The sequence below is a fragment of the Bufo bufo genome, chromosome 5 (assembly GCF_905171765.1).
Source record: "Bufo bufo chromosome 5, aBufBuf1.1, whole genome shotgun sequence".
Taxonomy (NCBI): domain Eukaryota; kingdom Metazoa; phylum Chordata; class Amphibia; order Anura; family Bufonidae; genus Bufo; species Bufo bufo.
This window is the reverse complement of record NC_053393.1, coordinates 174,173,911-174,287,004: the sequence shown is the minus strand read 5'-3', so window position 1 is coordinate 174,287,004 and position 113,094 is coordinate 174,173,911. Positions and strand designations below refer to the sequence as shown.

The following is a 113,094-nucleotide window of genomic DNA, read 5'->3' as shown; positions in this document are numbered from 1 at the left end:
GTAAAGGTATTTATCTGAGTTCCTACTTCTCAAAACAGGCTGGCCCTGAAGACAGAACACAGCCAGGCCTGACCAGCTTTGTCCAAGATGGCGGCGGCTCACTGAGGCGTCCACCTGGCCCACAGCGATGCGATCCCCGCCTGCAAGAGATTGCCGCTCCTGCTCGGCACCGCCGGCATCGCGACCTGACAGTGAGGTCTCCTCCGGGTCTAACATGGAGCCCGGCAACGCGGTTTCCCTGGCACAAGAAGCGCAAAATGGTGACCCACGCCCGCTGCGGGAGAATCAGCAGGAGACCACAGCACCTGCCAGCAATGATGAGGAGGCAGATCGCCGGAAGGAGGAGAACTGCATAGCCTCTCGGGCAAGCTCTCCAATTCCCTCTTCCTCTCTGCTGCAATCTTCCATTGCCCTCCTCTACCGCCTCCCACACCGCAGGCTCCACGTTGCAGCCTGGAGCGCAAGCCTTCGAGCCACAATCCCTTGCTAATTTGCCCCCTCACTCTTATACCCCAGCGTTCTACGCTCCCTCTATAAAACGTCCGGATGCTGGACCCCAAGAGCTAGTACGTGAGACAGCCAATCAACAGCAACAAGACCTGTCCCTGGCCTTAAATGAATATGGGCAGCGTCCTAGGGGCCCCCTGTCCCCACCAGATTCACCTAATCCCATCTCCTCATTGGTCGACCGGATCCTCATGGGTCAGTTCCCAGGTTATGGCACCAGGTCGCTCTCCTCATATACAATCGTCAGGCCTCAAAACCCTGGAGACTCCCCGGACTTACCGGGGCTCAGCCTACTGCCCACCTTGCCGTAATTTTACCAATCACAAATATTATCAAATTGGCTGGATAGTATTTTCCTCAACTTTTACTAGCATACAAAAAATTACACTTTATGCAAACCATACACATTAATTATTGAACTGTCCCTTTAAATGCAGAGCTCACGCAAACATTATTAAAAAAATTGTTAAAAAATATTTAAAAAACTGCAGTTACAGTCAGGTCCATAAATATTGGGACATCGACACAATTCTATCATTTTTGGCTCTATACACCACCACAATGAATTTGAAATGAAACGAACAAGATGTGCTTTAACTGCAGACTGTCAGCTTTAATTTGAGGGTATTTACATCCAAATCAGGTGAACGGTGTAGGAATTACAACAGTTTGTATATGTGCCTCCCACTTGTTAAGGAACCAAAAGTAATGGGACAGAATAATAATCATAAATCAAACTTTCACTTTTTAATACTTGGTTGCAAATCCTTTGCAGTCAATTACAGCCTGAAGTCTGGAACGCATAGACATCACCAGACACTGGGTTTCATCCCTGGAGATGCTCTGCCAGGCCTCTACTGCAACTGTCTTCAGTTCCTGCTTATTCTTGGGGCATTTTCCCCTCAGTTTTGTCTTCAGCAAGTGAAATGCATGCTCAATCTGATTCAGGTCTTTGGTTGCTTTTGCAGTATGCTTTGGGTCATTGTCCATCTGCACTGTGAAGCGCCGTCCAATGAGTTCTGAAGCATTTAGCTGAATATGATCAGATAATATTACACTACCACCACCATGCTTCACTGATGAGGTGGTATGCTTAGGATCATGAGCAGTTCCTTTCCTTCTCCATACTCTTCTCTTCCCATCACTCTGGTACAAGTTGATCTTGGTCTCATCTGTCCATAGGATGTTGTTCCAGAACTGTGAAGGCTTTTTTAGATGTCATTTGGCAAACTCTAATCTGGCCTTCCTGTTTTTGAGGCTCACCAATGGTTTACATCTTGTGGTGAACCCTCTGTATTCACTCTGGTGAAGTCTTCTCTTGATTGTTGACTTTAACACACATACACCTTCCTCCTGGATAGTGTTCTTGATCTGGCCAACTGTTGTGAAGGGTGTTTTCTTCACCAGGGAAAGAATTATTCGGTCATCCACCACAGTTGTTTTCCGTGGTCTTCCGGGTCTTTTGGTGTTGCTGAGCTCACTGGTGCGTTCCTTCTTTTTAAGAATGTTCCAAACAGTTGTTTTGGCCACGCCTAATGTTTTTGCTATCTCTCTGATGGGTTTGTTTAGTTTTTTTAAGCCTAATAATGGCTTGCTTCACTGATAGTGAGAGCTCTTTTGATCTCATCTTGAGAGTTGTCAGCAACAGATTCCAAATGCAAATAGCACACTTGAAATGAACTCTGGACCTTTTATCTGCTCATTGTTATTGGGATAATGAGGGAATAACACACACCTGGCCATGGAACAGCTAAGAAGCCAATTGTCCCATTACTTTTGGTCCCTTAACAAGTGGGAGGCATATATGCAAACTGTTGTAATTCCTATACCGATTACCTGATTTGGATGTAAATACCCTCAAATTAAAGCTGACAGTCTGCAGTTAAAGCACATCTTGTTTGTTTCATTTCAAATCTATTGTGGTAGTGTACAGAGCCAAAAATGTTAGAATTGTGTCGATGTCCCAATATTTATGGACCTGACTGTATATTATGTTCCATTCTTTCTGGGCATGTGATCTATCATATCAGATAGTGAGTTGTTTTAGTGACTTTCTAATTTCCTCTTTACACGTGTTATGCTTGGCGCTCTCTTTGTTAAATGGTTAATTGCGTCCATTCACAGTGTGGTATTTATTGTACGTCTTATTAAGTTGTTAAGTACTGTCCAATTAAGATATTAGTTGTTATTAGCAGTCATTAGCGGTACGTACATATACACACACTTAGTTATTATACTGTTCTTCAAGTATCCAATTTCATTATCACACGCTGCTGTGTGTTACTTACAGTCACCGTTGGTCTGTGTGTCCCTTTATTCGGTCGCAGCTGATTTCTCTGCTAGCGCTGCTGCATGCTCCTGCTGCACGCTCCTGCGTGTTACTCACATGGTCTCCGCCAATGTGTACTCCGCACTGTTGCCTGCCCCGTGTACTGTCGGCTCGGCTTATTCTCTGAGTGTACTTCTCACGCGTGCGCAGTAAGACTTCCGAGACGCCAACTTCTCGGAGCTGTAGTCTTTGTCAGTCACTGTAGATCGATATTCACACTGCCCTTTGATAAACCAGACGCGTTTCGAAACACTAAAGTTTCTTCCTCAGTGGTATAGCAACGGACATACCTCTAATGACTGCTAATAACAACTAATATCCTAATTGGACAGTACTTAACAACTTAAAAAGACGAATAATAAATACCACACTGTGAATAGACGCAATTAACCATTTAACAAAGAGTACGCCAAGCATAACACAAGTGTACAGAGGAAATTAGAAAGTCACTAAAACAGCTCCCCACATTAACCCTTATTCTCAAATCCATACAAACCACTTGCCGGCGCAGCAAAGGTCAGCTTCCACAACACCTGATGAAGACTCCAGACCATAGATTATAGCGGATGTACGTTCTCTTCTTTGCTCCTTACCCTCTAAAGAGGACTTTTCTAACTTTGCGGCTAATATTTTACAAGAATGCAAACAGGAATTCGCTCAGTTCCGCACAGATCTATCTACTCTCAACGAACTAGTGGACTCCATGGCTCTAGACCATACAACAGTGTTTGCTGAAGTGAAAGCTCTTCAGGATGTCACCAAGGCCCAAGGGATGCAAATTCATGCTCTTCAACAACACCTAGATGACTTGGAGAACCGTGGAAGACGCAACAATCTTCGCATTAGAGGTTTCCCAAAATCTGTTTCTACAGCTGACCTTCTTCCCACCATCTTATCAATATTCAATAACCTACTGGAGCGCCGCAGGGCCACTCCCTTTGAAATTAGCAGGGCACACCAGGCACTCCGACCACCAGCACCTGAGGGCTCCAGGCCCAGAGATGTTATCTGTAGGATCCATTTTTATGCCGTTAAAGAATAGATACTCTTCAAACCCAGACAACGGCAGTCTCTGTCGTTTAAAGGATCGCCCATCATGATCCTACAATACTTCTCCCGCTACACGCTTGCCCAATAAGCAGCATTGAAACCTCTCCTTGCTCTACTGCGGGACCGAAGAATACCTTAACGCTGGGGCTTTCCTTTTGCTTTGATAGCGGGTAATAAAGGTCAATCAGCTTCTCTTCGCTGCAGCGAAGACCTCCCTGGATTCCTCCATAGCCTCCACCTACCATTCGTGGACATTGACCCGTGGCCCACCTTCATTCCTCCTAACTCTACTCCTCAGCAAACACTCTCAAATTCACAAGCTTCTGCAAGAAGCACCCGGGGCTCTCCGTCCCGATCACTTAGTAGACGCTGACAACGATCCAATGGTCCATTGCGGAATTCCCAGGCGTCTGCCCGGACCTGAGGACACTTTGGAGATGTTATGCACTTTAAGTTGTTTCTTTCCCCATTTGCTGATGCCCAGCAGGTTTTTCTTTTCAGTCTTATGTCACAGGTGACGCTGTTCCATAATGATCTACAGTAGTTAGATTTGTCTTTAGAGGTGACAGGTGGACCTCCTTTTCCTGACTGTCACTTTACCCACATAGTCTGGGACACTTTCTTGGGAGGATTTCTCTCCTGAGTGACCGTCCCCTAGGACCAAGTGGTCTCTTCATTCCGTTTTTTATTTAGCTTTTTCTCCCTTCCCTCTCCCCCTCCTCCCACTTTCCCTCCTCCTCTCTTTTCATCTTCTCTCGTCACTGCTCTCTTTCTTACATTCTCCGTGTGCGACTCCTGAGATGACGTCACTTAATATTGCGTCATTCAATGCGAAGGGCCTTAACTCACCTCAGAAACGACATCAAGTTCTTCATCACTTTCATCGACGAAAGGTACATATTACTTGCTTTCAGGAAACGCACTTTAAGGAGGGGTCTGCTCCTGGCGTCCGGCATCGTCACTACACAACTTGGCATGTCGCTAATAATAAACACAACAGGTTTAAGGGAGTTCCCATAGCAATTTACAAATCCTTGACTTATCAATTGCTGGACTGTGTGGTCGATCCAGATGCCAGGTATCTGATCCTCTCCATAGGTATTGGAGGCCGGGAGTTCACTTTCTTCAATATCTATGCCCCTAATCAAAATCAGGTTACCTTCTTAGTTGACTTGGTTGACAAGGTCCTCCCTAAGCTGAGAGGCACAGTTATCTTATGTCGAGACTTGAATCTTACTCTCGACCCTACTCTAGATAACTCCTCGGGACGTGCTACCATTTCTTACCAGGCAATAAAGAAAGTTAAGAAAGCCTTCCTTCAATTACAACTTAGTGATCCCTGGCGTATACAACACCCTGCAGACAGGGACTACACTTTTTACTCCTCGCCGCACTCTTCCTATAGTCGTATCGATTACATTCTGATCCAACATCAGGCTCTCACTTGGTTGGAATCTACTCATATAGGCTCCATTCTGTGGTCAGATCACGTCCCAGTCTTTTGTTCGCTACAACTTCCTTTTCTGTGTAAAACTGAGTGGTCATGGAAGCTTAATGAGTCTCTCCTTCTTGATTCAGTCTGTGTCGCCGAGGTTTCTTAGACAATCACAGATTTTTTTGTCTGACCACCTGACAGACGCCACCCCTTTGCCTATGCAATGGAAGGCTCTTAAATGCGTGATACGGGGCATTCTGGTCAAACATGGGACCCGCATCAAGGGGGAGAAGGCTCATAATCTTTCTATCGCCCTACAAAAAGTCTCCTCCTTGGAGCTGGCTCACAGGCGTGCACTTTGGTGGTTTTACGAGATCTTCAGGATGCTCGTCTAGAGGCTAAATGCTTACTATTTCTATGAATTTGGCAACAAAAGTGGGTGCTTGTTGGCCAGAGCCCTTAGGGGTCAAATGGCATCTTCTCACATCCCGGTCATTAAGACTCCACAGGGTCTACCGTTACATACTACTCCAGATATTGCATCCACTTTCCACTTTTTTTATTCTGCTCTGTATGACTTGCCGACGCCGTCTGAGTCGGACTTGCCTCAATCTTCTGCCGCTCAGCTGACAATGGAGCAATCGGCCAGCCTCAAAACTCCCTTCACTGTTGGTGAGCTTCAGGACGTATTTAAATCTCTTCCAGGGGGTAAAAGTCCGGGCCCGGATGGGTTTACGGCGAGGTTCTACAAAGTATTTTCAGAAAAGGTAACTCCCTTCCTCCTCCAGGTCTTCAACACGTTGTCTGGGCTTCCCTTTCCGTCACAGTCCACTGCAGCTTACATAGCAGTCATTCCCAAACCTGATAAGGACCCCCAGGTGTGTGTGCGAGTTATTGCCCGATTTCTCTTTTAAATGTGGATCTTAAAATATATGCTAAACTCTTGGCAAATCGCCTGAAGGCATTTTTGACATCCTTGGTTCACTCAGACCAGGTGGGGTTTGTGCCGGGAAGGGAGGCCAGGGACAACACCCTCAAGACACTGGACATTATTCATTATGCTAAGACTCAAAATATACCCCTCATGGTCTTATCTCTTGATGCAGAGAAGGCTTTTGATGGCATCTCATGGCCCTCTTTACGCTCTACCCTGGCTCATGTCTAAGATACTTAACTTATAGCAAGCTCCTTCGGCGAGGATAAAAATTAATGGCACCCTCTCTTCCCCCTTTTCCATCCATAATGGCACCCGCCAAGGTTGCCCATTGTCTCCCTTATTATATGTTCTGGTTATGGAACATCTAATGTCTGCAATACGTGATAACCCCGATATCCAGGGCTTTCATATAGGTAATCAGGAGTATAAATGTGCGGCCTTTGCGGATGACCTATTGTTAAATATTACCAACCCCCGTATCTCCCTTCCGTGTCTACAGTCAGAGTTGTCTCGATTTGGGGCGTGGTCTAATTTTAAGATCAACATGTCCAAATCCCATGCCCTGAATGTCTCTTTAGGACAGGACTTGGTTGCTTCACTTAAGGCCTCCTTTGCTTTCTCCTGGCCCACGAAAGGCATTACTTATCTAGGGATTAATATAGGTCCTACTTTATCACATCTGTTTAAAGGGAACCTGTCACCAAAAAATCGCTTATTAAGCTGTTCAGAGTACCTTATAGTACTACATAGTAGTGTCCTATTGCACTTTTTCTTCGTTTTCCAGCATTTAGCCTCATTGAGAAATCAATGTTTTCTTCAGCTGCACGGGGCAGCAGCTGAAGAAAACATCGATTTCTCAATGAGGCTAAATGCTGGAAAACGAAGAAAAAGTGCAATAGGACACTACTATGTAGCACTATAAGGTACTCTGAACAGCTTAATAAGCGATAGTGCTACATAGTAGTGTCCTATTGCACTTTTTCTTCAGTTTCCAGCATTTAGCCTCATTGAGAAATCGATGTTTTCTTCAGCTGCTGCCCCGTGCTTCAAGTCAGGCTTGAAGTCAAGGGGGCAGCGGCCTAGTCGTCTCCAATCCTGCTCTCCCCGACTCCCGCCGCCTTCATTGACACGCCGCATCTCAGTGCTGGGACCGCACTCTCAGCCCGCATGCGCAGTAAAGGGCTGCTGTAGCGCGATCCCGGGTCCGGCTCGTACACTCAGCCAGCTTCAGTCTCACTACAGCGCATGCGCCCGCCAGCCTTACATACTCGCACCCGCGCCCGGCATCTTCTCTACCTGCGCATACAGAGCGGGCGCATGCGCTGTAGCGAGACTGAAGCCGGCTGAGTGTACGAGCCGGAGCCGGGATCGCGCTACAGAAGCCCTTTACTGCGCATGCTGGCTGAGAGCGCGGTCCCGGCACTGAGATGCGGCGTGTCAATCAAGGCGGCGGGAGGCGGGGAGAGCAGGATTGGAGACGACTAGGCCGCTGCCCCCTTGACTTTAAGCCTGACTTGAAGCACGGGGCAGCAGCTGAATAAAACATCGATTTCTCAATGAGGCTAAATGCTGGAAAACGAAGAAAAAGTGCAATAGGACACTACTATGTAGCACTATAAGGTACTCTGAACAGCTTAATAAGCCATTTTTATGGTGACAGGTTCACTTTAAGGATAATTTTGCCCCACTCCTGGTTCGATTCCAAAAAGATCTGGAGTCCTGGCACCGGAAAAATTTAAATTTAGCATTTTAAAAATGAATCTTTTGCCCAGACTTCTTTATCTCCTGCAGACCATCCCCATCCGGATCCCCCTCTCATTATGGACCCAGGTTCGTAAATGTTTCTTAAAGTTTGTATGGTTCCCTGGTATACCACAAATACGCTGGGAAATTTTGACTCGCGCTAAGGATGTGGATGGGGTTGTTCTCCTGGACTGCAGACTATACTACTACTTTACAGCATACTCCCGGCTTTTGGACATGTTTCATCTTTGTTCTCAGAAAGCATGGGTTAATATAGCAAGGGACTTATCGCCCTTTGCGTTGACTTCTCTCCCTTGGCTGCGGAGTGTTTGGAAGACTGTGCGGCCTGCTCTTTCTTTCACTTCCAATCATACATTTGCCATTTTTGGGGTTATCAGCCCGGAACTTTCTCTCATAGACACGCAGGGACCCTTCACTCCCATTACTGATCACCCCCTATCCTTATTAGGAGAGCAGACGTATTTTACAGTGTTGATTTTGAAATGGTGTTTCAAACTGTTTTTACATATACATCAGTATTGCAGAGTTTTGATGCTATTCGACTGGCAAATTTACATATATGCTATCTGTCACAGCCTTTGGTGTGTGCCGTGACACTTTCGCCGCGCATTCTGGTTGTCGGTGGCAACTTGTTGATATGCATGTGTGTGCACTTTCCCTTTAAGGATGTTTCCTTTCCCTGCTTTGGTGTGCACGGGGTTAAGGTGTGCTTGGTAGGTGTTGTGGGTGTGACCTCAGGCCTCCTTATATGTTGGTGTGGTGGAGCCTGAAGGTCAGTTTGATTTTGCTTCAGTCTGTGTAGGAGCTTTGCTCCCTGGCTGAATGATTATGTCTATGTGAGCGATCCCTATTTGTTATTTTGTTTACCTTGCTCTGTCTGTTGTCCCCTCCGGTGTGTTTCTGTCATTCCTCCCCCCACCTGGTGTATGTAGTTATGGTGTGGGTTTTGCTTGGAGGTTTGATTGTGGTATGTTGCTCCGGAAGGGGCGTGCTTTCCCGGAGGGGTTTAAGCGAAGACTAGACTGTGGGTTTTACAGCTTGGATCCCCCTTTCATCACGGCTGTGGCAGGTAAGTGTGGATAGCATTGTTATGTTGCTGTTACTTACCTGCCGTACTGTTTAGCCCATGGTCTTGCATCCTTTTTGCCACTGGGCCTCTGGAGACACCATTCATCCGTGGTGTAGGATGAATGGGTGGTCTCTGCCCTGTCATAAGGCCTAGGGCTTTGCAGGGATAGCAGGGTCAAAGGTTGGTGAGCATGAGCCTCCTTACCATCTGAGATGGCTCATGCGTTAGGAGTCTAGGGAGAGTTCAGGGTTGCACTAGGAGGTGACCTGCTCCCTGTTCCCTGCTATCTGGCATGGCAGCCACTGTCATTGCATGGTGGGGGGTTTTCCCTACTCCCCGCGGTGACATAATAACAAATAACGGCTCCGCAGTCGCGGTGCCTTCGAAAGAGGATGCAGCATGTATGGCCTGCCGTTTTGGGCATACATGCGCGTTCTCCGGAGGGAGAGCGTTATGGGGGTTCACCGTTTATGGTGCGGTGAATGGCTTTTTCCCCGCCATTCGTTTTTACCGTTATTTGTGTTGGTGCCCCCTCGTCCCTCTCTTTGTTCCTATCTCTGGTCGTCTGCTGGCAGCATTCCTTTGGTGTTCCGGCTGTGTGCTGGTTGGGGAGTGGCTGCTGGCAGCGACCTGGAGTGGGAGCGTGTTTTGAGTCGGACGCAGTGTCCAGTATGTCCTTCAGACTGCTTTGCTGGCCGGCGGCCAGGGATCTAGGTGATGGTCCTGGCTTGCTGGCGGCAGTCTAGGAGGGACATGCTGACACTGACCTTTCATTTCCCACCCCCCCTCCCATTGTTTGTTGTGCCCCACCAACTTCCCCTTTTTTTTTGTTGGGGGGGGCTTTGAGGGGTGGGAATGTCATGGCCTTTGGTGTGTGCCGTGACACTTTCGCTGCGTATGCTGGTTGCCGGTGGCAACTTGTTGATGTGCATGTGTGTGCGCTTTCCCTTTAAGGATGTTTCCTTTCCCTGCTTTGCTGTGCACGGGGTTAAGGTGTGCTTGGTAGGTGTGGTGGGTGTGACCTCAGGCCTCCTTATATGTTGGTGTGGTGGAGCCTGAAGGTCAGTTTGATTTTGCTTCAGTCTGTGTAGGAGCTTTGCTCCCTGGCTGAATGGTTATGTCTGTGAGATATCCCTATTTGTTATTTTGTTTACCTTGCTCTGTCTGTTGTCCCCTCCGGTGTGTTTCTGTCATTCCTCCCCCCACCTGGTGTATGTAGTTATGGTGTGGGTTTTGCTTGGAGGTTTGATTGTGGTATGTTGCTCCGGAAGGGGTGTGCTTTCCCGGAGGGGTTTAAGCGAAGACTAGACTGTTGGTTTGCCAGCTTGGAGCCCCCTTTCATTACGGCTGCGGCAGGTAAGTGTGATAGCATTGTTATGTTGCTGTTACTTACCTGCCGTACTGTTTAGCCCATGGTCTTGCATCCTTTTTGCCACTGGGCCTCTGGAGACACCATTCATCCGTGGTGTAGGATGAATGGGTGGTCTCTGCCCTGTCATAAGGCCTAGGGCTTTGCAGGGATAGCAGGGTCAAAGGTTGGTGAGCATGAACCCCCTTACCTTCTGAGGCGGCTCATGCGTTAGGAGTCTAGGGAGAGTTCAGGGTTGCACTAGGAGGTGACCTGCGCCCTGTTCCCTGCTATCTGGCGTTGCAGCCACTGTCATTGCACGGTGGGGGGTTTTCCCCACTCCCCGCCGTGACACTATCATTTCGTAACATAATCCTTTCTCTTTCGAACTTTAATGTCATGTTATTTTTTAACTGCTTCGAGTTGTACTTTTAGTTACATATGCGATTTTAACATATTTTTGCCCCTTGTGCAATTTTCTACTCAAAAATTGTAAAAACCCCAATAAACACTTTAATTGAAAAAAAAAACGAACTCCCACACAAGATGATCAGCAGAAAAATAAAAAAAATATGGCTTTCAGAAAATGGCAACACAAAAACAAATAGGGTCATTTATCAAACTGGTGTAAAGTAGAAATGGTTTAGGCCTCTTGAATACCAACGTGTGCGCCCCGTGGCCATCCTGCAGGCCGCAACGCACGAACACCCACAGTTGGGCAGCCGCAGCGGATCGCGGACACATTCACGTTCCGCAAAAAGATAGGACATGTTCTATCTTTTTGCGGAACGGAAGTACTTCCGTAGGGTTCCGTTCCAGGCTTCCGTTCCGCACCATTCCGCATCTCCGGATTTGCAGACCCATTGAAGTGAATGGGTCCACATCCATGATGCGAAATGCACACGGAACGGTGTCCGTGTATTGCGGATCCACAAATGCGGTCCGCAATACGGCGTTCGTGTGCAATAAGCCTTAGTTGCCCAATGCAACCAATCAGATTCCACCTTTCATTCTTGATAGCTCCGTTGCTATGAGCAACTAAGCCAGTACTACTTTACACCAGTTTGATAAATGACCCCAATAATAGTTTTTTCCAAAAACTATTTTATTATGTAATACTGAAACAAATAAAAAATAGACATATTTGGTATCACTGTGTACGTAACAACCTGCTCAATAAAAATATTACATGATCTACCCCCTCAGGTGAACGCCGTAAAAAATAATAAGAACTGTGCCAAAACAGCCATTTTTTGGTCACCTTGCCCCAAAAAGTATAATATTGAGCGATCAAAAAATCATATGAACCCCAAAATGGTACCAATAAAAACATCAACTCTTCCCACAGAAAAGCAAGCCCCCATACAAAACATATTTGGTATCGTTGCATCCGTAACAACTGGCTCAATAAAAATATCACATGATATCTCCTGTCAAGTGAATGCCATAAAAAATAAATGAATAAAAGCAGTGCCAGACGAGCCATTTACTGGTTACTGTTAATATTGAGTGATCAAAAAATAATTTGAGTTTTCATCAGAATACGGAGGAACTGTACAAGGGATGAGGATTTTGAGATCCCTAAGCCCCTAAGGGAGGAAATTGTTAAATAAAAAAAAAAATTAAAAAAAAATAAGTTAAAAAAAAACACCAAAATATTAAGTATAAATCACCCCCCTTCCCAATTTTACATATAAAATATATAAACAAAAAATAAACATATTACATATTGCCACGTCCGAAAAGTCAAAACTATTAAAATATAAAAAAAATCTCCTATGCGGTGAACGCCAAAACAGAAAAAAAATAAAAACTGCGCGATTCGACATTTTTTAGTCACCTTGTCCCCCCAAAAAATAGGATCGGACTGTTCGATTATGAGCCAGACCTTCCATAAAATCGAGTATCCCAATACTTTTTCATGGTATCAAAACCAAATCAAAATTTTGGTAAAGAAACAACCCTATATTAGAGGTGGAGATCTTGACACCATTTTGAAACAGAAAGAAGCTAGATGGACATATAGGTTGAACACCATTACCCCTTGTGGTCTTAATGAATATATTGATTTTGCGTGCTTTATTTAACCCCTTCCCGACCCATCATGTACTACTACGTCATGGGAACCACTGCATTCCCGCACTTTGACAAAATAGTATGTCATGGTGATCGCGCGGGCACCGTATCGGTGTGCGTGCGCGATCACTGCAGGGGCCCGGCAGTCCCTGGTAGACGGGCCCCTGCTGTATCCGCCGGCATCACTGTAAAAGCCGATGCCAGCGGATTAACCCCTTCTATGGGGCGGTCTGCGCTTACCGCGACATAGAAGGGGTTTGTGTCGGGTGAGTGATCGCATCAAGTCCCCGCGCTGCTGTGGCGGGGACCCGATGCTTGACAAGGCAGCCCGATGCCATGCAGAGGCTGCCCACTGCCTTGCACGGCATCGGGAACTGCCTTCTACAGGTGCCGAGGAGATCCAGCCTCAGGCTGGGTCTCCTAGGCAACCTGTTAGTGTATGACTCAGTGTCATACACTAACAGGCAATTCATTACAATACAGATGTATTATAATGCATTGCATAGGGGATCAGACCCCCAAAAGTAAACATCAGAAATAAAGTAAAGAAAAAAAAGTTCAAAAAAAGTGTTTTTAATAAAATTAATAAAGTAAAAAAAGGAAAAAAAGCCCCTTTCCCCTTATTTTATAATAAAAGACAGAAAAAAAACACATAATGACTAGCTCTATAAATATATGACATGATCCACCCTGTCCGATAAATACCAAAAAAAGCCATTTTTGTCACCTTACATCACAAAAAGTGCAACACCAAGCGATCAAAAAGGAGTATGTCCCACAAAATGGTATCAATAAAACCGTCACCTCATCCCGCAAAAAATGTGCCCCTACCTAAGACAATCGCCCAAAAAAATAAAAAAACTATAGCTCTCAGAACATGTAGACTCTAAAACATAATTTTTTTTGTTTCAAAACTGCTATTGTTGTGCTAAAGTGAAATACATAAAAAATATACATATTAGGTATCGCCACGTCCGTAACAACCAGCTCTATAAAAATATCACATGACCTAACCCCTCAGGTGAACACCGTAAAAAAAAACTGTGTAAAAATAAAAGCCATTTTTGTCACATTACATCACAAAAATTGCAACAGCAAGTGATAAAAAAGGCGTATGCCCCCCAAAATATTACCAATCAGACCGTCACCTCATTCCACAAAAAATAAGACCCTACCTTAGAGAATCGGTCAAAAAATAAAAAAGCTATGGCTCTCAGACTATGGATACACTAAAATATAATTATTTCGGTTTCAAAAATGCTATTGTGTAAAACTTAAATAAATAAGAAAAAGTAGACATATTAGGGCTCTTTCACACCTGCGTTATTGTCTTCCGGCATAGAGTTCCGTCGTCGGGGCTCTATGCCGGAAGAATCCTGATCAGGATTATCCTAATGCATTCTGAATGGAGAGTAATCCGTTCAGGATGCATCAGGATGTCTTCAGTTCCGGTACGGAACGTTTGTTGGCCGGAGAAAATACCGCAGCATGCTGCGCTTTTTGCTCCGGCCAAAAATCCGGAAGACTTGCCGCAAGGCCGGATCCGGAATTAATGCCCATTGGAAGGCATTGATCCGGATCCGGCCTTAAGCTAAACGTCGTTTCGGCGCATTGCCGGAGCCGACATTTAGCTTTTTCAGAGTGGTTACCATGGCTGCCGGGACGCTAAAGTCCTGACAGCCATGGTAAGTGTAGCGGGGAGCGGGGGAGCAGTGTACTTACCGTCCGTGCGGCTCCCCGGGCGCTCCAGAGTGACGTCAGGGCGCCCCAAGCGCATGGATCACGTGATCGCATGGATCACGTCATCCATGCGCATGGGGCGCTCTGACGTCATTCTGGAGCGCCCCGGGAGCCGCACGGACTGTAAGTATACCGCTCCCCCGCTCCCCGCTCCTACTATGGCAACCAGGACTTTAATAGCGTCCTGGGTGCCATAGTAACACTGAAAGCATTTGGAAGACGGTTCCGTCTTCAAATGCTTTCAGTACACTTGCGTTTTTCCGGATCCGGAGTGTAATTCCGGCAAGTGGAGTACACGCCGGATCCGGACAACGCAAGTGTGAAAGAGGCCTAAGGTATTACCACATCCATAACGATCTGATCTATAAAAAGATCACATGACCTAATCCCTCAGGTAAACACTGTAAAAATAAATAAAAACTACGCCAAAACAACCAATTTTTTGGTCACCTTGCCCCATAAAGTGTAATAATGAATGATCAAAAAATCATAATGGTACCAATAAAAACGTCAACTCTTCCTGCAAAAAACCAGCCCCTTCACTATTGGCAGAAAAATAAAAAAAAATAGGGCATTCAGAAAATGGAGATACAAAAACCAAATTTTTGTTTTCAAAAATGCTTTATTATGTAAAACTGAAACAAACATCATAGAAAGTAGACATATTTGATATAATTGCGTCCGTAACAACCTGCTCTATATAAATAGTGCATGATCTAACCTGTAAGATGAATGTTGTTAAAAATAAAAAATAAAAACTGTGCCAAAACATCAATTTTTTGGTTACCTTGCCTCACAAAATTTTTTATATAGAGCAATTAAAATTCATATGTACCCCAAAATAGTACCAATAAAACTGGCACCTTATCCTGTAGTTTCCAAAATGTGGTCCCTTTTTTGAGTTTTTACTGTAGGGGTGCATCTCAGGGGCTTCAAATGTGGGATGAGGTGACAGGGGGTTCACAGCCATTCCATACTCTTATTTCTCCAAGCTGCACTGGCCGTGAACAAGGTCCGGGACAAACTGAAACGTTGGACGTAATTTACATATGTGCACTTTAAGAATAGAGTAAAATACTGTTCACTTGCAAACAATTCGAGTGCCGTGATTTCCCAAAATTTGATATGGAGGTCTAAAGGGGGTCTGATCTGAGGTCTGAAATGGGAATCTGACAGGAATGTCTAAAGGGGCTCTGATCTGAAGTCTGATATCTGGAGGGTCTGACATGGAGATCTAAAGGGGGTCTCATATGGGAGTCTAACATGGAGGTCTAAAGGGGCTCTGATCTGAGGTCTGATATGGAGGGTCTAGCAAGGAGGTCTGATGGGGGCTCTCATATGAGGTCTGATATGGGGTTCTGATTTGAGGTCTGATCTGAGGGTCTGACTTGGGTTCTGATTTGAGGTGTGATATTGGGTTTAGATATGAGAGTCTGATATGAAACATAAGGGGGTATTTCGTGTACTCACGCACATTATAAGGGGGTATTTTTTGTACTAGTGCTCATTATAAGAGGGTATTTTTTTTTTTATTGGCACACATTATAAAGGGGGCGTTTTAGTATTTGCACCCATTATAAGGGGGTATTTTTGTAGTGGCACGCATTAGGCGGCATTATAAGGAGAATTATTACTACTGCAGGACTATGGGGAACATGATTACTTGTATGGGTACAATGGGGGCATTATTACTATTTGTGGCACTGTTAACACTAAGTGCACTCTGGCAGATCATTTTTTTTTATTGGTGGGACTTTGAGGGGCACTTTTACTGTGGGGGTCACCACGGCACAGTTTTAGCTTAGCATAATTATTTTTGCGGGACATTATGTTTACGGTACTATTACTGTCAGGGACACTATTTGCTGGGCACAGTTATTTTTTAGGGCATTGTGTGCCAGCAATTATTGAAGGGAACACTGTCTGTGTGGTACTAGTATTTTCAGGGGGATTATCTGTTCCTGCAGTATAGTATTGGAGAGCACCGTGGCCAAAGTATTGGGGTGTTAATAAGGTGGGAGGATGATGGAAAAATATGTATTTTTGTCAAACTCTGCAGAGACGAGAAATGGCTGAAATAAATCATCATGGCAGTCTGGTCTGAATGGAGAAGATGAGGAAAGAGAACATGAGAGTAGACATCGCTGGATGTAAGTGGTAAATGGTTCCGTGTTTCCCTGGATGTTTTGTAGGGCTGTAGGTAATGTTTTCCAAGTATGTCTTTAACAGTAGGGCTGTAGGGAAGGGGTTAGGCTGAGAATTTGGCATGGTGGGGAAGGGGGGGGGGGGTTCTGCTTCAATTTCTGCTTCAGGCAGTGGAAAGGCTAGGTGCAAACCTGCCCCTCACAAAGCACTGAGGGAAGGGGGCCCAAGCTGAACTCTTGCACCAGGTCGCATGGGCCTTTAGCTATGCCCCTAGCTGACTGATCTGGGTAGAGGCCAGGGACAGCAGGATAAACAGACTTTTTGTGGAGCTTTTATCATCAGGAGTAATGTGAATATGAACATTTATTCTGCCCATGGAACACTGTACTGTTAACCCCTTCATTTCCGAACGATTTTTCGATTTATTGTTTTGTTTTTTTACTCCCTGTCTTCACAGAGCTATAAGTTTTTTTTTATTTTTCCATTCACATAAATGTTTAGGGGCAAATTTTTTGAGGCATACGTTTAACTTTCTAATGGCACTATTTAATATTGCATACAATGTATTGGGATGCTGTAAACAAATTTCAAATAGGGTGGAATTGAAAAAAAAATGCAATTCTACCAGTTTTATGGGTTTTATTTTTGCAATATTCCCTATGCCATAAAAATTATATGTTCACTCCGTTTTGCAGGCCATTACAATTATAGCGATACCACATTTTTATAGTTTTTTTTCGTCTGTTTTAATACTTTTTAAAAATCATTTTTTTATTTACAACACCATAATCTGACCCCAATAACTTTTTTTATATTTACATCTATGTAGCTGTGTGAGGTCTCATGTTTTGTGTAGTGATCTGTAGTGTGTATGACTTTTGATCCCTTTTTATTTGAATTTTTTGTCGGGAGGGGGGCTGAAGCAACAAAAAACGCTGAGGCTACTTTCACACTTGCGGCAGTTCCTGATTGCCGATTCCATGTTAACGCTAGCCCACTGTGCCGCCGGAAGTCCGCTCCGGCCCCATTCACTATAATAGGGGCGGGGCGGAGGTCCGGCTGCAGCACGGCAAACAAGCCGAGACCCTGATGCCGCAAGTGTGAAAGTAGTCTGAATTGGCCATTTTGTTTGTTTAGTTTTTTTTTTTACAGTTAAAGTGTTTACTGTAAGGAATAAATACATTTCTATTTTAATAGTATGGGTGTTACGGGATGCAGCAGTCCATTTATTTATTTTTAACCACCTCCGGACCGCCGAACGCAGCGACGCGTCCTGGAGGTGGTTGATTCATTCCTCCTGGACGCGCCGGCGCGTCCTCTCGCGAGACGCGAGATTTCGGTCACAGCCGGCCCGCGCATGCGCATCGCGGGCCGGCAAAAGTTTGAGGAGTATTGCATCAGCAACCTGCCAGCCAATGATCGTTGCTAGCAGGTTGCTGATTTTTTAAAAACCGAATCACAAGCCATATAACAGATCATATTAGTAAATATGATCTGTTATATGGCTTCTCTGCTCCTCTGCTGGTCCTTTTCGTCGGTTGGATCCAGCAGAGGAGCAGACTGAACTGTGAGTACCCACCAAACACTGTCCTTAGCCCCAGATCACCTTCCATCACCCCCATCATCCAAATTAACCCCTTGATCGCCCCCTGTCAATCACTTAGTGAAAGACAAAAAGTGATCAGTGTAAACTGTCACTTTTTTTTTTCACTAGTATTGGCTGTTAGGTTTTAGGATTAGTTTACGCCCCTTGGTTAGGTAGTTTAGGGATCAGTTAGCGCCCACCGCACCGTACCGCAGTCACTTTTATTCGCTGATTAGCGTATCACTAATCAGCATTTGTACTTTTATAGTATCTGTAAGTGATCAAAACTGATCACGGTCAGATCTATAATTGTATTAGTGTCACCTTAGCTCGCCCTCCACCCAAAACGCAGTGTTTGCCCGATCAGGCCTGATCGGTCGCCCACACGTGCGCTCACCCACGCCCGCCCCACCGCAGTGACAAAAAATTTATTTTTTTTGATCACTGCACACTCACTTTACACGCACTGCGGCGATAAAAAAATCAGTTTTGATATTTTTTATCAACCGCAGCAGCCTCCGGTACTTCGCTAGCCTCCCCTTTGTAAGACAGGCTTGCTTTTTTTCTTGGGTAGTCTCAGGGAATACCCCTAAATTTAGTAGTCCAAATGTCAAACAGGGGGTATTCTTCTGAAGAGGCCTACAGGATTCTGACCCAGTCGGATGAGGAATGGGAACCCTCATCTGACGAATCTAGCTGGTCAGAATATGAACCTGTAGAAAGCAGTGGCTCTCTGACCCAAAGTTCGGACGAGGAGGTGGAGGTCCCTGATAGAACCAGGCGTACCCGGCCCCGTGTCGCTAGACCACAGGTTGAGCAGGATCCGCTTCAAGAGCAGCAGAGTGGGGCTGGCGCTGTCGGATCACGTGGTGAGGCATACACCAGCAGCGCAGCCCTTCCTGGACCTAGTACCAGCACTGCCGTACAACATGGTGAAGTAGCGAGCACCAGAAGGGCAGTTGAAGCTGGTACGGTGGCACGTGCAGTAGTTACCCCGTCGCAGCCACCGCACAGACAGGCCCGTAGAGCCCCTAGAATCCCTGAGGTGCTGGCAAACCCTGATTGGCAGTCACCAACTTCAGCCGCACCATTAGTTCCCCCTTTCACCGCCCAGTCTGGAGTTCGGGTTGAGACGGCTCAGATCGGTTCGGCCCTGGGATTTTTTGAGCTGTTCTTGACTGCGGAGCTCTTGGACTTAGTCGTGGCAGAAACAAATCGGTATGCCACACAATTTATAACCGCCAACCCGGGAAGCTATTATGCCCAGCCTTTCCGGTGGAAACCAGTCCGTTTAAGTTTCCGAACTTAAAATTTTTCTGGGCCTTCTCCTCAACATGGGTCTAACTAAAAAGCATGAATTGCGGTCATATTGGTCCACGAACCCAATTCATCACATGCCCATGTTCTCTGCTGCTATGTCCAGGACACGATTTGAGACCATCCTGCGTTTCCTGCATTTTAGCGACAACACCACCTCCCGTCCCAGAGGCCACCCAGCTTTTGACCGGCTCCACAAAATTCGGCCCCTCATAGACCATTTCAACCAGAAATTTGCAGATTTGTATACCCCAGAGCAAAACATATGCGTAGACGAGTCCCTAATACATTTTACCGGGCGCCTTGGCTTCAAACAATACATCCCAAGCAAGCGTGCCCGGTATGGGGTCAAATTGTATAAGCTCTGTGAAAGGGCCACAGGCTATACCCACAAATTTCGGATCTATGAGGGAAAAGATCAGACCCTGGAGCCGGTCGGTTGCCCTGACTACCTGGGGAGCAGTGGGAAGACAGTCTGGGACTTGGTGTCACCCTTATTCGGCAAGGGGTACCGCCTTTATGTGGACAATTTTTACACAAGTGTGGCCCTCTTTAGGCATTTGTTTCTAGAACAGATTTGCGCCTGTGGCACCGCGCGAACTAGTCGCGTGGGCTTCCCCCAACGGCTCGTTACCACCCGTCTTGCAAGGGGGGAGAGGGCTGCCTTGTGTAACGAAGAACTGCTCGTGGTGAAAAGGAGAGACAAGCATGACGTTTACATGCTCTCCTACATTCACGCAGACACGACAATCCAAATTGAAAGGGCAACCCGTGTCATTGAAAAGCCCCTCTCAGTCCACGACTATAATGCGCTCATGGGAGGGGTGGACTTCAATGACCAGATGTTGGCTCCCTATTTAGTTTCCCGACACACCAGACACTGGTATAAGAAGGTGTCTGTATATTTAATTCAATTGGCTCTGTATAATAGTTTTGTTCTCTACAGTAAGGCTGGGAGAACACGATCCTTCCTCAAATTTCAGGAAGAGATCATCGAGAACCTCCTGTATCCAGGAGGTTCCGTTGGCCCCAACCACCAGTGTAGTTAGCCGTCTACACGAGCAACATTTCCCCAGTGTCGTTCCTGGTACCTCAACCCAACCGCCACCCCGAAAAAAATTTCGTGTCTGTAGCAGGAGTGGAATAAGGCGTGACACCCGCTATTTCTGTCCTGACTGTCCTGACCACCCTGCCCTATGCTTAGGAGAGTGTTTCCGGAAGTACCACACACAGGTACACCTAGCATAGGGATCACATCTCACCAGGACAGGCACACAGGGCTATTAGGGCCCATTCACTCACAGCTGCTGCAAACCTCTCCTTTCACCTGGGATAAAGTGCATAATGTACTTCGCCACATCTTTGGGCGATTTGCGCTTTGCACATTGTCCCATGGGGAAGGAGAGGTTTGTTCTATAAAGGTAAAAAAATAAAAATAAAAATAAATCACCGGTAAGTATAAAAGTTAACGTTCAGTTCAATAAAGTTTATATGTTATGTTCAAAAGTTATTATAAAGTTAATAAATTTATTGCGTTGCGGCCTGGTTTTTTCTTTTTTGTTTAGTTTTTTTTACCTTCCAGGTGGACCAACCGATCGACTAGCTGCAGCACTGATGTGCATTCGGACAGAAGCATTGCGCTGCTGTCAGATTACACACAAGTCGGTGTATGCGGCGCTGCATGACGAGATTTCTCCTCTGCAGTAAAAGATACGTTTGCCGAGGCATATGAGCTGAGGAGGTGGCGGTGTTCATATACTTTGGCAAACACTTTGTATATAAAAAAATAAATAAAATCCCGGTAATGATTTATTCATTCACATCGATTGATGTGAATGGAGAAATCGGGTTTGCCAGGGCATACGAGCTAAGTGGGTATGGATGTTGGGCGGAGCTCCTATGTCCTGGCAGATGCCTTTCCCCTCCATTTTTTTTTTTTTGGCAGAGATTTTTTCATCCACATTGATCGATGCGAATGAAGAAATCTGTGCCGTTCATTTTTTCTTTCAGCCCAGAGGCTGAACGGAAAAAAAAAATCTCATTACCCGTATGCTCAATATAAGGAGAATAGCAGAAACTCCTAATGCTGGGCATACATGTAATGGTTGCGGAGACCCTCAAATGCCAGGGCAGTACAAACACCCCACAAATGACCCCATTTTGGAAAGAAGACACCGTATTCGCTGAGGGGCATATTGAGTCCATGAAAGATTGAAATTTTTGTCCCAAGTTAGCGGAAAGGGAGACTTTGTGCGAAAAAAACAAAAAAAAAATCAATTTCCGCTAACTTGTGCCAAAAAAAATAAATTCTAGGAACTCGCCATGCCCCTCATTGAATACCTTGGGGTGTCTTCTTTCCAAAATGGGGTCACATGTGGGGTATTTATACTGCCCTGGCATTTTAGGGGCCCCAAAGCGTGAGAAGAAGTCTGGTCTAAAAATGCCCTCCTAAAAGGAATGTGGGCCCCTTTGCGCATCTAGGCTGCAAAAAAGTGTCACACATGTGGTATCGCCGTACTCAGGAGAAGTTGGGGAATGTGTTTTGGGGTGTCATTTTACATATACCCATGCTGGGTGAGAGAAATATCTTGGTCAAATGCCAACTTTGTATAAAAAAAATGGGAAAAGTTGTCTTTTGCCAAGATATTTATCTCACCCAGCATGGGTATATGTAAAATGACACCCCAAAACACATTCCCCAACTTCTCCTGAGTACGGAGATACTACATGTGTGACACTTTTTTACAGCCTAGGTGGGCAAAGGGGCCCACATTCCAAAGAGCACCTTTTGGATTTCACCGGCCATTTTTTACAGATTTTGAATTCAAACTCCTTACCACACATTTGGGCCCCTAGAATGCCAGGGCAGTATAACTACCCCACAAGTAACCCCATTTTGAAAAGAAGACACCCCAAGGTATTCGCTGATGGGCATAGTGAGTTCATAGAACTTTTTATTTTTTGTCACAAGTTAGTGGAATATGAGACTTTGTAAGAAAAACAAAACAAAAAAAAAACATCATTTTCCACTAACTTGTGACAAAAAATAATAAATTCTAGGAACTCGCCATGCCCCTCACGGCCCCTCACGGCCATTTGGGGTGTCTTCTTTCCAAAATGGGGTCACTTGTGGGGTAGTTATACTGCCCTGGCATTCTAGGGGCCCAAATGTGTGGTAAGGAGTTTGAATTCAAAATCTGTAAAAAATGGCCGGTGAAATCCGAAAGGTGCTCTTTGGAATGTGGGCCCCTTTGCCCACCTAGGCTGCAAAAAAGTGTCATACATGTGGTATCTCCGTACTCAGGAGAAGTTGGGGAATGTGTTTTGGGGTGTCATTTTACATATACCCATGCTGGGTGAGAGAAATATCTTGGTCAAATGCCAACTTTGTATAAAAAAATGGGAAAAGTTGTCTTTTGCCAAGATATTTCTCTCACCCAGCATGGGTATATGTAAAAAGACACCCCAAAACACATTCCCCAACTTCTTCTGAGTACGGAGATACCACATGTGTGACAGTTTTTTGCAGTCTAGGTGGGCAAAGGGGCCCACATTCCAAAGAGCACCTTTCGGATTTCACCGGCCATTTTTTACAGAATTTGATTTCAAATTCCTTACCACACATTTGGGCCCCTAGAATGCCAGGGCAGTATAACTACCCCACAAGTGACCCCATTTTGGAAAGAAGACACCCCAAGGTATTCGCTGATGGGCATAATGAGTTCATAGAAGTTTTTATTTTTTGTCACAAGTTAGTGGAATATGAGACTTTGTAAGAAAAAAAAAAAATCATCATTTTCCGCTAACTTGTGACAAAAAATAAAAAGTTCTATGAACTCACTATGCCCATCAGCGAATACCTTAGGGTGTCTACTTTCCAAAATGGGGTAATTTGTGGGGTGTTTGTACTGTCTGGGCATTGTAGAACCTCAGGAAACATGACAGGTGCTCAGAAAGTCAGAGCTGCTTCAAAAAGCGGAAATTCACATTTTTGTACCATAGTTTGAAAACGCTATAACTTTTACCCAAACCATTTTTTTTTTTTTACCCAAACATTTTTTTTTTATCAAAGACATGTAGAACAATAAATTTAGAGCAAAATTTATATATGGATGTCGTTTTTTTTGCAAAATTTTACAACTGAAAGTGAAAAATGTCATTTTTTTGCAAAAAAAATCGTTAAATTTCGATTAATAACAAAAAAAGTTAAAATGTCAGCAGCAATGAAATACCACCAAATGAAAGCTCTATTAGTGAGAAGAAAAGGAGGTAAAATTAATTTGGGTGGTAAGTTGCATGACCGAGCAATAAACGGTGAAAGTAGGGTAGGTCAGAAGTGTAAATAGTGGCCTGGTCTTTAAGGGTGTTTAAGCTATAGGGGCTGAGGTGGTTAAAATGGGGAAAGAAGGTGATTTGCATTTAATATTTTTTTGTACATTTATTTTTTTTTTTTACTTTTTTTTTTTTACTTTGGTTTTCACTTTTTTAAAGTCCCCAAAGGGGGCTTAAATAGGTGATCATGAGATCACTTCTACTATAGACTGAAATGAATTAACATTGCATTCTATAGTTGATCCGCTGCATTAATATGGAGCCCTATCACAGGTAGAGCTCCATAGGACCTATTGCTGTGGTTGCTACGGATCCTATATAGGGACCGAGGCTACCACAGAAAATGCAAAGGTGGGGTCGGAGCCTGGCTGTTCACCAAGGCAGATGCATGTGAGAGAGCTCCTCGTCCTGTGACCCTGTAAACCCAGACCTGCCCGCAGCCAACAGATGGAATAAAGCACCCAGGAGGAAGAAGCACGCTTCTGAAAACAGGGACACTTGAATCCAGCTTGCTGGAGCGCAGCATTACAGATTCACCAAGTAAAGAGCAATATGCTTTTTACACATTCTAGGTCGGACTGCGGATATCTCATCCATTTGCAAGTATATGTTGACCCCATTATAGCTATGAAGTTATGTTAACGGTTGCCATCTCTGGTTTGGAGGTGTTAGTTCGAGATGCCCATCTCCAGAGGTACAACCCATATGGTTATGTCACTGACTTTGCATTTAAAATCTCTAAATATGTAAGCAGGAGTTGCATCGGGGAATAGCGTACCACCCTCTCTCTTACCCACACATCTGTTAGGGCTTGTGAGATGCCCCCCTGGCAGCAGCTACGAGGTATGAGACCTCCACCAGGGGTCTGTCTGCCTTATTCCACGGTGGATGACCAATGGTGGATGAAACTCTCATCACACTATGTTAATAGGCAGTTTAGTTGTTATGTTATCCCCTGTTCTCCCTGGCCAAGAGTACATGCTCGCATCAATGGTCTAATAACCGTTATGAATATACGCCATGATAGCACAAGTCAAATGTACATCTTTTAATGTTAGGGGTTTCAATACCCCTCAGAAAAGATCACAGGTTTAGTGAAGAAATCGCATACAGACATAGGTTTTCTCCAAGAATTACATTTTAAACTGGGTCGTGTCCCCAACCTCCCAAAGACACAGTATCAACACTGGTTTGTCAGTGCACATGAAAAAGCCTCCAGAGGTGTGGGTATCACTATTTCTAAACATGTGCCCTTTGTGGTCGTCTCTACTCTATCAGACTCAGAGGGTTGATTTATATTTGTTAAAGGGAAAATAGGTACCCAGCCGGTCACGTTGGCTAGCCTATATAGCCCTAATAGGGGTCAGTAGAAATGGATTACTGACCACCTTTGCAGAGGGGATCTGGTTAGTTGGAGGCGATTTAAATGTCACACTATTCGTAAGTCTTGATGCTTCAGAGGGCTCCTCCCAGCTCACCCAATCTGCCTTGGGAAGCATCAATGCACATCTAGCTGAAGCTAATTTAGTGGACACCTGATGCATCCAGAAGAACGTGACTACACGTACTACTAAGCATCACACAACACATTCAAGAGGCTAGACTATATCTTTATCTCTAGCAACCACATAGACATGGTAGAACGGTCAGTAATAGAGCCGATCAGTGTCCGACCATGCACCGATGTCCACCACATGCCAATTTGCTAGCCTATCCCCCCCACTCCAAGCAATGGAGACTGAATGAAACTCTTCTAGACAAGGATAGTGAAGTGTTAGCCTTAAACCAGAAGTTATAACTATTTTTCCAGGATAACTATACAGAGGGTATGCCAGTCACCACGTTGTGGGAAGCCCATAAGTCTACAAAAAGGGGGGAGCTCATAGCTCTTGGGTGTAAAATTAAAAAAGAGAGACAAAAAACATTAAACTCCCTCCTCAAACAAATCACAATTATAGAATCCCTCCATAAAAAATCTAAAGCGCTGGCAGCAAGAGAAGAACTGCTGACTCTGAGAAAGGAACTTAAAAACCACTTAAACATCAGCCATGCAAAAATGTATCAATATTCGAAATTCCATTTTTACTCGATGATACACGATGATAAGGAAACAAAATTAATGGCTAAACTGGTAAAGCAGAAAAAAGAGGCCACTTTCATTGCTAGCATTAACACGACTAAGGGCTCAGAGGTCCACAAAACGGTGGACATAGCTAAAGAATTCCAAAGGTTTTATAAAGATCTCTATGGACTTGGTGACCCCAGAGAACTACACAGCCCACAAGGGGAATCACGGAATGCAGACTTCCTCCATAGTCTAAACCTACCCCATTTAAGTGTAGGGGAACAAGGCAAAGACCCCAAACAATGTGGTAGTTATAGACCCATATCGCTTCTTAACATAGATGTAAAAGTTTGGGCAAAACTATTAGCAAATCGCCTGAAAGCGTTACTGCCCAGATTAATACACCCAGACCAAGCAGGCTTCGTACCGGGTAGGGAGGGTAACCATAATTCATGTAGGATAGTGACAGCAATTCAGTGGGCAGTGAGGCAACATCTCCCTTTTGGTCTTGCTGAGCATAGATGCGGAGAAGGCCTTCGACAGGGTGATCTGGCTCTTCATGAGGAATGTATTATGTAAATTTGGTATCCCTAAGCAGTTCCAACAAGCCTTTATGACACTATATAAAGACCCGAGTGCCCGCATACGGGTCAACGGGACTCTTTCACCATCATTCCCGATCATAAATGGGACACGTCAGGGATGTCCCCTGTCTCCCACCATCTATATCCTGGTAATGGAGGCTTTTCTACAAGCCATAAGGGAACACCCGAACATCCATGGCATTCAGGTAGGGAGCGGCTCAGTGGAATACATAAATGCGGCTTTCGCAGACGACCTATTACTCATGATCTCAAACCCTGTTGAGGCCTTCACGCATCTCCTAAAGCTCTTTGACCGATATGGCGCAGCTTCTAACTTCAAAGTCAACTACTCAAAGTCGGAAGCCATGAACATATCAGTATTGCCAAAGATGATATCCTCTCTTAAAAAATCGACCCTATTCAAATGGCAGGACTCTTGTGTCTCCTACTTGGGAATCAAGATCCCCTCCAACTTAGATAAGATATTGCACCTAAACTATACGCCACTATTTAAAGAGGTTTAACAACATTTACAAACCCTCAAAATACCATATGTGTCCTGGATGGGCCGTAAAAACTTGTTGAAGGCATTCATTATGCCAAAAATTCTGACAATGATGCAGATGTTACCCATTTTTATACCCAACTCTTACTTCACCAAACTCAGAAGACTGTTTGGCAACTTTCTATGGGGAGGAAAAAGGGCTAGCATAGCCCACCATAGCTTAATCCTCAGGAGAAATTACGGAGGGATGGGCCTTCCCTATCCACATTTATACTATAAAGCCTTTCACCTTAAAAGGTGGATCCTCATTAATATCCCCTCTTACAGAACACTGGGTAATAACCTAGAAGTAGCTCAGCTGACCCCGACACAACGAGCAAGCCTCTGGGACCTAAACTCTGCATCTTTTCAAAACCAAGTTCTCCTCAAGGGTACAGCATCAGTCATGCACCAACTCAACAAAGATCTCAACCTACTTAGCAAACCCTCCCCATCTATGCCAGCAGATCTTGCACCCTTTATAACAAGACCCACAGCCACGCATATACCCCCAATCTGGGGCAAAGTGAATAACGTCACAATGAAGGAATTCTTGGAGGGGGTGTCAGGCATCCTTCCAATACAGCACAGTATCCACCAAACCCTGAAATCAAGACACTTTTTAGAAACCATAGAACTCAACTCAATAAGTAAACCTCTGCTTGCAGAGAAGAAACATTTGGTTGATAAAACGTGGTTTGAAAAATTACTGATCCACGAGACACCTCTAAGTAAATTGATCTCCCTATTTTATATTACTCACCTCACCCCAATCCGGAGTGGTCCCACAATACATAAGAACTTGGGCCTCTGAGATTAATCAGCTTATTTCGGAAACGGACATAATGCGCATTCATGCACATTCCCACGGCTTTTCAAACTGTGTTCGGGTGCAAGAGCACTCGTATAAAATGCTCACTCAGTGGTACCAAACACCTAAACAAATGTTTCAACGGAGCTTGAGGGAATCAGACCTATGTTGGAGATGCAAAGAGGGAATAGGCACCCTATCTCACATTTTTTGGTGCTGCCCAAAAATAAGTGCATACTGGACACAGGTATCTACCGTTATCAACAAGTTAGCAGTCAAACCAATATAACTAACACCCGAGCTAGTGCTGCTCTGGCTCCCAACCCCAGCCTTTAACCCATCAAAGAAAAGCTTGGCAACACAATTACTCCAGGCGGCTAGATTGCTGATACCAGTCCATTGGTTAAAAGAGGAACCCCCCCACACTTCCACAGTGGGAGAATAAGGTGCATCAGATATGTCGCCTGGAGGAACTGGTGAGTTGGGAGGCCAGGAAGCATGAGAAATTTTTGGAAACATGGAAACCCTGGCTTATACATCGTGCAGAACACAAGGCAACTGGAAGCAACAACAAAGAGCGCTGGATACCTGAGTCAGTGTTCCCCTAACTCGAGGTCATGAAGCGTGTTTAGTGCAAATACTAAACATCCCTACCAATGGCTATCTCCCTATTATTCAGAGTTGTACCGGCTAGGAGGGCCCAGACTCCTTCTCCTCTCTCTTAGCATCCCCACTTCACCCCCTTCTGGGCCTCTCACCCTTTCCCACCACCCTTCCTGTTTATCCCTCAACCCTGTTCAGTTCAGGAAAAGTGTCATATGCAGCCTAAATTGTATACTGCACAGTTGTCTAATTGTCACATTTAAGTTGGTGTACCCATACGTTATATATATTGTGCAAATGTAGGCATTTGTTGTATTGTATGAAACCGGCTGTACAATGTAGAATTTGTGTAATAAAAATAAAATTAACAAAGAAAATGCAAAGGTCCCCCCAATCACTGCACTGAGGAGCTGTTTTGGCCTCAGGAGCACAGCACTCCCAGGGAAAAGCCTCTCCGATTCTGCGTTCACAATTGAGTTAAATGTCTTCAATCAGCAGACATTAGCACCAGGTTGTGTAAAACCCTATATAGCCCATATATAGCCGCACGGTGGTAAAGAAGTGTTTAAACTGATGCATAGGTGAGGAAACCTGGTGTGTTATGTTTAGTTAGAGCCCAGACAGCCTAGTATATACTTACTGTTTTACTGCATGTGATATATGCTGACAAGTTACTGGACATTTGCTGTCAAGGGAGAGTTGGGAAGCCCCAATATGCATTAGGCTACTTTTACACTAGCGTTTTTTGCGGATCCGTCATGGATCTGCAAAAATGCTTCCGTTACAATAATACAACCGCATGCATCCATCATGAACAGATCCGGTTGTATTATGTCTTATATAGCCATGATGGATCCGTCATGAACACCATTGAAAGTCAATTGGGGACGGATTAATTTTCTATTGTGTCAGAGAAACGGGTACGTCTCCATTGACCTACATTGTGAGTCAGGACGGATCTGTCTTGCTCCGCACCACATTGCGGACAGAAAAACGCAGCTTGCAGCATTATTCTGTCTGCGATGGGAGCGCAACCATACGGAACGGAATGCATTTTGGTGCATTCCGTTTCGTTCAGTTTTGTCCCCATTGACAATAAATGGGGACAAAACTGAAACTTTTTTATCCGCTATTGAAATCCTATGATGGACCTCAATAGCGTAATTGAAAACGCCAGTGTGAAAGTAGAGCTGAGGAGGCATACGTGGCCGGGTCCTCCCCACCCCCTGGATACTGTGGAGACGAGGACGCCGGCCGTGTCCCCGCTCCACTACATGCACTGGATGCTGGTGGCGCTGAGAAGGGAAAGCGCGTCGCCGGCTCCCTGTTACACCTCCCCCCGTAATTGGCATGGCATATTAAAATGTGATCAATTTCCATTACAGGCCTAGACTGGAGAAGAAGATACTCTTGATCTAAAACGTACCTGATCTTAAAATTTCCCTTCATAACTTTGGAGCTGCCCAAATGAGAGATCCCACTTTCAACAATGCTTGAGAGAATATTACTCTCATAAATAGAGTACCACAGAAACCAGGCACTGGCAGACAATTTACACATTGAGCCATGAATAGGGATTTCATATATAGAGGTGCCCAAAACTAACAGGGTCGGGGAGCTTCTGGTACTGGAAGCAGCATAGACGTATGGTTCGTGTTATGGCTCATAAACATCACTTAGGGGACAATTGGGACACAGGAGAACGTTTTTCAAAGGTTCTTCTGGTCGAGTGGATATCAGGGATGTTAAGAACTACTGTAAATCCTGTCCCACATGCCAAATAAGCCAGTGCCACATTTTCGCAGACCGTTAGCTCTGTCAATTACTTACGTGCCACTTGAAAGAGTTGCTGTAGATTAGTAGGTCCCACTGTAAAGCAACACCAGCAGAGGGCAAAAGGGCTTAAAGGTATTGTCTCACTTCAGCAAATAGCATTTATTATGTAGAGAAAGTTAATGCAAGGCTGGATTCATTTTTCCATCACATTATACACTGCTTGTTTCCATGGTTACGATCATCCTGCAATCCAGAAGTGGTGGTCGTTCTTGCACACTATAAGACAAAGCACCTTCCTCTCTGGTGGCCAGGACCATAGCACTGCACATAGTCTAGTGCTTTTTCCTATAGTGTGATTGTAACGATCCCTACTCTTGGGTCACGTAACTGGGGTGAATTATACTACTGAGCTCATCAATTTACAACATAAATTCCCACCCACCTATTCTAGATGATGGAATTATGCTAACTTACTCCCCTAGATTCAAACACCCTAAAATTTTATATCGCAATTGCTGCCACCACCTATAGTATAAGGCAATAGGGGCCTATACTCAGATATTCTCTCAACCCAAAATTAACACCGTTATCTATATGGGACCTAAAAGCCTCTGAAACACTACCGGTAACGTTATTCCCTCCGAAAGAGCAAGTTCTATAAGACAACAAGGAAGGAACTTATCAATTTTTAAATGTAATACACAATAGTGCAGTGCAATACAGAAAGAAAGTGTCAGATAAAAGATAAAAAAATACAATATACATACAATAACAATGCAGTAAACAGATAAAATAAAAGAGATAAAATACAGAATATTGGCTTACTGAGATGGGGCAGTTATATTCCGGCTGTGGGGACAGCTGAGGATACGGTCAGTCACTCCAAACAATGTGGATACCCAAATGGCTGACACCTAACTGTTCAGTACCACCCATTTTTATCCCCCCTCAGCCGAGGGGTGGGCTGTGAGGGAACCTCCCTCCTTTCGGTCTGGCCTCCTGGGACGTCTGATATTATTCCGGTTTTTGCCCCACCTTCCCAAACGGCTGACCGATGTGGCAATATGAATCACGGCAATTTCTCACCGTATGACAGGGACTGCGGGTACAAGTAAGATCCCATAATCTGAGTCGCCTCGTCCCGGTCATACAGACACCAAATATGATCGAGTTATGATTTCCAGAACGTCAGATACTGAATACCCAGAAATGCCTCATGTCCAGTATGGTGTGTCTAGACTCTCCCCGAAGCCTGTCAGGCTGAACACAATTACTAGGGTTCTGAGGATGTGGGTATTATGAGGTTGGAGTTATGGCTTCTGATTCTATTTCACCCACCTACTGAATGGCTTAAACCACCTGCTGGGTTAGCAGCCACCATGTCTGGGGTTGGCCAGCATTTTTAGTGTCCCCTTCCAGGTCTTCATTAGTATGCCCAAATGGCTTGTAACTACACCAAATAATATTCTTATTATTGTTGTTAAGCAATCCAATGAATCGTCCAAACTCCTCTTCCGTCCCCATACATGAACATGGATAAAGAGAGCATCTCCCGGATTTATCTTCACGTTGAATATATATTTTTTAATTACTGATGGGAGTGGCTTCCGGATATGAGTTTGGGGCACTATTTATTGATAGTATAATTTGTAGTTTGATGTTTTAGGTGGAAGTATGTATATGACTACTTGATAATGCATTATGGGGTTATATGACAATGACTACGTGTATTCACTATCTAGCATATGAACTGAGGCTATTTGTTTCTGTTTTATGGAATAGTATCTATTCACTGCATGTCACTTGTCACCTATCACTATGCACTTGCACTTTCTTATTTTTTTTCTTATCACACTTGCACTTTTTTATGATCATTCACTTTTTAGCATGGTTTTTTAAAGGTCATTATTATTCATGGTTTTGAATTGAATAAATGTTTATTGTATATGATCATGTTTAATATTTAGGGCAACTAATGTGGGTTAATTATGTCTTTTTGATTGTACTTTGCACTGTCATCGCATTGTTTGAGCGTCATATTTGTACTCATTGTTTTTAACCTACATTATTATTGTATGTCATTAGTGGAAGTTTTAATAAGTTTCTCTACTATGAAGCCTTTCTGAATAGATGGACTGAGTCCTCCTTTCAACCCCTTTTCTTTGACAAACATAGGAGTAGAGTAATCAGATGTTGAGTATGCAGCGTGGGTGGTTACCATAGTGAGACGGCGATCTTGCGCATGTAGCGTTGCGGGTTGCCGTGGTGAGACAGCGAGCTTCACATCAGGAAGTGAAGAGTGATCATGTGACCGCAACCTGATCTGTGATCTCACCTGATGTATTCTTTAACCCGGCAAAAGCAACTCTAGCTGACGTCATTCTCGCGAGATGACGCTGCTGTCGCTGATTCGCCAGTGCTCCGTGATATCCAGCCTGTTGAACAATCATTGGCCTACGCACAGGTGAAGTGCATACAATAGCTATTGTCTGGGGTATATATGATGGTCAAGTGGTGTAGTCAGACACGCCCCTTGAAAAAGCGGAGCGAAACGCGTGTCGGGGTGCGCTCCTTGCTGGTCAAGGGTCTGATCCTTCTCTTGGTGCTACTCTTTTAAGGTATTATGTTTTAGTTATCGCCATTGTATCTGCCTATAGGTGATCTTAGTAGGGTGCCGTGTATTTGGCCCTTCTATTGGCATATGTCATAGCGTCCTTTGTACTGTGTATACCTTTGAGTAGGCTTATGCATTGCATCTGGGGTTGCCCTTAATTGTCTGCTTGGTGTGGACTTATTGAGCTTTCCCTTGAGCTTTTCCTCATTAGGATTGGGTTACCCTGTGGTCTAGCAGGTGAGCTGCTTGTCGCAACGCTAGCCTGCATTGCTGCTGCATTCATTATTTTTCGATGTATTATGTATGTTGTAATGTTAATTACTCAATAAAATATGCGATTACTTTATATGTGTGTCCTTAGAGATTATTTGGTGTAGTTAGAATTTATTGTCACACATTGACTCATCTAATTGATGATTTAATAGGTTGTACATATGGCTTGTAAGTAGCAGGCCAGTTCTAAATTGAGTTTCCTCTGAGAATGTGGAGTGTCTCACCTTTTTGAAGACTGGTTGGCATCTAGAGGCACAATTTGCATAAGTCCTTAATAGATCAAAAGACACTAACATACAATCAGCTATGGGCAGCACGGTGGCTCAGTGGTTAGCACTGGTGCCTTGCACTGGTACTAGGTTCGAATCCGACCAAGGACAACATCTGCATGGAGTTTGTATGTTCTCCCCGTGTTTGCGTGGGTTTCCTCCGGGTACTCCGGTTTCCTCCCACACTCCAAAGACATACTGATAAGGACCTTAGATTGTGAGCCCCATTGGGGACAGTTGGATGCTAATGTCTGTAAAGTGTTGCGGAATATAGTAGTGCTATATAAGTGCATAAAATAAATAAATAAATTAACTTCCTCTGCATAATAAATATCTTTTAACACAGGATCTGTAATTGAACGTCAGCCATGGGGATAGAGGTCTGGTCTAAGTGTCCATGGTAGAAAAGATATATCAAATGGAGAAAAACAAAACTAGATCGCACATCTACAAGCTATGCTTTGATCTAGTTAAACTCGCTTCTCAGCACAATATTCAGTGTACTGCCCCCTATTCTGCATGCTTATGTAAGAGGCATTAGTGTACATTTTGATTAAAAGGCATAAGCCCACTCACCGCATCAAGGTTGCCTCTTTGAGTGGGAGCTACACCAAACTTGGTGCAGCACCGCACGGCGACCTCCAAATCCAGAGCAGCACTGTGCGGCGACCACCAGCTCCACAGCACTGCACCAGCAGACGGCGGGACCCAGCAGCCAAACAGCACCCCTGCTGCCTGGCAATGCCACTCCGGCACTGTGGCGCTGGTGGTCGCCACACAGTGCCGCGCCAAATCTGGAGGTCGCCGGGCAGTGCTGAGCCAAGTTTAGAGTAGGTCCCACTCAAAGAGGCAACTTTAATGTGTTGAGTGGGCTTATGCCTTTTGATCAAAATGTACACTAATGCCTCTTGCATAAGCATGCAGTATAGGGGGCAGTACACTGAATATTGCGCTGAGAAGCGAGGTTAATTAGATCAAAGCATAGCTTGTGGATGTGCAATCCAGTTCTGTTTTTTCCATTTGGTACATGATAGAATAGAGTTTCTTGGCAAAATAACAAGGGACCCAATTGGGAGGCTGGAGGCAGTTAAAAGCCAATGGGCCCGTTACTAGGCCATAAAATGTATTCAACTAGTGCAGACAGTATCATAGCCAACAATGCCAAATGGAGCTGGTATTGGAATAAATAGGTCTAGTATGGATAACTTTGCTTCCACTATTTATTTTGGACCAAACAACTCCAATGTTTTAAGCATATTAAGCCCATGAAGTGTCATTTCCAACCACAGTCACAGAGATCCTGACAGTTATTAAAAAGTTTGCACCATTTTGAATCTGTCAACCAATATTAACCGGACAGAATAAATATCGAATAAATCGAAAAAACGGACTCCCAAGGAGTCATAATAATCACCAAAAAATGAAACTGACTTTCGTATATATGAAAATCCAAAAGACTTTATTATAAATATATATGAACAATACATACATGCATGATAAAAGAAGGCAGCACAAGGCAGGACACACAGATGAGGAGCAGGACCCAAGGAGAGGCCGGGAGATCGATGCACGAAAATAACAGGGGAAAAAGAATGCTAGCTAAAAAAGCATACCTCAAAACCTCATGACAGCAACGCCCCAAACAAAGTGCAAAGGAGGCAATTGTAGAGATTGAGGTTAAAGTACAAGGACAAGATTAAACATACCCTGAGTGGTGCAAAGATCTCTCGGCCGACTCCTGACCCATCGCCGTTTCGCCAGTAAACCCCCCCCCCCCCCCCCCCCGGAAGAAGCCAGGTTTACTGGTGAAACGGCGTTGGGTCAGGAGTCGGCCGAGAGATCTTTGCACCACTCAGGGTATGTTTAATCTTGTCCTTGTACTTTAACCTCAATCTCTACAATTGCCTCCTTTGCACTTTGTTTGGGGCGTTGCTGCTATGAGGTTTTGAGATATGCTTTTTTAGCTAGCATTCTTTTTCCCCTATTATTTTCGTGCACTGATCTCCCGGCCTCTCCTTGGGTCCTGCTCCTCATCTGTGTGTCCTGCCTTGTGCTGCCTTCTTTTATCATGCATGTATGTATTGTTCATATATATTTATAATAAAGTCTTTTGGATTTTCATATATACGAAAGTCAGTTTCATTTTTTGGTGACCATTTTGAATCTACAGCTTGTATGTATTCCAATACATAGCAAGCTGCTCGATGCTGTACAGTCAACTCTAAAGGACAGGCTTTCTGATGGCTCCTCTCCAGCTACTCTGTATGTGGTGTAAGCATTCAATGGGTGAGGTCATAGATGGCAGGTATGTGTCACTGAGTCTGCTACTCTCAGTGATGTAAATCCCGGAGGTAATTTTAGATCACTGAGTTTGTGGTAGCTGGAGTTTGGGTCCAGGATTTAGGAGTGACTAAAGAGTTTGGGTGGGAAGGTCACTCCCATACTCCATCCCGGGTGTTACCACCTCACACAGGTGGGAAGCTAATTTAAAAGACGCTGACCTATGGAAACAAACCTCTTAGCAGAGAGGAATCACTAGGCGAATGCCTACAAGCTGGTGAGAAGACTATATCACCGTGTTTGTTATTTCAATGAACTGTTATTTTGATTGCCGAAGCAAGCCTGTACCATTTTGCTGTGTGCCCAATAAACCCTGGAAAAAAAGACTGTCTGAATGGTCCCGTCTCACAGTGGTAATAACTTTGATATGTTTTTACTTATCCAAGCCATTCTGAGACGGTTTTCACGTGACATATTGTACTTCATGTTAGTGGTAAATTTGAGTCAATATGTTTTACCTTTTTTTTATTAAAAAAAAATCCCAAATATACAGAAAATTTGAACATTTAACATTCAGAATATGTCTACTTTATGTTGCCATCATTTTGTAAATGTCTTTTTATTTTTTAGGATGTTAGAAGGCTTAGAATTTTACAAGCAATTTTGACATTTAAAAAAAAAAGTTTTCAAACCCACTTTTTAAGGGCCAATTCAGCTATGAAGTCACTTTGTGGGACTTAAATAGTAGAAACCACCTATAAACCAGCCATTTTAGAACCTACGCCCCTCAAATTATTTAAAACTGATTTTACAAACCTTGTTAACCCTTTAGGTGTTGCATGAGAATTAAAAGAAAATGGTGGTGAAATTTCAATATGATTTTCATATGAATTAATTTTTTCCAGTAAAGCAGCAAGGGTTAACAGCAAAACAAACCTCAACCTTTATTACCCTGATTCTGCAGTTTACAAAAACACCCCATATGTGGTCTTAATCTGCTGTATGGGCACACCGTAGGCCTCAGAAGAGAAATAGCACCATATGGTTTTTGACAAGCAGATTTTGGTTTTTGGAATGGTTTTTGGGTGTCATGTCACATTTGAACAGAACCTAAGGTTCCCCTACAGTATAAACCCCTAATAAATGACCCCATTTGGGAAACTACACCCCTCAAGGGCTTTTTGAGGGGTTTAGTGACCGCTTTTAAACATGCGTTTCATAGAATTTAGAAACACTTGGCTGTGAAAATGAAAATTTTAATTTCTTCCAATAAAATGTTGCATAAGCCCATAAGAAATTATTCAAAGGAGTGTAGTGAGCACTTTGACCCAACAAGTGTTTCATAGAATTTTGAAAGCCTTAGTTGTGAAATTAAAAATTTTTAAAAAAATTCTAGTAAAATGTTAGCTTTTTCATTTTTACAAGGAGTGACAGGACATAATCACCCCATAATTTGTTACCAATTTTCTCATGTATACAGCAACACCCCATATGGGGTCATAAACTAATGGATGGGCACACTACAGGGTTCAGAAGAGAAAGAGCACCATATGCATTTGAAGCCTAGTTTTGTTAATTATACAGCACTGGCCGACAACCAGAGGTCCCAAGGTTAAATTTAAAAAAAGAAACTCCCAAAATGTGAATCAATTTTAGAAACCACACCCCTCACAGTATTTATCAAGGGGTGTAGTAAGCATTTTGACGGAACAAATGTTTAGCAAAAATTTATTTGCAGCAGATGCAAAGTGAAAATTTCAATCTTTACATACTGTAGATATGCCAATTCACTGCCCAATATGTTGTGCCCAGTGTAAAATGCAAGCCCTCATATTATTATGCCGTGTTTCCTGGTTTTAAAAACTCCCCTACATGAGGCCCTAATCTTTTGCATTGACTTACCACATGGCTTAGGAGTATAAGAGCACCATGCGCATTTGAGGCCCAGTGTGGTGATTACGCATCTTGCATCTGAAGAGGCTTTGGGGTAAAATAATAAATGGAACCCCTGAGAAGTGACCCCATTAAGGAAACTACACCCCTCAAGTTAGTTATCAAGGTGTTGAGTGAGCATTTTGACACCACTTGAGTTTTGCAAAAAATAACGAGCAGGAGACGATGCGGAATGAAAATTTTATTTTTTTCCACACATATGGCATTTTAGTGCTCAGGATGCTGTGCCCAGATGGTGCCACCTGAGACACACCACACCCTTTAAATTGTTAGGCAGTTCTACTGGGTACTGAAATCCCATAAATGTAGATGTGCATAAATGCTGTTTGGGTACGCTGCAGGATTCAGAAGGGAAAGGCCACCTTTTCAGGGGCGTACATAGAAAGCACTGGGCCCCATAGCAAGAATCTAAATTGGGCCCCCATTCCCCTTTTATAGCCCCTCCCACTACCCATTCCAGGCCTCTCTTTGTTCCATGAACTATTCTTGCTGCTGCGTTTTTACATTTATGCCATCAGGGCCGGATTGGGATTACAAAACAGCCCTGGCACACAAAAGAGGTATAATAGATGTAGTGTGTACAGATGTATAGTGTATACAGCAGTGTACTGATATGTGAGGAACGTGGTATAATATATGCAGTGTGTACAGGTATATAGTATATACAGCAGTGTATTGATATGTGCAGTACAGGGTATATTATATGCAGTCTGTACAGATATATAGTATATACAGTAGTGTAATATGTGAGGTACGAGGTATAATATATGCAGTGTGTACAGATATATTGTGTATATATAGCAGCTACTGACATGTAAGGTATGAGGTATAAATTACAGCTCGTACCTCACATATCAATCCACTGCTGTATATACAATATACCTGTACACACTTCATCTATTATACCTCGTACCTAACATATAAGTACACTGCTGTATATACTATATAGCTATACACACTGCATATATTATACCTCGTATCTCACATATCAGTACACTGCTGTATATACTATATATCTGTGCACACTGCATCTATTATACCTCGTACCTCACATATCAGTACACTGCTGTATATACTATATACAGTATCTGTACATATTGCATCTCTAATACTGTGTAATATATGCAGTGTGTATATATATATATATATATATATATATATTACACACAGAGCAGTGTATTGATGTGAGACATACAAGGTATAATACTGTAGATGCATTGTTTACAGAAATATGTGGTCAGTTATGCATTATGGTCACTGTGTGTGTGAGGTACATGAGGTAGTGGTCACTGTAACTGTCTGAAGTATTATACATGAGTGAGCAATGAGTAAAACAGGGCATGGGGGGGGGGGGGGGGGTAAATGATGAAAAGTGGAGGACCTCCTCTTACCACTCCATTCCAGTCTGTATGGATCAATGCAGAGCTGATTGTGAACTTCTAATACTTGCTGTTAGGGGTTGAAGGACCTGTGATGATGTCATCACAGGTCCTGGCAGATGTACCTTTCTAACCTAGGAACTACACCATCATTGGTGCAGTTCCTTTGCTAGATCCTGCAGGACCTGTGATGTTGAAGATGATGTAATCACAGGTCCTGGCAGATGCACTGTTCTAACCTGGGAACTACACTTTACACTGTGCATTTCCCTTACAGGACCTGTGATGACATCAAAGGTCCTTTAGCTTTAGAACGATAGACAGGAGAAATGAGGGGGCGGGGCCTTTCCTCCACTGCGGGCCCCTCTTCCTCACGGGCCCCATAGCAGCTGCGTGGTCTGCCTATATGGTAGGTACGCCACTGCACCTTTTGACTTTTGCAGCACAGTTTTTGATAGATTGGTTTATGGGTGCCATGTTGCTATTGACCAGCCTCTGGGTACCAGTACTGCCATTTTCTGACAACCATAAATTTTTTTTAAATTTTCCTGTTTTTGTGTCGCCATTTTCTGAGTCAAACTTTTTTCTGCCGATCATCTTAGGGTAGGGGATCCATCCTTGTAGAGACTCCTTTTTTGTGGGACAAGGTGATATTATTAGTTGGCTATTTTTAATGGCATTCACCTGACTGGGTAGATCATGTGATATTTTTATAGAAAAGTTAATTACGGACACCGTAATGCAGGATGACATGAAGTTTTTATTGGTACCATTTTTGGGTACATAATACTGATTAAAAAATGGCTATTTTGGCTTTTTTTTTTTGTTTTTTTTAACGCCGTTCCTGACAAGTTAGATCATGTGACATGATCCAGTCGTTACGGATGCGGTAATACCTAACATGTCTATATTTTTTTTTATTGTACAAGTGTGTTTTTTTTTTTACTTGAAACTTTTTATTTTTGTCCCACTATGGGACTTTTCAGGGTTTGATCCCTGTTTCAATGCAGTACAATACATGTCCCCCACCATCATCACAGTGCAGGGGGCCAATGGGGTGAGAGAGGGAGCCCCATCCCTTTGCAAACCCTGCACATGTCGTGGTCAGCGTTGACTGCGGCATCTAAAGGGTTCATCCACCAGCATCTGCGGTTTGAGCTATGCCAACAGATACAGCATGGGCCCGGCTGTCAATAAGAGTGGGCCCCAGCTGCTGATCGAGCAGGCGCAGCTTCTGGGCAGAACACCTACATGTATGTGGAGTTGCTGCAAAAGACTACATTCCTCCAGATATGTGTACATGAAAAAGCGTGAAGGGGTTAATAAGCTCATTGGTTAACACTGTTGCCTTGCAGCGTTGAGGTCCCTTGCTAAGATTCCACCATGGGCAACATCTGCATGGAGTTTGTATGTTCTCTCTATGTACAGTTTACTCTGAGTACTCTGGTTTCAACTCTCACTCCTAAAGCATGTTGAGTGGGTAAATTGGCTTCCTATGAAAATTGGCTCTAATGGATATTGAGGAATGAGCACTCAGATGGCAACCATTGACTACCCTACTCCACAATACTACAGAAAACAATAATTTCTTGAGTCACTTGGGCTTTGAATCCTTTGGGACGGAAAATGCATCACAATGTTTGTCGCTAATTTAATCAGAATTCAGGTTAAATATGTGTTCTGGAGATGAGTGTCAGACAGCCTGTTTTGTAGTTCTACGTATTGTAATGCTTGCAAGCAGAAGATGCTAAACTATTTTTAGCACACACCGTATTTTTCGCCTTATAAGGCCTCATGCACACGGACGTTTTTTTTAGCGGTCCGCAAAAACGGTTTCCGTTGTTCCGTGATCCGTGTCCGTTTTTTCTTCCGTGGGTCTTCCTTGATTTTTGGAGGATCCACGGACATGAAAAATGAGTAGTCAAGTTTGCCATTGAAATGATAGGAAAAAACGGACACGGATCACGGACACTGATCACGGACGACAATCTTGTGTGCATCCGTGATTTTTCACGGACCCATTGACTTGAATGTGTCCGCGAACCGTTGACTGTGAAAGAAATAGGACAGGTCATATTTTTTTCACGGCCAGGAAACATGGATCACGGATGCGGCTGCCAAATGGTGCATTTTCCGATTTTTCCACGGACCCATTGAAAGTCAATGGGTCCACGAACAAAAACTGAAAACGGAACCGTGGACGCGGATGCACACAACTGTCGTGTGCATGAGGCCTAAGACACACTTTTTTGGGGGGGAATGTCAATGTGTCTTATGGACCAAATACTAATGAGCTATTCCATTATGGAAGCCCGCATTAGTACAGGAGGACCTGGAAGCGGTGAATGCAGAACCTTCCTTCCCCCCCCCCGGGCTCTTAATTCACTGTTTCCTGGTCCTCGGCATCAGCGCACTCTGTGACCCCAGAGGGTCTTATTAACATTAGGGGTCTGATTGGTGGTCTCATCTGAGGTCTAATGAAAAATATATTTTTTCTTATTCTCCTTCTCTAAAACCTAAGTGCGTCTTATGGGAAAGTGCGTCTTATAGGGCAAAAAATAGATGTAGAGCTGATATAATGCTGTCCATAGCCTTTATGATGGCAACCAGACAAATGGAACCAATGTCTGAATAAAGTCTTCAAACCTCCAATAACACTTAAAAACAGAAAAGTTTATTTGCTTTTTTTATATTGTTGAATAAAGTCAGAAGCACATAACTTGTAATATAATGATGATAATGAACATATTTTCTGTGTGTTATACATTAAGGCAAACATTGGGAACCAGCCCAGTCTTAGTTTTACAGAAAAACACAATCATGGAAGCATCTGACATAATAACTCTAATGTTTTATAAAATAAAAAGTTTAAATAAATGAGGTTAAAGTAGTACATTTCATCTAATACATAAGAACAAGCCATTTGTATTCACCGTCTCTGTAATCTCTGCGTTCTGTTCTGCAGTGGCATTCAATAAATTCATGTTGATGTATTTTACATGCAACATTTGTCTGTCCATTGGCACAAATAGATGATTTTACTTCTACTATATCATAATAGCCACATTGCAAGCATATGTCTGTAATAGTACTGAAAATGTTCGTATGTCATAAAATGTTAAAGAAGTTTGTCAACTTGCACAAGGTTTGCCTCCCAATGGGGCAAAGAAGGAAAAAGATTAGATTGATGCAGTCATTTTACAATATAAACCACAATACCTGACTGTACGTATGGATATATCAAAAAATATAAAAATTAGGTTCTTATATGTTTTTACTATCATTTATTCACCCCTTATTGCTACAGCCAATAGTACCAGTAATGAAGTTGGGCTTATGTATAAATCTGGAAGAAGGAAAAGTGCTCTTGTTGCCCATGGCAAATGGTGTTTAGCTAGAAGATGAAATCAGTGACTAGGTTGGTTGGCTTGAGAAAGGTCTGATATAAGCCGAAACATTGCCTTGTGTTATATGTGAACTGGAATAAAACTTGCGGAAAGGAGAAGATGCTGGTTACGACTTCTTTTATTCTTTATAGGTTGGTTGTTATGTCAACAATTCAGTTCCACAGGATAGGGGTTACGTGTCTGATTGCTGGGGGTCTGTCCACTAGGACCCAGCATTCAGAAGCATAAGAGACCTGGAGCTCCCTATGGGGCTGGAGTGACGACCACCCCACCTTTATGGGACTGCCAAGTACAGCCCTCCATGCTATCTCCTGCAGTCCTATTCATGTAAGGCACTCTGAGCCCCTTGTTGTCATGATGGCTGGGGTTCCCAGCAGTGCTATAGATAGGGGATGTGTTGTTTTCTGAAACACCCCTTTAAACCTCTGAACACTATTGTACAGTATATACATTAATCTACTGCTGGATCTCAATACTAGAATTACAAACGCAAGTGTGAAAGTAGCCTAACTTGAGATAAGTAATGCAATAAACATTAAGAATAAATTAATATATTGAGAATTGAATATCACAAAACTGTGTCGCCAGGAAGGGTGTTTGTAATGTGTTCAGGTTAAAGAGAACCTGTTACTACGAAATGCAATATGCCAGCAGCATGTTATACAACCGAAAGAGCTGAGCAGATTGACATATAATTTTGTCGGTAAAACTTGTAATTTATTCATTTAACCTGTTAATGACCAGCCTGTCTTGGGACTTAGTGACCAAGCAATTCGTTTTTCTCATTTTTTGATCATTGCATTCCAAGAGCTATAACTTTTTTATTTTTCCTTAGCTGTACAAATATGAGGGCTTGTTTTGTTTTGCAGAACAAGTTGTGGTTTACAGTCTGCAAATCATCTTTATTAATAATCTCCTGAAAATGGGAATGATAGGGCATTTACAATTAAAATACTGTACATTATTTTGCAAAACAGAATGTAAAACTAGTTAAAAGATTCGAAAGTCATTACATGTTTGATGTATGGGCACATTTGTTTTTAACCTTGCTCTCTGGTCTGACTAATAGATGGAAATTGTAAACTTGGAATATTTAATATTAACTAATATTTTCCTAATACTCAAAAACTTATTTTCTAGACAAGACAATTTAAATTATTCCAACTTTTCTCCTAGAAATCAGGGTATGGCACCTGTTATTTACAGGATTTCTTGATTCTTAAAGCTTACCTGTCAGTAGAATCAATTTGTTTAACCAAGTACACTGCCTAGTATGGTTTGTTCCTGCTGATTAGAATGAATACCGTACCTATCGTGTGAAAATCAGTTGTGGTGTCCCCGAGAAAAAAAAAAAAAGGGTTTATTCTTTATGGCCAGCACTGGGAAGCTGAGGTGTATGAAATCGTCATAAATAATAAAAGTCTGTTTTCTTGGGAACGCCACAACCAAGTTTCACAAGGCAGGTATCATGTTATTCACAATAATCAACCCTACCAGGCAGTATGCTGACAGATGCCCTTTAAGTGTTTTACACACTGTCTGAACTTTTTATTTGGACTCTGGGACACTGGCATCTGATTGCATACTAGACGTAGTGCTTCTGGTGCCGTACGTGTATATACATCCTAATTTATACACTGATATGTACAAATGTTAACGGCGAATCTTGGTGTGTTGACGTCACACGGTGTATCCGGTGTGTGGGGTCTACACAGTGAGATCGTCCATTGATGATGCATATTCATAGATAGCCACACCTGTGGGTGTCTATGCATTCTTTATGACATATTTATTATTGGCAGCTTTTCCACCCACGCCACTGAGCATCCAGGGGGGTGGCTGTTCTGCTGCTTTCTATATTATTATTTATACTTTGTTTTTGTTTTGTGTACCTAGAGTAGGCCCTGAGTAGGGATCCACCAGGGTCACAGGGCCTTACTAGGGTCACCAGGAGGTTCCAGAATACGGGATCGTCCTTATCAGGGCGGCCATTCCGTTCTTAGGCAGGGCTATTTAGCCCAGGGCCAGGAATAGCGACAGATTAGACTCCATCTCTGTCCCCTCAGTCCATTTTGACCCGTACTTCTGGACGATTACAAGTATCATCTTCCATGTCATCAAGGATATATCTTCTTTTTTGTTCTTTTTCTATGTATGTCTGTGGGAGTTTTGTTATTTTATGTTATAATTAGATTAAAGGCTACGTTTTAAACAGGTCGTTCCCTGTGATTACATTATTTGGACTCATAAGCAAGACATTTCCTTGAAGAACAACTAATTATTGACCTCTGTAAGGGCTGATTCACACAACTGTGTTTAGTCTGGGAAACATGGCCGTGTGTCGGCCGCATCTCCATGAGCAAGCTGATACAAACAGACTGCATCACAACGATTTATGATGCAGCCAGTTTCTATGTGATTGCGGCTCTGTTGTACTGTGCTCACATCATCTTGTCCCATTCTTGGGATCTGTGGGATTCCCTGTGGTCAGATCCTCACCAATCAATGTTTCGTGACCTATCCTATCGTTGACCCTTTTAAACCTGGACTTAGACTAAGATTTAAAATTATATATAGGGTTAACATTAATTGATAAAATATTTCACCAAAGCTGCAGATGAACCCACCTAAAGGTATTGCAATGGCAGGAATACAGGACAGATACGTTACAAATATTCCACCATGGAACTGCAAGCAGAAAATCCACAACATTTTCAGTAATGCAGTAACTGACCTACAATGCACATTTCATGTCAATTAACGTTGCACATTTTCACTGCGGATGCCTGTTTTTGCGATGCATACAGTCGAATCCGTAAAAAAATCGGCATACAAAACGTGGATTTTGCAGCAGATCTTAAGACAAAGTCACTGCATATCTGTAATAGATATTTTCTGCTGTAGTTTGAATTCAATGTGTATGTACCTTTAGAGTGGCACAATGATGCTTACTATAAGGGGGCATTCACATGACCGTATTTTCAGTCAGCACCCAATCCGCATTTTTTGCAGATCGAATGTGGACCCATTCATTTCAATGGGGCTGCAAAAGATGCACACAGCATACCGTGTGCTGTCCGCATCATATGTCCGAATATACATAGAACATGTCCTATTCTTGTCCGTTTTGTGGACAAGAATAGGCATTTCTAAAAAAAAGAGCGAGACATGCTGATCCGCAAAATGTAGAGCTTGCGGATCCGCAATTTACGGACTGCAAAACTAATACGGTCGTGTGAATGTGCCCTGAGGCTAAATTCACCTCAGCATTGTGTTTTCCGTATTACTGTTTCATCAGAGGAACAGAAAAATGTACCTACTCTCTGTAGGTTCCACTCAAGGTTTTGGGTTACAAATACTGATGTAAAAATACTGACCATGTGAAAATAGCAATTTATAGTCCCCAATGCACAGGCACCATCCATGCGGCTGCCGCGACAGATCCTAACCCATTCAACTTGAATAGGTCCGTGATCCGTCCGCACCGAAAAAATATAACACAAGTTCTATTTTTTTGCGGTTAGGAGGCACGGAGAGGAACCCCACAGAAGCACTACGGAGTGCCTCCCTTCCACACCGCACCTCCGGATTGCGGACCCATTCAAATGAATGGGTCCGCCTCCGTGATGCAGTGAGCACACGGCCGTTGCTCGCATATTGCGGACCCGCTGTTTGTGGGCCGCAATACAACCACAGCCGGCAACGCCCGTGTGCATGAGGCCTTAACCCGAGGTTACTTATTTCAATCTCAGCAGAGGTTTTACACTAATATACAGATTATAAAGTAGTTGGGTCTTTCACTGTGAGTATCCTTGTTATGTTTATTTTGTTTAACAATTAAAATTTTAACCTGAATTAAAAACTAAAGTCTAAAAAAATAAACTCTAACGTTATGTAGTTACAGCATTTGTTTAGTCTGGGATAGAAAAATTGTCGGTAAACAGAAGATGCAATAATGTTACATCCAATGTTACATCCTCCTCCTGGGCAGACCTACGAAGGGATGCATACTTACCTACTTCCCGATGCTGGCACCTGCGCTCACTGGCCTCAGCTCCGCTCTGGTCCCTGGATGAAAACTTCCGATTTGACGATGCTGCAGCCAATCGCTGGCCAAAGCGGTGACCCGCTTCTCTTGATTCACGTGACCATTTATCATGACGTAATGCTAGCAGGTCAACACTGAAGCCAGAAATTGACTGCAGCTGCGGGGACCTGAGCGGAGCAGCAGAGGCTGGAGAGCACAGGAAGCAAGTAAATATGCTTCCCTATGCAAGGCTGCCCAGGAGGGGAAGATTGCCAAAAAAAAAAGACCCTCAAATATGCACAACGCCTTTAAGACCATCTGCACATGGGACTGCAGCAAATGATTTTTGTTTTTTGCGTGTGGAAATTCCACAGCAGCGTTTCTGCTACATGTGAACATACCCTAGGATTCATTCACACAGATCTGTTGCAGAAGTATCTACAACTAAAACATCTGTTCCATACATGAAAATGGGGTTGTTTCTGCATGGATCTCTGCAAACTCCATCCTGAAGAATGGGCAGGCGCAGACATTTCTACTACAAATCTGTCATGTATGTGTATATCTCTGTGTGTGAATGGATTTAAAGGAGAGAATTATAAAGCTTTCAATTCTATAAAATACTGTAAACTGTGAACTGGGACTAAACATACGTTTACCATGAACATATTACATCTGCTTCCCATTTAATGGTCATATACTGAGCATCTGTATCCATCTTGAGTGCTATGAACAACTATGCTAGATTTCTCATTGCATGGAGATAGATCAGCAGCATCTGTTTGTGGGCTGTGAGGATTGTCTACCAAGTTTCACTGCACCATTCGAGCCATTCTGATGTGGATCCAGTGGTGGGATTCTCCGACCTGTAATATACGTGTATGCGTTAAATAATGCTCACTTGACCTCTGCTAGAACACCATACCAACTGTGGATGCGCAATTTGGTGTTCTGTGAACCACTGGATGTCACAGAATAACTCCACAGTATGCCATCTGACTGAGCATGCCACAATTACTTTTCTTTATGAAATCGACATAACATTAGTCATACCGAAGTACAGTATCTCACAAGAGTGAGTACGCTACTCACATTTTTGTAAATATTTTATTATGTTTTTATGGGACAACACTGAATATATGACACTTTGATACAATGTAAAGTAGTCAGTGTACAGCTTGTATAAGGCCCCTTTCACACGGGCGAGTATTCCGCGCGGATGCGATGCGTGAGGTGAACGCATTGCACCCGCACTGAATCCCGACCCATTCATTTCTATGGGGCTGTTCACATGAGCGGTGATTTTCACGCATCACTTGTGCGTTGCGTGAAAATCGCAGCATGTTCTATATTCTGCGTTTTTCACGCAACGCATGCCCCATAGAAGTGAATGGGGTTGCGTGAAAATCGCAAGCATCCGCAAGCAAGTGCGGATGCGGTGCGATTTTCACGCACGGTTGCTAGGAGACGATCGGGATGGAGATTATTATTATTATTATTATTATTATTATTATTTTCCCTTATAACATGGTTATAAGGGAAAATAATAGCATTCTAAATACAGAATGCATAGTAAAATAGCGCTGGAGGGGTTAAAATAAATAAATAATAATATTTAACTCACCTTAATCCACTTGCTCGCGCTGCCGACATCTCGTCTGTGTCCTTCTTTGCTGAACAGGACCTGTGGTGAGCATTCATTCCAGGACCTGTGGTGACGTCACTCCGGTCATCACACGATCCATCACATGATCTTTTATCATGGTGATGGGTCATGTGATGGATCATGTGATGACCGGAGTGACGTCACCACAGGTCCTGGAATGAATGCTCACCACAGGTCCTGTACAGCAAAGAAGGAGACAGACAAGATGCCGGCAGCGCCAGCAAGTGGATTAAGGTGAGTTAAATTAAAAAAAAAAAAATTTAACCCCTCCAGCTCTATTTTACTATGAATTCTGTATTCAGAATGCTATTATTTTCCCTTATAACCATGTTATAAGGGAAAATAATACAATCTACAGAACACCGATCCCAAGCCCGAACTTCTGTGAAGAAGTTCGGGTTTGGGTACCAAACATGCGCGATTTTTCTCACTCGAGTACAAAACGCATTACAATGTTTTGCACTCGCGCGGAAAAAACGCGGGTGTTCCGGTAACGCACCCGCACATTTTCCCGCAACGCCCGTCTGAAAGAGGCCTAACAGTGTAAACTTGATGTGCCCTCAAAATAACTCAACACACATGTGTAAACCGCTGGCAACAAAAGCGAGTACACGCCTAAGTGAAAAATGACAAATTGTGCCCAAAGTGTCAATATTTTGTGTACCCACCATTATTTTCCAGCACTGCCTTAACTCTCTTGGGCATGGAGTTCACTAGAGCTTCACAGGTTGCCACTGGAATCCTCTTCCACTCCTCCATGATGACATCACAGAGCTGGTGGATGTTAGAGACCTTGCGCTCCTCCACCTTCCATTTAAGGATGCCCCACAAATATACTTGGCCAGTCCAGCACCTTTACCCTCAGTTTCTTTAGCAAGGCAGTGGTCGTCTTGGAGGTGCGTTTGGGGTCATTATCATGTTGTAATACTGCCCTGCGGCCCAGTTTCTGAAGGGAGGGTATCATGCTCTGTGTGGCATTCATGGTTCTCTCAATGAACTGTAGTTCCCCACAGCCGTCAGCACTCATGCAGCCCCAAACCATGACACCACCACTATTGCCTGACTGTAGGCAAGACACACTTGTCTTTGTACTCCTCACCTGGATGCCGCCACACACGCTTGACGCCATTTGAACCAAATAAGTTTATCTTGGTCTCATCAGACCACAGGACATGGTTCCAGTAATCCATGTCCTTAGACTACTTTCACACTAGCGGCACGGACCTCCGGCAGGCTGTTCCGTCGAGTAAACAGCCTGTCGGATCCGTCCCGCCGCTAGTGAATGTGTGCCCCCGGACTGTCGCTTCGTCCCCATTGACTATAATGGGGGCGGGGGAGGAGTTCCCGGCAAGGCATGGCAGCGCATGGCGAGAGGCTGCTGGAATAAATGTCGGACATGTCGTAGTTTTATTCCGGCAGCCTCTCGCCGGGAACTCCGCCCCCATTATAGTCAATGGGGACGGAGCAGCAGTCCGGGGGCACACGTTCACTAGCGTTCACATCCGACAGGCTGTTCACCCGACGGAACAGCCTGCCGGAGGTCCGTGCCGCTAGTGTTAAAGTAGCCTTAGTCTGCTTGTCTTCAGCAAACTGTGTGCAGGCTTTCTCATGCCTCATCTTTAGAAGAGGCTTCCTTCTGAAACAATAGCCATGCAGACAAATTTGACAGGCTGACCTCCCATCCCTTTAACTTCTGCAGCAATACTGGCAGCACTCTTACGTCTATTTTGAAAAGACAACCTCTGGATATGACGCTGAGCACGTGCACTGAACTGCAATCTTCTTACAGCCTAGGCCAAGTTTTTTTTCAGATCCTCAGAGAGTTTTTTGCCATGAGGTGCCATACTGAACTTCCAGTGACAAGTATAAGAGAGTGTGAGAGCGATAACACCAAATTTAACACACCTGATCTCCATTCACACCTGAGACCTTGTAACACTAAGGAGTCGCATGACACCGGGGAGGGAAAATGGCTAAGGCTCCATTCACACGTCCGCAAAATGGGTCCGCATCCTTTCCGCAATTTTGCGGAAAGGGTGCGGACCCATTCATTCTCTATGGGGACGGAATGTGCTGTCCGCATCCACATTTGCGGATCCGCACTTCCGCATCCGTGCTTCCGTTTCCGCAAAAAAATAGAACATGTCCTATTCTTGTCCGCAATTGCGGACAAGAACAGGCATATTCTATTATGTCGGCAATGTGCGGTCCGCAAAATGCGGAATGCACATTGCCGCTTTCCGTGTTTTGCGGATCCGTGTCTCCGTGTATCCGCAAAACACATTGCGGACGTGTGAATGGAGCCTAACTGGGCACAATTTTGCCATTTTCACTTAGGGGTGTACTCACGTTTGTTGCCAGCGGTTTAGACATTAATGGCTGTATGTTGAGTTATTTTGAGGGCACACCACACTACTTTACATTGTATCAAAGTGTCATATATTCAGTGTTGTCCCATGAAAAGATATAATAAAATATTTATAAAAATGTGAGGGGTGTACTCACTTTTATGAGATTCTGTAACTTTATTTTGTTTAAGGGTACTTTCACACTTGCGTTGTTTGATTCCAGTAGGCAGTTCCGTTGCCTGAACTGCCTGCCTGATCAGGCAAACTGTATGCAAACGCATGTCATTTTTTCTGACTGATCAGGCATTTTTTAGACTGATCAGGATCCTGATCATTTAGAAAAATGCCTGGTCAGTCAGAAAAATGCATTGCAATACCGGATCTGTTTTTCCGGTGTCATCGGGCAAAATGGATCAGGTATTAATTTTTTTCTCATTTTTAAAGGTCTGCGCATGCGCAGACTGGAAGGACGGATCCGGCATTTTGAATGCCGGATCCGGCACTAATACATTCCTATGGAAAAAAATGCCGGATCCGGCATTCAGGCAAGTCTTTTGCCTGATCAGGCATTCAGGCAGTTTTTTTCGCGGAGATAAAACCGTAGCATGCTACGGTTTTCTCTTTTGCCTGATCAGTCAAAATGACTGAACTGAAGACATCCTGATGGATTGCTCTCCATTCAGAATGCATGGGGATATGCCTGATCAGTTCTCTTCTGGTATAGAGCCCCTGTGACGGAACTCTATGCCGGAAAAGAAAAACGCTAATGTGAAAGTAGCCTTAGATCTACTAACCATCTACATACCAAAACTACTATGCAAACAAGACCTCCATTCAGAGATCAGAGCCCACATTTATATTTCCAGTGCAGTTTAAAAAAGAAAAGAAAACTCTGGTTCTAAGAGAAATAGAGACATTTTTATATGACACAATTTTAATATATTAAGCACGCTGTAAAAAAAAAAAAAAATATATATATATATATATACCGCTGCATTATTAAATGGGTTATCCAACATTACATCAGACGTCACAGAGTGGCCAACCGTCGATAGTGTCCATACTTACCTGGTCCCCGCGGCTGGGTTCGGTCTTTACCGCTACATGGCATTTATTTCCCTGCAGCGCTATCAGCATCCTGTTAACGGGGGCATGTGACTGCTGCAGCCCTGGCAGCGCAGCAGTCTCCTGTTCCACTTGCATCATGACAACTGGTCCCATGAAGCAAGGTAAGCAGGTCACCTCTGCGTCCAGCTATTGGCTGCAGTGGTCATGTGCCCCCCATCAACAGGATGTTGATTTCAGTTTACCAGGGAGATGAAGAGCCAGCCTTGGAGCGATAGAGACCAAACATCACGTTGGGGATCAGGTAAGTATGATCACCACTGCAGGTCGGCCACTCTGAGGTCTGATGTAATGTTGGATAACCCCTTTAATCTGAGCTTGGTTGCCAAACTAGCCTCTTCCAGAACAGTGGATGTAGACCATAGAGCACCTGATCAGGTTTCCTGATGCAGTTTTGGAAGCCAAAGTGGATCATGGATCATTTGGAAGTCAAAGTGGAGTGGATCATAAAATGAAAGAACGTATAAAGGACAGATACGACTTCTCTTTTTTGAATTTACTCCTGGTTTTGGCTTGTAAAACTGCATGAAGAAAACTAGCCATGTGGATATTTCCTTAGGTTCTCAACTTGTGGTGCATGTGTCACAGGGGGTACATGGCATGTCTCTTGAGAGTACTCACACTATGCTCATGCTGTGCTTTTAATAGGGTGCACAATGTATGATCATCCCCTTGGTTTATCATAATCGCTTGAACAGAGGGAACTTGGCTTGAGAACACTGAGAAACACTGATCTAGACAGCATGGTGCTTGCAAGGTAGCATTCCCCCAATCCTTACTGAAGTGTTAGAAAAGCTCTAAATATAAAGAATACAATGACGGAAGAAAATACTTACTTATGCCTTGGAAGAGTTCTTCAACATTGATGGCATTCTTTGCACTAGTTTCAACAACAATTGCTCCAATAGACTCAGCATATTCCTTGGCATCTTTCATTGATACCTCCCTGAAAGAAAATACAGGATACAGGTTGTCACATTTGAACGTTCATACTATGGTTATAGATTATGTCTATGTTGTGTAAAAGGAACATTTCTTGGAAAGTTGATTGTGTAAATCGGTTTTATTTTACATACTATACAGGTCGTAGGAATGTAGTAACATGTTAAAATCCATAACAGGAGCATCTCTATGATTAAGACCTGAATAAGGTTGAAACGCGTAAGTGATATCTCCAACTCCTGTTATGGATCTAAATTCTTTTAGATAAAGGCTACATTGTTTTATGGATTCTGGTCTCCACCTGCATTCATACTATCCTGGTGTTCCCTGCACGTTCGTGCGCCTGCTGGAGTAGCAGAGCTAGTCGGTCTTCACACTGTAGGAACATGTTACTCCATATAATACGATTTTACTTTTCAGAAATTACGGCATATGTCATGTATAAATTGGTCTACACATCGACCAATCTATACATAAATGTGTAAACAGCCCGTAAACCTTAATGTTTTTGCATGCAAGTGTACCTGATTATCTACTGTACCTCATTTGTGAAGTTGAAGGCTCCTGGCTGACCCAGTATTGGCGATCTCAACCCAGCAAACTGGAATACTCTTAGTCCACATGACTGCCGCAAAACATTCCAGCTTGTGTTGACATAGCCGATACCGGGGCAGCTGGGGGCCTTCAACTTAACAGTCAGGAAACTTTCTTAAAGGGCCGAAAGCAAGCCATCAGTTCTGTGCTTAGTCTATAAAGAAGCACCTCTAGTTAGTCAGACCTGCTCAGGATGTCCATATGTAGTCTCCCAGGATCCTTTCTTCCTCTTAGTGTATGAAGAGCGAATTATATTTATTATTTTTGGATTGATCTCGACTGTTATTGGACTAAGCTTTGTAATCGCTGGCTGGCCTCATTTGTATCTATGCTCCTGTTTTGTAAGAACTCTGCTTGTCCTGACCATGGCTTTGTAAGAATAGGATTCTGCCTTATAATTTATAAAGAACAAGAACCCCGAGTTTAGCTGTGAGCCAAATCCAATAGTGACACAATGGGTTATCGCTATCTCCAGAGGAATGTCAGTGAGACTAACCCATAAACTGTACCAATACGTAAAGTAAAATTTTTTACATTTCCTGTGTGACTGGATAGAGAATGACTGAACACCTTATTTGCAAATATTTGCATTTTCATCTGGAATTGTACTCCCTTTAAGGGCCACTAGAGGTCTCTGATACATTGTAAATTTCCTACCTGTGGCCACTGCATTACACTTTACTGAAAAATGTTAAAAGAATCAATATGCACCAAAATTCCACAGGCTTGAGGTTACCATAACTCACTTCCTGATCTAAATTGTAGGTTTATTATTACCATTTCTGAACTTACAGCTACAATGTCAATTCAGTTTCATTGTAAAGTCTCATTTAAATGGTCATATTGTCATATCCTTATTCCAGAGGTAGCATCAAGACCCAGACCCTATGGTGCTGTAAGTTTGATTCACTACAACCATTGCGATCCATATATTGCTTCCCGAAATACAAAAAAAAAGTGTTTAAAATGGAGGGTAAACTGGCAACAAATTAAAGGGGTTGTGTCATCTCAGACTTTTTATGGCATATCACTAGGATATTCCATCAAAGTCATATAGGTGCGTGTCCCACCCCTGAGACCTGCACCTATCTCCAGAATGGCCCCCTGAAAGTGAGGGAGAGTGAACTGCATATGCACAGCATGCTCTCCTTTCATTTCTATCAGAGTTCCGAAAATAGCCAGGCGAGTGTGCTTGGCTATTTTCGGAAGATCCATAGAAATGAATGGAGAGCATACCATGCAAGTGCTGCCACTGCTCCATTAACTTCTATCGGACTGCCGGAGCTATTGCTCGGCTATTTTCAGCAGTCCCATAGGAATGAATAGAGGGCAGCCACACATGCACGGCTGCTCTTTGCTCACTTCAAGGGTCCTGTTCTGAAGGCAGGTGCGGGTCCTAGCGATATGCCACCAATGTCTAAGATAAGCCAACCCCTTTGAAGGGAAAATCCACCTAATGTCATACCAAGAGTTTTTTAAAACATTGTGTTAATATCATGTATTTTGCTGTGATTTTTCTTATATTGCAGCAAAATAATGGCCTTTTACCTTGATATAACTGCAGCGTTGGACCACGACAAACATTCACACTGATTGCTGCACAGGGCAATTATTGCCCTGTAGGAAAGACTTTTAAATTGGCACTACCATTACTACCTGGCAGACAGGTATTATTAACCCTAGTGTTGTTGCAATTAACTGCTGCAGAATAGCACACAACCTTTTAGACCGCACATACAGTAGTTAAAGGGAATCGGTCACTATGAAAATGCAGAGTAATCTGCAAGCACCATGTTATAGAGCAGGACGAGCTGAGCAGATTGATATATGGTTTCATAGAAAAAAAAATCAGCAAAACTTGTAATTTACTTATTTATATCTGTACTCATTCTGGGCTTTGAATTCAAGGAGGCGGTGCTATAAGTGGTTTACAGCCTTCCCTCTGTGTATACAGATATAGCTGTCAATCACTGATAGGACAGCTTCCTTGACTTCAAAGCTCAGAATGAGTAGGAATTGAAATGTATAAATTATAAATTTTAAGGAATCTTTTCCCACAAAACTATACATCAATCTGCTCAGCTCCTCCTGTTCTATAACATGCTTCTGGCAGATTATACTGTATATTCAGAGTGACGGGTTCCCTTTAAAGAGGTTATCTCATTACAGGGCTCCAGATGGCGACCAAAATGGTCGCAAATGCAACCTAGAATAGCTAAATGGCGACAGACTTTGTAGTCTTGTCGCCATTTGCGCCTAGACCCGCCAGTTTCACATTACTGACATAGCAGCAGCGCGTGCCATGTTCTTCTCAACAGCACAGGGGAGAAGGAGGCAGTCCCTCCCCCTTGTACCGCTGCTGCCACCAATGGGCTGATAGCAGGGAGGAGGAGGGGAGGGGCTATAGCCACTGCGCCACCAATGAATGTCGTTTATGCTTAATACAAACGCAGGCTGCGGGTGCCGGACACATCCTATACCCGGCACCCAGCCTCTATGTCTGTGCGCTGCGATCCGCCGCTATTAACCCCCCAGGTGCGGCATCTGAGGGGTTAATAGCGGCCGATCGCAGCGCGCAGTCATAGAGGCTGGGTGCCGGGTATGGGATGTGTCCGGCACCCGTAGCCTGCGTTTGTATTAAGCATAAACGATATTCATTGGTGGCGCAGTGCGCCCCAACCCCCCCCTCCTAAGTATTATCATTGGTGGTGCAGTGCGCCCCCAACCCACCATCCCCCAAGTATTATCATTGGTGGCAGTGGCAGCTTCCAATCGGAGCCCCAGCAGTGTAAGCCTGGGGCTCCGATCGGTTACCATGGCAGCCAGGACGCTATTGAAGTCCTGGCTGCCATAGTCGGCTCCCTGCTGCTGTGTGCACAGGGCACAGAGCAGCAGGGAGAGTGTGAAGTCCTATTTACCCTGATAGAGATCTATTAGGGTGAATAGGACAAGGGATGAAAGATCTCAGGTTCTGGCCCCTAAGGGGGTAAATAGGTATTAAATAAAAAGTAAAAAAAATAAAAAAAAAGGTTAAAAAAAAATACCAAAATATTAAGTTTAAATCACCCCCTTGCCCAATTTTACATATAAAATATATAAACAATAAAAAAAATTACATATCGCCTTGCCCGAAAAAGTGCGAACTATTAAAATATTAAAAAATATCTCCTATGCCATGAACGCCGTAACAGAAAAAAAAAAAACTTGCAATTTGCCATTTTTTAGTCACCTTGTCCCAACAAAAATTTGGTTAGGACTGTTCTATTATGGTCCAGACGTTCCATAAAATCTGGAATGCATGCAGCTTTTTTTTTTTTTTTTTTTCACGTGGTATCTAGTATCGCAATACTTTTTTATGGTATCAAAATAGAGTAAAAATTTTGGTATCGTGACAACCCTAGGTAAGACATGTGTTTTTTTATTTTTTATTATTATACCGTAATTATATGTATTTTAAGTTTGGCGACTAAAAATTTTAGCCAATGGCTCCTTGATATTTTTTTTAAGTCTGGAGCCCTGCATTAGAGACAAACACTTTCAAAATGTGTCTCTAGAGCAATCAACTGAACTCCCCAAGACCTTCTCCCAGCACCCCTAGCAAACAGCTTATTTTTGTGCTGAAAGCCCCTGTTCAGACATTTCCCTTGCAGCGTCCATTAAAGGAGAAATGTAGTTTTATATGGCAGCCATTCAGATAAGTGGTTGTCCTTGTAATATAACGTTTGAATCTACAAGAACAGGATCATGTTTCTATTGTTGCCCATAGATGGGGGGCTATATATGCCTGACGTCCCTGTGCCCTAATACTACAACATATACTACTAAAATGTCAAGTTTATTATATGACATTCTTTATAGGTCAATGCATTGATTTTTCATCACTTCATAATTGCTATCAGAAGCATAAACATAAGTTTGTTTCTGAACTTGCTCCTGACCATCTGGAACTTATCAGCACTTTAATTGTATAGTTACATTTAATTTTATTTCAAATATATGATACAAGCATGTTAATTGTGTCCAACATAAAATGAACAACTCATTTTAGCAGGCAAATTTGTACATGCTGCCATCTTTACTAGACAATGGATCATGCCACAAGAGAGCATAAAAATGCTTACCCTTCTGCCCTATAAAAAGGCTCTCAGAGACTACTTTTGGGAAGTGTACCTCTTGGTCAGAGATCTTTTACTGGTATATATGCCTCTTTAACACACTCAAAGATATCTTGCCCAGTTTACAGACTTTGAGAGGGGGCACATCGTTGTACTGAGAGAAGCTAGATGGTGTTTTTTGACAAACTGCCTACCATCTATGCCACTCTAACCTAGTTGTTAGGAGGTGTTAGGAGTAGTGGTTATGTGAGGGCACGCACACAGTGAACATGCTCTTGTTGGCCCAGTAAGACCACCAGTTAAAAGGATCATTTGATCTGCCCACAAGCACGAGCAGCTTCCACAGTTTCATTGTCCACCATCCAGACACAGCTGACACCTTCATTACATACCCCTGTCTCTGGCTGGACCATTTCCGGGTACTTAGCAGAAGTAAATTTGGTGTCATGGTGACCATTATGTGTCCTGCCATTGACAGCCAGCAACTATTGCTTTTGTTTGCAGTGGTGTTGTGCACGAGAAGAAACTTGGACTGATACAGACTGGAACCATATAGTCTTTAGTGAAAAATCCAGGTTCTGTTTGGGATCCAATGATGGTTGCATTTGAGTATGGAGGACATGTGGTTAGCATTTCAATCTTGTCTTTGCTGTGGAGCAACACACTGTCCCAACTGCTGGTGTGATGATCTGGGAAGCCATGTTATACAACAGTCCCCCTAGTAGCGATATAAGGAACACTAACAGCTCAGTGATATGTACAGAACATCCAACGGCCACATGGGTTTCCTCTCATGGCAGGGCTTCCAACTGGCATTTTCAGCAGCATAATGCTCACTCACACACAGCAATGATTTCCAAGGAATGTCTCCGTCAGATTGCAACATTTTCTTGGCCTGCCTAGTCGCCAGATTTACTGCCAATCTAGCATTTATTGGACCAGCAGGGACGCCAGTTTCAGTAACCTATGAGTGTGCAGAGGACCAGCAGAAATGCCGCAGGATACCCCAAGAACCTGCATACTTCCATGCCCAACCGTATCTCATCTTGTATCCAAGCTAGAGGTGGCCCAACAGGGTACAAGACCCTCCTTTCAACCATACAGTTTCCCCAATAAACGTATCCTTTCACTCTAATAATGTAATCACATATATCATCGATACATTTCAACATAGAAATTTACATTCATTTCCAACAACTCCTTGGTGCTTGATTTAGTTTTTTAGGTTACTTTCACACTAGCGGCAGGACAGATCCAACAGGCTGTTCACCCTGTCGGATCCGGCCTGCCGCTATTTCGCCGGACTGCCGCTCAGTCCCCATTGACTATAAAATGGACGGGGGCGGAGGCACAGCAAAATAGCAGCAGGACGGATCCGACAGGGTGAACAGCCTGTCAGATCCGTCCTGCCGCTAGTGTGAAAGTATCCTTAGTCAGCCAGTGTGTGTGTGTATATATATATATATATATATATACAAACCGGATTCCAAAAAAGTTGGGACACTATACAAATTGTGAATAAAAACTGAATGCAATGATGTGGAGGTGCCAACTTCTAATATTTTATTCAGAATAGAACATAAATCATGGAACAAAAGTTTAAACTGAGAAAATTTACAATTTTAAAGGAAAAATATGTTGAATCAGAATTTCATGGTGTCAACAAATCCCCAAAAAGTTGGGACAAGGCCATTTTCACCACTGTGTGGCATCTCCCCTTCTTCTTACAACACTCAACAGACGTCTGGGTACCGAGGAGACCAGTTTCTCAAGTTTAGAAATAGGAATGCTCTCCCATTCTTGTCTAATACAGGCCTCTAACTGTTCAATCGTCTTGGGCCTTCTTTGTTGCACCTTCCTCTTTATGATGCGCCAAATGTTCTCTATAGGTGAAAGATCTGGACTGCAGACTGGCCATTTCAGTACCCGGATCCTTCTCCTACGCAGCCATGATGTTGTGATTGATGCAGAATGTAGTCTGGCATTATCTTGTTGAAAAATGCAGGGTCTTCCCTGAAAGAGATGACGTCTGGATGGGAGCATATGTTGTTCTAGAACCTGAATATATTTTTCTGCATTGATGGTGCCTTTCCAGACATGCAAGCTGCCCATGCCACACGCACTCATGCAACCCCATACCATCAGAGATGCAGGCTTCTGAACTGAGCGTTGATAACAACTTGGGTTGTCCTTGTCCTCTTTGGTCCGGATGGCATGGCGTCCCAGATTTCCAAAAAGAACTTCGAATCGTGACTCGTCTGACCACAGAACAGTCTTCCATTTTGCCACACTCCATTTTAAATGATCCCTGGCCCAGTGAAAACACCTGAGCTTGTGGATCTTGCTTAGAAATGTCTTCTTCTTTGCACTGTAGAGACTCAGCTGGCAACGGCGGATGGCACGGTGGATTGTGTTCACTGACAATGGTTTCTGGAAGTATTCCTGAGCCCATTCTGTGATTTCCTTTACAGTAGCATTCCTGTTTGTGGTGCAGTGTTGTTTAAGGGCCCGGAGATCACGGGCATCCAGTATGGTTTTACGGCCTTGACCCTTACGCACAGAGATTGTTCCAGATTCTCTGAATCTTCGGATGATGTTATGCACAGTTGATGATGATAGATGCAAAGTCTTTGCAATTTTTCACTGGGTAACACCTTTCTGATATTGCTCCACTATCTGCGCAACATTGTGGGAATTGGTGATCCTCTACCCATCTTGGCTTCTGAGAGACACTGCCACTCTGAGAAGCTCTTTTTATACCCAATCATGTTGCCAATTGACCTAATTAGTGTTAATTGGTCTTCCAGCTCTTTGTTATGCTCAAATTTACTTTTTCTAGCCTCTTATTGCTACTTGTCCTAACTTTTTTGGGATTTGTTGACACCGTGAAATTTTGAATCAACGTATTTTTCCTTTAAAATGATACATTTACTCGGATTAAACGTTTTATCTGTCATCTACATTCTATTAGAAATAAAATATTGACATTTGCCATCTCCACATCATTGCATTCAGTTTTTATTCACAATTTGTTTAGTGTCCCAACTTTTTTGGAATCCGGTTTGTATATATATATATATTCTAGAAGAGATAACAGCATGAAAAGCCGCATGTTTATGGACACTTGAGAATAAATCTATGGTTTTTCAGTATTGCAGTGGGAGTGCTGTGATCTGTTCTAGAACGTATTACTTTGACCTGTGGATCAGGGTCTGGATTGCGGGCACCATTTTTGCACTTTGGCAGAACCAGTGCTGCTGCTACTTATACATATAATGTCTTGCCTCGTGCTGTGCAGAGGCTACTTAATAAATTATTTGTTTTTCTACCTGATGTCTGAGAGATCACATTTATTTCCGGCAATGGCCATAACAATGTTTTCAGGACCATGTTCTTTCAGTTCTTTTACCCATTTCTTCAGTGTATGGAATGAGTCCTGTACAAATTAGAAAAAATATTTAACAGATATAATTGTATCTTTAGGATCAAAACAGTCAACTAACTAAATCTATATTTGAAAATGGTACTTATTGCATATTAGAATTATGACATGTTTCCTCAAATCTTTAGTTAAATTAATACTATCTTAATACTTAATACTAAATGAATACTATCTTAATACTATCTTAATTTTTTTTCATGAAAACACAACCCAATTTCATATTTGTATAGAATTAAAATAGATAAATGTGCATATGTGTGTAATAAATCAGCAAAACACTAAAATATATTAAAATACACAAAAAGTTATAATACACAACTTGGTTAAAAGTATGTGATGCTATAAAATTTTATCCATTTGTGTTTTTAACTAAATGCTGGAATATTGCTTCAGTGACCTGAGGCTATTTCATTTACAAGAATATTAATGAGGTCCCCATACGCATTATAAGGTTGGCCAGTCCAGCATAACCGCAGTCACATTAAAATTGGAAAAATCTGCCACAAAATGTGACCGTTTATTGTAGAGTTTGAATTCATAAATATACTTGTCACACAGCTCGGTTTTTTTTTATTGCATTTTAATCAGCTCCATCCACTACACTGATATCTGGTGTCCATTCTGAAACAGCTGATCGGCAGGGGTGCAGGGTGTCGGACCCCAGTCGACCAGATATTGTGTTCTGCGTGACAATTTGTAGCTTTTATTGGTACCGTTTTGCAATTTCTTTTTATGAAGAATAGAATACAGTAATTCTGGTATTGTTTTTTGTTTCTTTTTTTTCACAGTGTTTACTGTGATGATAAATAATGTATTATAGTATGGGTTATCATGGATGCGGTGTATTCTTTTCAGCAATAAAGCATTGTTTTTTTCTATAAAACCATTTAGGTGCTTCAGTCAGCATTAACATCAGCATCGGAGGGGGGTCACTACATGAGCAAATGTGTATCTTCTAACTCCTCTTCTGAAAAAACAGACCCTGCTCTTATAAAACAAGTATGGTTCCTGATTGATATGGAGGGAGACAACATCAAGGGTTAATGTCTAAATCCATACAGAGACAAAAGGACATGATCCGTCTCCTCTCCCTCCATGCTGCCTTACAGTCTGGCTCTGGCAGGCTAGATATTTGGTAAACCGATTTTTTTTTTATCCCATCTAATGTAAGAAATCTGCTATTGAGATTATATATTCTTGATTTCATGCATCCGTTGGTAATGAGTGCGGCCGAATTGGACAAAAACACTATGCCCATATGTATTTGGCTTTGTAGTGTATTTAGTATAATGTTATATATAATGTATGCTGATGTATAATATTCCACTTAGGTTCTGTTTAGAAGAAATTGTTATACCCCAGATGGATGAAATTGCCACCCAAAACAATCAGTGACCTATAGAGATTGACCCCCATCTCAAAAATGGGATCAGTAATGCCATATCTGGCTCTGCTCCAGTATCTGAGCCATATATTCATTGTACAGTGAATGCGGGTGTAATGCCTTATAGTCATAGTGGAATTCTGCCATGGATTTACCATATGGATGTCTGTTTTAGCAGTTATTTTATATTAAGAATGGTCAGTGAAATAGCAGATGGGTAAAATATGAGCTGATATTCCTTACCTGCTTTGTTATGTCATATACAATAACAGCGGCTGCCGAGCCTCTGTAGTACATTGGTGCCAAAGAATGGAACTGCAAAAACAATTGAAATCTCTAGTATACCTTTTGCACGTCTTTTAAAGCAGCCACTGATGTTTTTGATCATTTGTTAATATACTGTATATGGTAACATTACACATGTCCAGAGTGTTTCATTGATGCAAATATGTAGCCTAAAGTAAGTGAAGCTCATTGATGAAACCGATATTGTGAGCCAACACTCCTTTCCTGCTCTTCCTCTATATTATGGGGCAATGACAACCTGCTTCTACTCAAAGACACCCCCTTCCCAAAGCTGCACAGGAGTAGGAGTAACTTTCAGCTTCCTCTATCTTATGGGGCAATGACAACCATTGCTGCCTGCCGTGCTTCTACTCAAAGCTGCACAGGAGTAGGAGTAACTCTCAGCTTCCTCTATCTTGACTGAATACATACAAAAGTCTATGCATGTATATTTCAGACTGTATGAAAACATTTATTACTATGAGATTTTTGTAAATCATTTTCTGGCTTCCAAACCTAAGTGTGTGTGTGTTATAGTCTTAAAGGGAACTTGTCAGCACCAAAATGGCCCCTAAACTGCCCGCAGTACCTTACAGCCGATGCCATCTGGTTTCTAATGATGTACTTGTCTAAGTTGTCCGGTATGATCACTGTTAAACAGCTTTTATTCTGCTGCAGGCTGTATGGAAATGATGATCTAGAAGTCAAAGGGGCAGCAGCTTTCACACTTTAAGTCAATCTTGCCGCCCCTTTGTGACTGATTGATCAGCTTTTTTGTTTCCTTCATGTGCGATTCCTTCTTGACCTCTCACGCATGCGCTGTACATCACTAGAAACCAGATGGCATCAGCTGTAAGGTACTGCGAACAGTATAGGGGTCATTTTGGTGCTGACAGGTTACCTTTAAAATATATGTTGATTTATTGGGGTTATCCCATCTTAGACAATGGGGGCATATCGCTAGGATATGCCCCCATTGTCTGATAGGTGCGGGTCCCACTTCTGAGACCCGCACCTACAAGGAGAACGGAGAAGAGAAAGTTGAGGAGGGCGCACTGCGCATGCGCAGCCGCCCTCCATTCATTTCTAGTCGGCCCTATAAAAAAAAAATGGGAGCAGTGGTCGCGAATGCGCGGTGCGCTCCCATTCACCTCAATGGGAGAGGCGGGGAGCTGCGCCTGGTGCTGGACGGACCCCGCGAAACCCGGGGTCCTCCAGCCACAACTCTCCCCGGCTCCGTTCTCCTTGTAGGTGCGGGTTCCAGTGGTGGGACCCGCACCTATCAGACAATGGGGGCATATCCTAGCGATATGCCCCCATTGTCTAAGATGAGATAACCGCTTTAAAGGAATTACCTAATTTGACAAATCCTTTGCACTGTACACTTAATCATAAATATACATTGTATAATAGTGCTAAAGAAATAATGTAACACATATCCAATATACTATTGTCTGCTGAACCCACCGTTTTCACTGTGATCAGTCAGCAGTCTACCATGTATGGAGAGCTCCTGACTCTCTGCTGACATACGATGTTGGGGGAGAGAAGGATCAAGTGCGTTAAATTTCAGTGCACAACGCTTTTGTTCACCGCCAGAGGTGTCTGGCTTTTTCCTCTCACATGAAAACATATGCACTTGGTTTGAACTGAGCATGCATGTACAGTACAGACCAAAAGTTTGGACACACTTTCTCATTCAAAGAGTTTTCTTTATTTTCATGACTATGGAAATTGTAGATTCACACTGAAGGCATCAAAACTATGAATTAACACATGTGGAATTATATTCATAACAAACAAGTGTGAAACAACTGAAAATATGTCATATTCTAGGTTCTTCAAAGTAGCCACCTTTTGCTTTGATTACTGCTTTGCACACTCTTGGCATTCTCTTGATGAGCTTCAAGAGGTAGTCCCCTGAAATGGTTTTCACTTCACAGGTGTGCCCTGTCAGGTTTAATAAGTGGGATTTCTTGCCTTATAAATGGGGTTGGGACCGTCAGTGGCGTTGAGGAGAATACAGGTGGATACACAGCTGATAGTCCTACTGAATAGACTGTTAGAATTTGTATTATGGCAAGAAAAAAGCAGCTAAGTAAAGAAAAACGAGTGGCCATCATTACTTTAAGAAATGAAGGTCAGTCAGTCAGCCGAAAAATTGGGAAAACTTTGAAAGTAAGGGCTATTTGACCATGAAGGAGAGTGATGGGGTGCTGCGCCAGATGACCTGGCCTCCACATTCACCGGACCTGAACCCAATCGAGATGGTTTGGGGTGAGCTGGACCGCAGAGTGAAGGCAAAAGGGCCAACAAGTGCTAAGCATCTCTGGGAACTCCTTCAAGACTGTTGGAAGACCATTTCAGGGGACTACCTCTTGAAGCTCATCAAGAGAATGCCAAGAGTGTGCAAATCAGTAATCAAAGCAAAAGGTGGCTACTTTGAAGAACCTAGAATGACATATTTTCAGTTGTTTCATACTTGTTTGTTATGTATATAATTCCACATGTGTTAATTCATAGTTTTGATGCCTTCATAGTCATGAAAATAAAGAAAACTCTTTGAATGAGAAGGTGTGTCCAAACTTTTGGTCTGTACTGTATGTGGAGATGCTCGTTGGTTGAATAAGTGTTAAAGGTGCATGAGTACCTTAATATTTCCATATTTGCAAATAATACTAAGCTTTTTTTAATAATCTGAAAGGTTTAGGGGAGTTTAAATATTAACACACACAAGTGTAAAAAAAGCCAAAATGGACATTGAAAAGGACTTATGACTATAAGCAGCTCCTGCCAAGGCAATTACGATTATGGCATGCTTTAAAATAGCATATGTTAAAAAAATGGGAAACCCACTTTACTGTATGGGAATCAGAAATTTCTGATAACGGCCCTGCAGGCAATCAAAGTAATTGAGAATGTATTGAATGCAGTACACAGGAGAATAGAAAGAAGAAAAGATGTGCAAATATATCACAGACCTATAAGAGATCTGTCTGTAAAGCATTTTCTATGACTAGAATGAAGTAGGCTTTACTGTCAGCATAGAAGGGGGCTATGGAAATCTCTGGATTAGGAGAGCGGAATTGAATGGGGTTGTGTCAATAATTATGTAAAAAATGAAAACCAGACATCATATAGTAAATGACAATCTCTTTCTATCAAAGTTAGAACCTATTCTTGTACCTAACATGAATCGAGAGATCTGCCCATCGATTGCTCCAATTGATTTGCTAGATTTTTTTTCTGGCTGGCAGCTCAGTGGGTGTGCCCTTTCTGTTTCAGCACTCTCCCTATTACAGCTCAGAGTGTCTTCTCTCAGGGGGTGTGTCCTTTCTGTTGAAGCACTCTCCCTATCACAGCTCAGAGTGTGTTTTCTCTCAGGGGGAGTGTCCTTTCTGTTGCAGCACTCTCCCTATCATAGCTCAGAGTGTGTCTTCTCTCAGGGGGTGTGCCCTTTCTGTGGCAGCACTCTCCCTATCACAGCTCAGAGTGTGTCTTCTCTCAAAGGGTGTGCCCTTTCTATTGAAGCACTCTCCCTATCACAGCTCACAGTGTGTCTTCTCTCAGGGAGTGTGCCCTTTCTGTTGCAGCACTTTCCCTATCACAGCTCAGAGTGTGTCTTCTCTCAGGAGGAGTGTCCTTTCTGTTGAAGCACTCTCTCTATTACAGCTCAGAGTGTCTTCTCTCAGGGGGTGTGTCCTTTCTGTTGCAGCACTCTCCCTATCACAGCTCAGAGTGTGTCTTCTCTCAGGGGGAGTGTCCTTTCTGTTGCAGCACTCTCCCTATCACAGCTCAGAGTGTGTCTTCTCTCAGGGGGAGTGTCCTTTCTGTTGCAGCACTCTCCCTATCACAGCTCAGAGTGTGTCTTCTCTCAGGTGGTGTGCCCTTTCTGTTGCAGCACTCTCCCTATCACAGCTCAGAGTGTCTTCTCTCAGGGGGAGTGTCCTTTCTCCTGCAACTCTCCCCCTGTAACCGTCAAAGCTTCTAAAAGGTGAATGTGCACATTACTATACAGATTGAATATCAGGGGACGCCAATATAATGCAGTATATATATATAAGAATATTTCACAACTGAAGAATTTTGGTAACAGAAAATAAATGACAATTCTAAGTAGTTTTTCATTCTGAATTATATTGATATTTAATGTTGACACAACCCCTTGTAATATTATAGAGTATAAAATGTATTCTTGCTGTCATGATTAGAGATTGGAAAGCAATTTGCTACATTACATTTTTACTTTCCTCCCACGGGCCACCAAAATGCTGTATCTATTGCATCTTCTAATGAGTTATCTGGCCATAGAACTTGAAGCCACAAACAAGCAGGCATACAATTCTGAATGCTTGTTATTAAATATATGAGTGTATCACTTGAAATAATGTGGTCTCTGCCACACTTGTCAACTATAGGCCAGTGGTTCATATGGAAATATTTGTTTATATATTATTATGAAGTCTAGAAATATAGAGACACAACACTTACAAATTAAGTTAATAGACAATGTCGTTCACAGTTAAAATCAATGGCCACTGCACTAGTTAGCAAAGAAAGGCATTGTAGATTTTACTCACTTTGTATATTTCTTTAGTTTATATAATGTTGCCTAATATACAGCACCCACTCTGACAGAAGCTGTCTGATGTTTTAAGGAGTTGTCCACTTATCAGGATAGGTCTTTCATATCTGATCAATGGGGATCTGACACCCCGTGCCCCTGGCAATCAGCTGTCCTGCAGTAGCTCCAGTGCAAGAAGTCAACGCCAGAACTACACAGCTCCATACATACTGCAGTGCTGCTCCCATTCACTTCTATAGGAGCCACGCAGCAGTAACCAGCTGCGTCCACTACACAATGGACAGAGCTTTGTAGTTTTGGTGCTGACTTCGGGTGCCAGAAATACAGTGAGGTGTCGGACCCCTGCTGATCAGACATTGATGGTCTATCCTTGTGATAGGCCATCACTTATAAAATCCAGGAGAAACCCTTTAAGGTTTACAGTTATTCTAGAGATTGTCTAGAGTGTCCTGGAAGAAGAAGTGATGGGTGAAAGCAGGAAAACGCAGAAGTAACTTGTATACATATACAGTACAGACCAAAAGTTTGGACACACCTTCTCATTCAAAGAGTTTTCTTTATTTTCATGACTATGAAGGCATCAAAACTATGAATTAACACATGTGGAATTATATACATAACAAACAAGTGTAAAACAACTGAAAATATGTCATATTCTAGGTTCTTCAAAGTAGCCACCTTTTGCTTTGATTACTGCTTTGCACACTCTTGGCATTCTCTTGATGAGCTTCAAGAGGTAGTCCCCTGAAATGGTCTTCCAACGGTCTTGAAGGAGTTCCCAGAGATGCTTAGCACTTGTTGGCCCTTTTGCCTTCACTCTGCGGTCCAGCTCACCCCAAACCATCTCGATTGGGTTCAGGTCCGGTAACTGTGGAGGCCAGGTCATCTGGCGCAGCACCCCATCACTCTCCTTCATGGTCAAATAGCCCTTACTTTCAAAGTTTTCCCAATTTTTCGGCTGACTGACTGACCTTCACTTCTTAAATTAATGATGGCCACTCGTTTTTCTTTACTTAGCTGCTTTTTTCTTGCCATAATACAAATTCTAACAGTCTATTCAGTAGGACTATCAGCTGTGTATCCACCTGACTTCTCCTCAACGCCACTGATGGTCCCAACCCCATTTATAAGGCAAGAAATCCCACTTATTAAACCTGACAGGGCACACCTGTGAAGTGAAAACCATTTCAGGGGACTACCTCTTGAAGCTCATCAAGAGAATGCCAAGAGTGTGCAAAGCAGTAATCAAAGCAAAAGGTGGCTACTTTGAAGAACCTAGAATATGACATATTTTCAGTTGTTTCACACTTGTTTGTTATGTATATAATTCCACATGCGTTAATTCACAGTTTTGATGCCTTCAGTGTGAATCTACAATTTTCATAGTCATGAAAATAAAGAAAACTCTTTGAATGAGAAGGTGTGTCCAAACTTTTGGTCTGTACTGTATACATGAGCAATCTAACCGTTTAGCTGTATTCTCATGCATAACACCAGATTACTACTAATCTGTATGACTATATTGATTAATGAATGTTTCAAATACATGTTTCATACTCACTCGTTCCTGACCAGCAGTGTCCCATATCAAAAATTTATGCAGCTCATTCCCACAAGGAACTGTTTTAGTCATAAATGAAGCGCTAAAAAAGACACAGTTCTAGAATTATGAAAGCATAAATGGAAATATCGAATAATAAATCTAATTATACCAGGTCTTCATCAATGCACAGAAATCAGGTTATGTGGAACTGCTATGAACTTAGTCTGTGGTCATAGATGATACTGACACATACTGTACATTGATCAGCCATAACATTAAAAGCACCTGCCTTATATTGTGCTGGCCCCCTTTGTCTTGAGAAAATAGCTTTGACTCCTCAGGGTATGGACCCCACAAGACCTCTGAAGGTGTCCTGTGGCAGCTGGTACGAGGATGTTAGCAACAGCTCCTTTAAGTCCTGTAAGTTGTAAGGTGGGTCCTCCAGGAATTGGACTTGTTTTATCAGCACATCCCACAGATTCTGAATCGGTTCACATGTGAGAAATTTGGCTTTCAAGTTCAGTCCTTGAATGCTTTGTCATATTTGTCAAACCATTCCTGAGCAGTTTTTGCACTGTGCATTATTCTGCCCAAAGAGGAAACTGTCATTAGAGAATACCTTTGCTACAAAGGGTTGTACTTGGTCTGTACAGTGTTTTGGTAGGTGATATGTGTCAAAGTAACATTCTCATAAATGCCGGAACCAAAGACTTAGCAGCAGAACATAGCAGGGAATTTATCATGAGGGTAATATTTGAAGTCAGTTTTGCTTGAGTCTATGTTGGAGTACTTTGCACCAAATTTATCAAACAGCATGTGTTGCTTGTTAAAGTTGGCACATCTTTAAAGCCAACACTATTGTCTAGAAATGCAACACCATTTTTTAATGCCACCCCCCTACTAGAGTGAGTTTACAACTTTTTCGCAACCTTTTAAAAAGTTGCAGTGTGTCACGAACTAGTGGGTGTGAACTCACTGTGCCACGTGTCCTACCTTCTCTAAGGGTTGTCTAAGTGAACCCCTCGATCTTCACAGTACCCCTGGTGGTGGGGATAGACTTTTTTGTGAGGGGAACATCAGGTCGCTACCTCTTGAGGAGGATTGGCACACGAGGCAGCTGGTCCAGGCGGACCAGCAGGTACCTGAGCAAGGTACCAGAGGTACAGACGTTGTCAGCAGGCTTAGTCGTAACCAGGAGCAACAGTGCAGGACCGAAGGATGAGGCAGAGGCGAAGTCAAACAAGCAATAGGTCAGGGCAGGCGGCACAGGTACAGGTCAGGCAATCCAGGTTGGCAACAGGTGAGTCAAGGCAAGCAGGCATGGATCAAACAGGTAGCAGAGTCCAGAAACACAAGCACAAGTCAGGTAAACAGGAACACAAGCAAAGATAACAGCTACCTAGCAGGACATAAGGACCTTGACACTGAGGCATCTGGGAATGGGGCTGAGCCACTTATATATGTGCAGGAGGGCTAGGATTGGTCAGCGAGGTCACATGATCTAACCCATAAAGCACAGGAAGTGACACATGCCGGCACTTAAGGGAGTGTTTCAGGGAACAAGCAGCAAGCATGCTGTGGCCAGGGCTGAGAGGAAACTGTGGAGCCGATCCCAGAACAACAGTACCTACACAGACAGGGCCCAGGACTGCAGCGGTGAATGGGGAAGCACTGGCAGCAGATCACCGCTGAACGCGGTGCCCGGGACCGTGGCGGTAAGCAGGGGAACAGAGGCGCATAGCAGCCACTGTTACACAGTGATGAAACTATCTAAATATGTAATAAAACTAACATAGATAACCACACCAACTTTCTCACCCATTTTTTTAAGATTGGAGTGAATGGTGTAAAAATGCAAAAAGGCACTAATTTTTTTGCACAAGTGAGCCAAAAAAGTAGCAAAGCCCCTACATAGCGACTTTTGAAGCCAGAATTGCGGAGTTGATAAATTCCATTAATCGCCTAGAGCACCAGACTTGTAACCATGGCTTGTTTCCTTCTCATAGCAGACCCAGGTAGGTGTGCCACAAGCAACCGGCCATCCACATGGCATAAGATAAAATGTGATTCATCAAACCAAGCCACCTTCATACATTTTTTTTTTTGTCTGGTTCTGATGCTCATGTGCTCCTTGTAGGTGCTGTTGGTGGTGAACAATGGTCAGCATGGTCACTCTGATGTAATGCACTGTGTTTTCTGACACATTTCTGTCATAGCCATAGCATTAAAGAGGACCTTTCATCAGTTTAGCCCTAGTCTAATTATGATCTTACCTTATAGGGTAGCCCCCCTGATGCCATGGCACTTTTTTTTTCCCAAAGACCCCCCGTTTGTCCGCTGTTGGCCGCGTTGATTTCAGCGCCTTATATTATAATGAGCTGACTCGGTTATACTAGGCGGAGACTCGCAGTTTTGCTGGGGGTGGTTCTATTCTCCCTGGCTGTGAGCGCATCCAATCAGAGTGCACCGCTCTTAGCCAGGGAGAATGAGCTCATTCTCCCTGGCTAAGAGCGGTGCACTCTGATTCGATGCGCTCACAGCCAGGGAGAATGAGCTCCTCCCTGGCTAAGAGCGGTGCACTCTGATTGGATGCGCTCACAGCCAGGGAGAATAGAACCACCCCCAGCAAAACTGCGAGTCTCCACCTAGTATAACCGAGTCAGCTCATTATAATATAAGGCGCTGAGTATAACAGAGTCAGCTCATTATAATATAAGGCGCCGAAATCAACGCGGCCAACAGCGGACAAACGGGGGGGGGGGGTCTTTGGAAAAAAATAAAGTAAGGTAAGATCATAATTAGACTAGGGCTAAAATGATGAAAGGTCCTCTTTAACCTTTGTTCTACAATAGTTCTGCGGGATTGGACCAGACAGGCTAGCCTTCAATGAGCCTTGGGACATGGCCATGTTGGGCCTTGACCATGTTGCCGTTGTCATTTCTTTGACCACTTTTAGTGGGTTGTAACCACTGTATACCCACATCACTCTATAAGACTTGCTGTACTGGGGATGTTCTGACCTGGAGCCTTTCACTTGCACAATTTTCTGTCATCCATCGCAAATTCAAGACCTGACTGTTTGCTTGCCCCCTAATATATCCCAACTTTGACAAGTGCCATTGTAATAAGATAATCAATGTTCCTGTCACCTGTCAGTATCTCTATTGTTATGGCCAATCAGTGTACATTCAGTAAGTAGAAGTTCTCTTTTTTTCAGTTCACTTACCCAATAGTAGGGCTGATGTTATGATCAAAATGGTCTTGGACAAATCTACAAACTATGCTGGATTTCCCAACTCCTGTGTCCTGAAACAAAACATTAGGATAATTAAATAATTTCTTATCATTCAACCTACAGGAAAATATATATTTTTTTATGTCAACAGCTTTTGGCGGCTGCAGCCAATCACTGTCCTCTTCAATGCACTGCTGAGGCCAGTGATTGGCTGCAGCAGTCATGTCATGTCGGTTCAGCGACTGGCGGTTCATGTGACATCACCGCTGAAGCTGGGTAAACAGAGCCCAGCTGGGAACACTAGAACCGTGGAGCTGGGTCTGCAAGGTACCGTAAGTACCGGTCAATTATTCATTGTAGTCTGATCCCCAGTGTTGTCTGATTTCCTCCTGAAACCGGACAACCGCTTTAAAGGACTACCTTAACCCAAGCTGATGTTGTGGGCAGTGCAGGGCAAGAGGGATCTATTTGATCAAGACTTCTTTTATAGTCATAGAGAAAGATGTCAACAGTATTTTGGTACTAGACCACAACCCAACTCCAGATAAAACATATCTTGTGGACACAAGAAAAAACGAAGAAGAAGCACATGAAAATAGCCATCAAAATGGATCATACTGCAAAAAAGTAGTATATATTATAAGTTGACATTTTGGACAGTTCTCTCTGATTATAAAGTGTCAGAACCTTTGCTTCTAAGTAATACCAACACAAAATCTATGTCTGATCATAATATACAGGAATTCAAATGAATGCAACAATTTTACACAGAGCAAAGTGTATGTTCTACGAAGTACATATCAGACAATTTTCACAACAACATAATGGATCAGTTCTTATTTAATTATATATACACTATTATCTGTATGATCTATGGATGCCACCCTGTCTGTGCTACTGGAGATTTTGTAATCAGTATGTTATTTAATTGGCTTTTTTTTTTTTTTCGCTCATTTTTCTCTTTAGGTTAAACCCTATAGGCAAACTATACATTGCAACAAGAATAAAAGAATATTAGTATCAAAAATGTTTCCAAAAATAATTAACATTTTTGCATATATTTGTTGTAGTGCATGCTCATGAGAAAAATTAAATAAAACCTTTTGCAATGGCAGCTGTCTGTGGCCAATGGCATCTCTCCTCTTTATCCGGAGTACTCACCTCTCCCACTGCGCTGTGGTCTGCGTCACTTGTGGCCGCTACCGCCTCCTTCTTCCTGCTACTGCTTTTGCGCGCTCCCATAGGGTACACGCTTTCCCCAGTTCTTTAAGGTTTAGCTTGTGCATGGACTAATCTGTCCCTAGCCTATCACTTTGGTTCCCTGAGATATATAATGCATCTTCCCCTATAGAAGGGTGTCTGAGCAATAAAATTATTAGCTTGTCTAGTTTCTGTGAAGGTATACTACCACTGTGTTCTCTGACCTTCCATGTCCTGACCTCTGCCTGGTAACCGTTCTGACCCTGTGCAATCTGTTCTGACATACTGTCTGTTTTACCATCTTGCACGACCTGTGTCTGTCTAGACCCCAGCTTGCCCTCTGACTACGCCTCTGCCTGTCCTCTTGGTGCCACACACAGGTGTCTCTTGACCTGTCTTGGTTAGCAGCCTCTGAACAGAGACTACCCTTAGAGGAAATAGCCTGGTGGCCCCCCGCAACAAAGTCTAGATTCCCATACAGGGGTAAAAATGTCAGGTCTGTTCAGTGACATAGTGGGTCCATACCTACTGCATTTTGGAGCAAAAGAAAAGAAAAGTGTCTAAAAACAATGTGTGGAAAATCACTGTTTAATTTAGAGGGCCAGATACACTGCTTATCTACAGTGATTGGTGGTAAACAGCTTCTAATGGGTCCTGTTACATGAGCCGATTCCAGGTCAATAATGAGCACCTATCGACAATATTCAATACGACCAGCACTTATTTTATGGCCCACAAACAGGTAGGAACTAGTGTTAGGGACCACTTCATAATGATTTTAGGTGCTGCAAGAAAAATGTCATCGCCCAACAAACAAGCATTTTGTTTGTTCTCAGATGATCGGCGGCACCATTACATGGCCCAATTCTCATGAACTAGCAATCGTACTTATTTATTACTTATTTAGAATTCGTATGAATGTTAATTTCTGATTGTGTCTATCCTCACACAAAGTGAAGGGGCCCTAGCCCATATAAGTGCTGTCTCTGTACACATATTTCTCTATGCAATACCCAATATACTAATTAGGCATGAGTTCTGGTAAAGACTGTACCAGTAAAGTTTTCAAATTTCTCTGTGACAATATTCTGCTGATTAAGTAGCTTATTTACTGTAGAAAGTACATACTAACACTTCCTATTAACTTAATTATGCAAAATCATTCAGTGTCACTTCTGTTTTCCCCAGCTCTAACTCAAAATATCACTTTTTTTTTTTTTTATGTGTGTTATTGTAGTACTATAAAACAATAGATTTACATATATTGTCTGAAGAGGTCAGTTACTCAGCGATAGTTCTATAGGATAGAAAAGTTTTACAGGAAAAAAAATACTCATATTATACCAGAACACAAATTGGTTGGCCAAAATACCAAAATCTGCCATTTCAGACAACTTTAATGGTTATCGGCAGCTTTAATCCATGTGCTGTAAAAGGAGTGAAAAACGTAATCATAGAAAAGACTAGATCCAATATTTTTTTTAATGGAAGCCACTTCAGACCTCAAAAATTTTCCCTATAGCCAGTTATAGTCAATATGTACTTTACATAGAAAAGAGAACATCATCCTGGTAATGCTAAAGTCAAGCACAAATGTCCGGTGCCTGTTTGGGATACACATCCTGTGAAAATACTGAGTATAGAAGGAAGCTGTTGTCATTGATTGGGTAATACAAAGGCTAAAAAATAGAATGAGGATATCCTGCATGTTGCACTCACCAGTACTATACACTTTGTCACATGGCGAAGTAACATTTAGCTTAGAGAGAAAGAAGAATATGAGTAGAAACAGAAGAACTCAAACCAAATGCTCTTGACTGTCTCTATGTAACTCATTTTGGGATTATGTTACCCGTTCTTTTGATGAGTGGGTGCAGGAGTAACATTACTCCTAAATACTCATGCTCCAACTAAAATATACCTAAAATAAATAAGTATGATAGTTCCATACTAAGAAAATGTTTGAGACGAATGATCAGTCTAATGTCTGTGCTCTTGCAGCCACTTAAACGCAGTTCAGCCATGGTGAATATGCCTCAAGCACACTGTGTAAGTGATGAATTCACTGAATTAGATTATAGGGAATGTACTTTTCTGCTGTCTGTTCACCATAGGCTGACAGCTGGTTCTGTATAGATGATGGATAATGTCAGCCAGACACAGTGATTAAATTATGAAGCAGCTCTAGGCTACCACTTCTCTCTCTCTATCTACAGAATTGATATGCAAAAACTGGTACGTATTTCAGTGCAACTTCACTAGTTGTTTCACAGATTATTATTCTGACATTTATTTTATGTGTGCATGAATTATTTAAAAGGAGTTTTCCGACATTCTGATATTGATGACCTATCCTCAGCTCACTAGAGAGCCATTCAATAGCGACTGTTGGTATTGCAGCTCGGTCCCATTCACTTAAATGGTACTGAGCTGCGACTAGGTCATGTGACCGATGAGCGCAATGTTTCTGGTATGGTGCTCACCGGAGTGCAGCGGCCTCTTTAAACAGCTGATCGGCAGGAGTGCCAAGAGTCGGAACCCCACGAATCTGATATGGATGACCTATCCTGAGGATACACCATCAATATCAAAATCTTGGAGAACCCCTTAAAATGTTGTGGTAACAGAACTGCATTATTAGTTACAATATCAACGTATTGTAAGTTGTAACATTGTAATGTGACACCATAACTGTATGGAAAACTAGTAACTGGTTTGGAAGCCCCAAAATGTCATCCTAAAATAAGTAAAAATGAAGATGAATAATATTCGGAAGATTAGTAACACAGATTATAGAACCTCTGTCAGCATGATCAACCCTATTAATCCTGGCATACAGACTGCAAGGAATGATCATCGGGTATAGCCATGTTTTCTTGTGCCTGCTCTCCTGGTCTCAGTACTTGTGTTCTCCTGCTGCTCTCTAAGCACTGAGCGGATGATCAGTGTATCTCCTGCTGCACTGAGCAAGTGCTAAGATCAGTAGATATACTGTATACTGTGGCAGAGATGACAGGTCTCAGCGCTAGGACAGCAGCAGGAGAACACAGAACAACTGCCGTGACCAGGAAAGCAGGCACAAGAAGACATGGCTATACCCGATGCCCAGCACTGTCAATCAAGGGGAAGGGACTGAAATGAAGGTGTGTAACAAAGTGCTCCAGGGCTTTGGACTTCCCCTCGGTGCTCCAGTTAGGTCATTAGAATGTAAATAGAAATGTGTTTTTCAGCAATGGGGCCACAGATATTCATAATAAATTGTTTTGTTGGTTCAGGACAAAAGCTTCTTCAGGGCCCAATACAATAAAAAATAAAAAATTTAGCAACCCTCAGCTAGTTTCCAAAGCAGCAGCTCACAGTATCAAACATGTAGTACGGTACTGAAGGGAGGCCCTACTAGACAGTAGTTATACCTGTGAAATGCCCACAGTGTCTGTTTCGTGTTAGTCTACTTTCACACTCGCGTTTTGGCTTTTCGTTTGTGAGATCCGTTCAGGGCTCTCACAAGCGGTCCAAAATGGATCAGTTTGCATTCTAATGCATTCTGAATGGATAAGGATTCGCTCAGAATGCATCAGTTTGCATCAGTTCAGTCTCCATTCCACTTTGGAGACGGACACCAAAACGCTGCCTGCAGCGTTTTGGTGTACGTCTGATGAAACTGAGCCAAACGGATCCGTCCTGGCACACAATGTAAGTCAATGGGGACGGATCTGTTTTCACTGACACAATCTGGCACAATGGAAAACTGATCTTTTGACTTTCAATGGTGTTCAAGACGGATCTGTCTTGGCTATGCTAAAATGCTAGTGTGAAAGTAGCCTTACAATTTACCTTAGGCTTTTGTAACTTGAGAGACAACTGTATTATAAAATTAAGTATAGGTATTCAATAGCACTATAGATGTAGGGGTAGTAGGATTAACAGCTGCTAGATCTTTTGGATGTATCTCATCTATCTTATATATCTTTTATGGACCAACAAGAACATTAAAGAAGATTAAAAACATTATATCTTTGACAGGCAACAATTTAATGTGTACATTGCATTCAGAAAGTCTTCAGCCCCTTTCACTTTTTGTTGTGTTGCAGCCTTGTGTTAAAATAAAAAAATAATACAAGTTTCCCCCCATCAATCTGCACTCAATATGCCATAATAAGGAAGTGAAAACAGAATTTTAGAATTGTTTGCAAATTTATTTAAAAAAGAAAAACTAAAATTTCACATGGACATAAGTATTCAGACCCTTTGCTATGACACTTGAGCTCTGGGAGCCTCCCATTTCTCTTGATCATCTTTGAGATGTTTCTACACCTTGATTGGAGTCCACCTGTGGTAAAATCAGTTGATTGGACATGATTTGGAAAGACACTCCCCCTGTCTATATAAGGTCTCACATCTGACAATGCAATTCAGACCACAAACCAAGCTGTGAGGAGAAAAGAACTGCCTGTAAAGATCAGAGACAGGATTGTGTGGAGTCACATATCTGGAGAAGGGTACAATAAACTTCTGCTCCACTGAAAGCTCCAAAGAGAATAGTGGCCTCCATAATTCTTAAATGAAAGACATTGAACAACCAGGACTCTTTCTAGAGCTGGCTGCCACACCAAACTAAGTAATCAGGGGCAAAGGGCCTTGGTAAGAGAGGTGGCCAAGAACCCAATGGCTGAGCTCCAAAGATCCTGTGTGCAGATGCTATAAAACTTCCAGAAGGTCAGCGTGGCCTGGACGTCTTCAGGAATGGCCGCGTGAAGACAGAGCTCCGCCGCCATTAGCTTCTAAAGGAGACTTTCCTACCGCGCCACTGCAGCACATGGGGAAAAAATTGCTGGGCAAGCCCTCCACCTCGTCCCGACCATCCGCCTGGGGGAATAAGACGCTTGATTCCTACCTCAGCCGTCCACTCCGCGCGGCTCCGTCCGGTTGCGGCCTGCTTCCATCTCAGGCCTCCGGCGCGTGTGAGGGTGAAGTGAAGAGCGCACAGCCGCCGACAGGTACGAGCAGCAATCCAGCCTTACGGCTTCCTACCTCCTCCCTGTCCCCACTAGCAAGGACTTTCCTACCCACTAGCGCTGTGGGGACGCAACTAAAGCGCACAGGGGCAGGAGAGGGGCTACACCTAACAGGAGGCATAGCCGCCATTATGGCGCCAAAATCGGCAGCTAAACAAGCCAAACCAGTGGCCACTCCGTCCCAGAGACGGCGAGATTGGGCCGAATCCTCTGAGGATCCCCCCAGTCAGCAGCATCATAGAAGGAGAGAGGGAGGAGAAGCTGTTACTTGGGAGCAGGGAAGTGAATATGAGGACGAGGGAGAGGGAGATCTTCTGCAACCCTCCCAGGGCCCTACAATACTTCAGCAGACATTACAACATTTGCCTACTAAGGATGATTTTAAAATGCTGGTCTCAGAAGTCAGAAATGCCTGTAAATCGGAAATCTCAACTTTAAGGCAGGATCTGAAGCACTTAGCAGACCGCATGGACACTATTGAAATAGACCATGATGACACCCGTAGAAGTGTGGCACATTTACAATCTGTTATTGCTTCTCAATCCCAAGTTATCAGGGACAATGCACGTCATCTGGAAGACCTAGATAACAGAGGGCGCAGAAATAACATCCGTGTACGGGGTTTGCCAGAAGCTAATGCGGAAGAAAATCTGCAGGAAATATTATCTGAACTTTTTAATGCTTTACTAGGCACACAGCCACCCCAGCTTATTAAGCTTGATCGAGCTCACAGAGCGCTGCGGCCTAAGTCCTCATCCATGCAGCCCAGAGACGTAATTTGTTGCGTGCACGATTTTCAGGTGAAGGAAAGCATTATGTCCAAAGCCAGGGAAGCACGCTCCATTGATTTTCATGGCGCTCCTGTTCATTTATATCAGGACTTATCATGGTGCACACTCCAAAAAAGAAGAGTATTACAGCCTTTATTGCAACTGCTGAAGGAAAAGAAGATCCCTTATAGATGGGGGTTCCCGTTTGCATTAATAGTCACGAAAAATGGCAGATCCTCCATCTTGCGTCAGCATTCAGACCTCCCTGATTTTTGTGCTGCTTTGGACATTGAGATTCCACCCATCACAGACTGGGAACTACCGGATCCACAACCTGCCCTGGGTCCAATTTGGCAACCTGCCAGACAGAAGAGAAGAAGATCTTCCCCCACTGGAGGGACCCCTCTACGTGAACCACAAGATGAACCCCCATGATTGCTGCATGGACTTCATTAGCTTAAATTGTATCTCCCACTGTTCTTATTCGCCAGGAGGCGACGGCCTTATGGTTCTCTGTTTAAGGTCCTATGTTAGTAGAATTGGTTTATTGTTCAATTCTCTGGTTACTTCATGCTCTAATAAGCTTTGAAACCTGGCCCATCCTGTGCCGGTCCAGTCATGCTTCCATTAAGCAGACCAGTAGTTTCGCCCTCCCCCCCCAGCTTCTGTTGGTTGGGCTGGAAGGACGGCAGTTTGCTGATAGTAATATCACTAGTTGTTGCTCACTGATCTGTATCTGGGTGGCAACACCCAATGTTCTGATACTAAATGGTGTATTCTTTATGTTTGTATGGTCCTGTGTCTCCCCCCCTTCCCTTTTGTGTCTCTTCTTATTGTTTTTTATACTCAGGTCTCCAGATTCCAAATCACAATCAACTGAATGCCTTAAGGTGTTTTCATCTATGACAGTGTCCTTGAAAAGGATCCATTGCAACCACATAGCAAGTACATATATTCCATGCTTTGAAAATGATTAAGTATGTATCGCTTAATGTAAAAGGTCTTAACTCTAATGTGAAGAGACGCCTGGCACTTACTGAGTGCAAGTCTCAGAAAGCTGACATAGTCTTTCTTCAAGAGACCCACTTTGATCACCAGGGCTCTTTCAAGTTTGCGCAATATTTATTCCCTCGTATATATTCTGCTTCCTCTGGGAGAAAGAGAGCAGGTGTTGCCATTCTCATGTCTGCTGATTGCCCTTTACAGGTGGAAGATGCTATTATTGATCCAGCTGGCAGGTATATCATACTAAAAGCCACACTCAATGGTAGCCCACACGTACTGTGCAATTTATACGCTCCGAATACTGCCCAAATCCCTTTCCTTAATAAGGTGTTTTTAAAACTATCGAAGTTGCTCCCAGCTGCATTGCTAGTAGGAGGAGACTTTAATCTCTCCTTCTCCGAGCGTCTAGATAGATTAACCCTTCAGAATAGACCGCCTACTAAGGATCAGTGTCGAAACTCACGTCTTTTTAGACGTCTTATTAGAAAATTCGAATTATATGACCTCTGGAGAATTAACTATCCCACTGCAAAAACATTTTCTTTCTTCTCACATCCACATAATACACATTCCCGTATAGACTACTTTTTTGGTAATATCCCAATCTTAAGGATGCTTGCGGATGCCGACATAGGACCAATTTCCTGGTCGGACCATGCTCCGGTGTCAATTAACATTAAAACATCAGGTTACTACCCTAGAGTATGTCATTGGCGCCTTAATGAATCCTTCCTGCACCAGTTGCCGCTTAGGCAGGAGTTACGTGAGGGCCTTACAGAATACTTCACCTTAAATCAGTCCTCAGGACCCCCTATATCTATGATATGGGAAGCCCACAAGGCAGTCTTTAGAGGCGCATGTATAGCGATGGGGTCTCGACTGAAAAAAGACCGTACTATGCAACAACACAATATCACCTCACAGCTGAAGGATTTAGAAAAGATGCTAGAGTCCCGTTGCTCGCGGCCTTTGCTTAGGCGCATTATAACCCTGCGTGCTAGATTGAAGGAATTATTGTTTTATAAAACTGAGAAAAAATTACTATATTCGCGTCAAAGATTTTATATGTGGGGAAACAAACCGCATACCCTCCTGGCTCGACAGCTTCGGGACTCTGGCACTATAAACACTCCGACTGCAATGAGGCGAGAGGATGGGGCAATAGTGTATGACCCAGAGGTCATTTCCAACTTATTTCAGGATTATTATAAGGCACTTTACTCTATCCCTCAACAACTCCCATCTGACCCAGGGCGCAGTAGACTCCTCCTAGATTCCTTTCTTTCTAAGTGTGATCTTCCTCAGTTGTCAGGAGAAGCTCTTGCCTCATTAAACGCTCCCATTACTGTGGAGGAAATGCAGGAAGTACTGAAGCAGCTACCCAATAATAAAGCCCCTGGGCCAGATGGTCTACCATACATCTATTACGCAACATTTTCTGATATTCTTTTGCCACATATGACGCTGTTGTTTAATTCTTTCCTACAAGGATCACCAATTCCCACTTCAATGTCGCACTCCTATATAACTTTAATACCTAAACCAGGTAAAGATCCCCTAGAATGTGGAAATTATAGGCCCATTGCACTTCTTAACTCAGATCTGAAAATTTTCACGAAAACTCTGGCTAACCGACTTTCAGACTGGCTACCCCAGCTGATCCATAAAGATCAAGTGGGCTTCGTTCGAAACCGACAGGGCGGAGATAATACAAGGCGCACTATTGACTTAATTGATATCACAAATAAACGCAGAGACTCGGCGTTGTTGCTAAGTCTTGACGCAGAGAAAGCGTTTGATCGCTTAGGGTGGCCTTTTATGTTCTCTACCATGGAGGCCTTCGGTCTGAAAGGCCCTTTCCTTACAGCCCTTCATGTTCTATATGCCCAACCTACAGCGATAGTGAAAATGAAACATGCTCATTCTTTGCCTTTCCCTATAAAAAATGGTACGCGACAGGGATGTCCACTGTCCCCTCTGCTCTTCGTTCTATGCATAGAACCCCTAGCGGCGGCCATTAGGTCTCATCCTGATATTCATGGGATTAAAGTGAATGCAGTAGAATTCAAACTTTCACTATTCGCAGATGATATCCTGCTAACATTAACTGACTTGCATATTTCGCTTCCCAACCTCTTTAAACTACTAGAGACTTATGGTAGATTATCCGGTTATAAAATTAATGCCACAAAAACTGAGGCTCTCCCTCTTAACCTAGCCCCTGATATTTTGACCACCTTAAAATCTAACTTTAATTTTCAATGGACGGAAATGTCCTTGAGGTATTTGGGAGTCAACTTAACCCCTACTTATCCCTCGTTGTACGCTCAAAACTTTCCATCTATGTTCCGAGAACTCAAGGCCTTAATGATTAAATGGATGCCTTTTCCCATCTCCCTTTTGGGCCGTATAGCATCAGTCAAGATGAATGTTTTGCCTAAATTACTGTATTTGTTTGAGACTCTCCCAATTCCTGTCCCTGAGAAGGAGCTGCGGGATTTTCAATCATCCATATTCAGGTTCATCTGGAATGGAAAGAGACATCGCATAGCTTGCTCAATTTTAATGTCACCCAAAACTCAAGGTGGTTTAGCAGTTCCAAATATTAAAAAATATTACTGGGCTACACACCTTAGAAGACTGCCAGCCTGGTCCAATATGTACGCGTACTCCAGATGGATGGAAATAGAGAAGTTGTGGATAGCCCCTGTACATCCGAACTCACTTATTTGGTACTCCCTACAACCCTCACTTAGACCTGAACTATTGGGCCCTATGTCTTTTACATGTAACATATGGTCGAGGTGTAACAGACTGTTTTCACTTGCATCAGAAAAATCTTCTATGGTCTCCTTTCTGTATAACCCACTATTTAAGTTGGGAATGAGCACAGTTTTTCTTAAAACATGGTTTCCCAAGAAGTTGTTCAGATTTGCGGATGTTGTAAACTATAGGACTCTGGGCTTGTTCTCATTTGACGAGGTACGTTCCTTGCATCAATTACCAGAGTCTTGTAGGTATCAATATGTGCAGATTAGCCATTTTTTTTCGGACCTCTTTCACTCAACGAAGGTGTCAACCCCCACGCCGTTTGAGAAACTTTGTAAATTGACTGTTACAACGAAAGGTCTCATCTCAGGCATCTATCTTATCCTATCATCCTCCTCTGTCACTCACTCCTACATGTCTAAATGGGAAGCAATTCTAGGCCAACCTATAACGTATGCAGAGTGGAAACAGATATGGGAACGGGCAGCGAAGTCGTCCTCATGTGTCACATATAGGGAAAACACATATAAAGTGCTTATGTTTTGGTATCATACCCCACAGCTATTAAAACACTTTAGCCAAGATATCTCTGATAGATGTTGGAGGTGTACGACAGGTGAGGGGACCCACCTTCACATTTTCTGGGAATGTCCTGTGATTGTGCCCTTCTGGAGAATGGTGGAGTCTGTCTTTTTTCAACTCCTCGCAATTCGTTTTCCTTTTACACCTTTTTTTTACTTACTGAATATGCCAAAAATGTCATTAAAAAAACAATTCCTCCTATTAGTCCTTCAGGTGTTAACGGCGGCCAGACGCCTAGTTGCGAGGTTTTGGTTAAGGGCAGACGCACCTACCCGAATGGACCTCATGCATAGTGTAAGAGAAGTTAGAAAAATGGAATACTTAACTGCATGTATTACTAACTCAGTCGATAGATTTACAAAGATCTGGCAAACATGGGATGACGCTTTTGATCACTTACAATAAAAGACCTTTGATTACCAGTCAGACTGTTATTTTTCCCCCTTCCTTTAATTTCCCCTATGTGTCGTGTCATTGTGATTGTCTTATGTCCTTTTGTGGTTTCAGCCCTTGGTGCATTTATGGGCCTCAGATGCAAAATGTATGTTTTGTATACTAAAGTACATTTGTTGATACTGACGTTATGCAACATAGTATTGTACCTGTATTGCCTCTTACGATTGTGCTATGAGACAATGTACCTGTATTATTTTTTCATTGATAAAAAAATCAATAAAATAAACAATTTATAAAAAAAACTTCCAGAAGGTCAACCATCACTGACATATTCCACCAATCTGGGCTTCATTGCAGAGTGGCAAGAAAAAAAGCCTCTCCTCAGTAAAAGACACGTAAAAATTGGCACAAAAAAAAGGACACCTAAAGGACTCTCAGACTGCGAGAAACAAGATTCTCTGGTCTGATGAAACCAAAATTTAGTTTTTTTGCCACAGTTCTAAGTGTCATGTCTGGAGGAAACAAGGCACTGCTCATTACCTGCCCAATACCATCCCTACAGTGAAGCATGGTGGTGGCAGAATCATGCTGTGGGGGTGTTTTTCAGCGGCTGGAGCAGGGAGTTTGGTCAGAGCTGAGGGAAAGCTAAATGAAGCACACAGTACACAGATATTCTCAATATAAACCTTATCCAGTGTGCTGTGGACCTCATACTGGGCTGAAGGTTTACCTCTCAACAGGACAATTACCCTAAGCACACAGTCAAGACAACACAGGAGTGGCTTAGGGACACTTCTGTGAATGTCCTTGAGTGGCCCAGCCAAGGCCCTGAATTGACCCTAATTGAACATCTCTAGAAAGACCTGAAAATGGCTGTCAACTGACAGTCCCCATCCAACCTGACAGGTCTTGAGAGGATCTGCAGGGAACAATGGCAGTAAATCCCCAAATCCAGGTGTGCAAACCTTATAGCATCGTACCGAAGGAGACTGGAGGCTGTAATCGATGCCAATGGTACTTCAACTTAGTACTGAGTAAAGGGTCTGAATACTTATGTCAATGCAAGATCTTAGTTTTTTATTTTCAATAAATTAGCAAAGATTTGCAAAATTCTGTTTTCTCTTTGTATTTATGAGATATTGAAGGAAAATGTTGAACTTATTTTAGCACACAGCTAAAACATAACAAAATATGAAAAAAGGGAAACAGTGTGAAGACTTTCTGAATAAACTCTATGGGTGACCACCCCCCAACAGCAAAGGCCTGGGGAAATAACTATTGGGATTCAACATGCCCTATCCTTTGTTTCAGAAATAGCTAGTCAGGGGGCCAGGCAGTAGTTTTTTACAACCCCCTTTTGAAAAAACATAAACGCTCGATCAGGCATGTACAGTGCCTTGCAAAAGTATTCACCCCCCTTGACTTTTTTCGTGTTTTGGTGCCTCACAACCTGAAATTAACATGGATTTTTGAGGATTTGCATCATTTAATTTACAGAACATTCCCACAACTGTGAAGATGTTTGTTTCTTTTTTTATTGTGAAGCAAACAACAAATAGGACAAAATACCAGAAAAAGTCAATGTGCATAACTATTCACCCCCTAAAGTCAATACTTTGTAGAGCCACCTTTTGCGGCAATCACAGCTCCAAGTCACTTTGGATAAGTCTATATGAGCTTGCCACATCTTACCACTGGGATTTTTGCCCATTCCTCCTTGCAAAACTGCTCCAGCTCCTTCAAGTTGGATGGTTTGCGCTTGTGAACAGCAATCTTTAAGTCTGACCACAGATTTTCTATTGGATTGAGATCTGGGCTTTGAGTAGGCCATTCCAATACATTTGCATGTTTCCCCTTAAACCACTCAAGTGTTGCTTTAGCAGTGTGTTTGGGGTCATTGTCCTGCTGGAAGTGGAACCTCCGCCCTAGCCTCAAATCACGCACAGAGTGGTACAGGTTTTGCTCAAGAATATCCCTGTTTTTAGCACCATCCATCTTTCCCTCAACTCTGACCAGTTTCCCAGTCCCAGCTGCTGAAAAACATCCCCACAGCATGATGCTGCCACCACCATGTTTCACTGTGGGGATGGTGTTCTTTGGGTGATGTGATGTTTTGGGTTTGCGCCAGACATAGCGTTTTCTTTGATGGCCGAAAAGTTCAATTTTAGTCTCATCAGACCAAAACACCTTCATCCATACATTTTGGGAGTCTCCCACATGCCTTTTCGCAAACTCACAATGTGCCTTTTTGTTTTTAGCTGAAAGTAATGGCTTTCTTCTGGCCACTCTGCCATAAAGCCCAACTCTATGTACAGATACTCCAGTCTCTGCTGTGGAACTCTGCAGCTCCTCCAGGGTTACCTTAGGGCTCTGTGCTGCCTCTCTAATGCCCCCTTGTCTGGTCCGTGAGTTTTGATGGGCGGCCGTCTCTTGGGCAGGTTTGCTGTTGTGCCATGTTCTTTCCATTTGGTTATGATAGATTTGATGGTGCTCCTGTGGATCATCAAAGATTTGGATATTTTTTTATAACCTAACCCTGACTTGTACTCCTGAACAACATTGTCCCTTACTTGTTTGGAGAGTTCCTTGGTCTTAATGGCAGTGTTTGGTTAGTGATGCCTCTTGCTTAGGTGTTGCAGCCTCTAGGGCCTTTGAAAAAAGGTGTGTATATGTAATGACAGATCATGTGACACTTAGATTGTACACAGGTGGACATCATTTCACTAATTATGTGACTTCTGAGGGTAATTGGTTGCACCAGAGCTTTTTATGGGCTTCCTAACAAAGGGGATGAATACATACGCACATGCCAATTTTCTGTTTTCTATTTCTAAACAACAGTTTTATTTATATATTTTTCTCATTTCACTTCACCAACTTAGACTATTGTGTTCTGATCCATTACTTAAAATTCAGATTAACAAAACATTGAACTTAAGGCTGTAATGTAAGAAAATACGGAAAAAAAAGTCAAGGGGGGTGAATACTTTTGCAATCTATATGGTGAAATTAGATGAATTAGCTGTCAGGTGACCAAGTGTTCAGCGAAAAGCTGAGGTCTCTAGTAATATTGAGGGTTAACTAACAGATAAAGCCAAGATGTTTTAATAGACACTAAGCAAATTAGGGGCTATATCTTTTGCCTTTGCGTATGGGTCATTATCTTGACCTTTGAGGTAGAGCATAAAAGAAATTAGCATTAGTTCAAACAGTATCCTAGGGTTCTCCATAAAACATAGTTACCAAGAAGAAGAGTCATTGTATATAGAAGAGAAAGATGTCCTGCAGACATGTTTGTTTTTCAGGTCTTATGTTGTAACTGTTGGCTAAAGGCCCAAAAAGCTCTGTCTGCTAAATTTTTTGTTCGTGTCTGTTGGTAAAGCCTCAAAAACATCTAAGAGCCAGCAGTTCTACAGAGGCTTCAGCATGCATGTTCCAATGTGAAGTGAACAATAGGTATAATAAAACTACTAATAAATCCAAGAATTAATGCATTTCACTACATGATACTAAGGAAGTAAATGTTTGCCCAGCAGTCAGTGCCGTTGCCTTCCCTCAAACAGGGCAACATCTGCATCCAGTCTGTATGTTATCACAGTGCCTGTGTGAATTCAAATTGATATGTAAAGAGGTGGTCGAGTTAAACCGCCTGCACCCCCAAACTGCATCCCCAAACAGGACTTTATTTACTGTGTATTGGACTGTTAATAATGAGGTTAACTGGGCCATGTTATATTTGCTGTGTTGTGTACCAATGTGCATTATAACTGCTCTTCATTGTAAGTACTGCACCTTTAACAGTGGCTGTTACATTATATTGGTGGTGAACACAGGGCTTGCATTGGTATGGATGCAGACGCTGGAACATGGTATCACAGGGGTGATATGTGAGTCATATATGTGGAGCAGTAGAGAGGGTTTTATGCTAGTATGGACATTAACATGGACATTTATGAACATGGAATAATTGAGAATGCAAACTAGCCTAGTCTGTTAGGTGGAATTGGGTCTGGCCGTCAAGCCTCACTAGAGCTCTTGGTCTTTAGATCCTGTTGGGTGGTGAACCACCGCCCTGCCATCTTGACCAGCACCAGCTATGATCTTGCTGGGGAATGCTGTATCTAGGAGAGCCTTTCACCGGGGGTGTCCCTGGAAGCACTGCAAGCATTTCTGGATTGCTTACTGATTGGTCCCTGCGCTGTGGGCTGAGGAAGGCCCTGGTGAATACTACTGTTATGACCAGAGACTGCCTGTTTAGACTGCAACAAACACCACAACTTTTCAGATTAAAATGTAGCTCTCTGTCATGAGCGACCATGTCAAGATTTCATGCTGCACTTGGTTCTGGCACCATAAACTTGATGACAGGTTCACTATGTAGAATATATGATATCATAATACAGTCCTGATCAAAAGTTTAATAGTTTTAAGACCACTTGAAAAATTGCAAAAAATCATATTTTACATTGTTGGATCTTAACAAGGTTCCAAGTAGAGCTTGAACATGCAACAAGAAGAAATGAGAGTGAGATAAAACATTTTTTGAGCATTCAATTAATTGAAAATGACGATTAAACTGAAACAGGCTGTTTTTTAGCTGATCAAAAGTTTAGGACCACACCTCCCAAAAAAAACTAAACCCCCCCAAAACAGAAATCCAACTTCCGAACATGAACTCCGTAATGAGTAGCCCCCGCCATTATTGTTGGAACCTTGTTAAGATCCAGCCATGCTAAATATGATTTTTTGCCATTTTTCAAGTGGTCTTAAACTTTTGATCAGGACTGTATAATAAAGTGCCAGTCAAAGATTTCCACACTGAAGCTGAACAAAAATCACATTAACTGCAGATTTCCCGTGGCTGTTTCTGCTACACTTTACCTTACTCAAAATTTTTAGGTTGTCAACTATATGCCATTGAAAATTAAATACAAAATATTGTCCTTTTGTGTCAGTTGTATCAGAGATAAAAGTCCTGAAATTAAGAGAAAAATAATTGCAGTTTATGACTCACATGTGAGGGTTTATCTATAATGTAATCCTTATTAGAGTAGTAGGTGTAGGACTGGAATGACTGACAGAATTATGGAACTATTGTTCTCTTAGGTCTAGATAAACATATGCCTTCAGAGGAGCAGTGCACTGATTGGTATAATGTGAGAGACCAGCCACACTACTGGATTAGCACAGGGAAATTGTGCTGCTGAAATTGAGTCATTAAAAAGCATAGAGAAAGGACAGCACCACTTACTGACGTATGTTAGTCCATCATTTGGCGGCGGTGCTCGCGGTGTCAGGCCCCAGCCCAGGGGGCCCCTCAATTACCCAAAAAGTTAGAAAAAAACAGAAGCTTCTGTTCGGTGCTAATAAATATACGATTGGATTGAAGACTGGAGTGCTACGGTTTTTTCAAACTTTTGCTGAAATTGAGTCACCACTCCTCCCCGGTCTGACTGATGGTCAGACAAAGAGTGTAAAGTGAGACTCCCTGATGTGCTAAATGCCCAGATGAAGTAGAACTTAAAGGGGTTGTCTCATGACGCCGTTACTAAGGCGAGATGATACACAGTCCCGACCACCAGCCTTCCGGGAAACAGCAGAGAGCACTGCAACACTCACTGGTTCAGTAGCTCCCATTGCGGTGCATGAGAGCTATGGAAACAGCATAGCACAACAAGCTATACTGTTTCCCTTACTCAAAAACAGCATAGCTTGCTGTGCTATGCTGTTTCTATAGCTCTCATGGACTGCTCTGCTGTTTCCCGGGGGCTGGTGGTCGGGCCTGTGTCTCATCTCGCCTTAGTAACGGCGTCATGAGACAACTCCTTTAATGGTTCTCTGGACAGGAACTAGTATACATGGAGTGATTTTTAAAAAAAATATGTATCCGGAAAACTATCCTCTAATTCCTTAAAAAAACATTTCACATATAGGTATTTAATATATGATTTTTTTTTATTTATTATGTAAATTCCCCCAATTTTTTTTTAGCATAATGTGAACATGATTAGTCCCATCTTATGGAATCCTTTTGAGAATAAAGACATTATGTAATTTATATATATATATATATATATATATATAGAGAGAGAGAGAGAGAGAGAGAGAGAGTGGGGATTCGTTCTGGTAGTTAGGACTAGCGGATGCAGTATAGAGGCAAAGTACACAGTTCTTTAATCAAACAGCTGTGTTTATTAACACATTGGTGTATAACAAAATGCAGATAAGGTGTATCACAAAACGCAGATGGCTTGGTGTTTGTTCACACACAATAAAAGTCACCTTTTCTCCTGGGTGTTAATTCACACCCTGTTAGCATTTCAGACTCATCAAGTCCATAGGCGGGCTGTTCACCTTTAGAGGGGCCTGAGTCCTCCAGCCCGGCTCAAACCTCAAATCCCAGCACAGCCCTCAGTTCACAGCACACAGACTCCTAAACTCCACTGTCAGAGGGAGGTAAATCCACACCTGGCAGTGCTGCCTGGTTTTTATGCCTGGCAAAACCCGGCCTGGAACATGGGGAGTAGTCACCCACCCAGCACTTTGACTACTCCCAGTAAGAGCCATCCCGGATCAGCTATGACAACCATGCTAAATCTCATGTTGTCAATTAGCAATAGCTGCTGCTGACACATAAAATACCGGCTCTTACTTCACCGAGGCCAGGAACCTCGGTAACACATACCTTCCATCCACGATGATTCCCGGTACCTTATAACATACCCACACCCTTTGTTCAACCCTGAGGGGGTGAACACCTGCCATACAGTATACCCGGGACAGGGCATCCGCTTTTCCCTGCAACCGGCCTGCCCTGTGTTCAATGGAGAACTTAACGTTCTGTAAGGACAGGAACCACCTGGTGACTCAGGCATTTCTCTCTTTGGCCTGGCTCATCCACTTGAGAGGGGAGTTGTCAGTCATCAGGCAGAACTTTCTCCGTAACAAATAGCCATGCACTCTCTCTCCACTGTACTATACCTGGTTTCGGCTGGGGTGAGCTTGCGGATTAACCACTTTCCGTCCGCCCATAGGATATAAACGTCCTATGGGTGGACCTCTATTTCTGAAAGCACGTTTTAAAACGTCCTTTCAGAAATCGCAGCTGCACGCTAATCGTGCAGCTGCTGATCGGGTTGCCCGCTGTCAGTGACAGCAGGGCAACCCAGAGATAAGGCAGGGACAGTTCCCAGGTGTCCCTGCCTTCCGGATCGCTGCAGACACATCGCTCACCGAGCTATGCGCTTCCTGTTCCGGCCCGGCGGTCATGGGACCGGAGAGTGCAGGAGCTGTGTGAGGTCTTTCACAGACCTCGATCAGCCCTGCTCTGAGGCTGTACAGCGCAGTATTATGCTGTACAGCCTCTCTGGGGGGTGCATTTCTCCTGTAACTGGGGCTACTATGTCAGCCCCAGTTACAGGAGAAATCAACAGTAAAAAAAAAAAGAAAAAGTGAGGGAAATGTCCCCCAGAGGTCTTGTATGATCTTATGGGGGACAAAAAGTGTAAAATAAAATCTAAAAAAATAAAGGGTTGAAAAAATAAAATAAAAAAAAGTTTCACATGTAAAAACAAAAAAGTTCCCAAGTAAGGAATAAAAAAAGAATTTTAAAAATAGAAAAAATAAAATAAAATAGACATATTTGGTATTACCGCGTCCGTAAAAACCAGCTCTATAAAAATATCACATGACCTAACCCCTCGGGTGAACACCGTAAAAAAAAAAATAATAAACTGTGTCAAAACAAGCAATTTTTGTCACTTTGCATCACAAAAGGTGCAACACCAAGTGATCAAAAACGCGTATGTCCCACAAAATGGTACCAATAAAACCGTCACCTCATCCCGCAAAAAATGAGCCCCTACATAAGAAAATCTCTCAAAAATAAAAAAACTATGGCTCTCAGAACATGGACACATTAAAACATAATTTTTTTGTTTCAAAAATGCTATTATTGTGTAAAACTTTAATAAATGAGAAAAAGTATACATATTAGGTATCGCCACGTCCGTAACAATCTGCTCTATAAAAATGTCACTTGACTGAACCCCTCAGGTGAACGCTGTAAAAATAAATAAATAGAAACTGTGCTAAAACAACCAATTTTTTGGTCACCTTGCCCCATAAAGTGTTATAATGAATGATCAAAAAATCATATGTACCCAAAAATAGTACTAATAAAACTGGCACCTTATCCCCTAGTTTCCAAAATGGGGTCACTTCTTGGGAGTTTCTACTGTAAGGGTGCATCAGGGGGCTTCAAATGGGACATGGCATCTAAAAACCATGTGGAGTTCCTTTTCTTCTGTGCCCTGCCGTGTGCCCATACAGCAGTTTATGACCACATGTGGGGTGTTTCTGTAAACCGCAGAATCTGGGTAATAAATATTGAGTTTTGTTTGGCTGTTAACCATCGATGTGTTAAAGATAAAATTGGATTAAAATGGAAAATCTGCCAAAAAAGTGAAATTTTAAAATTTGATCTCCATTTTCCTTTAATTCTTGTGGAACGCATAAAGGGTTAACAAAGTTTGTAAAATCGGTTTTGAATACCTTGAGGGGTGTAGTTTCTACAATGGGGTCATTTATGGGGGTATCCACTATGTAGGCCCCACAAAGTGACTTCAGACCTGAACTGGTCCTTAAAAAGTGGGTTTTGGCAATTTTCTTAAAAATTTGAAGAATTGCTTCTAAACTTCTAAGCCTTCTAACGTCCTAAAAAAATAAAATGACATTTCCAAAATGATGCCAACATAAAGTAGACATATGGGGAATGTTAAGTAATAAATATTTTATGAGGTATCACTTTCTGTTTTAAAAGCAGAGAAATTGAAATTTAGAAAATTGCGAATTTTTCAAATTTTTGGGTAAATTTGGGATTTTTTCATAAATAAAGGTGAAATATTTTGACTCAAATTTATGACTATCATGAAGTACAATGTGTCACGAGAAAACAATCTCTGAATGACTTGGATAAATAAAGGCGTTCCAAAGTTATTACCACATAAAGTGAGATATGTCAGTTTTGCAAAATTAGGCCTGGTCAGGAAGGGGGCAAATGGCCCAGATGGCAAGTGGTTAAAAATACAACGGGATGCTCCTCCCCATTGACTTCCTGAGAGAGTACAGCACCGAGGCCTACTTCGAAGGCATCTGTCTGTACCACGAACTCCCTATTGAAGTCGGGCGTCACCAAAACCGGTGACCCGCACAGGGCTGACTTCAAAGTGGAAAAAAACATCACTGATTTTCGTCCCTTGAAGAGGTCTGTCAAGGGCGCGGCTATAGTGGCAAAGTGGGGAACAAATCTCATGTAATAGCTGTTGGTACCTGAACCAAAACCCGATCTACCGGGTTAAATATCCAGACCCGAGCCTGCCGATTATACACCCGACTTTGAGCTCGCTGAGCTGCCTCCATATGTTCCTTTACCAGCGGCAACACGGTTCCCATACGTTCCTGCATTTGGGTGACGTATTCAACAACACTTTTATATGGTGTGGGTTGCTGCTCCCATGCCTCTTTGGCTATGTCCAACAGACCACGAGGATGTCTGCCAAATAGTAGTTCGAAGAGCGAGAACCCAGTAGAGGCCTTGGGCACTTCTCGCACTGTAAACCTAAGATAGGGCAGAAGGAGGTCCCAGTCCTTTCCATCCTTAGCTACTACTCGTTTTAACATAGTTTTTAACATTTGATTAAACCTTTCTACTAGGCTGTCAGTTTGCGGGTCATAGACGGATGTCCGTATCTGTTTGATATTCAGCAACTAAGGCTACTTTCACACTCACATTTTGGCTTTCCGTTTGTGAGATCCGTTCAAGGCTCTCAGAAGCGGTCTAAAACGGATCAGTTTTGCCCTAATGCATTCTGAATGGAAAAGGATCCGCTCAGAATGCATCAGTTTGCCTCTGATCAGTCTCCATTCCGCTTTGGAGGCGGACACCAAAACGCTGCTTGTAGCATTTTGCTGTCCGCTTGACGAAATTAAGCCAAACAGATCCGTCCTGGCACACAAGGTAAGTCAATGGGGACAGATCCGTTTTCTCTGACACAATAGAAAACGGATCCGTCTCCCATTGACTTTCAATGGAGTTCATGACGGATCCGTCTTGGCTATGTTACAGATAATACAAACAGATCCGTTCATGACGGATGCATGCGGTTGTATTATTGTAACGGATCCGTTTTTGCAGATCCATGACGGATCCGCCCAAAACGTGAGTGTGAAAGTTGCCTTACAGAGCTCCCGCATGACCTTGGACATAAAAGGAGTCCCCTGGTCAGTCAGAACCTCTTTGGGTATCCCTACTCAGGAAAACATCTCAATTAACTCTTTTGCTATGAGTTTGGCCGATGTATGTCGCAGTGGCACCGCCTCCGGGTACCGAGTGGCATAGTCCAGGATGACCAAGATGTGTTGGTGCCCCCTAGCGGACTTCGGTACTGGGTCTACAAGATCCATAGCGATTCTCTCAAATGGTACCTCGATAATCAGGAGGGGCACTAAGGGACTGCGGAACAGGTGCTGGGGGCTAGTGGTTTGGCAGGTCGGGCAAGACTTACAAAAGTCATCCACCTCTCTAAAGACACTCGGCCAGTAAAACCGTTGTAGTATCTGGTCCTGTGTCTTCTGCAGTCCCAGATGACCCCCGAGAACATGTTAGTGAGCTAACTCTAACACGAGTTTTCGATAGGCCCCGGGCACCACCAACTGTTCAACAGGTTCACCCCGCAGCTGGTTTAACCGATATAGCATATTCTGGTGGACCACAAAACGGGGAAACATCAACTTGGCCCCAGGTTGTTGGGGTACACCATCAAGTATTACCACATTCTCCCAGGCCTGGGATAGGGTTGGGTCTTAGCGTTGGGCTGTACCGAAATTCTCCCCAGAGACGTTGAGGTCTGCCAACCCAGGACCCGGTGGCAACTCCTCCACGTCTCCCACCATTATCCTACGCAGGGTTGTCTCCCCCTTTTCCACCAAAGTGGCAGTCACCCCTACTGCTGGCACTTTGGCCTTGTTCTCGTCGTCCCCTTGAACAAGGCCAATGTCCTGGGCTTATTCCTGTCTCAGGGGTATCCTTAACTCTCACAACCGTCCATAGGGCAGGGAAACCTGGAAAGTCTCTCCTTATTATGAGTTCATAGTGGAGATTTGTGGCGACTGCCACTTCGTGGGTCCACCTGCCGGCCACCGTGGTTAGAGACACCAGCGCGGTGGGATAGTCTTTCAAGTCTCCATGAATGCACATCACCCCAACTTTCCGGCCAGTATACTCAGCGGACTGCACCAGGGTAGCCCTTACCAGGGTCACCAAGCTCCCTGAGTCCAGCAGCGCCTCCTCTTGAGTGTCTCCCACTTCCACCTGGCACAAGTGGCCTAAAGCCTCGGGGTACATGTGGCACACAGTTTCCTGGCATATAGCGATTGTCAGTAACCACAATTAGTGTCCATGGGCTCAACCCGATGAGGACACTCAGCCCTGGTGTGGCCAGGTTCCTGACCAAGCCAGCATTAACTGGGTCCGGCCCATAGGGGGAACCTCCCGGGGGGGTTTCATTGGCTCATACTGGTGGACCTGGGGTGGGGAGTTCTGGAGTTTGCCTGCCCTCCTCCCAAAAGTACCCCCGTTTAGATTCTTGGTGGCGTCATAGCATTCCACCAGGTCCACCATATTCAGGGCATTTCCAGGAGATACCTGGCTGATCCAGTGCTGGAGAGGGGGTGGCAGTGCCCTCCAGAATATGTCAGCCAATAGTCTATCCAGCATAGCCGTGGGACTCAGCACATCAGGCTGTAGCCACTTTTGCAAAAGGTGGAGTAAGTCCTAATACTGGGGTCTCACGGGCTCAGACGGTTTAAACCCCCACTGATGTACCCGCTGGACCCGGACCAACACATTCACCCCCAGTCTTGCCGCTTGATTGTCCGGCAAGTCGAAATACCCCTGCTGGGACTCTGAAGCCAGGAAAGGAGCGACGACCTCAGCCCACTGGTCTCGGGGCACCTTTTCACTGGTGGCCACTTTCTTATACATTGCCAGATAGGTTTCGATGTTGTCTGCGGGTGTCATCTTAGGGATCGCTGCACGGACTGCTTTCCGGGCATCGTGGACGCTTGGGGTTGCTCCTGCTGTCTGCAAAGCCATCACGTGTAGCAGCAACTGGTTAGTCTCTTGCTGCTGCTTATTAGCCTCCCGTGCAAATTACCCTTCATGAGGGCCTTCACAACAGCCTCTATTTTGTCGTGGGGCACGGGTTGAAATACAGCTGGTTTGATGTACGACATACAACTGTGCCCAAAGATGCAAAACCGAAAATATATCGGTGTTCACGCAGCCTCACTACGTCTGCCCACATTCTCCACCAATTGTGGGGTTTCACTCCGGTAGTTAGGACTAGCGGATGCAGTATAGAGGCAAAGTACACAGTTCTTGAATCAAACAGCTGTGTTTATTCACACATTGGTGTATGACAAAATGCAGATAACGTGTATCACAAAACATAGATGGCTTGGTGTTTGTTCATACACAATAAAAAGTCCATAAACAATAAAAGTCACCTTTTTTCCTGGGTGTTAATTCACACCCTGTTAGCAGTTCAGCCTCATCAAGTCCATAGGTGGCCTGTTCGCCTTTAGAGGGGCCTGAGTCCTTCAGCCCAGCTCAAACCTCAAATCCCAGCACAGCCCTCAGTTTACAGCACACAGACTCCTGAGCTCCACTGTCAGAGGAAGGTAAATCTACACCTGGCAGTGCTGGCTGGATTTTATGCCTGGCAAAACCCAGCCTGGAACATGGGGAGTAGTCACCCACCCAGCACTTTGACTACTCCCAGTAAGAGCTGTCCCAGATCAACTATGACAGCCATGCTAAATCTCACAGTGTCAATTAGCAATAGCTGCTGCTGACACATAAAATACCGGCTTTTACTTCACCGAGGCCAGGAACCTCGGTGACACATACCTTCCATCCACGATGATTCCAGGTACCTTCTTACAATATATAAATATATATATATATATATATATATATATATATATTCTACAGTTTAAGGCATTGATCTGGGATTTTTACAGTATTTTTCCTCTGTGCGTGCCTGTAACTTACATCTTCCCCTCCACCTTCCCATAAGAGCCAGTTTTGCAATCAGAAACCATGACGGCACTGAGGTTATAGCAAATTGACTTATGTGTCAATGATTTCCCCAGAACTACACAGTAAGTCCTACAGAGAAGGTCACATAAAGGAGTTCTGATATTACCCAAGCTTTTATTTATTTGCTTTGTGTTTTACTACTTTCAAGTGCAAGAAGAGAAAAACTGGAATCTGCTGCAGTTCATACTTTCTGTAAGAAGCTATGCCCCAGATGGAAATGTTATCTGGAAGAATTTCCAGGAAACTCATCATTTGCCTGCCTCCTCTCACTGAAACAAGAAGGACATAGGTTAACAAGTGGAGAGGGGGTGGTGAACAAACATATAACGCACTCATGCCTTGACTTTACTGTGGCTCAATATGCTTGTCCTTAGGCAGCAGCACAATTATTTACATATGTTGTTGCAAAACTTCCTTTTCCCGTTGCTGTCCATTTACATCTCCACAAGGCTCCACAAGATAAGTAACGCTGCCATTCAAGCATTAGGAGGACAGGCATTTCCTAATTCTTTGCTAGCAGATGCGACAAAACCCTAGTCATGTTATAACTAGCAAAATGGTATCAACATCACGACCAGAAATGAATTCTGTGATTTATACATTTAAAAATACAAGGTATACTAAGACAACTTCTACTACACATTTTGAAACTGCAGGAATGTCTTATTGTCTTAAGTTACCCAATATTTGCTATCGTATACATTTGTGACCCAACAGCCACTAACAATTGCTATATACAGACCCTATTGTGTAATCCAACATCGTCGCAGTAACAGCCACAAACCATACAAGTAAAAGCAGCGTAAAATTGAAGTAGTTGTCCATGGTAAACAGTCAGATCACAGGCAATATTTCAGAGCCTCTTTGTAGAATGAGACACTTTTGCCTCGCACTTTTTGTGATCAATTTCACAAATTCTGAATTTAGTTTGCATCATGTGTAGCTGAATTAGAAATATAGAGAAGACATCAATCTTCTTAATGTTGGTTAGAACTTTAAAGAAAGTCTGTCAGCAGTTTTGACCCATTTAAAAAAGCGATATTTAGGGACCAGGGAGAACAGTAAAAAAACATACTTTTATAGATGCCTTTAGTATTTGGAGCGGAACAAAATGATATTTTATTCTGCTGGACGCCATGGCCGCAAGTGCCCAGGAGGCAGGACTGAGAGACAGCTTTGGTGTTCAACCAGGAGACTGCTACACAGACTGCAACCAAAGCAGAGGGGCTATGATGCAGAGAGCACTTCATAGTGAAGCCCCACCTCCAGGGCACTTGCGGTCATGGCATCCAGCAGAATAAAAGATCATTTCGCTCAGCTGCACATACTAAAGTCATCTATAATGGTATTTGTACATTGGAGTCACAGACTCCAATGTGGCCAACCACTTTATTTCAGATCTGTCAGCTTAATATTCAGACCATAAGTTAAATTGCAGCTACAGGTCCATACTACTAGTAACTAAAATGGCATTCTCCCCAATACACCTTACTCTGTGTTTGGTGTATTCAACATTTTTAGAGCCATTTTGATGACTAATAGTGCGGATCTGTAATTAACCTGTTCCGGACACATGACGTACAGGTACGGCATGTTGTCCCAGTACTTAAGGACACATGACGTATCGGCGGGCGGTGATCGGAACTGGGTGACTGCTCAAATCATTGAGCAGGCACCCTGGAACAATGCGCCGGGGGGGTCCTGTGACCCCCCCCCCCCCCCCCCGTGTCAATTCAGACCTGCGGTTTGCTGCGTTTCCGGGTTATTCGGGTCTCTGGGGACCCGGAACAGGATTGTGATCGGTGGTGTGATAATACACCACTAATCACCATCCTGCGATCCTGAGAGGTGATGGTGACATCACCTCTCAGGATCGGCACTCATTGGTCGGCTGGGGCGGGCGGGCTATTAAAATTACAGCAGTGCTCCTCTCTTCCTCCTTTTGTGTCCGGGAGCCGAGGAGAGAGGAGCGCTGCACGTCGATCCTTCAGAGCTGCAGGGATCATCAGCCAGGACCCCCATCTGTGCCCCAGCTCCACCAAGGTATTTAGGGAAAGGTTAGGGAAAGGTTAGGTTAGGCAGGGATATTCAGGGAAAGTTAGTGATAAAAAAAACCAAAAAACTGTTTTTGTTGCATCACCCTAAATCGGGTGTCTGGGGTCCACAGCACAGCTGTGTGACCCTAGACCCCCCCCTCAGGGGTGCTGCAGCTTGCCCCCTGCTCCCCCCCCCCATACAAATTTTATTGGGGCGCAAGCATTATATCTTTTTTTTTCTGCGTACGCTGACTGTGACCAGCACTCTTAGCGTCCGGCCACTGTTAGCGCATCGCACACCCCACCGTTGATCAGAGAGTTTGAATTAAAAAAAATAAATAATTCACATTTTTGGTTCTTTTTTCTTTGTCTGTTAGGTTTAGGGTAAGTTCGTGAACACCCGTGCCCCCACACACATGCACACCAAATAAAGTTTAACACCCACGCAAACACACACACATTCCCCTATAGCACGCCGGATGTTCTCTGCCGAGGAGGCATACGCCCAGCTTGCCTCCGAGTCCGAGAGCCCCAGTGAGGACGAGGATGACTCCACTTTCCTTTTGTCATCCGCATCCTCCTCATCATCTAGCGATGATGATGAGCCCCCAAGGCGGCGGAGACGCCGCCAGGCAGAGCAAGGGGACCGCCATGCTAGGGACCCTGTGGCCCACACTAGTACGAGCAGCTCTGGGGCTCGTACTAGTTTTCCGGCCCACCAGTTAAGACCACCTGAGCCCCCTGCCGGTGAACTTGTCTGGTTTACCCAGAGCATTTTGAGCCCGTGATTCCTGATTTTGTAGGCCAACCAGGAATCCAGATTTCCACAGTGGGCTTTACTGAATATGACTATTTTAGTCTTTTTTCAGTGACCACTTTGTAAATTTGATGGTGGAGGAAACAAACCTGTATGTCCAACAGTTCGTTGCGCAACACCCGGGCTCCTTTTTGGATAGGGCCGGTGGCTGGACTCCGGTCAGTGCAGCCGATATGAGGACGTTTTGGGGCCTCGTGCTGCACATGGGCCTAGTCAAAAAACCTAGTGTCAGGCATTACTGGAGTAGGGACGTCCTCTACCAGACCCCACTTTACAGTACGGCCATGACACGCTCCCGGTTTGAGGCCATCCGGAAATGCCTGCATTATGCAGATAATGCAGCATGTCCCCCCCTGTACAAAATCAGGCCGCTCATCGATCACTTTGGGGCCAAATTTGTGCAGGCCTATGTACCTGGAAGGGAGGTCGCGGTTGATGAGTCTCTCATTGCTTTCAAGGGGAGACTCCAAGTCCTCAAGCCATATAATGCCATGCGCAAAACCCGGGCATGGTACAAAAAAGTTGCGGTCTACTTGGTGCAGGTTGCTTTGTACAACTCTTTTGTGTTGTCCCGGAGCGCTGGCAACACAGGGAAATTCCTTCAGTTCTATGAGGCAGTCCTCAAGGACCTGATCTTTTGTGACCGGGAAAGAGCAGGCTGGAGTACCTCGGGAACTGGAGGCGCCAGGATCGTCCCTGGCCAACACTTTCCAGGTGTGGTCCCCCATACCCAACACTTTCCAGGTGTGGTCCCCCATACTGGAAAGAAGGGACGGACCCAAAAAAGGTGCAGAGTGTGTCACAGGAGGGGGATATGGAAGGACACCACTACTCAGTGTGTCACGTGCCCCGATCATCCGGGCCTCTGCATTATTGGTTGCTTCAGGGAGTACCACACTTCCAAGGAGTACCAAATTTATATCCCCCTTCCCCAATTTAGCCACTGACAATTGGATAAAAAACTATGGTTCTCCGACTTGAGACACTAAAACTAAATAGACATATTAGGTATTGTCACGTCCGTAAGAATCTTCTCTATAAAAATACCCCATGACCTAACCCATCATATGAACAGTTAAAAAAATTAAATAAAAACGGTGCAAAATAAGTTTTTTTTTGTCACCTTACATCACACAAATTGTAATAGCAAGCGATCAAAAAGTCATATGCCACCCAAAATAGTGCCAATAAAACCGTCCTCTCATCCCGCAAAAAATTTGCTCCTACCTAAGATAATTGGCTAAAAACTAAAAAAAAAAAGACTCTTAGACTATACTAAAATGCTTTTTTTTTTGTTTATAAAAAGATAATATAGTGTAAAACATAAATAAATACCAGTAGGAGGAGCTCCCGGCCGGTCACAGACAGCGCAGCAGGTAAGTATGATGCTTCTAATATTGCTAAGTAAGGGGAGGCCGCACACTGTGCCACCAATGAAAATAATACAATAGAGGGAAGGAGGGGGGCTGGGGGGGCCGCACACTGTGCCACCAATGAAAATAATACAATAGAGGGAGGGGGGGCCGGGGGGGCCGCACACTGTGCCACCAATGAAAATAATACAATAGAGTGAGGGAGGGGGGTCACACTGGCCACCAATGAAATTAAAACTGGGGAGGGAGGGGGGTCTGCCCTCTGCTGCCTGGCAGCCCCTGATCTCTTATAGGGGGCTATGATATGCACAATTAACCCCTCAGGTGCAGCACCTGAGGGGTTAATTGTGCGGATCACAGCCCCCTGTAAGAGATCGGGTGCTGCCAGGCAGCAGGGGGCAGTCATGTACACAGTTCATAGTATATTCTAACTAGAAGCGTCCCCATCACTATGGGAACGCCACTGTGTTAGAATATACTGTCGGATATGAGTTTTCACGAAGTGAAAACTCAGCTCTGAAAAAGCTTTTATGCAGACGGATCTTCGGATCCGTCTGTATGAAAGTAACCTACGGCCACGGATCACGGACACAGATGCCAATCTTGTGTGCATCCGTGTTCTTTCACGGACCCATTGACTTGAATTGGTCCGTAAACCGTTGTCCGTCAAAAAAATAGGACAGGTCATATTTTTTTGACGGACAGGAAACACGGATCACGGATGCGGCTGCAAAACGGTGCATTTTCCGATTTTTCCACGGACCCATTGAAAGTCAATGGGTCCGCGAAAAAAAACGGAAAACGGCACAACGGCCACGGGTGCACACAACGGTCGTGTGCAGGAGGCCTAAGTCACAACAATAGACAATCACAGTCTGCTTAAACTAATAACACACAAAGAATTAAATGTTACCATGTTTTTATTGAACACACAATGTAAACATTCACAGTGCAGGTGGAAAAAGTATGTGAACCCTTGGATTTAATAACTGGTTGAACCTCCTTTGGCAGCAAAAAATTCAACCAAACGTTTCCTGTAGTTGCAGATCAGACGTGCACAATAGTGAGGAGTAATTCTTGACCATTCCTCTTTACAGAACTGTTTCAGTTCAGCAATATTCTTGGGATGTTCGGTGTGAATCGCTTTCTTGAGGTCATGCCACAGCATCTCAATCGAGTTGAGGTCAGGACTCTGACTGGGCCACTCCAGAAGGCATATTTTCTTATGTTTAAGCCATTCTGTTGTTGATTTACTTCTATGCTTTGGGTCGTTGTCCTGTTGCAACACCCATCTTCTGTTGAGCTTCAGCTGGTGGACAGATGACCTTAAGTTCTCCTGCAAAATGTCTTGATAAACTTGGGAATTCATTTTTCCTTCGATGATAGCAATCCGTCTAGGCCCTGACGCAGCAAAGCAGCCCCAAACCATGATGCCCCCACAACCATACTTCACAGTTGGGATGAGGTTTTGATGTTGGTGTGCTTGCCTCTTTTTCTCCACACATAGTGTTGTGTGTTTCTTCCAAACAACTCAACTTTGGTTTCATCTGTTCACAGAATATTTTTCCAGTACCGCTGTGGAACATCCAGGTGCCCTTGTGCAAACTGTAAACGTGCAGCAATGTTTTTTTTGGACAGCAGTGGCTTCCTCTATGGTATCCTCCCATGAAATCCATTCTTGTTTAGTGTTTTACGTATCGTAGATTCACTAACAGGGATGTTAGCATATGCCAGAGACTTTTGTAAGTCTTTAGCTGACACTTCAGGATTCTTCTTCACCTCATTCAGCAGTCTGTGCTGTGCTCTTGCAGTCATCTTTACAGGACGGCCACTACTAGGGAGAGTGTAACGGTCGCGTACACACACACACACAGGGGGAAGGGAAGTGACCACTGCGCTCCACCCTTACCCCTGGCCCTGCCTACTTGCCTCGCGAGTCCTAATGACAGGGGACAACTGGACGGCAATCCCTAACTTGGAGTAAGTGCAGGGATGACAGACAGACAAACAGGACGTGAACGGACCGAGTCAATACCAGGAAAGCTGCAAAGTACAAATGGAGCAAGCAGAGAATTGTCAGGAGAAGCCGGGGTCATAAATACCAGGAGAGCAGAGAAGTACAAGAGGAGTCCTAAGAGAGTAGTCAGGTGGGAGCCGAGGTCACAATACCAGGACGGAAGCGCAGTACAAGAGGAGCAGGCAAAAGGATGGTCAGGAACAGGATCAGGTAAGTATTCAGCAGTCCAACAAATAGCCAGGAACCTAGAAATTAACAGGCAACCTGTAGCCAGCAGGCTGCCTGTATTTATAGTGGGGAGTGAGGGTCATGTGACGTGGCCAGCGTCACATGACCGACAGACCAACCAGTCGAGCACCGAGTGATCAGCTCGACGCTCAAGGCAGACTAGGAGCAGGGAGCCACCCAGCTAGTAAAGCCGCCCTGGGAATGAGGTCAAACACAGAACCTCATTCCAAAAGCTAAGCAACAGTTCTGCGGGCAATGGGGGACCGAGTGCACCTTCGGAACCCCGTGACAGTACCCCCCCTTTTACGAGGGGCCACCGGACCAAAGACTTCAGGCGATGGCTTTTCAGGGTGTTCTAAATGAAATTTACGAACAAGTCTAGGAGCATGAACCTCCCTGGCAGGTACCCAAGATCCCTCTTCAGGTCCATACCCCTTCCAGTGAATCAGGTACTGCAAGGAATTACGCACCTTCCTGACATCCACTATTTTAGACACCACATACTCGACAGCATCATTAACAAGAACCGGCGGAGGCGAGGCTTTTGATGGTACTACCGGTTCAAAATACTTTTTAAGCAGAGATTTATGGAACACATTATGAATGTGGAATGACTCAGGCAGCTCCAACCTAAAAGATACTGGGTTAATCACTTCCGTGATCTTATATGGTCCAATAAAACGAGGAGCAAATTTTTTAGAAGTTACCTTGAGAGATAGATTCTTGGAGGACAACCATACTTTATCCCCAACCTGAAAGTTTACCCCCCTTGAACATCTCCTATCGGCCTTGAGTTTTTGAGAACATTGAGCCTTTTCTAGGTTCGATTGAACCCGGGCCCAAACTGTGCACAGTTCGGAGTAGAGTTTATCTGCTTCAGGGTTAGAGAAGGAGACGGACGACCCAGAATGAAAACGGGGATGAAAACCATGGTTACAAAAGAAAGGGGAGACCCCAGCAGAAGAATTGACACGGTTATTCAAAGCAAATTCAGCCAACGGAAGGAATATGACCCATAATTGCTGGTCATCAGCAACATACAACCTCAAGAATTGTTCCACAGACTGATTAAGGCGTTCAGTCTGCCCATTACTCTCAGGATGGTAGGCGGAAGAAAAAGACAATGAAATTTTACATCTTTGACAGAAGGCCCTCCAGAATTTGGACACAAACTGCACACCCCTGTCAGAAACAATATTTTCCGGGATGCCATGTAAACGAACAATCTCTCTCACAAAAATAGATGCCAGGGTTTTAGCATTCGGAAGTTTAGACAGGGGAATGAAATGAACCATCTTGCTAAACCTATCGACCACTACCCAAACCACAGTCTTACCCTCCGCCAGCGGTAGGTCAGTTATAAAGTCCATCGAGATATGGGACCAGGGTCTACTGGGAATGGGTAGGGGTCGTAGGTTACCAGCAGGGCGAGTCCTAGGTGTCTTGGACCTGGCACAAACCTCACAGGCTGACACGTAGGACTTGACATCCCTAGTTAGAGTGGGCCACCAATAAGATCTAGAAACCAGATCCTTAGTGCCCTCAACACCCGGATGTCCACAAAAGGTAGAATCGTGACACTCACCCAACAGCTGGAGACGAAATTGTACGGGAACAAACAACTTATCTGTTGGGGTGGATACCGGTGCCAGATGTTGTTCAGACCTAATGCAAGCCGAGATATCCTGGGTAAGAGCTGCTAAGAAGATTTTTGCTGGTAGGATAGATTCAGGTGGTACCTCAGTAGGTTGAAAAGCCTGGAAGCTCCGAGATAATGCGTCCGCCTTCACATTTTTACTTCCCGGCCTGAACGTGATGGAAAAATCAAAACGAGTAAAAAACAGAGCCCATCTGGCTTGACGGGGATTCAACCTCTTAGCAGACTCGAGAAACATAAGGTTTTTATGGTCAGTGACAACAGTTACACAATGTCTTGCCCCCTCCAGGAAATGCCTCCACTCCTCAAATGCCCATTTAATGGCCAGCAGCTCCCTATTCCCTATGTCGTAGTTTCTCTCCGTGGGAGAGAATTTCCTGGAGAAGAAGGCACATGGTCTCAGATTAGTGAGGCTAGCAGGACCTTGTGAAAGGACTGCTCCTACGCCGTCCTCGGACGCATCCACCTCCACAATAAAAGGTCTCTCCTGATCAGGCTGGATCAGAATGGGAGCGCTACTAAATGCCTCTTTTAATTTTTCAAATGAAGAAATGGCCTCAGTAGACCAATTCTCCAAATCCGCCCCTTTCTTAGTAAGGTCAGTCAATGGTTTAGCAATTACGGAAAAATTCATAATAAATTTACGATAGTAATTGGCGAAACCTAAGAACCGTTGTAAGGCCTTTAAGGATGAAGGTCTTACCCATTCCTTAATTGCTAGTACCTTACCAGGATCCATCTTGAAGGCGTGAGGAGTCAGAACATGCCCTAGAAACAGAATCTCCTGTACACCAAAGACACATTTCTCTTGTTTAGCGGATAGCTGATTCTCCCTCAACACCTCTAATACTTGTTTAACATGAGACACATGGGATTCGAAGTCAGGAGAGAATATCAAAATGTCGTCAAGATAGACAATAACAAATTTACCTAAGTACTCCCTAAGAATGTCATTCATGAAGTTTTGGAACACAGCTGGGGCATTGCTGAGTCCAAAAGGCATCACTTGATATTCAAAGTGTCCTACCGGAGTATTGAATGCCGTCTTCCATTCGTCTCCCTCCTTGATTCGGATTAGATTGTATGCCCCTTTCAGGTCAATTTTGGAAAACCAGGTTGCCCCCAGAACCTGGTTAAATAAATCCGGAATCAATGGGAGGGAGTATCTATTCTGGACAGTGATTTTATTTAATCTCCGGTAATCAATACATGGCCTAAGACCACCATCTTTTTTCTTAACGAAGAAAAACCCCGCCCCCATAGGAGAGACAGAAGGTCTAATATGCCCTTTACCAAGGCTCTCCTTAATATAATCTTCCATGGCCTTGCGTTCGGGCATAGAAAGATTATAAATTCGTCCTTTAGGAAACTTGGCCCCCTCTACTAACTCTATGGTACAATCATAAGGTCTATGGGGGGGTAGAACCTCCGGGGTTGGTGATGAGAATACATCAGAATATTCTTTAACAACAGAGGGTAAAGTATCAGACTTTACTGAGACCCCAGCCTGTACCACGGACAAGCACGAGTCACACTTAGGCCCCCATCTCACCAACTCCCCATTGGACCAATCTATAGTGGGGTTATGTAGTCGGAGCCAAGGCAACCCTAGTACCACCTCAGCAGGTAGGTTCTCCAGTGGCACACACCCACAGTTAGAGAAATCTCCGAGGTACATAAGCTCACCGTACCACCAATAAGAGGAGTAGCATCAATAGCCATGACATGGATAGGAGTTGGTAAGGCAAACATAGGAATACCCAATCTTACAGCATACTCAGAGTCAATAAAGCTAGCCGCTGAGCCAGAATCAATAAAGTCCTTACCCGGCCATTTATCTACTCCCAGAGAAATCGTAATGGGTACCGAAAGCTTACATTTAGAAAATTCAGGGTGTACCTGGTCTTTAGGTTGCCTTGTCTTAGGAGACTTGACAGAGAGGACCTTCTTAGGACACTGGTTGATCCAATGGTCAGGATCTCCACAGTAAAAGCATTCTCCACGTCTGCGGCGAAGATTCCCTCGGGTCATGCCAACCTGTATGGGTTCCTCGGTGGAGACCTCAGCATTGTCTCTGGGATAGGCCTCTGGCTGGACCACCATCTGGGAAGAGAACTGTTGTTCCTGTCGTCTCTCTCTAACCCGTCGGTCAAGTCGGACAACAAGGGTCATCATCTCCTCTAAGGTCTCTGGAAGTTGATAACTGACCAGAAGATCCTTTAATTTATCAGACAGACCTGACCTAAACTGACTCTTCAGGGCTGGTTCGTTCCATCCTGAGGGGACACACCACCTTCTGAATTGGGTGCAATAATCCTCCGCTGGTAAATTGCCCTGAATCAGTGCCTTTAGAGCCGTCTCGGCTACTAGAGCCCTGTCTGGTTCATCATAGAGGGTAGCCAAGGCCTGAAAGGACCCCTCCACAGAATATAAACAACTGGTGCCACCAGGTAAAGAGAACGCCCAGTCCTGGGGATCACCCTGTAGTCGGGAAATGATAATGCCCACGCGTTGACTCTCGGAGCCAGAGGACACGGGGCGCAAACGGAAGTAAAGTTTGCAACTCTCCTTAAAAGAGAGAAACTTCCTCCGGTCTCCAGAAAAGGGTTCTGGGAGCTTAATCTGGGGCTCAAAATGCGGACTGGAGGCCTGAGGAGTGGAAGAACCTTGCCCTAACTCAAAAGAACTGAGTTTTTCCCCTAATTCCTGCACCCTCTGCGTCAGATTAGAGACATGGTCAGTCAGGGTCACCAGAGGATTCATAATACAGTGGTTATTGGGCCTGTTAATCTGTAACGGTCGCGTACACACACACACAGGGGGAAGGGAAGTGACCACTGCGCTCCACCCTTACCCCTGGCCCTGCCTACTTGCCTCGCGAGTCCTAATGACAGGGGACAACTGGACGGCAATCCCTAACTTGGAGTAAGTGCAGGGATGACAGACAGACAAACAACAGGACGTGATTGGACCGAGTCAATACCAGGAAAGCTGCAAAGTACAAATGGAGCAAGCAGAGAATTGTCAGGAGAAGCCGGGGTCATAAATACCAGGAGAGCAGAGAAGTACAAGAGGAGTCCTAAGAGAGTAGTCAGGTGGGAGCCGAGGTCACAATACCAGGACGGAAGCGCAGTACAAGAGGAGCAGGCAAAAAGATGGTCAGGAACAGGATCAGGTAAGTATTCAGCAGTCCAACAAATAGCCAGGAACCTAGAAATTAACAGGCAACCTGTAGCCAGCAGGCTGCCTGTATTTATAGTGGGGAGTGAGGGTCATGTGACGTGGCCAGCGTCACATGACCGACAGACCAACCAGTCGAGCACCGAGTGATCAGCTTGGCGCTCAAGGCAGACTAGGAGCAGGGAGCCACCCAGCTAGTAAAGCCGCCCTGGGAATGAGGTCAAACACAGAACCTCATTCCAAAAGCTAAGCAACAGTTCTGCGGGCAATGGGGGACCGAGTGCACCTTCGGAACCCCGTGACAGAGAGTAGCAGTAGTGCTGAACTTTCTCCATCTATAGACAATTTGTCTTACCGTGGACTGATGAACAGCAAGGCTTTTGGAGATACTTTTATAACACTTTCCAGCTTTATGCAAGTCAAAAATTCTTAATCGTAGGTCTTCTGAGAGCTCTTTTGTGCGAGGGATCATTCATATCAGGCAATGATTCTTGTGAAAAGCAAACCCAGAACTGGTGTGTGTTTTTTATAGGGCAGGGCAGCTGTAACCAATACCTCCAATCTCATCTCATTGATTTGACTCCAGTTGGCTGACACCTCACTCCAATTAGCTCTTGGAGATGTCATTAGTTTAGGGGTTCACATACTTTTTCCACCTGCACTGTGAATGTTTACATTTGTGTGTTCAATAAAAACATGGTAACATTTAATTTTTGGTGTGTTATTAAGCAGACTGTGATTGTCTATTGTTGTGACTTAGATGAAGATCAGATCACATTTTATGACCAATTTGTGCAGAAATCCATATCATTCCAAAGAGTTCACATACTGTGTATATATATATAGGGTAGAATAGGTTACAAAAATAAGCATTACTCATGTCACTGATCACCTGCCGTTCTGATGCTTACCGGATCCCTGGCGGTCCCAGCTTGACACAAAGGAATTGCACAGAGATGTCTGCTCAGCCAATCACTGCATCTCCTGCCATATCCTTGAGCTGGGACCAGGAAACAGAGACTCAGTAAGCATCAGAATGTCAGCAGGAGGGGATCCGTGACATGAGCAATGCTTTTTTTTTTTTTAACCCATTCTGCCCCATGTATAAAAAATGTATCCTGCCAGATAGCTCCTACTATCAACTATTGATAATTCACATGAACATTGTATGGAGTTTGTATGTTCTGCCCATTGCATGGGTTTCCTCCGGGTGCTCCAGTTTCCTTTCACACTCCAAAGACAGATTCTGAGCCCCATTGGGGACAGGTTGATGCTAACATCTGTAAAGCGCTGTGAATATGTCAGCGATATATAAGTGAATATAATAAGTAAAAATAATAATAATGAGCATGGTGAAATATAGAGATAAGTACACACCCAACGTGGATTGTGTTGTCTCCGTTTCACTCTGTATTGTTTACCTATATTTTCATACATATGTTTTCTCCTATTACCCAGTCACAAATACAGATGTAAATGCAGACTTCACTATGTAAGGACATACTATATAGCAGTGTGAATAGTGACAAAAACAAACATTAGCTACATATTCAGAGCCTGAACTGAGGCATGAAATATGCTCATATGAATGAGGTTTCTGGGTCATCACTTTCTTGCAACTTATAAGAGGCTTTATGAGGACACATATAATAACTGGGCAGAGGTCCCTACACTCCGTCATTACTTGTTGTTTGTCAGCCCCATGTATTCACTGAGATGCAATCATTGTAGAGGTTACTTCTGTATCACGGTAGGGATCACAAATCTAGAACATATGCTATGAGGAATGCAACAAAGCAGGATGTAACGCTCTTTGTTTGAAACCTGTAGTGTCATCCCTCTCTGGATTTCTTCTGCCTCTGCTTTAACATTACAGTCTGGCCATTCTGGACAATATTTCCGACTAACTATAGATTAATTCTAGACAATGTCTTAGAGACACTGTGACCATCAGTTGAGAATAACAGTTTGTCACTTGTCACATCATTGATGATCCTGAAATCTGGGGAGAACCTTCATCACAATAATCACTACATAAAAATATATCCATGGGTAGCCATTATCCTAAGAGAGTACAAAATTTGATGTATGGTATTTTTTCCCAGTGAATTATTTTGTGCAATACAAAGAGCATTTTCTCCAGCATTCTGGGACTTGTAGTCGTGCACCATACAAGACAACATGCAATAATTTGGTTCAGCTTGACACAACGAGACCCGGCTCGGTATGTTGGAGTGCAATTTACCGTCCTTTTTTTCCATTGTATAACGAATTCCCTCCCGCAACCCAAAGCAGCACTTACCCCCAGAAGGCAAACTTTCAGCTCTCGGATAGCCATCCTTTAAAAGGAGTTTTGTGTCCTATAACACATCATCAGGAGACAAGAACTTCTAGCACACAGTCATCTCCCAGGCTCTGCTCCTATGCTCATGTGGATCGCATGCAAATAATTTCCTGACCTAACAAAAAGAAAGAGAGAGAGAAAGAGGAGGCTTTAATTCCTACAAAACAAACGGAAACCAGTCTGGGCTATTTATGGGCAGTCCTGTCACATGGCCTGCAGACAACTATTCATTTGCTGCTTTCGTAATCTCCCAAAAATGCTGCATATTAGACAAAAAGAAATATAGGGGCACTCTGTGTGCACGGTAGATAGTCCATGCGTTAAACAGATACGGAAATAACATATATTAGACCACTGATTCTCCTTTATTAAGCCGACTTTTATATTTATTCTCACTTTAAGATGTAGGCTGAGCTGCAGTGGAAAGTGAATGTCCTCCAGGATAAGGGTGGAGAAAGAGTTCAGTACTGAATAGAGCTGTGGAAAACTTTACACATCCCATGCCTTCCTTCTTCATTTACTGCTGACATTTTAGGAAACTGTGATGTGAGCTTATGTGTATATTTTATATCAAGCTGCAGACTAGTAATAATATAGTACGATTAGCATCCCTCAGCCAGATGACAACCAGGGATCCTCTTATCAAATGAACTAAGAGGGAGCTAAATCAGATTGCTGGGAATCTGCTCCGCTTTTCATTTGTCCTATTCGATAAATCTCCCTAGTCGATTTTATCATATTTTGGTATGAGAAGTTATGGGTGTTGGAAATGTCTCAGTGATCATGGAAGAAGCACGTGTCCCCCACAAACCCACTTATATTTCCTATTAAATACATCTGCATGGACTTTTCAGGTCGGTAACAATTTTGTTACTCTAGTGTATTCATATGTAGAAATAACAGCAGTAATTGGAAATGAAAATGAGGTCAAGAGACACTGGTACGGAGCACCTAGGAATCAGGAAAAAATAGTCAGGAACAGCCAAGGTCAGGCCAGGCAGAGTACGTGCAATCCAATAAACAGTCCAAGGTCAGGGCGGCAGCAACAGAGGTCCGGTTAGGCAGCAAAGGATCAAATCCAGAAGTCAGGCTGAAGTCGATATATGAAACAGCACACCTTAGCAGGAACTAGCATAGTAGACCCTATTGCTAAGGCACCTTCCCACAGGAGAAGGTGTCTTAAATACCCTAAGGTGGCAGCCATAATCTGGGGAGAACAAGATGCGAGAAGGAAGAACAGTGCTACTCTAGTGGGCTGACCTGCAAGGCAGGGAGGCAGGGAGGGCACAGTACTGGCAGGATCAGACCACTGGACCCCTGGGACCATAGAGTGGGTAAGGCTATGCTCACTGGAAAGAGTGGGGCAGCGGTGGACTTGGACTGCCGTCATAACATCCTTCATATATAGGATAATGCCTTACACTTGGCAGTTTCTAAAACATATTGGGGAAACATTTTGATACATCTTGTGTAGGTATGTGGGGACATAGTACACATTAGTGTGTATATTGAATCAGCATAAACTAGTGATAGAGACCCTGATTACAACCCAGGGTCACATACTTTATTTTCAGCCAGTCATCAGTGGTGATAAACCGGAGGTCCAATATTTATCAGCTAGTCTGTCCCTGGCCTCCCAGTGATTGGCAGTCTATTCCTTTTCATGAATCCTCCATGATGGCATACCATGAGAGATGACCCGCCTCCAACCAGGTAGGGACAGGAAGATAAATTTGACCCTCCTCCGGCTCCTCCTCAGTGTCTTTCTGAACCGACAGCCTAGAGAGTCTTTTTCCCATTTTTTTTTTTCATTCACACCAACACATACCTATATATTATCCTGTACTTATATATCTATTCTTTTTTTTATTATTATTATTATTATTATTATTATATTATTATAACCTACTTTTATTTTATTTCTTTTTTTATTATTATTATATTTTTTTTTTGGGGGGGGGGGGGGGTTGAGGGTAAACCCATGTCGTCATGGAGGATTCATGAAAAGGAAATTACCGGTAAGTAATATGTTTTTTCCCTTTCATCCTATATAACGGCATACAATGAGATATACTAAATTAATCTTGTTTAGGTAGGGACTATGGCCTGCAATACCTTCCTACCAAAGGAAAGCTTCTGATTAGCCGTAGTATCTACCCTGTAGTGTTTAGTAAACGTGTGAGGGCTTGACCATGTTGCTGCTCTACAGATCTGTTCTAAAGAAGCGCTTGCTCTTTCGGCCCAGGATGTTGCGACAGATCTTGTAGAGTGAGCTGTGAGAGACTTTGGTGGAGATGCCCCTAAAGACTTTGTGGCTTTATGTCCTTTATGTGCCCCACTGAACTGTACAATCAGATTTCCTAAAGGACTTCGTGGTCTCTAAGTAGTACAAGATAGCTCTACATACGTCCAATTTGTGAAATTTCTCCTCTCCATCTGATTTTGGATTCGAACAGAAAGAGGGAACGATAATCTCCTCCTGTCTGTGAAAATTAGATACAACTTTTGGAAGGAAAGAATTGTCCAATCTAAAAACAATCCTGTCTAGAAAGACCATGCAAAATGGTTCCACTATTTTTAGAGCCTGGATCTCACTTACTCTACATGCTGAGGTAATTGCTATTAAAAATAGGGTTTTTAGGGAAACATATTTTAGTGCGACCTCTGAAAGGGGTTCAAAGGGGTAATTCGTCAGACCTGACAGAACAAAATTAAGATCCCAGGGAGGAACAGTAGGTCTTGAGAAGGGTCTTAAAGGGAACCTGTCACCGGGATTTTGGGTATAGAGCTGAGGACATGGGTTGCTAGATGGCTGCTAGCACATCCGCAATACCCAGTCCCCATAGCTCTGTGTGTTTTTATTCTGTAAAAAAAAACGATTTGATACATATGCAAATTAACATAAAAGAGTCATATCTTACTTGTGTGACCAGAGAAGAGTCATATTTTCAAGCTCTGACTCATCTCAGGTTAATTTGCATATGTATCAAATCGGTTTTTATACACAATAAAAGCACACAGAGCTATGGGGACTGGGTATTGCGGATGTCCTAGCAGCCA

General features: G+C 43.5%; 1 protein-coding gene across 1 annotated transcript; it reads right to left on the bottom strand.

Moving 5' to 3' along the window:
- Positions 1–46,659: 46,659 nt before the first annotated feature.
- RAB31 (RAB31, member RAS oncogene family) lies at positions 46,660–110,192 on the bottom strand. The gene is made up of 7 exons (XM_040431646.1): positions 109,993–110,192; positions 71,475–71,554; positions 68,267–68,348; positions 62,079–62,150; positions 60,339–60,445; positions 52,195–52,304; positions 46,660–47,085 (listed from the first exon to the last, which is right to left on the bottom strand). The coding sequence occupies exons 1-7, from the start codon at positions 110,026–110,028 to the stop codon at positions 46,988–46,990; spliced, it is 585 nt and encodes a 194-aa protein (XP_040287580.1). The 5' UTR covers positions 110,029–110,192; the 3' UTR covers positions 46,660–46,987.
- Positions 110,193–113,094: the final 2,902 nt, after the last annotated feature.

Excerpts from the sequence above, each read along its gene's own strand:
- RAB31 (XM_040431646.1), bottom strand. The coding sequence starts at position 110,028 with ATGGCTATCCGAGAGCTGAAAGTTTGCCTTCTGGGG. Across the intron at positions 62,151-68,266 it reads ACACTGCTGGTCAGGAACGA|TTCCATTCTTTGGCACCAAT; the intron begins GTGAGTATGAAA and ends TTGTTTTTGCAG. Across the intron at positions 60,446-62,078 it reads TATATGACATAACAAAGCAG|GACTCATTCCATACACTGAA; the intron begins GTAAGGAATATC and ends TAATTTGTACAG.